Raw genomic sequence first — 126,996 nt, 5'->3', positions numbered from 1 at the left:
GCACAGAGATCTGTCTGCCTCTGCCTCACAAGTGCTGGGATTAAAGGCGTGCACCACTACCGCTCAGCAGCCATGGCAACTCTTATAAAGGAAAGCATTTAACTGGGGGCTGGCTTATAGTTCAGAGGTGTGGTCCATTATTGTCATGGTGGCACAAAGGCAGACTTGGTGCTGGAGAAGGAGCTGAGAGATCTACATCCGAGCACTTGGGTGATGCAGACAGCAGGAAGAGAGAGTGTCACTGGGCCTGACTTGAGCTTCTGAAAGTCCTCCCCAACACACCACACACACACACACACACACACACACACACACACACACACAGACACACTTCCTCTAACAAGGCCATACCTCCTGATAGTGCCACTCCCTATGAGCCTGGGGGCTGTTTTATTCAGACTGCCACACATTGCCAAAACAAAACAGTTAGAGGAAGACAATGTTAATGTCTGGCCTTAACACAATTGTGCACATATGTGACTGTACGTCTCATACATGGTCACACAAATAAATCTGTATGTGCACAAACACCACACAAAAAGAGAGAAAATGGAATCTCTATATTCTATTGGGGTCTGGGATGCCTTTGACCTGAAATGGTATTAAAAGATGTAGCTATTCTTCCATTAGAAGGAGGAAGTAGTATCCAGGCCTCTGAAGTCTGGCCTGGATAGGCACTGGCAGAAGGCAGGTTGGAGCAGACTTTCATAGGAGTAGGAGTCACTACTTTGTGACTGTCATGAAGAACAAGGGTGAACATTGAGCAGGCTCTAAAAACTAAAGGTAGGGAGGACACAAAGGGCCAAATAATATAAGTAAAAAGACATGTATGACTTTAACCTGATTCCATATACTTTTTTTTTTTTTTTTGGCTGGGTAGTGAAAATTGGCAAAGAAGTCCCCATGGGACAAAATGTGAGCATTCAGGAATGTTTGAAGGCAGCAAGTGAAGGGAGACACCATCTGCAATTGTATTGGGAATCTGTCTCCTCTTGGTCAAATAAGAATATTTAGAACTAGGTCCCGGGAACTAGTTGATCCCCAGAGAACCCTTAAGAATTCCCAGCACCCTTGGACAGCCTATGCCCTGTGTTCTCAGGCCGAGCACTGCACGGGTAGCAAGGCTTTCATGGTGATTGAGAATCTGAACTCACTGTGGAAAGTGTTTTCTGGACCATAAAAAAATGACAAAGCTGGAAGACTGGACAGAGGCAGGCAAGGGAATGGGTCATGCTGATTGTGTGTCATGTTGCCAGGGGTGATGTTGAAAATATTTTTTCAAAAGTTAATAACTAGGGCGATACAGACCACTGCTGAGCAGAGTGATTTCTGGCTAAAAAGGAGCAGTGCCTGGCAAGGGTGGAAGCTCTCAGGAACATGGGTCATTTATTTTAACAAAACAGAGATAAAAAGAGGCAGGTTAGTACACATTAAGCCAAGTACCATGACTCTAGAATGGGGGTTGCTAACCAAGGCCGTTGGAGAGTTGACAACTTATAACACCCCCTTGACAGATGGAGATGCAGTGGCTGGAAATGAGCCTGTACTGCAGGAGGTGTCCCTACAGTATTTCTAAGTATTTGGCACAAGTGTGTCTGGAAGGGTTTCTTCACTGGCTAACAGGCCCTCACCTGAGCTATCTGCTCTCAGAAGTTCAGTTTTGTTAGTAGCCTGAATCGTTTGTGCTGATGTTATGAATTGAAAATTTTCAGCAGTGAGTGACAGTCTCTTATTGTGATGGGCCTCATTAGGGTAACAAGACAAGGTCTGGTCACTGGGGAAAAATGATGTTTCTGAGTTTTTGCTGTTATTATTTACTTATTTAATGTGCTTTGGCATTTTGCCTGTATGTATGTGTAGGGAGCTGTTCCTGCATTCTCCATTACAATAATGGTGCCTGAAGACACCAAATGTAAATTACTTCACAGGCGCTGGGTAATCTCCATTCCTTTGATCTCTGCCTATCCCGTGGCTCATTTGGCCTGAGGAGCTGAAGCCATTCATAGGGTAACACGTCCCAGGCGGCTGCTTGCCAGCCTTTATTAAGGAATGGGATTCTTGGTTCAGGGTCTCCGCTCTGGTAAGCTTATGCTCTCTCCCTCTCAAGATGCATTAAAGCTTGTCTGCAGAAGGATCCGAGTGTCCTGCGTGTATTTCTTGCCGGCGAGAACATACAGCGCGCGGGACATATGGTGCCGAAACCCGGGAAACTTTGTTAACATCTCTGGCACTGCGGAGACCCCTCTAACGGGGCGGATTCAGAACTGCAGGGTGGTAAATTCGGAGAGGTATGTCTTTTCTGGACTTTGGCTTGGGAATGTTGCTATTTTGGGAGGTTAATATAGAGGCTTCTATGCTTTTACTAGGAGCTATTTTGACCTTTCTCACTGTTGTAGCAATCTTAAAGAAGTCCAGAATTACATATCAGAAACCGAATGTGGTGAGAGATGGGGCGCGCCCAACAATAAAATATAAGAAAAAAGGACCTCCCGGGATGTCTACTGACAAGGGAGTGTATAAGGAAAAAGGACCTCCCGGGATGTCTAATGACAAGGGAGTGAGTAATTTGTTAAGAGAAACAACAACAAATAAGAAAAAAGGACCTCCTGGGATGTCTAATGACAAGGGAGTGAATAATTTGTTAGATGATTCTGTAAATAAGTTTAAAGCTTTAAATCTTGATAGCTCTGATGACTCTAAAAGCTCAAGAGATAAAGTTTTAGAGGAAACAGCTCAGCTAGGTAAAAAAGAAACAAAAAAGGAGGGAGAGAAAATAGGGAATAACCGGTCACACCCCGGTAAATTTAAGAGAAATAAAGACTCAAAACCTAGCCTCTGCCCTACAACGAGACTGGAGGCCTTGGAGCTGAGCAGCTCAGACTCTGGGATTTTAGACTCTAGCAAGGAAGCAGAGCTAGAGGAGGAGGCAGCACGATACCACCCCGATAGATATCCGCTGCCAAAAGTGAAAGCAAATATGAGGCCATCGCCTGTTAATCCAGCGGGTGTACTTCCATCAGCACCCCCATTATTTGGTACTGACTCTTTTTTACCATCAGAGGAGCGGAGGAAATTACAGGTGGCTTTCCCAGTCTTTGATAGGGGAAAAGGCCATGCCTGCTATTCAACACTTCTTAAAGGCCTGGAATGCCTGGGGCTTTAAAGCCTCATAAACATTAAAGCTCAGGGCCATACTGAGGCCAAGCGCCAAACCTCAAAACCTAAAAGGCCAAAGAAAATGGTAAAATGGAAAGATATCTTAACTGATCTTTGGAGAGGCCCGGATCCTATTCTCATAAGATCCAGGGGAGCTATTGTGTTTTCCCACAGGATGAAGAAAATCCTCTGTGGATCCCAGAAAGACTCACCCGAAGAGCCCCTTCGGACCTTCAAAAGTCGGAACTCCACCCTCTCCCCGGGAGTTGAGAGCCGCTATTGTTATCCAGATTAACTCCTATCCTTGACGGAGAGAAAGGGGTGGGGATGGGATTGTTTGGTGCAGCCGTTTGCGGATTGATGTTACTTCTGGCTGGTCTGTAAGCTCTAGGCTCAAAACTAAAGAGAGATCGCCCAAGCGCTCATATTTGGCTAACTATGCTTAAGCAATAGGCCGCCGGCCAGACAGCTCTTGCACACCCGGAGCCTAGGCTCATTGCACAGGGTAGAATGTCTGGTTTGAGCAGCCCATGAGGGTGTTGAACAAAGGCATCGCACAGAGTTGCCTAGTATACAGGCTTCTCTGAGAGTTATGTTGTCCTACATAAGGGTTGCCTGCCCGAGCCTCCCTTTCCCAGAAAAACGGCAGAGGACAGGTTGAGAGCGCTTCGGGTCAAGCTAACAGCCTGATGGCAACTCTTGTACACAGTCTTAATGTTTGATTTGGGAAGGTACAACCTCTGCCTCTATCCCTCAACATATGGGTGACCTATTTGCTTGTAAAAATATAAAGCCTTATCATTAATTAATAAAAAAGGGGGATATGTAGGGAGCCGTTCCTGCATTCTCCATTACAATAATGGTGCCTAAAGACACCAAATGTAAATTACTTCACAGGCGCTGGGTAATCTCCATTCCTTTGATCTCTGCCTATCCCGTGGCTCATTTGGCCTGAGGAGCTGAAGCCATTCATAGGGTAACACGTCCCAGGCGGCTGCTTGCCAGCCTTTATTAAGGAATGGGATTCTTGGTTCAGGGTCTCCGCACTGGTAAGCTTATGCTCTCTCCCTCTCAAGATGCATTAAAGCTTGTCTGCAGAAGGATCCGAATGTCCTGCGTGTATTTCTTGCCGGCGAGAACATACAGCGTGCGGGACATGTATGTCTGTGTGAGGGTGTCAGATTCCCTGGAACTGGTATTACCAATAGTTGTGAGTTGCCATGTGGGTGCTGGGAATTGAACCCAGGTCCTCTGGAAGAGCAGCCAGTACTCTTAACCACTGAGCCATCTCTCCAACTCCTTTTGTTGTTCTTAAGACAACAAGGTGCTTCAAAACTGCTAGCTGGCCTGGAACTCACTATATAGATCAAGCTGGCTTTGAACTCATAGAGATTCTCCTACATCAGCCTCCTGAGTGCTGGGATCGAATTATCTACATGGGGTTTGATGAATGTGTAATATAGCAGGCCCCTAGTTAACCTTCCAAATGGCCTTCTCTTATCTTGGTGTGCCCCTTCTCTGTTTCTAGGCAGTTAAGATTTTGATAAAGTTCTCTGTTTTCTTTCTTTACAAAGACACCAGTACCTTCTGGGCATGGTCACACACTGGCTAATTCCTCTAGCAAGTTTTTCCTAATTGCCTTGGATACAAAGATCTGAACTTCAAAAGATGGATACGACTGTTTAGCTATCCTGGTATAGTCAAGATAGAGCTCACCTATCAGTCAGGTGATGCTTCCTATCCATAAGTAAGGATGTGAGCAAGAGCTTCTGCTTAGATGATACCAGCTCCAGTGAGATGTCCATCAGGAGATACAGGTGGCAGTCAAGGAGATCCTCTTGGTGGCACTGAGGCACCTCAGAGCAGGGACTTAACTGTGCTATCTATCTATTGGTCCATACTAATGGGACACAGTGCTCAGAAATCTCCCCAACACTATCTATTGTGACAAAGATCGCAGCTCCACAGATGGCTGGATCTTCTCCACTCTGGGTCTCAAGGATGAGCGTTGATTAGGGTTAAGCAGGACAATGTATCGTGGTTCTCTCAGATATCGGCTCATTTGGACAGTTTGCCCATTGTTATGGCTTTCATCTTAGATGTCCTTCAGAGATCCATATTTGAAAGGCTTGGTCATCAGCCTGGGACTCTATTAGAAGGTGGTGGCACCTTTAGAAAGGGAGCTTAGTGGAAGAAAATTAGATCATTGAGATCAGAACCCCAATAAATCTTTCCCCTTTTACATTGCTTTCCTCAAGTGTTTCGTCACAGCAGTGGATGGCTAACATACCCATTTAGGTGATAACATGTCCCGCGCGCTCTGTATTTCTCGCCAGCAAGAAATCATACACGGGACACTCGGATCCTTCTGCAGACAAGCTTTAATGCATCTTGAGAGTGAAAGAGCATAAGCTTCCCAGAGCGGAGACACTAAACCAAGAAAACCATCCCTTATAAAGGCTGGCCAGCCGCCTGGGACGTGTTACCCTATGAATGGCTTCAGCTCCTCAGGCCAAAATGAGCCACGGGATAGGCAGAGATCAAAGGAATGGAAATTACCCAGCGCCTGTGAAGTAATTTACATCTTGGTGTCTTCAGGCACCTATTATTGTAATGGATAATGCAGGAACCGGCTTCCTACAATAACAGTGGTTGGTCTTGATTGTCAACTTGAAGGAATTTATTTATCTATTTATTTATTTATTGTTTGTTTGTTTTTGTTTTGTTTTTCGAGACAGGGTTTTTCTGTGTAGCTTTGAAGCCTATCCTGGCACTCTCTCTGGAGACCAGGCTGGCCTCGAACTCACAGAGATCTTCCTGCCTCTGCTTCCCGAGTGTGCCACCAACGCCCGGCTATTTATAATTTTTTGAGACAGGGATTCTCTGAGTAACAGTCTTGGCTGTTCTGGAACTCGCTTTGTAGATTAAGCTGGTCTGGAACTCCCTGAGATCCGCCTTCCTCTGCCTCGCAAGTGCTGGGATTAAAGATGAGTGACACCACCGCCCAGCTTGAAGGAATTTAGAATCACCGGAACACACATCTCTGGGTAAGTCTGAGGAGGTACCTCTAAGGAGGATTGACCGGGAGATCAGCTTTCAAGATAGGAAGCACCTTCCAGTGGGTGGCTCTGCTATAGAGATCTGAGGAAAAAGCATCGTGCATCTGCCTGTCTTACAGCTTCTGGAGCGCATGCGCTTATCCCTGCGGCTTCTGCTCTGCTCAGCTGGCATCAGATACAGGCTTCTTCAGCCTTTCTATGTGGATTCAATGCCAGCTACTCTTCAGGGAGCGTCAGGCAGGATTCGGGCTGCTGGGGCATCTAGACTCATAGACTGAGGAGCAACTGGGTTCTCTGTCTCTCTAGTGTGCAGTTATTGCTGTCTTCCTAGTCCCTATTGTGTAAGCCGATCTCAAAAATCTTCCTTTAAATTGGGCACTGTGGTGCATGCCTGTAATTCTAGTGCTGAGAAGCAGAAACAGGAGGGTGCTAGGGTCTTGATGATTGCCCAATTTAACACAATCAGCGAGCTCCAGATCTGGCGAGATACCCTGTCTCAAAAAATTAGGATAGAAAGGGATAGAGGAAGATACCCATCATCCACCTCTGGCCTCTGTTCATGTCCACTACAGGCACACACAGACACACATACACACACACACACACACACACACACACACACACACACACACACAGACACAGTCACAATACTCTTTTATAGTTTGCCCTTTTGATGAGGGTGTGTTCCTGGGCAATGCATCCAGCCAAACGAATGAGCATGACAGACAGCATGATGTACGACAGAGGTACAGCAAGATGAAGGCCACAGCATGTAGACAGAAAGTTCACCAGTGCCAAACTATGCCAGACAGTGCTCACTGGCTGAGTCAGGAAAGGAAAGGGAGGTAAAACTCCAGGAGCCTGCTTCTTCCACTCAGTTTATTTCCCCACTAAGAAAAAAATAAAATAAAAACAACCACTAGAGACATCGAGTTGAGTCTTCCAGGTGGTATAAGCACCAGTGCAGGTGTACCTGGTGACCGGTGGCCTCTGCCATCATGTGTGGTGGCTCACCTTCTAGAATGGGGTGGCCCAGGGATCAGGGCCCTGTAGGAATGGGATGCAGATGTCATGCTATGAGGCTCAAGCGGCAGCTGTGGCCTGGAGCCCAGCCATCTCATGATTAAGCTACAGTGGAAGAGAGCCCAGGGACGCTGCCAGCCACTGTGATTTAGCCCTGATGCTTCCAGAAAAGATAGATCAGACCTACCTGGAGGTGCAGGCAGGCTCTCTCTAGTCCAGGCATGGTCTGGGCAGACAGAATACAATGACTCATGCCTGGACTGCAGTGAAGGTGAGGCTGATGGGCATGGCATTAGCCTCTCCTTGCCAGTGGGGCATAAGAAGGAACAGCGATGTCTCCAGCTATTTTAGGCTCGGTGCAGAAGACGTTACTTGTATTGTCACAGTGTCAGAGGGGACAGTACGTTACAGTATGCAAGGTACATAATGTATGCTGGAGGTGGCTCAGAACAAACCCTCGAAAATGAAGCTTGATTTCATTTAGGCTGGGAGTCATGTTTGGTCAGTGTTAGCACAAGTTCTGCAAAGCCCAGAGCCACCAGCCATACCCATCCTACACCTGCTATACTGGGATCATTACACCATCACTGGGATCATTACAATAAGTCCCCAGCAGTTTCTGAAGTCAGCCTAGAGATAGAGTAACCATTCAGTAAACGAGCTACAGATTACAAGAGGTAAAAACTACTTTCGAGAGGTATAAAGTATTAACAATGTAACATCTTCATTAAAGTTATAGTCTGCTTTTACATCTAGTTGGTCATTGGTGTGCACTGGCCCAGGCTTCTTCTAAGATGACTACTCCACAAATCACCCCAGAGTGCAAAGCTAGATATGAATAGATGAGACACTTAAAAAAAAAACCATAAAATCCCAATAAATTCACCAATAAGCATTGTGTGTCCCGGTTAAAATTACCAAGCAAATTAACCCTAATAGCATGGAACGTTTCCAATTATTATTACACTAAAAGAACTCAGTTTTGAACTCAGCATTTCCAATTAAGTTCCATTACTGATTGCTTCAACAAAATTCTTCTCTACAGGAATCTTGATTGAATTAAAGGACAAATTACATCATAGATATTTATAAACCTGTGAGTAATTGCAGAGCTATCTTTTTTTTTTTTTTTTTTTTTTGGTTTTTTGAGACAGGGTTTCTCTGTGGCTTTGGAGGCTGTCCTGGAACTAGCTCTTGTAGACCAGGCTGGTCTTGAAGTCACAGAGATCCGCCTGCCTCTGCCTCATGAGTGCTGGGATTAAAGGCGTGCACCACCAACGCCTGGCTTGCAGAGCTATCTTTTGTTTTACTCTTTGAAATGGGATCTCAACTTGCTCTGTAGCTGAGGTTGACTTTAAATTCCTGATCCTCCTGCCTCCACCTCCCAAATGCTATGGTTACCTTTATTCACTACTGTGCCCAGCTTTTGCCAAACTATTTTATAATAAAAATATCAGTTCTGCATTTTTGTATTATCTGTGTTTTCGGGTTGTAAGACTTCCATTTAGCTTTGCATTTCTGCTTAGCAGAATTAGCCACACTAATTCAAAGAATCATATATAGAACAGTATACAAAACCAAACAATTTTACATTTGATTCATCCTGTCACAAAGGCAACACATATGCTGTGGAATACTCCCTTACACTGTGTGGAGATGTATCACTGTGATTGGTTTAATAAAGAGCCGAATGGCCAATAGCAAGGCAGGAAGAAGGTAGGCAGGACTTCTGGGGACAGAGGGGGAAGAAGAAAGGAAAAGTCACCAGAGGAATGCAGAGGAAACAAAACTTGCAGGAGGAGAGGTAAAAGCCGCAAACCATGTGGCAGTATGTGGACTAGTGGAAATAGATTAATTTAAATTATAAAAGCTAGTTAGAACCAAGCCTACCCTAAGGCTGAGTGTTCATAATTAGTAATAGGTCTCTGTGTCGTGATTTGGGGCTGGCAGTCCAAAAAAGCCTGCAACACACATAATTGAAAATTCTATCCAAAAGTAATTCAGTGATATTTCCCTTCCCAGAAAAAAAGGACTTGTAATAGTGGTTGGTCGGGAGATCATAAGCTTTAGGAGGAAGCTTTTTAGGAAGTCTTTTAGGAAGACTTTTAGGAAGTCTAAGTCCATCAGTCTGTCTGTCTGTCTGTCTGTCTGTCTGTCTGTCTATCTAATTTATATATATATATGTATATTTTTTGAAAAATTTTCTCATATATTTTGATTATGTTCCCCACCCAGTTACTCCCAAATCTTCTTCACTTCTCTACCCATCCAAACTTGTTCTTTTTTATCTATCTCTTTAATATAAAAACAAACTAACAACAGGAAGACAAGAAACACACATACATACCACAAAGAAACACAAAAAGGGAATTAAAGCAAACCAAAGACTAATAAGACAAAAGAAAAAGGACAGATAGTCTACAAAAAACACCACTAAGGTTGAGACAATTCAATTTTTTTTATGTTTGTTTGTTTGAGTCAGGGTCTCTCTGCATAGCCCTGGATGTCCTAGAACTTACTATGTAGAACATGTTGGCCTCAGATTTACAAAGATCCACCTGCCTCTGCCTCCTGAGTGCTGTCCCCCCCACCGCCTGGCAGAGGATTGTGTTTTTACATCTTTAATTTCTAGATTCAAAGATTAGGAATTCAATATATAGATCTTGATAAGCCACCATGTATGTTTGATGCTAAGTGTGCCTTTGCTTGTTTTATTTCTGGTCCTAAAACAAAAGAGAAATGCTGTATTTCACAGAATCCAGACATTTAGATGTAAGATTCTTTATTTGCTTAATGTTAAAGGGGGAAAAACCCTGTGGGTGATGCTTTAACCTGTCTTTGCTTGCTGCTTGCCTTCTGAACTCAGCAATATTAGCATAAGAAATGACATCCCTTTCCAAATTGCTAAGGAAGGGATTGGAGATATAACTCAGGAGTAGAGTGGTTGTGATTCAATCTCAATTAACACACACACACACACACACACACACACACACACACACACACACACGAAAAAAAAAAAAAACCGAAACAAAAAAACACAAAAACAAAACCCTGAGACCCCTGGACTACATTCCAGTTGTCTCATGAACAGTGTGTCATGTGGAAGACCACCGAGTTCCTCAAGATGATGTGTGTGCCTCGGGGCTGGATCCCGCCTTTTCTTCATGTTCACTCCCACTCTAGTCACTCAGGGTCCAGTGCCCCACCCCTCTGAGCTCTGACTCGAGCAGTGGAATCTTGCTCCCACCCCTTTTTCCTCTGCATCATTCTCATTCCTGCTCTGTTCCCACCTCAGGCATCGCTTCTAACAGGCTTCTAACAGGTAGCTCTCTCTGCCTAGTGGCCTCAGGCAGGGTGTGAGCTCAGGTTTAGGATTTATCACAACACAGATCTCAACAACACCGATATCAAGAGCATTTGTCGGGTTTCTCTCTCTTTGATACTGTCCTTGAGGTTAAGGACCTGGGACTCTGACTGGATATCTTGCATCCCCAACACAGTGCCTGAAGCAGAGAAGACAAGAACTACCCTCTGTGAATGGGTTGTCACTGTGATGTCATCTCTTGTGTCTAGCCAGTTATAGAATAGTTTTCTGGTCACAACCAGAAGTATTCTAACTGGTCCATTTACACGTGTGAGTGCTTGAACCAAACAGAGCTGGTCATTATTATGATTCTTCCATGTTGACATCCTGTCCTTCTTGTCTCCAGCTTTTTTTTTTTTTAAAGCTTCATCTGAATAAATAAATGCTGGTCAGTTTGTATTGAATCTGTAGATCTCGGGTGAGAGGTTCAGAAACCTGGACAAAGCTCTCTGTGCTGGTAGAAGGGCTCAGGATGCATTCCAAATAGAGTTCTGGGGGCTTTCTGCACCATCAGCTGGTGCTTTCTAAAAGTTCAGGTTCCCAGGAGTCTTTTTTTGTCAGATCCAGGCCCAGCACTGTGCATCTTCCTGAGAGCCCTGGGAGACTCGGGCGAATACCCAAAGCCAGGATCACTTGGGGAAGGAAGTGAAGACCAAGTTCACGTCCTTCTGACTCACTGTGGCCTCTGGGGCCTGGGCTGAAAGATGTGTCCTGGTTTTTCAACATCCCAGGCATCATGCTACTGGTGTCTTCTGCCTTTTGAGATCCAAGTGGGATATGTAATGTGTCACTTTACAAAGTACCAAATAATTCATGTATGTGATTCGTTAGTACTATTGATTTTGGCACATTTAATGCTTTTTAGTTACATACTGGCCTGGAATTTACTATGAAGACCAAGATGGAATTGAACTAGGGACAATGCTGAGTTTTTAAGTGCTGACATTAAAGGTGTGAGTACATGTGCTCTCTCTCTCTCTCTCTCTCTCTCTCTCTCTCTCTCTCTCTCTCTCTCTCTCTCTCGTGTGTGTGTGTGTCTGTCCGTCCGTCTGTCTGTCTGTCTGTTGTAGAGATTGAACCACCTAGGGCCTTGGACATGCTCAGGAAGCTTTCTACCATAAATCTACATCTCCAACCCCATTTATAGATCTATGTCTCTGTCTTAGTTAGGGTTACTATTGCTGCGATGCAACACCATAACCAAATCAACTTGGGGAGGAAAGGGTTTATTTGGCTTACACTCCCACAGCATGGCTCATCATTGAAAGAAGTCAGGGCAGGAACTCAAGTAGGGCAGGAACCTGGAGGCCAGAGCTGAAGCAAAGGCCATGCAGAGGTGCTGCTTACTGGCTTGCTCCCCATGGCTTGCTCAGCCTACTTTCTTATAGATCCCAGGATTACCAGCTCAGGGATGGCCCCACCCACAATGGGCTTGGTCCTCCCCCATCAATCGCTAATTAAGAAGAGTGCCCCACAGCTGGATCTTACTAAGACGTTTTCTCATTTGAGGTTCTCTCTCTTCAGATAACTCTAGCTTGTGCCAAGTTGACATAAGGCTACCCAGGACAATCATCAACCCCAATTTTGTCTGTTTCTGTCAACTAGTGAACAAATCTGAGAGCCCTGAAGTGCTCCTAGGATAGAGGAGGTGAAAAACAACTGTCAAGTACATTAAATCCTCACTGCACATTCCCAGCACTTAGATCAATTCCACACACATATTAGGTGATTGTTTTGTTGTTGTTGTTAAACAGATACTCATTGGGCAAACACGCCTAGTTATAATTCTCCCGACATTGTGTACCAAAGCTGATACCATGCTTGCTACACTGGACTGAGCTTTCTCTTGCAGTTATATCTACATAAGAAGTGGTGGCTTTAGGGTATTTCTTCGTGTGTGTGTGTGTGTGTGTGTGTGTGTGTGTGTGTGTGTGTGTGTGTGTGTGTGTGTGTACTTTATATTTCCTCGGATCTTGTTATCATAGCATAAGAACACAGACCAAGCTAGATTATGAAAGGCTGACTGTCATCTCTTTGCACCCCTTCATGGGTGGCACACTCCCAGTACTTGAGAGATCGAGGCAGGGGTGTCAGAAATTTAAAATCATCTTCAGCTACAAACAGGCTTGAGGCAGCCTGTGCGACACAATGCCCTGTCTCAAAAAACAAAACAAAACAGAAACAAAACAACAACAACAACAACAACAACAAAACTATCACCACCACCACCAACAACAACAAAAACAAAAAACCATCCCAACAAACAAGCAAGCAAAAGAATGTGCAAATGAGGGCTGTAACCGGGAGAGTGTTCCTGGGTTCTTCTCCATCACTGCATAAACTTGGAAAGTGACGTCAGGAAAATGAGAAGTTCAAGGCCATTCTCAGTTGCATAGGAAGTTCAAGGTCAGTCTGGGATACATGGCACTCTGTCTCAAAAAAGATGGGGAAGGATATGAAAAGAACTTCTCTGACAGTAGCATTAAAGCTGACCCCTTCGGAGGCGGATCCCTGAATAAATTAAATAATAATAAGTAGGACAGAGAGGGCTTGCAGGTATAGTGGCACATGCCTATACAGTTACCCAGCCTAAGCTGGTGGGTGCCAGTTGGGCAGTCCAGGAAATCTGTTGAAGCCTTGATTTGACCTGTTGAACCCCCACTTCTGGGTACTAGTGGGGAGCTCTCTGGAGAGATGGTGCCAACACCTAAGGAATCCCTGGGATCTTGGGGGGGGGCAAGTGGTCATATATGTTCCACCTCTGGTGATGGGGACCTACAGGGGAAGCCTGGCCTGGCCAGGCACCTGTACCTGTGAGACACCCCATTCTACATCCGTTTTGCTGTCTCCGTTGTCTTTCATGAACTTGAGATTGACTTTCCACTGTTATCACCCTCCCTCCTAAGTGCTCTAAGATGCAGACTCCTTGGGGTCGGGGATGTTTCGTCTCTTTTACCGCTGTACTCTTGGTACCCAGCAGACACTAAGTATTCGTTGACTGATTGAATGAAGGAATGACTGAAACACCAGCATCAAGATCAACACAGGGTGCTGGAGTGCAGTCAGGAGATGCAGAGGAGAGAAGGCAATGTAGGCAATGAGTGTTTAGAAGACAGGACCAGCCTGCTGGTGTGGGAGGAGTACCCTCAGCACAGCAAGGCTTAGGGACGTGGATAGAGCTGGGATTGGCAGGGACTAGGACAGAGGTGTACACAGGGACACATTAGTGAAGGACAGGGAAGAGATGGTGGCTTATGGTGCTGGTCTTTTTAAGCTGGAAAGCTATCAGCCTCTGTAGACTATCACACTGGACCATAGAGCCTACCTGGCATTTGGGGACTTGTTCTGTAACAAGAAAGAGGCTTAGGAGCAGGGTCAGCCTAGGGACTGTAAGGACTAGGACCTGGTGAGAAGCTTCCCAGAAGATGGGACATGGTCCAAAGGCTTGGCAGACCAGTGGCTAGATGGGGACTTCAGTCGGATTCACTCCTCATCTGGTTTTCCTCACTCTGGCCCCTGCTCCTGGGAGTTGTTGCTGGGAAAGGGTTCTGAGTGGAAGAAGGGCCACTTGTTCTCTGCTGGGACAGTGCCTGGCAGTTCTGCTTTTAGCATAGCCAGCCCAGGCACCGCACCCTTGGCCTGTTGAGGTGTGAGAGCTCAGTTTACAACCCCCCTGCTCAGCTGCTGTGGGCTCTGAAGGCCATTCCCAGAGAAATGTGTCTGCCCACAAACTAAACTCTGACTTCTAAGTCCTAGTGTTGGATCTCCACCCAAGCCTGGGGGCCTGTCGCCGGGGTTCTTGCAGTGGCAGTGGGTAAGTCCCCTTCAGAGGCCTGTGTTGACTGGTTTTATGTCAGTTTGACACAAGCTAGAGTTACCTGAAGAGAGGGAGCCTCAATTGAGAAAATGCCTCCGTAAGATCAAGTCGTAGGGTGTTTTCTTAATTAATGATTGATAGGGGAGGGTCCAGCCCTGGGCTGATGATCCAGGGTTCTATAAGAAAGCAGGTTGAGCAAGCCATGGGGAGCAAGCCAGTAAGCAGCTCCCCTCCATGGTCTCTGCATCAGCTCCTAACTCCAGGTTCCTGCCCTGCCTGAGTTCCAGTCCTCAATGCTTTTGATGATTACATGGAACTGTGAGGGAAACAAGCTCTTTCCTCTCTAAGACTTTTTCCTGGACAGAAGCAGGATTTTTTTTTGGTTTGTTTCTTTTGTTTGCTTGTTTTCAAGGCAGGGTCTCACTATGTAGCTCTGATTGTCCTTGAACTCACTATGTAGACCAGGCTGCCCCAGATCTCACCGAGAACCACCTGTGCCTTCCTCACAAGTACTGGTACTAAAGGCTTGTGCCACTATGCCTGGCTAATTTTTGTGTTCTTAATTCAACTTTTTAAACACATCCTAAAAATGTCCCCAAGCAAAGGGAGCAGAGGCTCAAGTTTTCATTGATATTTTTCAACCCAGGAGCTGTTGCTTGGTTGAAAAAGTGCATGCCTAGCACGTATAAGACCCTGAGTTTGAGCCCCAGACCTGCATGCACCAAGCACATGCCTGTAACCCTAGCACTCCTAAGGTGGAGGCAGGAAGATCAGGAGTTCAAGATCAACCCTGGCTACATAGCAGGGTTATGGGCCAGCCTGGGCTACATGAGATCTTGTCTCAAAACAAGTACATTTTCCTACTCATTCGTACACACACTCACACACACACACACACACTCACACACACACGTGCAAAATTTTTGCAGGAAAACAAAAGCTTTTCTCTGACCATTTGAGATTTTCTGAATCATGTGCACATCATTGAAGTCAGTCCTTCATCTCATCTCCTTCCTGGAGTTCCAACTCATGGGTCTGTTTCTGGCTTTCTTCTGGAACCCACACAGCTGTCTTAACGTATTATGGAAGAATGTGAAGTATCTTCCCCTGGTCAACTGTTATGGAAAAAAAATATTACCCTGGAGACAATGCCAGGGTCACAGGACACAACCTGAGCAGCCGAGAGCAAGGCTCCTTCCTCACAGTTGTTGTCAGTCAACCGTAGAAAGGTCAACAGGATGCCAACGGTTGGGCTGCGGCATTCCCGGGCTCTGCCATCTGGACATCGGCACAGTGGGGAGGATGAAGGAGATATAAATTATACTTCTTTCTACCTGCCTGGGTCTCTGAGTGCTTATGGGGCACCTGTTATGTGAAATTCCAGGAGAAGGCTGGGACAGTCCCTCTGCTCTGAGTGGGGTAGAGTTCAGTGCCACTACAGCTGGCTCTGTGCACTCAGAACCATACTCTCCCTGACTTCCAGAAGCCCTAATTTGCCTCGTAACATGCACAGGCCCTTTTCGTCCTGCAGCCCATCTCCATCACTCTAAAGGGAACACAGCTGAGAACGTCCCTGTGACTTGTGGTCATCTCCAGGAGTCCCAGAACCCCCGCCTGGAAACTAGGACTCATGCTTGTACTACTTGTATGCTCTGTGAGGTTTCGTGAAGATGTTGAGACTATGTTTGAAATGTGCTTAGCACAGAACCCAGCACTTCAAGAGATCGTGCTTCTGGGATTATTCTGACCTTTAGAAGCCTGGAGCCAACCAGCAGATTCTGCCCATACACTCTGTGGCAGGATGAAAAGAGGAGGGGAGCTCAGACTGTGGTTGAGGAGATAAGAGGAGCCCATAGGAAAAAATAGTGGACAAAGCTGGGGCTGAGCTATGATATTGCTGCTGTGGTGTGGATACAGGCTAGCTATGTTGTCCTGGGTTTGGCAATGATGCTGGAAGTGGTTGGAAGCCCAGGAGGAGGTGTTTAGGTCACTCTTGTGTGGGTAGATGTGAGGCAGAGGAGCAAGTCCTCCTTTCTCCTTGCCACAGAAGCAAGTCTAGCCCCTCAGGCCCTCTTGCTTGCTGCCTTGCCATGGCTCTCTGGACCAGCATGTACTCCCACCCGGATGCCACCTGGAGTGCCTTGATGTAGCCAGAAGACATTCATCAGAGGCAAGCCCTTGGACTCTAATGCTACACAAACTTCTTTTGTTTACACAACACCGGGTCTCTGATCTTTTGCTTTTGTAAAAGAGAAAGGACTAATGCACTAGGCACAAATAAAGTAGGGATGGGTATAAGAAGGGAAGATGGGAGGATTGATTGGCCGGGGAAGTCTTCTCAGAGCAGCTAGGTTAGTTTTATTGTGAGACAGAGTTTCTCCGTGTAGCCCTAGAACTTGCTCTGTAGACCAGGCTGGCCTCAAACTCACAAGAGATTCACCTGCCTCTGCCTTCCTAAGTGATAGGCTTAAAGATGATGTGTGCCACCACCACCCAGCTGTCGAGTTTATATTTGGATTAATAAGCACCTACTATGTGAGAATCTCCCCACATATGGAAAAGCTCTAGTAACACAAGGCACCATTGTGGGAAGCATAAATATGGGCCTGAGAGCCTTGCCGTTTAATATGTATCATTCTAGAAGCTTCCTGGGGAGATGCTAGGCAGAGCTGAAGGCTCACTTGTTTTCTCCTGATGAGAACCCAATTTAGAAATTTTTCAGAGAAGATCTGGGTTTGGGTTGGTCTGGGTTAGCTCTAATCCCTCACCCTCCTTTATTTTTCTAGTCCTGCAAAGCTTCTTTATTTAGAAGACATACTACTTAGAAGTTTTTTTTATTTTTTATTCAAATATCCATGACTGAATCTGTGGCTTTGTGGTAATGTAGGAGTGCACGATTCTTAGGAGAGGCAGCCAAAATATTTGGGGCTGACATGTCCCAGTGTCTATAGCTCACTCTCAAACTCCTCGGATACAGCTGGAGAGAGAAGGCTTCCAACACAGATAGTTCCTGAGCAAAGATGGGGGGCTTGTAAGCATCTGAGGTGCCGTGTTTTCCACCTTTTCCTTCTGTTTGGAAACTGGTAAATAAGAAGGCAGGGACTGAGCTGGAGAGGGGAAATGAAGAAGAGAACCCCATTACCACCACCAGGGTCTCATTTTATCTTTTTTTTTTTTTTTTTTTTTTTTTTTTTTTTTTGAGACAGGGTTTCTCTGTGGCTTTGGAGGCTGTCCTGGAACTAGCTCTTGTAGACCAGGCTGGTCACGAACTCACAGAGATCTGCCTGCCTCTGCCTCCCAAGTGCTGGGATTAAAGGCTTTGGCCACCACCGCCCAGCTTATTTTATCATTTTGATAGGGTCCCATATAATCCAGGCTGGCTCCAACTTGCTATGTATCTGAGAATGACTTTAGGTCTTTGATCTTCCTGCCTCTGCTTCCCAAGTTGCTGTCTCATAGGCCTATGCCACCTCGCTTGACCCTGGTTGGTTCTTTGTAGCTTTAGCTTGGGGTATTCCCTCTTTTGCCTGGACCCAGAGAGTTTCTTTTCACTGTATGCTTTGATGGCTCTTCATGCTTTTATGTTCTTCAAGGTGAAGCAGTGCAGCCACCTCTTAAAGGCTCCATTTTCTAGTCTCTGCCCTGCTGGGGGTAGGGAGGGCATCCCTCCTCTCTGCCTCTGGTTTCATTCTCTCTCTTTTTCTCTCTGTTTTTTTTTGTTTGTTTGTTTTTGTTTGGACAGGGTGTTTCTGTATAGCCCTGGTTGTCTTGAAACTCACTTTGTAGACCAGGCTGGCTTTGTAGAGATCCACCTGCCTCTGCCTCTGCCTCTGCCTCTGCCTCTGCCTCTGCCTCTGCCTCTGCCTCTGCCTCTGCCTCTGCCTCCCGAGTGCTGGTACTAAAGGCATGGGCCACCACCACCCAGCCTGGTTTCATTCTTTAGATTATCCGAGGCTCTGCTTAACCCTGTCCTAGCTGCTATGGAAACAGAGGGGCAGCCCCTGAAGGAGGCTGTCAATACAAAGCCTCTTAAGATCTCCGGGTGTGTATCAGAAAACAAGTGACACTGCATACTGGCAAGGATGTGGAGCACTCATTGCTGGTGAAAGTGTAAACTTGCACAGCCACTGTGGAAATCAGTGTGGCGTTTTCTCAGGAAGATGGGAACCAGTCTACCTCAAGATCCAGCTATACCACTCTTGGGTGTGTACCCAACAGATGCTTCATCCTACCACAAAGACACTTGCTCAGTTATGTTCATTGCTGCTCTACTCATTTTAATCATAAATTGGAAACCATCTAGATGTCCCTCAACAGAAGAATGGATAGAGAAAATGTGGTACACTTATACAATGGAGTATCATTCAGCTGTTAAGAAATGACATTATAAAATTTGCAGGTAAATGGATGGAACTAGAAAAAAATAATCCTAAGAGAGCTATCCCAGATCCAGAAACACAAATCTGGTATGTATTAGAGTTCATGTGGATATTAGCTGTTAAATCGATGATAACCAAACTATAACCTGTAGAAACACAGAGGGTGGGTATAGAATAAGGGACTGGAGGGAACAGATAGATTTTATTAGGGAAGGGAAATAGAATAGATAGTTATGGATGGACAGATGTGTACCACCGACCACACATCCCCTACCCTGTCACAGAGACTCTGCCCTGCCTGGGCAGGCACATCCCCTGCCGAACCCTGCCTAGAAAGCTTTGGAGTGGCCGCCTCAACAGAGTTCTCCGCTTTTGCCCATGGGAAAGGTATCTCCTCTGCAGTCCCACCCCGTCCTGCCAGGACTTTCTGTCAGCCATCGACAACTACGATGGGAGTTGGAATGGGAGGAATATGGGGAGAGATAGCTAAAATTGAGGATCATTTGAAGAATAGTATGGGAACAACCCAGGCTGTTGCCAAGACTATAGACTGCTGTCCACAAACTGACAGCACGGCCCCATTGCTGAAGATAACACACTCCTAACTCGTTGAATATGGAGAAGTCATGCTGGTGCCTACATAGTCTTCACCCTCATCTTCTAGCGTCTTTGGTACAGGTACTTTGCATGCTACTAAAAGAGAAATGTAAACACCAAGGCAGCCACAAACGCTTTTATCTACATGACATCTTGCTTACAAAGTATGCTAGGGCAATTGTGGCACAAAGCTTATAGGAGCAACCAACCAATATCTGAGTTGACTTAAGGTTCACTCCAGGAGAGGGAAATCATATCTGACACTGCTTTGGTGACCAAGAGCCAGAGACTAGATAGCCCAGTAACCTAGAGTAAAACCAAAAACCTATTACTGCTGATCTGAAATAACAAGAACAAGAATAAAAATGACAACAACAAACATAGTGATAAACTGACCCCTAATGATATCCTCCTATACTCATAGATCAGTGTCCTGTTCAGCCATCATCAGAGAAGCTTCCTCCTGCAGCAGATGGGAACAAATACAGACACCCACAGCCAGACAACTTGTAGAGAGTGAGAGACTTTGGAACTTTCAGCCCTAAATGGGATGTCTCCATCAAATCCCTCCTCTCTGAGGTCAGGGAACCCTGTGGAAGAGGAGGCAGAAAGAGCATAAGAGCCAGAGGGACTGGAGGACACCAGGGGAACAAGCCCTCTGCAGGTCAGAGAGAACGGGAAGAGTCAGCAAGAAAAACAATCAGACTTTTCTCCTGAGGGATAAAACGTTCTTCTTGCCTGGTGGTGGTGGCGCATGCCTTTAATCCAGCACTCAGGAGGCAGAGGCAGGTGAATCTCTGTGAGTTCAAGGCCGGCCTGGTGATTTCCAGGACAGCTAGGTCTGTTATACAGAGACTCTGTCTTGAAAAACTAAAAAAAAATTTTTCTTCTTTATTTTATTATTCTTTTTTGTCCTTGTTCTGTTCTATTCTGTTTGTTTTGTTCTTCCACCTAGATATTTCCCTCTGCTTTCTTGATAACTTCCTTCTCACTGCTTCCTGACGTCTTCCTCTACATCTTTCCTGGTGTTTCCCTTCTTCTTCTTTTAGTTTTCCCCTTACAGATTATATATCCCAGAAGAATCTTTCAAACAATATAAAGGTTACAATGTGGTAACATTTTGTTTTTTAAGTGAATGATTACAATGAATACACGTAAAAGCCATGTTTTTCGTATATCCCTTACATGATTAAACATTTTGCATATTACCGGTGAAAAACAACCCTTCTCATGGATCAGGAGACTTTCTGACGTAACTGTTTACATAGGCAGTACTTTTTATAATTGCCATAAAAACAGGTTACCAGTTTCACTTTTCATATTTTAGAGTCTTGTCCAATTATCTTAACTACCATCAAATTCTGTTTTCTAGGTACATGGAGTCAACTGTTTAAAGCTTTGTTTTAGCTATGATGCTCACCAAAACCCAGAACACATTTCCCAGTATCAGTAGGAACTTGAGCTAACTCCTGGGACTGGATTGTTTCCTACTCATTAGCATAAACAGTGGTCTATAGAGATCGTCAAGAGAAACTCCTAAGTCCAAGCTGAGTGACACTTCCTTGTTCTTATTTTCTATCCTCAGTAGCCCCCTGCTTTATCAGGGGTGGCAGCAGCAACACTTTAAACACTATAGTTTAAGAGGAAATAATCTTTGTAATAATCCATTGATAAAAGTGTCCAGTAGAATGGGATATTTCACGGGATAATCACACTACAGTGGGAATCCCCCACACCTATTCACACCATTCCAGAGAAAAATGGCAGCAAACAAGTAAAGGCACAGCAGTAGCAACAGACATTCTGGAGCCCTTGGGGGTCTTGCCTATCTGAGATTCCCTGTCAGTGCCTTGCAGTCTGGTGGGCCCAACTCCTGAATTCAGGTGCCACCCCGCTGCTCCTCCAGCATGGCTGCTGACAGACCTCTAAAAGCAAAGCTTTTATGGACTCACAGAGACTGAAGCAGCAGGACATGTATGCACCAGGTCCTCTGCGTATGTGTCATGGCTTCCAGTTTAGTGTTTTTATGGGCTACCTGAGTGTGGGAACAGTGGGTCTTTGACTCTTCTCTTTGCCTCTTTTTCTTCTGTTGGCTTGTCCTGCTCAACTTGGATGTGATATTTTTTGTCTTATCTTTATATTTTAATATTATCTCTTGGAAATCTGTTCTTTTCTAATGAGAGACATAAAAGGAGTAGATCGGGATTTGGGGCTGGGGGGGAGGTGGGGAGGAACTGGGAGAAGTAGAGGGAGGAGAGATCATAGTCAGGATCTATTATGTAAGAAAACAATCTACTTTCAGTAAAAGGAAAATAAATACAAGGAAAATCCAACTAGAAAAAGAGTTCTAGGTGTGGGTCCCTTAGGGGACACAAGGCATGAACGTCAAGGCTACTTGAGCAAACACTTGCAGAGCTGCATCTGAGGCAGAGGGGGTGAGAAGGTGGGTGGGGGCACTCTGCAGGCTGGGGGGTCTCAGGCAGGTCTCACCAAGAGACTGTCAGTCCAGTGAGCTGCCTTCCTCATGGATTCTAGGGTGAGTTAAAGCCTGGGATCTTTTCACCTTACAGTGTTTGCTAACTTTAGCCTGGGATCTTTTCACCTTACAGTGTTTGCTAACTTTAGCCTCACCCTCCAGTAGTAGTTCATGGCACTGAGTATTAAAGTGCTCATTCATTCTTCCATCCAGGCTTATTTTGGTCCTAGCACTGTGCCAGGACTAGGGACACAGCGCTTCACTGTGACTTCTAAACCCAGGGTCTTTGTGAGGTGGCAGCTAGGGAGAGAGGAAGGAGAAAGGGAGACTGGAATTAGACAGCGAGGGGCTCTTAGAGGGGACTGAGGTGAAGGACACCATGAACGAACGTACCCACTGATTCACACACAGGCATTTTTTTTCTGGGATAGAGGAGCTTAATGGGCTTTGTTTGGACTGGGAAAAATTTATAATTAGCCCAACCAGCTGGCCCAGGCTGGGTGGGACTCCCCCCTCCCTCCTTTTTCCTTCTCTGGTTTCAGAAATAGCAAGTTCATGCAGGCATGGTGTGCTTTGCCTAGGCAGAGCAGACTACCCGGGACTGGCTGGCAGGGCCTATCGCTTCCAGCAGGGACGTGGGCTCCCATCTGGGGGATGGGGAGATCCCCAGTCTGGCCAGAAGGGAGAAGAGCCTCTACCCCTTCCCTCTCCTCCCTGGCGCTAGTCTTCCACGCCCTCTTCCCCCTTTCGGATCTGCAGTATCTGATGATCAGATGCCATGGTGGGCAAGCTCAGCTGCCCAGGTCTATGGGCAGCTTCCAGGACAGTGGGAAGGGATGACCACAAAGCCTGCCTTCACCCACTTTACCCTGGGCCAGACCCTTCCCAACTCTGCTTGAAACCCCCTCTTCTTGACCCCAGTACCAAAATTGCTAGGAGGTTGCCGTCACCAAGCCTGACAGGTTACTTAGAAGCTCTCAGATACCATAGAGGATGCAGAGCCTGGTCTGAGTGGGTGAGGGACAGCCGTGTGTGTCCATGGGAGTGGGTGAGAAAGGGATGTCCCTGCCTGGTGGTGCTGGCAGTCATGAGGATGAGTAGTGGGGTACAGAACATCTGTCCCCATGCCAGACAACCATGGCCTGGCTCTGTCTCCCAGATTGTTGCTGTGGGTTGGATATGGTTCGACACCAGCGAAAACTTAGGTTCAGGCTTGGTCCCAAAACTGGGACCTTTGAGAGACGATTGGGTCACCAAGAGGGATTAGGGCCTTGGAAGGAGTTCTCTCAAGTTGTTTAGTCACCATGAGAGTGACTTGGCACAAGGCAACAGTGTCCTTGCTGTGTGGCCTCCTCCATGTGCCCACTTGCCCTTTTACATTCTAGCATGAGCTGAAGAAGCACCAAGCCTTTGCCAGAAGCCAAGACGGTGCTGCCAGGGCCGCTCTCTTGAGATGTCCAGCCTGGCGATCATGCGTACAAGTTAGCCCAGGCTCAAGTGTTCTGTGACAGCGGCAGAAGCAGATCAAGATAAATATTCATCTGAGTGTCCCTTGTCTTTTCATCTTCCTCCAGTCTCACTGATCACAAACACCAACACAATTTACAAATACCATGTCATGGTTCACCTTCATTGTCAACTTGACTGGAACCAGAGAGGAGGCATGCCTGTGAGGGCATTCCTAGAGAGGTTTAATGGAGAATGAAGACCTAGACTTGGATGTAAAGGCTGCAGTCCTTGCACTGAAAAACAAGTGGGAAAGGTGAAAGCCGTTTGAGTGTCCGCGTCCATTACCCTCTGATTCCTGACCACAAATGTAACAAGTCTGGGGGCCTCCTGCTTCCTCCACACTTTCCCTACTCTTCTTAAATGGTAGTCTGAAAGAAACCCTTTCTTCACAGCTTTATTTATATTTACATGATGTGTATGAGTATTTGCCTGCAAGTATATATGCGCAACCACACGCACACATGTACATACCAGCAGAGGCCAAAGGAGGGCATTAGCCACCATGTGGGTCCTGGGAGTCAAACCCGGGTCCTCTGTGAAAGTACAAATGTTCTGAATTGCTAAGACATCTCGCCAGCCCCCACCTTTCCTACTTTTAAGCTGCTTTTGTCACAGCAAATAGTAACTAATACTAACAAATGCCACCACCAGTCACTAGACTCCTTGTGTGCAGCAGTGCCGACGATCTGGAAAATGAAGCACAGCTGAGCGTGGGCAGCGGGACTCAGAAAGGCCTCCTAAGAAGGTGTGAGGGAAGCAGGGCCTTGTGAGAAGCCAGTCGGCCTCTCCTTGCACTCTTGCCCCTGCCCTGCCCCGGTGCCCAGCCTCTGCATTCTTAACAGCAGTTCATAGAAACGCCTGGGGTTTCCTTAGCCAACTGTCTTTACCCCATTTCCACCACAACCCTATATGTTGTCCAACCTGGCTTTGGAAATTGGGTCAAGCCAAAAATGAGCTCTTTTGGGAGAATCTTCATGGGTAGCAAGTTGGTCACTTATATTAGACACATTTCAGTGGGTGGATGGGTGGGGACATTGGAAAGCTTTTTTTTTTTTTTTTCTTTTTTTAACTTGTTGAATCAGTTTCACAGAAAGTCAGAATATCTGACTTCTCTTGAGACATCAGAAAGCAAGAAAGTCCTGTAGAGCCACAGTGACATTTGGGTGTTGTCCCTATAGCCAGTCTTCCTCTTTATTTCTAGATCTCATCGGTTCTATGAAGGTAGAGTTCTTTCCTCACCAAATTCTTAAGTTAAAGGACTAATTTCTGGGCCTGAGCATATGACCCGTGGAAATAGGATTATTAAGATGAGGTCAGAGCCAGGTATGGTGGCACATGCCTTTAATCCCAGCACCAGGGAAGAAGAAGCAGGAAGACTCTGTGAGTTCAAAGTCAGCCTGGTTTACAAAGTGAGTTGTAGGACAGCCAGGGCTACATAGAGGAAACCCTGTCTCAAAACAAAACAAAACAAATAAACAAACAATAAAAGAGATGAGGTCAGTCTGGGATAGTATGAACCCCTGTGGAGAACACAGACACACACACAGAAGGAGAAAGCCATGTGTGGTGAAGGCAGAGACCAGAACAATGTTTCTGCAGGTCAAGGAGTACCACAAATTGCTAGAAAAAAAGAAAAAATCCCGGAAGCCAGGAGAGTCACCCGGGACTTCCCAGCATTCTCAGAGGAAGTGTGGCTCAACACACACCTTCATCTCACATTTCCTCCAGTGCTGCAGTGGGTCTCTGTTGTCTTGAATCACCCAGCCCAGGGTACTGGTAGAGCAGTCCTAGGAATCCAGACCAGCCCCCACCATGGCTATATGGCTACCTGTCCTGCCTGGGCTCAGATATATTTGCATTGTCACCTGCTATTGTGCAATTCTGTCCTCTGGGCATTAGATGGGCTGTGGTCTTGATGATTCCCAGAAAGAAACACTCTCAAGACCCGATATATCAGCATCCCCTTAAGGAAGTGTGTGTGTGTGTGTGTGTGTGTGTGTGTGTGTGTGTGTGTGTGTGTTCAGACCTTCACACGGATTCTAACCTCTTACTCTTCCAGCCTACTTCTCAGTTGCATGTAATCCTTCCTCACTGCAGGTGACCTATGGAGGAGCTGGAGTGTATAGGGTGGAAGGTCAGCTGGCGTTGGGACCCATGATACAGCTGTCATGAGTTGTCACATATGTTGGGGTAGGGCTTTTTGTTCATGCAGCTGCCCTAGTAACCTGAGTTTCTGCAAATAACCACATTGTGGTGATTACATTTGTTCACAAAACTGCATTTGAATGGCATGATTTCTTTGGTCACGCAACATGTGCAGTCAGTTTCTTCAGGTCCGATGATGAAGGGCTCACTCCGTGTAGTCTTGGAAGGTTAGGAGGGAAGTGACCTGGAGGGCAGGGCCCCTACCTAGAGGAAGCAGTGTCCCCAAGCTGCAAGGGCTCATTTTCTCACAGTGCTAAGAGAGTGACCAGAAACCCCAGTAGAGGACTGAGTGGGAAGGTAGCCCAGATTCGCCAGCAATCCCTACACTATCAAGGATGTGGAGAACCATACACAGTATCTAGGACGGTAAAGGAGCCAGGGAAACCTTGACTGCAACATCCAGGCCCTGCCAGGAATTCCAGGTATACATGCATCCTGGACTCTGATGTAAGGTGAGGAGAGACCGCTATTATGGGGAGAAAGGAAATCAAGCCGACCTGGAATGCAAGAATGTAAGAACAGTCCGGGTAAACAAATGACATTTATTCCCTTAGCCTGAAGAGACCGAGGAAGTTGACTGGGACACAGGAATGGCTTTAAAACAACAACAATAACAACACACATGGTCTCACAGCCAAGGATGACCTTGAATTTTAATTCTTCTGCCACTACCTCCCGAGTGCTGGGATCATAGACGTGTACTACCAGCCTGCTTTAAGTGTGGTCATGGTGTTGGGGGCTGAACACAGGGACGTACTCATGTTAGGGAAGCAGGTGACCAACTGAGCTGCATTCTCTGTCCCAGGAATGGCTGCTGGCTGTCTCCAAGACCACCAATCTCCTGCAAATGAAGCTTCTTAGTGCGTGCTGCCTCCTGGCACCGTTACCTCATTCTTAGCCTCTGTGTCAGCTGGGAGTTTCTGCTCTCGTTATCTCCCTCCTTTTCAGGGTAGTTTTAGAAGGCAAGGTTGAAGGATGAGCCACGTCACCTTTGCAGAGGGTCCCACTGCCCATCCTGCAGCCCACTGGGTTCTCCTGGCTACTTTGTTTCTTCATTCAATCGCTCAGGTAGCACATGCAGACGGAATGAACGTCGAGTGCGTAGCAGAGAACAAAACAGCCCTGGTCCTTCTCACACATCCTGTATACTTCTGGAGTCTGATGGCGACACATGCTATGGAGAAAGCACAGTGGGCAAGAGAACGGTCAGAGGAGAGGCAGGACGGGGACCCATTTTTATTACCACAGGGAGGCCAAGAAGGCCTCTGATCACTGCCAGGCAAGGTCAGGAGGGTTAAGAGTCATTCCAGTACTATTTCTTGGGCAGAAGGTGTGGTAAGTGCAAAGTCCTGCAAGGGCGAAATATTCAATATGCTCCCAAATGGCTAGAGATGTTCCATGGTTGGATGCTCACGATGCGTGACTCACTGGGCCATCATAAAGATCAGGAAATAGCAGAGGATACTCAACTAAGGAGGTGGTGCTGGCTCCTCTGCTGCTCCTCTGAGGCAAGTAGGCTGAGTGCACAGGAGGGAGACCACTTAGAGGGCCCTTGGGGATGATTTAGGCTAACGCTAACATACACCTAGACCAGGGGGTGATTGTGGAGGCAGCAGAGGTTGGACAAGCAAACACGGAAGCAGAAGGAGGTCTCCTTGGGAAAGAGTGGTTCAAAGGGGTTGATAAGAGAGATGGGAGGGTGAAGATGGTCAAAATACATTATAGATGTATATGAAATTGTCAACAAATAAATAAAAGACTTTTTTTTTTAAAATCCCAGTCAAGGTCTAGAGAGATAACTTAATCAATTAAGAGCACTTGCAAAACAAAACAAAACAAAACAAAACAAAAAAAAAAACTCCCCCAAAACAAAAAAAAGAAACTTAAAGGCATGTTTAGCCGGGCGGTGGTGGCACACGCCTTTAATCCCAGGACTCGGGAGGCAGAGGCAGGAGGATCTCTGTGAGTTCGAGGCCAGCCTGGTCTCCAGAGCAAATGCCAGGATAGGCTCCAAAGCTACACAGAGAAATCCTGTCTCGAAAACCAAAAAAAAAAAAAAAAAAGAGCACTTGCTAACTGGGAGGATGGAGGATGTAGGTCTGGTTCCCGACACCCACATCAGGCAGTTTACAACTAACTGTAACTCTGGTTGTAGGGGATCCGATGCCCTCTCCTTCTTGGGCACATATATGAATGTGGTGCCTATAAACACACACAGACACAATCACACATACACACCACACACACACACACACACATTCACAAATGAAAATAAATAAATCTTAAAACAAAAGCCCTCGTGTGTTGACTGCCCTTCTGCCAGTGTCTACAGCATGGCTGTACATGGCCTATCTGAGCCCCCTCAGGCAGACTTAATTTGTGAGTCTGCTGTCTGCATAAGAAGAGGCGTTTAGGGTACAGATGCACACAGAGGGAAGACCACATGAAGATGCAAGGAGAAGGCAGCCCTCTGCAAGCCTACCAGAGGCCTGGGGAGAAACACCCGGCCACATTTGAGTGCTTGGTCTCAGATGTGCAGCCTCCACCAGCAGGGGAGAAGGCATTTTTGTAGATACGGCTGACCTGTAGTCCTATGTTACTGCTGCTACCAGAGTAGTATGTCTAGTTCCCTAGAAAGGGCTTTGGCTAGTTTGTTGCATCTGGTCTTAACCACAACCCTCAGAGATATGCGCTCATTTCTCAGATGCAGAAGTAGACCTCTGGAAAGTGGTGATGAGGGGCCCAGGGAAGGTAAGCTCTCAGAGAGCAAGGCCTCATGGGGCTGGGAAGGGCGCTGCCAAACTGTCTCTTCTTTATCTGCAGACTGGGGAAGGTCAGACCTGTCCCATACCTGTCTCTTCCCACCCTGGCCCTCAGTAGGCCAAGGCTAGACCCCTCTGCACCCCCAAGGGCAACAGTGTGCCTGTGTCTGTGTAGGGCCTGTGGTCTGATGTCAGGGCTGGTGTTAACCCAGAGCACTAGTTTCTAATTTCAGACACTGAGGCCAATGTGGGGGAGGGGGAGGCAGAGAAAGGCAGCTTTGGGTGGGAAGGATATGTGAGTGCCTCTAAGCTGTAGTTCTCAGGCTCGGACTTGCAGACCTGCTGGGGAGGCAGAGTAGCTAGAGGAGTGTGTGAGGATTCCTGTGTTCTTCAGCTACCATGCCCAGTCAAGTTGAGCCCTGGGGTATTTTCTGAGGCCCTGGTCCGTGCCTTAGTGTGTCCTGTAATTCTTCAAATGATCCTTCAACACCTGTGGGGGTTAGTCAGTCACGGCATCACCACTTACAAATGAGGAGACTGAAGCTTAGAGTGAGGCTGAGATGGTGGCTTTGTCTGTACCGCCTGTTTTAACCATGACCCAACACTGCTTACTCCCTGCCTGGTGCAGTCACAGGTTACAGTTGGCTGCACAGTCCCCACAGGCCTGTGCCAGGCAGGGAACTAAGAAGGAAGCTTGGGTGTAAGAGGACGGAAACTGCCAGCCAGTGTGACAAAGATCTAAACCTCCCACGTGGTCTGTAATCCTGCCTGCTCCGCCTCCCCCACCCATGACCTCAGCCTGAGAACTCAAGTTTGGATTTGTGCTCTTCAAGGTCTGTCACTATCAGCCTGTTTCACAGAGATGTGAGAGGAGATGGCCAGGGGCTCCAGCCCTCGGCTTCAGTCAGCAGCGGACTGTGAAATGCCCTGGCCAGTGTATACCAGAACAAGCAAAGAGAATTTCTTTGGGGCTGGAATTGCAGGGACAGTGATAGTCAAGTGACTGTCCATCTCTCTCTCTTAATTCTTGTGCCCTCCTCACCCCCGACCCCCACCCCTGAGAGCTGCAGGGGCCATATTTCTGTAATCTATCTGGAGGCCTGTTCCTCCTTTACTGAAGGTGTGTGTGTGTGTGTGTGTGTGTGTGTGTGTGTGTGTGTGCAGGCCCTTTTCTTTCTTCCCAGGCCAGAGGGGCATGGGGTGTCTAGAACTGAACATGTTGGCTGAGGTAGGGCTAGAATGGAAACAGGGAGGGGGGATGAGGTCCAGAAGCATGGCCTGTGTCTGTTAGGGGACCACCTTCTGCCTCTGGTCACTGGGCAACAGACTGGCAGATAGTGAGACTGACATGGCATTGGGACAGTTATCTCTGGGATCCAACTTTGATCCCAGGGAGACCTGGAGACACAGTGAGGTGGCACCAGGCTGTGCCTGCTTGGCCAGGATGGAAAAGGCTGCCGATACCCACAAATAGCTCCACAAAGAATTCGACTGCACATTTGCTGTGGCCAGAGGGGTGCCTGGCTGAAGAAGGACAGCCAGTGTAGGGGCTCTCTCTCCGTCCTGCTGGGCTTCCTACCTCCTGACCACAAGTTCTACTTTGGAACTAGTTTCTTAGATCTTTTAAAAGAGGCATTAGTAAAACTGCCTTCACTGTTGGATCCCCTTTTTGCTCAGCCTCCTGTAGCCAAAACACTGCCCGAGGATCACTTAGCAGACCACTCAATGTCCCCCTTCTCATTTTCTGGGTGATTCTGAAGTCCCAGGAAGTAGAAGCTGCTGCGAGCATTCCAGAAGGTGTTTCTGTCTTATCCTTGAGAAGGAGGCAACATGGCCCTTGAGACTCAGGAGCGCCTCAGATGGCTCAGAGCTGGAGTGGCAGGATGCTGGGGTCTTACCTATCCTCCCCAGGCCTGGAACAGAAGAGGGCACTGCAGAGACCATGACAGCAGGAAATGGTTGGGGGCAGCAGGGTCTGGGCAGGAGCCCTCTCTACTCCTGACTGGCATGTGGAGCAGTGGCAGAGATGGGAAGACACAGAGCAACTGGGCAGCAACAGGAGGACAGGGCCCTTCCTTTTGGTTGAGTCTGAGGAGGACATTGCCCAGCAGCCTGTGATGGGCATGGGACACCCAGAAGGAAGCTGGTGGTTGGGGGAGGGAGTTGGTCCAGGAAAGGATCTTTTGTGGGTCACGTGGCCATATGATAACCTCAGAACAGAAAGACCCATATACTCCAGAGAAGCTCAGAATGGTGGCATCTGGGTAAGGGACCACGGGTTGGTCCTGAAACTAGGCCTCGAGTGCTCAGTGGCCCACAGCCTGAGGCTGGAGAGGTCATAGGCATCCATGGAACAATTGGTAGAACCATAGTACAAAAAGGCGACAGCTAATAGTAATTAGGGGGTGTTACAATAAATCTTTCTGCCAAAGGCTGCTGAACCCCACAGCCACGCGTAAGCTTTTCGCCAGCCATCGGCCCGAGATAGGCCCAAATGAATACACAGAAACTTGTATTAGTTACAATGCTGCTTGGCCAATGACTAGGATTCTCATCTGTTAGCTCAGTCTCAATTATCATACATCTATATATTTTATAAGACTTATCTTATCGGACGCCTTATTGGTGTCCCTCCTTGCCGGTGGCTCACATCCTGCCTCTGGAGGAGGCGAATGGGAAAAAGGGACCCTTCCTGTTTCTCCTTCGCTTAAATATGAGTCTCCTTGCTATGTCACTTCCTGCCTGGAAGGGGGATGCCCTTGACCTCTTTTGTGAGCATAAAATGAGATGCTCAAAAATGCTGGCAGCAGGCCTGGCCAGGGCAAGCCACAGTCAACAGCAGCTGTGTTATTACTTCTGAGGCCCAGCTTTATCTGGAGCCACATGAGATGCCTTTTCTGCTCCTCCCTTGACTATATACAGGGCTGGACCCTGGTGGGCTCCATTTCCTTGCCTGACTCCAGCTCCAGGACCCCCTGACGTAGGGGGGGCAGCGCCTATTCCTTGTGTATCTGTCTTCAGTTTCTTCCCCTCTCTAGGGGACTAAGTTATATGCCTGATCTTTCATCTGGACATTTCTATAGGAAGAACTATAGACTCCAGTGCCAACCTGAAGGTCTAGAAGAGTGGCAGGCTACTTGGGACCCAGGGAGGGACTCTGCCTGTCCTGGATTTAGGTACTGGTGTCCTTTCAGCTGCTTTGGGACTCCCCGAGGCACTGCAGAGAATGCTCCAAACACGAATGTGGAAACTGTGTCCCAGCAACAACCCAGGGAAGGCAAGGGTGAAGTTCAAATGGCCACCTGCGAGTCAGAGCCTGCTACTCATCTCCAGGGATGGTGATCACCTGTCCAATTACTAATCATCATCTCACCACCTCGTGACTTCCTGCCTACACAGAATCCACTTGATAGCTGGTCCGTTTGAACTCTTCAGGTCTTCCTTTCCTGGCCCGCATCTTCTTTAGCCCCTCCCACTGATTACTGCCTTGCCTGTTCCACAACTGGCTTCCTTCCAAGCCTTTCTCTACAGTGACACCACAGTCTTAGAAAAGCAGATCCCGCAGCTTCCACGATGGCTTTCAGTTACCTTCCAGATGAGGCTAGCTCTGCGGGGAGGCAAACAGACTCCCCTCCCCAGCGGACAAGACATCTGCTACATACCCAGCTGTCTTTCTCTTAGAACCTGAGGTCAGGCCCATGGAAGTATCCCTGGAAGCTCTGACCTCTTCATGTAGCCCAGCTGGCCTCAGACTCGCTCTACAGCCAACGATGACTCTGAATCTCTGTTCTTCCTGTCTCCATTTCTCAAGAGTCAGAATGACATGTGTCTGTGTGACCACATGCAGTTCAGGTGGTGCTGAGGGTTGAAGCCAGGGCTTACCAACCAAACCACATTCCCAGTTCCTGAATTTTATTTGCGATGCTCACCCACTATCTTCCTCCTGGTTTCCACACTTTAAGTGACTATGTCCTTTGTAACCAGAGGTAGTGGCGTACACCTTTACTCTCAGCACTTGGGAGACAAAAGCAGGCAGATCTCTGTGAATTTGAGGCCAACCTGGCCTAGATAATAAGTTCTAGGTCAGTCAGGGTTTCATAGTGAGGTTCTGTCTTTATTATTATTATTATTATTACTATCATTATCATTAATTATTAATGTGTATGTAATTGTGTGTGTCCGTGTGTGTCCATATAACTTCTGAGCCTGGTGGCTTCATTCCCATTCCCATCAAAGAGTCCTTACCATTCCAAACCCCTACACCTGACTTTGAGAAAACATAGACCTAGGGGAGGAGGTGGTAGAGAGACACAAAGGCCACCAAACTCCTACTTCCTTCCTCAAGGTGGGATGAACCTGGACAGTCACTGATAAGTCTTTTAATATTCGAACGAAGAAGGGGATAAGGTTCAAGGATCCTCCCGTATTGAAATGGGGAGGGGAGGGCAGAACTGCCATGTGGGAGGCTAGCCTAGGGCATGGACATTTATTTTGCCATTGTGGTGGAAAGGGGCCTGTCTTGGCAAACGCTTTTCACCCTTGCAAATTATGATTACTAATGGGAACAGTGCAGGAACTGTTGGTATATTTCAACACTCACATTCAACGTGCGTTTTCACATGTAAGTAATCAACACATTCATTACCTCAGCCCTCGAATGTTGGTGTTGAGAACATTCAAAACTCTTGCTCTTTTGAAATACCCACTGAAGGTCAGCTGCACATTGGAGGCCAAAGTTCCTTCTTTCCTAATTTGTACTTCTTCCTAGTTGTTTGTCCTTAGGGGTCCTACGGGGACCCCAATTTCCCAGGGGATTTATCTGTGAGGTCACCAAAGGCAAGAATGGAGGGACTGACCCTCTGCCCTCTGTGACACACTGGTTTCTTTCAGTAAGTACTGTGGATAACTGATATACATCAATAATCTCTACAAGAAAAATTGTGCCCAAACTGCTCTGAGACAAAACATTTTGTGTCTAATACAATTATTAAACTCTTTCAGGGGTGGGGATGGAGATCAACATTCCTGGCAAAAATCATAAGTAATTTTTCTGATGGAATTTAATGAGATTAAAGGTTATTCTTAGAAACCAGTGCCGGGCCCACCCAACTGGCTGGAAGGAGGAAGTTGGTGGGTAAGCTTGTGTTATGAGTGCACGGACAGAAAAACATCTTGTCTCCTTCCACAAAGAGAGGTCCTTTCACAAAAGCAAGCCCTGAAACACATAGAAGGCCTGGCTGAGACTGTACTAAGAAATAGATGATGTGGGTTACTTACATACTGCAGCGCGTGTGTGTGTGTGTGTGTGTGTGTGTGTGTGTGTAAGAGAGACAGAGACAGAGACAGAGACAGACAGAGGCAGAGATGGAGAGACAGAGAGATCTTGTCTGGGTCGAAGCTATCTGGATACAATGAGAGCGGTCCTGGCTTTCCTGTCCATACATGCAGCAATCCCTGCTGCCCTGCAGGCTGTGAATCAGACAAGTTGAAGATGAGATAGGAATGTACTTGGACAAGCAGACAACAGCTTGCAAGCTTGGGATCACTGTGACACACTACAGGCTTCAGAGGCCATCTGGCCTGTTCCAGGAAAGCTCAGTGTGACTTCAGGGCATATGCACTCAAAATTGCCTGCAGAGGTTCAGAGAGATGTTTATATTCTCATGCTTCCAGCAATATTCTTCACAATAGATAAAACTTGGGTGTAATCTGTGTCCATCAGCAAGCAAATGACTAAGTAAAACATGGAATACTATTCAGTCATTAAAAAGGAGATTGTACCATGTACAGGGGGGCTTTTAAGCTTTTCTACTCTTTGTACATCTGATAGTTTGGGACTCTGGAATAAGTCGACAGTAGACAAACTGAACAAGAGAAAAAAAGATTTCAATTTCATGCATGTGCATACTAGTGACATATAATACAAGACTAAAGGGACCGAGGGCTGACATTGGTGTAGTATTCTGCTTTCCAGAAGGAAATGGGGATTTAAGGCTTTGGAGGAGGAGGCAATAGGTTATGATAGACTCAAAGAGGGAACTGCATAGTGAACAAAGGTTGTCTTGCTAAGCAGATAAAGTTTCAGGTAGTAGCCAGGAAGGATAGGTGATGGATGGGCTGTGCCAAAGTCTGCCTAGGTGACACATTGACCTGCAGTCTGTTTTATGAGTCATTGTCCTCCAGCCAATGAGCTATCTGAGGAAGGGAGTTATACGGAAGCAGGGAAGGAAAGTTCACACATGCATTTCATTTGATGCAATCAGAGCGTCAGAGAGCCACATTTAGAGGCACTCACCCATTGAGCCTTTTACAGCAAGCCAGCCATGAAAGGACACACCCCCTAAAAAGTCCTAGGACTTCCACCTATAGGGTGTAACCTGCCATAGTTTCACTTCTGTTGCTGTGACAAAATATCCCAACCTAAAACAACTTAACAAACACCAGCAACAACAAAAAGTCAAAAAAAAAAACTAGAATGGGCAGGGTGCCACAGGCTTTAATCCTGACCCTCAGGAAGCAGAGGCAGAAGGAGCTCTGTGAGTTTGAGGCCAGCCTGGCCTACATAGAGAGTTCTAGACCAGCGAGGACTATGTAGTAAGACCCTGTCTCAAATAAACAAGCTAACAAACATAAAAAAGCAAGTTAGGGAAGAAAGAATTTATTTGACTTACAATTCTAGGTTCCTATCTATTATTGTGGAGGCATCAGGGCAGGAACTTAAAACGTGATATCCACAGTCAAGAGCAAAAGGAAAATGGACGCATGCCTCCTTGCTTGCCTTCTAGCTGTTTATCTATAGTTGTCTTCTATTGTATACAGTTTAGGACCTCCTGCTTAGCGAATAGTACCACCCACAATGAGCTGGGGCTTTCTACAACTGTTAATCAAGACATGCCCATAGGCCAGTGTGATCCTGGTAATTCCTTAATTAGGTTCTCTTCTTGGATGACTCTACATTTGGGTGAGTTGACATTTAAAACCACCACAGGGCTTCAGTGATGGCTCAGAAGTTAAAAGTACATAGAGCAGTGGGACATGGTGGGGCCCACCTTTAATCCCAGCACTCAGGAGACAGAGGCAGGTGAATCTCTGTGAGTTCGAGGCCAGCTTGGTCTACGTAGTGAGTTCCAGGACAGCCAGAGCTACATAATGAACCCTGTTTCCAACAAAACAACCAACCAAACAGACAAAACCCACACTGCTCTTACAGAGGATCTGAGTTTGATTTCCAGCACTAACATCGGGTCTAGCAGTTAAGAGAACATACTGTTCTTGCAAAGGACTTTCATTCTCTTCCTTTTATTTTTGAGGCAGGATCTTGCTATGTAGACCAGGCTAGCTCCAAATTCTTTCTTCTACTCCCTGAGTGCTGGGACACCCAGCAGTTACTACCACACCTGTCTGGAAGGTGGGTTCTATGCTAATCTCCAAGGCAGAGTTCCTGATCACTCTCCAAGACTCATTTGTCCCTTTGGATTCCTCCAACTACTTTGTCCCAGAATTGAGGTCTTCTGACTTACACAGGCTTCCTTCTAGCAATTTCTTCCCAGTTGCCCTCCATCTCAGCCACCACTGCCATGACCTGACAAAGCCAAGGCCACAGGCACAGGCATAACCTAGAAAGGAAGAGGGTCTTGTCCTGACCCCCTATTGGCTCTCCTTGACGCCTCTACCCCCAGCACAGGCAGGAAGGCAAGCCTTTGCTGATTATGAGACAGCTCATGGCTGTCAGTTCTGCATGAATAAAGTCCTTTGTCCTGGAGAATTTTCCCATGTCAAACATTCAGTCTGCTGAGCTCTGGGTCAGTGAACAAGGCAATGAGTCTGAATTTTTAAGCAACCTTATAAATGCAAGACATCTGTCTGCAAGGCAGTCACATAACATCTGTTGCACTGTCCCCAGCTTTCAAAACCCTCCCTTAAAAAGACCATTATTCTGTGTCTTAGATGCTAAAAACTATGATAAAAATTTATATTACAGAAATAAATTCTTGGGAGATGGAAGTGCAGTATAACCACTCCCCCATTTAACTATTACTAGTAGTTTGGTACACAGTTCTCAGTTTTTACCTCTGAACACAGATATTACTATTTTCATCATCACTCTCTCCGCTACTGTGTTTGACCTGGCAGAAATGAAGATTTCTAAAGTCAGGCTAGTGTTTCTCAATCTGTCAGATTATTGGAAAAATTGACCTCAAGAAATAGGGATTTTTTTTTCCCTTTCCATGAATCTCATGCTGAGGGAGGCAAAAAGCATCAGAGCAGGGAACTTTGTCTCCCAGAGAGACTCACAGCTTGTCTGAACTCCTTATAGGATGAGAGTGAATTCCAGACAATGAGGACTCGTGGACACAACAACACCTTGATGGGGACTGCTCCGCTGTGCGTATCCCTAGCTCTATAAACTCTAATCTAACTTCAGGACCCCATAGATGGACTTAAAGGGATGTCATGGGATCTCTCTGTCCCTCCTCCCAATGTGGCCACCTGGAATAACTCTCCCTCTTCTGCTTTTTAATATTAACTTGGCTGTTTTAACTGGACCCTCAAGGATGGATGATTGAACTTGACTTTTTGGGGTGCTGTGGCCTCAAGTTTGGTAACATTATGTTAGGATGGATACTATTTGGCAATTGCCTTTTGCCATATATTAAATTTCTTTTAGTATCAGAGCCTCATTGTTTTCTCAGTTGTAAGATGTTCCATTGTGTCTATGAAAAATCACTTATTTAATGAGCTCACTGATGATATTTGGAATCTGATCCCCTCTTTCCCAGTCTTTCCATTATATAGGCATTACTTCAGTGGATACCTTTGGACATATATTTGTTTACTCATGTGTTCTATGAACACAGGAGGCATTTCTAGAAGTAGTTAGACAGCCCCTGGATACTAATCTTAAATACTAAAGTAAAAACAATGGGGTTACAAGGAAGAAAATATTTATTTAAGCAGGGCGTTGGTGGCACATGCCTTTAATCCCAGCATTCGGGAGGCAGAGGCCAGAGGCAGGAAGATCTCTGTGAGTTTGAGGCCAGTCTGGTCTCCAGATCGAATGCCAGGATAGGCTCCAAAGCTACACAGAGAAACCCTGTCTCGAAAAAGCAAAAAAAAAAAAAAAAATATTTAAAAGTTATCACTATTATTAACTATTATTGTGTCTGTGCACTATGTGAAGGGGGAACACCCATGCCATGCATGTCGTGTGTGTGTGTGTGTGTGTGTGTGTGTGTGTGTGTGTTCATGCCATGGTGTGTGTGAGTGTGTGTGTGTGTATGTGTGTGTTCATGCCATGGTGTGTGTGTGTGTGTGTGTGTGTGTGCATGCCATGGTGTGTGTGTGTGTGTGTGTGTGTGTGTGTGTGTGTGTGTGTGGCGGTCAGAGGACAACTTTGTGGAGTTGGTTCTCTCATCCACCTTTACCTGAGTTTCAGGGGTCTAACTCAGGTGAGGTTTGTGTAGCAAGTGTTTTACCCACTGGAACATCTTGCCTTCCCCAAAAGATTTCTTTTCTTCACCCATGGTGATGCTCCCACAACTAAGGCCCAGTTGTTAAAGGAAAAGCTATTTGTTAACTAAAATGGGAGCTTTCAGAAATGAAGACGCACAGGCCCATGGAAAACTGGACCTTTGTGCTTAGACGCAACAGATGGACAGCTGTTGTGAGTATGAACGGACAGAGATGCAGTCTAACCAGAGTTAATAAACTGGGCGTGGTAGGTTTAGCAAGGCCTGTTTGTGTAGATTCCTTTTGGCTTCTAGGTATGAGACAGGTCACCTGTCACATGAGGGTATCATGACCTACATTTTCAGAGACACACAGAGGCTTTATTTATGGCCATGTTTCAGGAGAGGAAGGTTGGAGAAGATCAGAGAGAGAGAGAGAGAGACCGTGTTTCTAGGGTTTTCTCAATTTCCTTCAGCTGAAAGTTCTCAGCATGGCAATGGGTCATGTTTTGAGTGTCTTTACCTGTGCTTAATAAGAATCAAATCTAACTGGGCAGTGGCAGTGAACACCTTTAACCCCAGCACTTGGGAGACAGAGGCAGATGGATCTCTGAGTTTGAGACCATCCTGGTCTATAGAGTGAGTTCCAGGACAGCAGGGCTACACAGAGAAACCCTGTCTCAATAAACCTCTTTCTTTCTTTCTTTCTTTCTTTCTTTCTTTCTTTCTTTCTTTCTTTCTTTCTTTCTTTCTCCCTACCTGTCTTGATTGTAGTGGTAGCTGTATGACTGTATGCTTTATGCTTTTTAAATTAAAAACTAATCAATTATACTACACAATAAAAAGATTAAAACCTCCCAAAAGGTGACTTGTCTTTAAGATGGCCACACCATGCTTTTGGGTACGTGTTTTTCTTTGGAGGATTTCTCTTTCCTGCTTAAGGCTATGTTACAAGGTCTCATTAAACCTCACTTTCACGTCATTAAAAAAAGTAGTATCCCAACTATAAAGGTAAATGACTGAAATCAAACCTTGGGCTGCACTTCATTTTAAAAATATTTATTATTTATTACTATGTATATGTGTTTTTGATGTGGGGACACTTGTGTGGCTTTTGGAGGACAACCTCGTGGGGATGGTTCTCTCCTTCCACTTTTATGTGAGTCTTGGGAATCGAACTCAGTTCTCCATGCTTGTGTAACAAGCACCTTTACCCACTGAGCCTTCTCACCAGCCCAGTGAGCTATACCTTAATTAAAACAAATAAAGTGGCTTGGCTGTTGGAAATTAGGTCAGCCACCAGCCCCAACTTTATGACCATTGCATTGTGTGAGTTCTCCCCCCATGTACAACTTGCCGGTTCCTGAGGTGTCATGGGAGGAAATGGAGCATTTCAGAGGCAGGAAGTCACAAGAGATATGTGATGAAAATCTATCTTCTGTTTCAAGATGTGGTGAAACCCCCGCTGCCTCCCATCCCCAGGTGTCAGTCAGGAAACTCACTTATGAGTAAAACCAGAACCCTGTGATTGGCTAGTGACTGGGCAAGCAGCAACATCCCCCTGAATTAGCTCAACACCGACTCTGACTCAAACCTTTGCAGTCTCCTGTCTTTTCCTGGTGTCTTGGGATTTCTTAAAAGATTTGTTCATTTTTCTTTGAATTGCATTAGTGCTTGCCTGTATGCATGTGTCTCATGCCCTTGGGTACACATTTGTGTGCCTCTTGCTCTTGGAGGCTGAAAGGAGGGTTGGAGTCTCTGGAATTGGAGTTACTGAGCCACCATGTGGGTGTTGGGAATTGAACCCAGGTCCTTTGTGAGAGCCACAAGTGTTCTTTCCTGCTAAGCCACCTCTCCCACTTCCTGGTGTCTTGGTTTTGATCACCTCAAGAAACAGACACCAATATATGAATTTGATTGCAAAATTTTGGGTAGCTGCCAGGGACATGGCACAGTAGATAGAAGCATTTGCCTGGTGACCAGAGTTTGATTTCCAGAACTCACATACAAAGCTGATGACAGTGGCCTGCATCTGCAATCCCAGCATTCCTATGAGAGACAGGGGAATCAGCCAGAAGTTTGAGGGCTGACTAGCTTGCAGAAGCTCAGGGCCAGCTAGCCTCATGCACTTGGTGGGGCAGAAACGAGAGAGCCTCCTTTAGCAACGTGGAAGGTGAGAACTGACCACTGAAAGTTGTCCTATGATCTCCACACAGCATGGTGTCATGGCTCATGCACACCTGTACCCATATAACACATACACAAAAATAACTTCAATAAGATTTATTTACTTTATTTTATGTGTATGAGTGTTTTGCCTGCATATATCTATATACACCATAAGTGTGCAGTGCCCACAGAAGCCAGAAGAGGGCATCAGATCTCCCCCAGGACTGGAGTTACAGTTATAGAATGCTTGTGAGCCAGCATGTGGGTGCTGGGAACCAAACCTGAGTCTCCCACAAGAGCAACATGTGCTCTTAGCCACTGAGCAATCCTACCAAGCCCTATAAATAAATTGTGAGGAAGTAATAGAGGAAAGGGAATGAGACAATAAAAGGCAGTTTTCAGGCCAGAGATCAGAGTTATTTATACAGAGGAGCCAAGGAACTAAGGTGCTCACTGAAGATCTTCCTGGTCCTCATGGGTTGAGGCTTACTTCTGGTTACTTGAAAACTCCAGCACACAGTTTGGGTTGCTTCAGGGTTTAGCATCCTGTCTGGCCAGATAAAACCCCACAGGTGGAGTTGTAGGTATTAACAAAGCACAGTACTTCCATGCAGGGATACCACCCGCAGATCTGATCACCACAACATCTGCCAGACCTGGTTAAAATCCCTGACAACACCCTAGTTTCCCCAGATTTACTTAGTGATGAAGGGACCTCTTTTAATAACCTCTTGGGCCATAAGGGATGCCGACTGACTGTATTTCCTTCTTGCTCAGCGTCTTCTCTTTGTGTCCCTTGTTTTTTGGTTTTTGGTCTCTGCAGCACTGAAGGGGTCAAGAGAGGAAAGGTTAGGCTTACAAAAGGTTTTTTTTTTTTTTTTGCTGCATTACAACTTTATCTTAGTATTCTCTGGATAGGCAGGTGACCAATTGTGTGATCATTTACTTGAGGAATATTTGGAGGCAGCTTCATGAAGTCTGACATTTCTGAGTGTGGTGATTTGAAAAAAAAATCCCCCCTCATCTCATGGGCTCAGACGTTTGAGTGTGGGCTCTCCAGTTTGGAGGTGCCATTTGGGGAGGATTAGACGTGGCCTACCTTGATGAAGTACATCCTGAAAGTAGGTTTTGAAGTTTCAAAGCCACACATCATTTTCAGTCGCCTCTTTCTGCTTCCTGCTTGCAGTTCCTGTATCCTGACTGACTCTAATTGCTATGATTCTCTGCCATGATATAACCGTATAAAAACCCAAATAAACTCTTCTATAAGTTGCCTTGCTCATGTTATTTTATCACAGCATTAAAAAAAGTAACTATTACACCTCTCTTCTCCAAGGTATCTCATATGTAAAGCAAATATCACCAAAGCTCCGAAAGTCAGAGGCTAAAAAATGCTTACGGTCCAAAAGGGGACTGTGCAGTAACAAAGGACTGCCACCAGAGGGCAGGATAGACTTTGCAGAAACCGTGAGAGGGAAAAGGGGCACCCTAGAAGCTGTGGGCTACATGCAAATTTCACTAACGTTTTCCCTCGCTTACTTCCTAAAACCCACCCAGCCCGAGGTCTTCGCTTTCGCCCTGCGTTCTGCCCTCTGTACTTGCCATTGATCAGAATTGACTCCCGCCCAGAGGAAGGCTGCGGCATTTCCCGAGGATCCCCAGACCTAAGGTGGCTGACTGGGGAAGAGCTGGGAGGATGCTGGGGCGGCAAGGATGGGGGAAGCACGGAAGAGCGTACCTATTGGAGGAGAGGGAAGGGGTTGTAGGAACAGCATGCGAGGTGCGCTGGGGGAAAGTGAACACAGAGACAGAGTTCCTCGAGGGTGAGCTGACTTCGAGCTTCCTCTCTGGGATGAGTCTATCATTCTTCGCTGAAGAAGTTTCCTGGGAAACACTGCTGTAAGGGAATTCTCTCGTTGCTCATCTTAAAAGGGTTCCGAAATGGCACACTTCGGGCCTTCAAGTCCTGTACCCTTCAAGGGAGTCAGGGCAGGAACCATTTACCAACCGGGTCTTTTGCAATGAGCAAAAAGCTCCATCAGGGAGGGACCGGAGGGGAGGCGTCTACTCCCAGAGGGCCGCTGGTTTCCAGTTAGTGCCCTGCCTTGCTCCTCCTCCCGAGGCAACGGTGGTGACGGTGACGGCAGCGGGGTGGGGGTGGGGGTGGGGTGGGGACACTGAAGGTGCCACTAGCACCAGCGGCTATAGTTTTGGGGTTCAGGAAAGGTCTCCAGCAATTTCTTTCTTCTAGGGAAAGAGCTAAGGGCACTTCCTCTTTGCCCAAGTTTAATTCCTTGCTTCATGTTCTATTAAACTTTTTAGTTTCAAGTGTATTCAGCCCCTGGCTTCTCACCACACCCCCACACAGGGTTGTGGCCTAATCGAGGGAGGAGGGCAGCATTATTTTGGAAGCACTGCTTCTTAGTAGACCCTGTAACCCCGCAGGATAGAACCCTTCTCCGGATTTGCTCTCTTTGTCCACATTACCCAAAATGATTACAGATTGAACACAACCCTTATAGAAGTTCCAACAGTCTTTCCCGCCCTGTCCTTCATCTTGTAATCAGTTTTTGTTTGTTTCCGCACAAAAATGGAAACGCTGACCCTCTGAGTCAAATGGCACAGGAGAGGTCCCGGAAGAGCCGGAAGATCTTGGATAGGACCAAAGATGGATGACTCATACTCCCCATCTTTGAAACTTACTTCAAACCTACAGTTATCTAGGCAGTGGGGTTCTGGCATAGGGACTAACAGATGGATTGAAGAGATGGACGAGAAAGCCCAGAGATACATTTGCAGACATAGGTACATTTACTGCAGGGATGTTAAGACTAAACGTAAGTTTTTTTTGTTGTTGCTTTTTTGGTTTTTAGAGACAGGGTTTCTCTGTGTAGCATTGGAGGCTGTTTTGGCACTCGCTCTGGAGACCAGGCTGGCCTCGAACTCACAGAGATCCGCCTGCCTCTGCCTCACGAGTGCTGGGATTAAAGGTGTGCTCCTCCAACACCCGGCTAAACGTAAATTTTTAATGTTATTGAATTCCATACATAACTACTGTATTTATATCATTTCTATTGTCCCCTCTCTCCTGTTCGTCTTACCCCCTTGCAAAGTATTGACCTCTTCTTTCATTATTATTGTTACACATATATCTCTGTATATATCTATCATCCATCCATTCATCCATCTATTATCTGTCATCTATCTATCTATCTATCTATCTATCTATCTATCTATCTATCTTGACACAGGACACACCAAATTCTCAACACAAAGGAGATTTATTTGCCCCAGAGGGACAAAGGGCAAAGAAATAGAGACAAAAGAGAGGGGGAAGAAAGGGGCAAGGGAGATGGGGAAGGGATGTTTGTCCCAAAGGGACAAAGGACGGCCTCTGGATAGAGAGATGGTCAAGATTCACAGGCAAATGGCAGTTTATAAACCCTGTGTTAGGATGAGTTTAGTAAGAAGGAGGTAAGGGAAGGGCAAGGCCTGCAAGAGCCATGTTTGCCCTCCTCGGCCTACTAAAGACCTTCATATGCATGTATGTGTATGTATGTATGCACACACAGCCTGCTGAGTTCACTTAGTGTTGCCCCTATGTCTGTGTGTTTTAGACTGACCACTTGGGTCAGGTGACTCTCAGGGGGCTAATCCCTGGAGATGGTTGATTCAACCTCTCTCAGCAGCTGTTAATTGCAATTCTTGATCCAGGCATGGGGCTTTTGTGTGACAGAATCTTTCCTGGGGAGATACAACGCACACATTTACTCACCTTAGATTCAGAGACTCACCAGTCTGACTCAAGTTTTGGTTTTAGTAAATTAGAGTGCTTTGTTGTTGTTGTTTGTTTGCTTTAATTAAGAAACTGGCCAGGACCAAACCAGAGCAAGGCCCTGGTTATTATTAGTCTGAGGATCATAAAGGCAAAAAACATGAAGTTATAATTTTGGGAGCCCAATAAACTCATATCCTGTCTGGGTGCAGGCAAGGCTTGATTTTCTAACAGATATGCAGCAGGGGCCTCAGTCAGCAGTCAGCCAAACAAGTGTTTATACAGAAGTGGGACTCAGCAGTTAGCCTGTTTAATCTTGTGACCCATTACCTTGTAGGAAGAGCTGAGGCAGTGAAATATTTTGCAGCAAGCCAGGTGGTGGTGGTGAATGCTTTTAATCCCAGCACTCAGGAAGCAGAGGCAGAGGCAGAGGCAGAGAGGCAGAGAGGCAGAGAGGCAGAGGCAGAGGCAGAGAGGCAGATTAGCCTGCTCTACAGAGCTAGTTCCAGGACAGCCAGGGATACACAGAGAAGCCCTGTCTTAAAACACAACAGAAGCTGTTTTCTTTTTAGATTTTTTAAATTTATGGTGGTGGTGGGCACACATATGCTGATTTGTGAATGTGGGGGTCAGATGATAATTTACAGGAATCAGTTCTCTTCTTCCACTGTGTGGGTTCCAGGGATCAAACTCAGGTTGTCATGTCCTTACCCACTGAGCCATCTCACTAGCCCACTGTCTTAGGGTTTCTGTTTCTGTGAAGAGACACCATGGCCATGGCAGCTCTTATAAAGGAAAACATTTAACTGGGGCGACTCCCAGTTCAGAGGTTTAGTCCATTATCATCATGGCAGGACATGGCAGCATGCAGGCAGACATGGTGCTGGAGAAGAATCTGAGAGTTCTGCATCTTTAATCCTCAGGCAGCCGGGAAGCAACTGTGTCACACTGAGTGTAGCTTGAACAAAGGAAACCTCAAGCCCACTCCTAGAGTGACACACTTCCTCCAACAAGCTACACTTTCTAATAGTACCACTCCTATGAGCTTACGGGTGCCAGTTTCATTCAAACTACCACATCCAGTACCGACTTTTGGCTGAGTCTACAGTACTTAGATGTAAATTCCCTCCTGTGGAACAGGCATCAAGTCCAATACGAAAGTGGTGAGTTACCCTTTCTGCTAGTTAGCTTCCACTGCCAATTTAATTCAGTTCAGAGTTACCTGAGGGAGCCTCAACTGGGGGATTGCCTCAATCTGACTGGTGTGTGGTCATGTCTTTGGGGTCATTTTCTTGGTTGCTAAATGATATAGAAGAGCCCAGCCCACTGTGGGCAGTGCTACCCCTAAGCAGGTGAGCCTGGGTTGTACTAGAATGCTGGCTGAGCAGTAGGCAGAGGGAGCAAGCCAATAGCAGCATTCCTCCATAGTTTTTGTTTTCAAGTTTCCGCCTTGCTAGAGTTCCCATCCTGGTGGAATTCTTGCTCTGATTTTCCTCGGTGATGTATTGTGACCTGACAGGAAACTAAATTAACCTTTTCCTGATCTAACTTGCTTTTGGTTATGACATTTATCACAGCAATAGAAAAAGGAACCAGGGTACTCTCATAACAGACTTTCTACTATCAAACCAGTGCTCTCATCTGGCCTGGCTGGTCATTATTGTTGCACACAGGGTTCAACACTATTGACAATTCTCCCTCAATAACCTGCATAGCTCCTTCCTGAACTGTGAAGGTTAGCCAACAGGGAGGAAGCTTCTTCCCAGGTCCAGTTTGGATTCTCCATGACCTGTAACCCAAGCTCTTGGTGTCTTCAGTAGGAGGATCTTACCAAATTACAGGACTGGCAATTGCCTGCATTGTTAATCAGAGGCCAACCTGGTTAACAAGTCATAGGAAGGTACCCCATAGGCATTGAGATTTTTGCTTAACAACCTATGGCTTCTGGCAGTACCTTATTCACCCACATAGGGTGCTTTGCTCAAACTTTCATTTCAATTTAATTTTTTATTAGTCTTACAAGCATTGGATTCCCTTATTGTTCTCCCACACATAGTTTTAGTTGACTCACTCTCTACCCTTCTCCTCTCTCCATTTCCCTACCCCACCTCTCCGCTTACACTTTTCCCCCCTTTCATTTTTTTTTTTTTTTCCGAGACAGGGTTTCTCTGTGGCTTTGGAGGCTGTCCTGGAACTAGCTCTTGTAGACCAGGCTGGTCTCGAACTCACAGAGATCCGCCTGCCTCTGCCTCCCTAGTGCTGGGATTAAAGGCGTGTGCCACCAATGCCCGGCGCCCCCCTTCCATTTTTAATTCACAATGTTCTACTACACGCAAAGACACCCAACACACCGTAATCTTTTTTCCTCTCTTCTGGTTTCCACACTTTCATAGACACACAGTCACTCCCACATGAAGAAGGGAGTCAAAGAGTTACTTTACCATTTATTATCAAACAAAATCCATGAACAGTTATCACAAAGCAGAGCAAAGAATCCAAACTGGGTCCCCAGCTGCTATCTTCCATAGCCGCTCCTGCCTCCTCGTTCCAAAAGGCCACACATCCCACCCACCACTCTGCCTTAACTTTGGGTCATGTGCAATCCCAACAAAAACTCTACCCCAAGACCCAAATGCTCCTTTTGATAGGCTAGCAGACCAGTGACAAAATTTCTGTAACATTTCCCCCTTTTTTTCTAATTAAGAAGGAAAGCTTCTAATCCTTACATAATAAAATATATACAATAATAATTACTATTAAGTATTGCCCAGAAGGAAGAAAAGGTGATAACCTAAACTAAAATAAAACTACATGCAAGAACAATTATTAAGTAAGAAACACATTCTAAATGTCCAGAGCATAAGAATTGGCAAATTTATAGATACTACTCCAATAGCTGCCCTTTTCTGAAGAATTCAAAGTTTTATACCTAGCATGTCCTTAGCTAAGATTCGGAAGAAATGTTAACTATAACCCATGCACCACATTGGAGTGCCATATGTAAACAGAGGTAGTTGTCCTGATCAACTAGTCCCAAACAATCACATAAAACTTATATTAATTATGGAATGTTTGGCCTATAGCTCAGGCTTATTGCTAACTAGCTCTTACAACTTAAATTAACCAGTTTCTGTTAATCTACAATTTGTCATGTGGCTTTGTAGCTTTACCTGTTCTCTGGCACATACTGTTCCTCTGGCGGCTGGTTCGAATCTCTCTCTCTGACTCAGCCTCTCTTTCTCCCTGTATTTTCAGTTTGGTTTTGCCTTTCCTGCCTAGCCTTATTCTGCCTTGTTAAGGCCAAATCAGCTTTATTATCAACCGATGAGAGCAGCACATATTCACAGTGCAGAAAAGGATTATCCCACAGCACCCACATAAATGCACACGTATAAACATTAGAAACCAGGATCCAATCTGAACGAGTAGATGCAGCGTTAATCTTTCCAAGCCTGAGTTAGTTGTCTCGCTTAATATATTTTCCATTTCCACCCATTTCCCTGCAAATCTCATAGTTCCATCTTTCTTCCCAGCTCAGTAAAATTCAATTGTGTACGTCTACTATATGGTCACTATCCATTCATAAATTTTAAATAGTCTTAAAAACAAAACGAAGCAAAACAAAAGAGGGTATTGTCATGTAGCCCATGCAGGCAGGAGCTCTTGGTTCCTCTGCCTCAGTCTCCCAGGGAAAGGATTACCTGTGTGTACCACCCTGCCTGGCTTATGATTTTCATTTAGTGCTATCACTTACTTTTTGATAGATTTTTCTTTATTGGTGACAACTTTTTTATATTGCTGGAAATGGCTTTTCTATTTTTGTTTCAACTTGTTATTTGCTAGTATTTAGAGATGCAATGGATATTAGCATATTGACATTGAATCCAGATACTTTGCTGAAGTTACTAATTAAGTCTAATAGTTTGCTTACAAATTATTTTAGCTTTTCTATGTACATAATCACCAGCAAACAATAGTAGATACAGTGTTCTTTCTTTCTCCCTTCCTTCCTTCCCTTTTCTCTCTCTTTCTTTCTTTTTCTTCTTCTCTTCATCTCCCTCTTTCTCCTTCTTTTTCTTTTGAGAGAGGGGTTTCTCTATGAAGCCCTGGGTGTCCTGGAATAGACTTCAGACTCACAGAGATCCACCTGCCTCTGCCTCCTAAATGCTTTGATTATAGGTGTGCATCAACACCACCCAGCAAGTTATTTCTTTTTAAGGTTTATTTTTTAAAATTTCTTTTTCTCACCTATTGTATTGGCTTGGCTTTCCGATACATGTCAAATGGAAATGGTGACAGTGGATACCTTTATCTTGTACTCAGCTTGAGTGGGAAAATATTTAATAGCTCGTCTTCAAGAGTAATGCTTGTCACAGGGTTTTGTTTGTAGACATGCCTACATGCTTCATTAAATTAATCAATTTACTTTCTAATCTTAGTTTTCTGAGAGTTAAAATTGTGAACAAATTTTATTAACGGTCTTTTTTGGACCTTTTGAAGTTAACATGTTTTCACCATCATTTCTGTTAGTGTGATGATATAGTCCTTGACATATACTCTCTCTCTTTCTTCCTTCCTCCCTTCCTTTATAAATGATTTTCTTTTTTGGTTTTTGAGACAGGGTTTCTCTGTATTGGTTTGGGGGTTGCCCTGGAACTCACTATGTAGACCAGGCTGGCTTTGAACCCACAGAGATCTGCCTGCCTTTACTTCTCGAGTTCTGGTTAAAGGTGTGAGCCACCAATGCTTGGCCTATAAATGATTTTTTAATTTTTATTTTATGTGCATTGGTGTTTTGCCTGTATGTATGTCTGTGTGAGGGTGTTGAATCCCCTGGAGTTGGAGTGGAGACAGTTGTGAGCTGCCATGTGGGTGCTGGGAATTGAAACTGGGACCTCTGGAAAGTATATAGTGCTTTTAACTACTGAGCCAGCCCCACAGTCCTTGACTGTTAAATGTTAAATAATTCTTGCATTCTTAGGAAAGGTCCTTCTGGTGAACCTTCTGGGTTGGCTTCACTGTTTTGTTGGAGTTTCTTAGTTTCTTAGTTCACTGTTTCCTCAAAGGCTAATGACTTGTAACTTTTCATTTTTGTACATCATTTAAAATTTGTGTCAAGATTTTTCTGTCCTTTTGTTGCCAATTTGGCAAGTGTTTCTTTTTGTTTGTTCCCTGGCAACATTTATGTGAGTTTGGTAGTTTACTTTTGAAACTGTACATCAGAATTCATTTGGGCCTGGATTTCTTTTGTGAGGGAGGCTGGGAAATGTGCTGTGAAGCCTTTGTGTTTATTTTCTCTCTGTGTTCTCTCCTCCCAGCCTTAGCATGCTTGCAGTGATCCCGAAAAAGAAAAGTTTTAATGAGATATTTTTCGATTACTTCAAGGAACATAAAATAGAGATAGCCCATGCAATCCCCAAGTTGTTTCCTTTCCTAGAAAGCCTCAAGGACCGCTCCTTCATCACTGACAAAATCTATGCAGTAAGTGATATGTACTCATCAATCCCTGGAAACCCAGCCCCGCTTTAACCCGTGTTTGGCATCCTGAGTGCTAGGCTTCTCTAGCTGCCTAATGAACCTAATATGCTCTCATGTGGGAAGACCCTTTTATCTTTGTTAATCGTCCTATCATGTAGAAGGTAACAAGACACTCCTGCTCCTAACTGAAAACCTTCTCTTCCCAGGCAATTGTGGGAGTGTGAGGATGGGTGATAAGGCAACGAGGCTGAATTGCAACAGGGCTGGGGATTTAGGTTGACTGCCTGGCATTTGCTGTGCTCTGATAGCTACCCTCCGCATCTGGTACCCCTCCGTATCACCCCCTCCATATACACACAAAAGAAAAAACAGAAAGAAATTGTTAAGACCCACTGATAGATAGTATTAGAGACTTACGATAAAGCAAGATTAAGATAATGAAAGAACTAGAACAATCCTGTTGCCGAAATCTAAGGTTTGTCAATTAATGATTTTTAGGAAAAATGAGAGACAGGAATTAGTGGAAGAAAATGAATTGATTTATAATATTGGCCAGAACTCCCCAGTTTTCTGAGAAAGAAAACTCCCCAGTTTTCTGAGAAAGATATTTTAATCTGTCTTCATTCTGCCAAGAGAAAAGTTGGTGTGTGTGTATGTGTGTATGATGAAACAGAAACCAGGAAATATTCATATGCAGATTCAATGGGGAGCTCAAGTTATGAGAACTGAAACTTAAGTCTTCTCTGGACTGGCTGCAAGCTGCCAGCATGGGATTTCCTGGAGAACTGGAATCCACCGGTCCTCAGGACAGTATTTCATTATGACATCTACTTGTGTCAGATGAAGCTATGTTCTGACACTCTGTCTGTTGAACTTTCTCACAGGATTCTTATGAAGCTTGTAGGAACTTGGTTCCTGTAGAGAAAGTGGTGTACAACGTTCTTGATCACTTGGAGAAGTTATTTGGTTGGTCATTTCTATGCATACTCTTCAACAGAACGAACCTGAATGCGTATCCTGGTTTAAGAGAGATTCATGAAAGCTTGCAAACTGGTAATTCCTTCTCTTACCTCCATTTTGCAGTGAAATTCTGTCTTTAATTTTTTTCTTGCTAATTCTTTGACAATCTCATACATGTATACAATGTACCTAGGTCGTACTGACCTCAGTCCCATTGAATATTCCACAAACCCCTCAGCATGTCCCCCTATGCTTTCACACTCTGTCATCATCTTTGTCTTCATCTTCTTTCTATTCCTTCTCCTCTTCATAAGCTACTGAGCCCAATTAGTGCTGCCCATAAATGCACAGCCATACCCCCAAGTAAAAATGACTCTCCCAGCAACCATGAGCTGCCAATAGTAACTCAGCTATGGGTGGAGCCTTGTGAGTCCCTCCCCATTGGTGCTGAAGTGTGGATTGGCTTATTTTTGTGCAGATCTTGTGCAGGTAATCACAGCGGCTCTGTGCTCATGATTCTAGCTTCATATCATGTCCAGAAGACAGCAGTCCACTCCTCACCCATCCTCCAGTTCTTACATTCTTTCTGACACCTCTTCAATGTTCCCAAGCCACGGTGAGGGATTGAGATAAATGTCCCATTTAGATACAACAACTCTGTTTTCATTTATCCAGTCAGGATAGCTAAATTGCTTTCTGTGTCCTATCGCCTGAACTGGGCAGTGTGCTCTGTCTCATCGTGTGGGCAGCCTCCCAGGGTCTTCTCATGAACTCTTGGAGTTTCTTTCAGGGCAGCTGTCTTCACTCTTGATTTAGCTCTCAGAGCCCTTTCTTAGTGCTTGGGCCTGGGCGACCCCTGGGAATTCCTTTGCTGTCTGCTCATCTTTCTTCTCCCAAGGAAGCTCAGACTCTCCTCTTTGCTAATCCCATCTCTGAAGCTCTTGGGTCTTTCTATGACCTTATTCACCCTACTCCAGAGGGAACCCCCGTTCTTCCCTGTATAGCCCTCAGGAGCACTCCTTCCATTGAACTGAAGTAAGCTTTCACTATATTTAATTAAGCAATTAATTATTTTTTATGATTTTTCCTTTGTGCTATCACCCTTAGAACCTGAAGGAGGAGCTGGAGAGATGACTCAGCAATTAAGAGCATCTGCTGGGTTTTTGTTTGTTTGGTTTTTTTGTTTTGTTTTTTCAAGACAAGTTTTCTCTGTTCAACAGCCCTGGCTGTCCTGGAACTCGATCTGTAGATCAGGCTGGCCTTGAATTCACTGAGGTCTGCCTGTGTCTGCTTCCCAAGTGCTGGGACTAAAGGCGTGTGCCACCACTGCCTAGATAAGAACGTCTGCTATTCTTGCAGAGGAGCCTGAGTTTGGTTCTCAGCACCCACTCTGGGTCTCTCACAAACACCTGTAACTCCAGCTTCAGGAGATCCAACACTGTCTTCGGGCCTCCACAGGCATCTATACTCATGAACACACACTGATAAGAAGATACACAGACATACACATAACTAAAACAAAATAAATCTTAAAAAACAGAACAAAACAAAACCTTAAGAGCAGTGGTTCTCAACCTTCCTAATGCTGTGATCCTTTAATACAGTTCCTCAAGTTGTGGTGACCCCCAACCAAAAAATTATTTCATTTCTACTTCATAACTGTAATTTTGCTATTGTCATGAATGGTAATATGAATATCTGTGTTTTCCAATGTCTTAAGCAACCCCTGTGAAAGGATCATTCGACCCTCGAGGGGGTCCTGACCCACTGGCCTATAGGATTTCTGTGGTTTTGTTTTACTTTCTACTCTTGGTTGCCTGGTAGGAAGGGGCAAACGATATCCAATCATAACTCACTGAGACCCAGAGTGACCCAAGAGCTGGAAGTTCCCACTGACACACGATAACTCGGAGATGTTTCACCTGTGTGATTGTTAGCACTCAACTCCACTGTCCAGATGGTTGAGGGGATTTGTCACTTGCCTACAGGGACTAATGGTTTTCTCCCTCTGCTCAGAGCTAGAGGACAATTATTTATCCCAGAGAAGTAAACAAGACCAGAAACTTGTCACCGTGCAGCCACACTATGAGCAAGGTACTTAGAACTGGGCAAAATTTTGGTTAACATGGAACTGAGTTCCTGGTGTGGGGTGGGGGATGGGCAGGGCTCTGCAGAGAGCTCTAAAGGAATAGAAAAAGTAGATGAGTGCTGCTTTGAAAAAAAAAAGAAGAAGCTGGGCAGTGGTGGCACGGCTTTAATTCCAGCACTCAGGAGACAGAGGCAGGCAGATCTCTGCGAGTTCAAGGCCAGCCTGGTCTACAGAGGGCAGCCAGGACTATACAAAGGAACCCTATCTTGAAACTGCAACACCCCAAGACTTACTTATTTTATTTAATGTGTATGAGTGGTTTTGCTTGCATGTCTGTGCATGGTGTGCACGCCTGGTGCCCACAGAGGTCAGAAGAAGGGGTCAGATCCCCTGCAACTGGAGTTAGACAGTTGTGAGCCATCATGTGGGTGCCGGGAACTGAACCTGGGCCATTTTAACCTTTGAGCCATTGCTCCAGCTCCAGTGCAACTTTGTGTCAAGTTACAAATGACATGACTCTGACGTCATTAGGATGGACTGAAACATGTTCTACTCAGAACAGCAGTGTATCTGATGATGTTACTAGGTATCTGACTAGGTGTCTGAGTGTGGATTCTAAGAGTGCTTTGGTGGAGAGTGGTGAGGGGCTCAGAACTGTTGGTCTACGATGAACAGCAATCAAGAAGAGATATTTGGTGACAGCAAAAGTGATCAATAAATATGAATCCGAGACTGTTGTTCAAGAATAGGAAAATATAGACATTGAGAAGACATAGTAGAAATACAAGAACTTGGAGAGTCAGAAACAGGAAGAAGTACGTGGGAGAGACAGAACACAAAGGACAAAAGACGTAAAAATAAAAGGTACCAGTTGCTGACAGCTCACTTGGGTTGAGTGTCTGGTTTTGACTGCTGTGGCTTCACCATCCGAGTTGCTACCCAAGATGGTGTGCACAGTTTGTAGGTAAGGACACTGAACTCTAGAGAGACCACATATGTAGTTTTCATGGACAAGGTATTTAGAACGCAGAGCCTGTGTGGCTACCCAAACGATTAGTGGAAAAGACAGAAACAGGCAACAAAAGCAGGGAACACATGCAGAGAGAAAGATACTGGAAACAAAGAATAGCAAGAGCTGAAGTGGTTGGGAATGGTACTGAACACTCATGAAGGCCAGCGGGAGTGTGCCTTCAAGCATCCTATAGCTATCAATATGAAGTCAAGTCACGAGTGGCCCAGGGAAGACTCTTCTCAGCCGGCTGTAAGCCTTGCACCCTATTCTCATGACCGGAATCTGACCTCAAGAATCAGGGGGAACTTGTCATGGCCAGATGGGCTCTGGATTGATGCTTCAAGGGGCCCTTCAGCCCTTGTGTCATGAAGACAGGAAAGAACCCCTACTTCAATTCCTGAAATAAACGTCTAATTTTTGCTCCATAGGACCTGGTGACAGCTGTTCTCTAGGAAGTCTGACCAGGACACCTTCAGATAATGCCTCATCTGATGGTCTGTTCTTATTGACTCTGTGCCTGTTGCAGTCGCATCCCGTTCTGTCACGTGATTTGGGCCATCTGCTTGTGTTACTGACTGTCCAGAGTGCTCAGTGTTTTGTTTGTTTTTTTGCTTTTTGTTTTTCTTTTGCGGGGGTGGTGGGGGAGGGTTCGAGACAGGATTTGTCCTGGAACTAGCTGTTGTAGACCAGGTTGGTCTCGAACTCACAGAGATCCACCTGCCTCTGCCTCCCGAGTGCTGGGATTAAAGGCATGTGCCACCACTGCCCAGCCATCAGAGTGCTTAGTGTTTGCATCTGTCATTTCTCCAAGTTCAGGGTTTAAATGCCAGGATCTTTGTCCTCTGGATTGTCTAGGAGGGTTTCAGTACCTGTCTATTTAATTGATTAATGCACTTAACTAAAAACTACAGGTTATTTTATTTATTCATGTTTATATGCATAGGTGTTTTGCTTGCCAGAAGGTAGCTTCAAACCACTGTAACTGGAGTTACAGGTGGTTGTGAGCCGCTATGTGGGTGCTCAGAACTAAACCCAGGTCCTCTGGAAGAGCAGTCAGTGCTTTTAATCCCAGGCTGTCTTTCTAGCCCCAAATTTCAGGTTCTTATTCATGATGTCACAATGTCGTGTTTATAAAAGTACATTCTTGTGCAGGGTCCATCCAATCCAGAAAGGGAAGATCTCCAGAGTCTACATGGGATTTGAAGTCTAAGCACACAAACACAGACCATTTGGTTTTTCATCCACGTGAGTCTCATCGAAACAACTATGGATGTACCCAAGCAGGTGAGGCTGGGACAGTCTGGTATCTGTGAGGGTGATGGGTGGTGGGTATCTGCCACATGTCCAAGAGCAGTGGAGGTGTCTTTGCTATTCCACACGATCAGTGTTTAAAGACAAAGCTCCAACCACAGCAGAACGGAACAATGTCTACAGCAAGGAGACGATGACATAAGTAAATATTATATCTGATAGTTTCTCGAATGAGGACAATCATAGAGGTAGAGGATAGCAGTGAAAAGAGAAACAGAGACAGTGATGAATGACCTGGGAAGTCCCACTGGAGGGGAAGGAAAGACAGAAATGGGGGTGACCCTAGAAGTCGATGGAGTGAAAATATACCAACACCTCCTTGTGGGAGAAGCTGCAGTGCCGGTAGATGGGATCCTGATGGAACTTTGAAGAGAGAAAGAGTGGCAAGAGAGGAGATGAGCAGGGCTAACAGGGAGTGAGCTGGCATCCTCAGAGGGCAGTATCTTCTCCTGAGCTGCAGCTCACTGGAGCTTCAAACACCCAGGCTCAGGATGGTCACACTTCCCCAGCCATGGCGCCTGGGACCCCTCTCTTTTTCTGTTTCTTCAGTTCCCAGTAAACCTAATGCTCCCCAACTCTAAAAGGAGGGAAGGTCAGACAAGATCCATCCTTCCTACATCAACACGAGTGCAAAGGCAAAGGATTGGGTTGACTCACACTTTTAAAAGTTACTTTGATATTTTTATTATTGTCTGTGTGGACGGTGTGTGTGTGTGTGTGTGTGTGTGTGTGTGTGTGTGTGTGTGTGTACATGTGTAATATAGCATGCATGTGGAGGTCAGATGACCACTTGCAGATGACCATCTTCTCCATAGGGTTTCAGGGCTTTGACTCAAATCATCAGAATGGGCCATCATACCAGTCCAAATCTCACATTTTAGATGACTTGCGTATTAGATCATTATGTGGAGGGAGGGGACACTTGTTTCCCCCTCACTCGCCCCTTGCCTCCACCACACACCTGAGCTAGCCTCTAGCTGACTCCCAAGATACGAGGGAGGCAAGTTCTTTGAGGCCCAGGAGATGCTAGGAGCCCATTATCTAACACCGTAGAGCTTCTTGATGGAACACTTCAGAGACAGTGTCTCCTTAAATCTGGCCCCTTGTAGCCTCTTGCTTGCTGTTGTCTGCTTGCCACTGTCATCCTGCCTGGAGGGAAGGGACAAAGGAGACCCAAGTAGAGGATAAGAGCAATGATCACCTCTGTTTCTTGAATGCAGGATGTTTTTATGTGTGGTGCTGAAACTACTTGGGTTGGGGAAGTTGGAGACATAACACCCAGACCTCTGGCTGACGGCAGCTAGCACCACCCTTCAGTGAGCCTAGACAGCCATGATAACCCAGCCTGTGAGTAGGATTCAGGGCCAGGCATCATCTCAGCCACCCTGCTGCACCTGGCAGGGTTGTGATCCTGGCAGCTGCATCTCCTCCAGCCTCTGTGGCTGCTGGGGTGACCCTTATTGCCATAGCAACCATTAACTTCTGCTGCTACTCTGGATGCCCCACTTCAGCCCAGCTTGAGTGGCCAGTTGCTGTAGCCACTTGAACAGCTGCCATCACAACCTTCCAGCTTGTTCAGTTGCCAAGGCAACCTCTGCAACCAGCTGCTGGATGCCCCTGTGGTGTGAGGACGGGTAGCCAGCCTCCCTTCTGACCTGAGGTGGATTTTCCTATAGCCTTCTGGGGTGAACACAGACCTGCCTTCTCAGCGTAGGGATCTCAAGTGTAGTGCATCAAACTGAGCATCACTTCTTCTTCACAAACCTTCCTGCCTCCAACTCCCCCTCCTTCTTCGCCAAAGATCTGTCTTTCCTAAGGTGGATAGATGTCCAGGTCTTCAAGCAGGAAGCCCAGGAGTCCTCGTGAGTCCTTTTCCCCTCAGCATCCAGGCCCCATCAGTTATACCACTGTGTGGACATGACCTGACCTGAATGTACCATAAGATCTGTCCCATAATAGCACTATTTCTGTACCCTGAACTTGAACATGTATTTTGGTGCTGTGATATTGCTGGACAACTTCGGGTCAATCAAGATGGTTCAGCAGGAAAAGGCACTTGCCATCAAGCCTGATGACCAGCGTTCAATCCCAGGAACTCACATGGTGAAAATTGAGAACTGACTCCTGAAGGTTGTCTCTGACCTCCTCATGTGCTCATGCGTACAAGTGCGTACATGCATGCACGCATGCATGTGCATGCACACACACACACACCCGCACACACACCCACCCACACACACACACACACACCCACCCACACACACACACACACTATAAGATTAACACTAGTTGAAAACAGCAAAAACAGTTGTAAGAATTACATTTATGCAGATGGATGTTTCTCAGTATCTCTTCATGGGTACTCATACCCACAGATGTTCAAATCTTTAAGGTAACCTACACATATCCTCTTATTTACTTTCATTCATTTCTAGCTTGCTCCCAATATGTAATACAAATATAATATGAATACTTCGCCTTGTTCCATTGTTTAGGGGATAGTGACAAGAAGGAAATATGTTTTCTTTCTTTCTTTCTTTCTTTCTTTCTTTCTTTCTTTCTTTCTTCCTTCCTTCCTTCCTTCTTTCCTTCCTTCCTTCCTTCCTTCCTTCCTTCCTTCCTTCCTTCCTTCCTTCCTCTCTCTCTCTCTCTCTCTCTCCTCCTTCTTCTTCCTTTGGATTTTTGAGACAGGGTTTCTCTGTAACAGCCCTGGCTGTCTTAGAACTTGCTCTGTAGACTAGGTTAGCCTTGAACTCACAGAGATCCATCTGCTTCTGCTTTCTGAAATCTGGGATTAAAGGCGTGTGCCACCACCACCACCTGGCTTTGTGTTTTTTTTTTTTTTGTTTTTTTTTTTTTTTTTTTTTGATAGGGTTTCTCTGTGTAGCCCTGGCTGTCCTGGAACTCACTCTGTAGACCAGGCTGGCTTTGAACTCAGAGGTCTACCTGTTTCTGCCTCCTGAGTGCTGGGATTAAAGGCATGCACCACCACACCAGGCATGAGAACTTCAGGTCTTAACAGAGTAAAAATAGTTAACTTTAGATGAGGTAGTTATCAGTTGGTAAATGATAGTAACAGGGAGAGGGAGAAAGAAAACAGACGATGATGGTGTCAGGGCAGTGAGAAAGAACTTGAGGACTGAAGGAAGAAAGGTGTACTGTAGGGCGAGGTAGAAAACAAAGTGAGAAGGTTCCTTCCTTCCTTCTCTCCCTCCCTCCTTCTCTCTCTTTGAGCCCAGGTCTTATTATACACAGCCATGTTGGCCTTGAAGGCATGATTGTCTCTCCAATCTCAACCTCCCAAGTGCTGTGTGATTACAGGTGTGAGTTACTATGCCTGTCTAAGGCGGTAAAAGTTTAGCACTATTCTTGTGCTTCTTAGTCAAGTGTCAGGGGAGCGAGAACAGGGCTGCATGAAGCTTTTTCAAAGGAGTGCATGAGAATTCTTCAAGTAGCATTCTCTTCCTTTTCAGGGCCAAACCTATGTACACATGAAAACTGGACAGGACCTTGTTTTGTGAAACAAGAAAACCTACAGAAGCCAGGGACAAAGCAGAACCAAGAGGATGAAGTCATTGGTAAGGATAACTTAAGATGCCTGTGGGGCTGGGTGATGCTTCTAAGTCATAGTGGTGACTTGTTGAGTGTGTGATCAGAGTCCAGCTCAGCGGCTCTGGGAGCCCCAGATAGATGCAGGGAGTCGTGGGCTCTGGTACTCTTATACTAGGAAAGCAGGTAGGCAATGGGATGGTTTTAAGAGATCTGGGAAGGAATAGCCAACAGGAAATGTGTTAGACAGGAAGCCAGGTATGTGTGGGTGGTGGAGGATGTGGGGGAGACCAAATAGGCAGAAGCAGAAAGCACAGGAGATTCACGGAGTGAGAGAAGTCTGAGGTAGAAGCCAGCAGAAAGGGGGAAAGGAGCATACGCAGATTGAGAGGTAACAAACAAGGCTTTGAGACAACCAAAGCCAGAGGAGTGTCCCTCAAAGTCAGCATTGAGTAGAACACTCTGGAGGGACCAACTATGGCAGAGGCATTGCTACCTAAACATTACCCAAGCTTCTGGATCGCTCCTGTGTCTACGCTCTGGAGTTCCAGCTTTGGAGTCATTCACTGAGAGCCCTAAGGGACTTTGTATTGCTGTGCAGTGATGTCATTCACTGTAGCCCTAAGGGGCTTTGTATTACTGTGCAGTGATGTCATTCACTGGAGCCCTAAGGGGTTTTCTATTGCTGTGCAGTGATCAGCAGTGAGGGCTCAGAATGCAGTGATGAGGATGATGAGCATGAACTCCTGGAACTCTTCACTTTGACACCGAGACACAGGAGGCAGATGGATGAGGAGGATGAGGACCATGTACCCTGGGCTCCGGAACTCAGAGCTTCCGTCAGGCGCTCAAACCTCCTGTTTCCTGACTCACCATTATTGGGGGAGGTCGAAGAGCCCAACCGTCCATTCTCTGCACCTTACTTTTTCTGATACCTGTGGAGATTTGGAGCGTGTAACAGGGTTCCAGATCTTAGTAAGCCACAAGGACTTAGCACAACTGACTCCATGGAAGTACCATTCAAGCTGTAAAACTCAGCATGTGGGCACTACCAACTGCCAAAATGAAAACAAAGAACTAACCCATCAAAGTCCACAATTCTGGGAAAGTATCTAAATGTTCTAACCTTGCTTTTTGGCTTCTGTGGTTCTGCTTCTGGCTAACTGCTCTTGTTAACTGAAGTGTGTCAACCGAGAACTTGGTTTTTGTGCTTAAAAGTCACCTTGGGGTGACTGAGATCTGGAACACCTAGTGTAGTCACTGGTTGGCTAATAAAGATTTCTATTTGTTTAAATATGTGTCCAAGCAGTCTTCTCTGGTGGGCACTCCACAGCAGAGGGGTTAGGCATTAGTCTCTGACTTTGTTGATATATTGATGGTAGAGTAAAAAGAAAATGGTATACTTACAAGCTTTATTTTGATTTCCCTCTTTCACATAACCATGTCTATCTGAAGCATAATAAAATATGTACTTGGCCTTTATCCCAGTTTCTTTGCATTGAGCTCTTAGAATGTCTGAAGTGTTCATTAGATGGCTCTCTATATTTGTGTCTGAGAGGATGAGGCAGAAAGCCGTGTAAGCCACAAAGTGATATTGCTTGGAGTCTCTGTCTGGATCAGGTGTTTCCAGGAATGTTGTTCAAAGAGTTGAAGAAGCATAAACAAATAGTAAAGCAGAAAGGGATTGTATTCAGAAACAAAAAGTTGAAGTTCCCAAGACCTCTCTGGGTAACTGTCATCCTGGTTGGCAAGTTGAGGCATGAACGGTGGGCAAGCTGCCCTGCCACACTTGAGTGAACCAGCCAATGAGAGCAAGAGGAGCACCAAAGAGCAATGTTCCCAGGAAAGTCCCTAATCTTTGAATCCTGATTGGTGGGAAAATATAACTGTACCCTTGCACAGATGTTTGTGGCTTCTGCACTTAAACACTGTTGACATGGACATTTGGGGATGCAGTCAGCTACCAAGTCTGTACTGTTGTCCCTGACTGGTCCCTCTGCTGTGCTGCCCAGTAATAAAATCTTGTGTTGAGTGACCCCTGTGTCTGCCCCAAACCCATATATATATTATATATATATATATATATATATATATATATATTGTTCCTCTAAAGGATTTTGACTAATATACTAAGAGAACTTAATAAGATAGTTTTGCTTTCCCTGGATTTGAATGAGTGAGTTTATTAAGTATATAGCAAGCCAAAGTAAAAGGATAAATAGCAAGTGATAGACAGACAGATTGGCTAGATAGACAGCAAAGCATCATCTAACTAGATGTTCAAACAACCAGCAGACATAGACTGCAGAAGCCCCATTGAGACAGTCATTTGGAGTTCCTCTTAGAGAGAGTCTAGGGCAGGGCAGGATTCCTTCAGGTGAGGCTTCCCAGCAAAAGAACAGAGAGCAATGGTGTAGGATATGATGTTTCAGGAATAATTTGATGGATTATGGAAGAAACAAACCTGCTTAACCATCAATAGAGTCAGGAAATGCTCAAGAAAAACTTTGCCTGATGGACCCAAGTTTAGTTTAGTTTTTTAAAAATATTTTTTAGATATGAATATTTATTTATTTATTTATTTATTTATTTATTTCCCCTTTTATTAGAAAGAAAATTATTTTACATGTCACTCCCAGGTCCCTTCCCAACTAACTCCCCACCCATCCCATACCCTTTCTGCTCCCCAGGGAGGGTGAGTCCTTCCATGGGGGGGGGTCTTCAAAGTCTGTCATATTCTTTGGGATAGGGCTTAGGCCAAGCCCCTTGTGTCTAGGCTCAGGGAGTATTCCTCCATGTGGGATGGGCTCCTAAAGTGCATTCCTATGGTAGTGATAAGTACTGATCCACTACAAGAGGCCCCATAGATTTCCAAGGTTTCCTCACTGACACCCACATTCAGGGGGTCTGGATCAGTCCCATGCTGGTTTCCCAGCTATCAGTCTGGGGACCAAGAGTTTTCCCTTGTTCAGGTCAGCTGTTTCTGTGGGTTTCACCAGCCTGGTATGGACCCCTTTGCTCATCAGTCCTCCTTCTCTGCATCTGGATTTCAGTTCAGTTCAAGGTTTAGCTGTGGGTGTCTGCTTCTACTTCCAACAGCTGCTGGATGAAGGCTATACGATGGCATATGAATTAGTCAGCAATATCATTATCAGGAGAGGGCATTTAAGGTAGCCTCTCCTCTGTTGCATAGATTGTTAGTTGGTGTCATCTCTGTAGCTCTCCAGTCATTTCCCTAGTGCCTGATTTCTCTTTGAACTTATAATGTCTCCTATTATATTATCTCTTATCTTGCTTTCTTCTGTTCTTCCCTCAACTCAACCTCCCTGTCCCATCATGTCCTCCTCACCCCTCCTCTTCTCCCCTTCTCATTCTCCTAATTCCCTCTCCTCTTCCTCTATGCTCCCAATTTGCTCAGGAGATCTTGTCCCCTTCCCCTTCTCCAGGGGACCATGTATATCTCTCTTAGGGTCCTCCTTGTTCACCAGACTCTCTGGCAGCCTGGGCTGCAGGCTGGCAATCCTTTATTCTATGTCTAAAATCCACATATGAGTGAGTACATACAAAGCCTGTCTTTTTGTGACTGGGTTACCTCCCTCAGAATGGTTTCTTCAAGTGCCATCCATTTGCCTGCAAATTTCAAGATTCCATTGCCTTTTTTTTTTTTTTTCCCCGCTGAGTAAAAGTACCACATTTTTTCTATCCATTCTGTATGGCGATTCCTCAGGAAAATGGGAATCAGTCTACCACAAGATCCAGCAATTCCACTCTTAGGCATATACCCAAAAGAAGCACTTCATACAACAAGGACATCTGTTCAACCATGTTCATAGCAGCATTATTTATAATAGCCAGAACCTAGTTTTGTTTTGAGACTAATTCTTTCTAAATAGCCCTGGCTGTCCTGGAACTCACTCTATAGACCAGCCTGGCCTTGAGCTCACAGAGATCTGCCTGCTTCTGCCCCCACACCCCCCTCTGAGTTCTGGGATTAAAGGTGTGTGCCACCACATCTGGCTTTTTACTTGAAATTGACCTTTGGGGTCCCTTTTGAAGACAATGTATATGTCCCCAGTTGGTTTATTTTTCTAGTCTCGCTTGTTGCATTTTGTTTTGTTTTAAACTTTAGATGCTTCCTGAAAAATAAAGTTTGGTCTTAAACAAGTGAACCCAGTTAGTAACTTTATGGGATTTAACAACCTCCTTTTAAAACAGGTTAAGCTTGGCTATCTGAATGGCAGTTCTTTTGATTTTGCTTTCCTTTTGGGTGTCTGAGACCATGTAGGTGGCCAAAGATAAATCTTTTGTTTGTCAAGTCTGTTGAAACTCTGTATGTGTTCCTCTTGGGGATTTAGGAATGACCCATTGGCTCCCTTAGCTTTCCTCTGTCAGCCATGTCTCTGCAGGAAGGGGTCAGGGCCCTGCTGACCATGTACCTTCTTCTGGAAGCATAGGAAACATGTCTCTCTCCATTGTTTGTCCTCCCTGTGGAATGTACATGGATCAGAATCCACTTGCCAGAGTACAGACAGCCTTACTAGTTTTATCATTCTAAAGGATGTATAACATTTAGAGAAAGTTGCCGGGCGTTGGTGGCACACACCTTTAATCCTAGCACTCGGGAAGCAGAGTCAGGCAGTGGATCTCTGTGAGTTCGAGGCCACCTGGTCTCCAGAGTGAGTGCCAGGATAGCTCCAAAGCCACAGAGAAACCTTGTCTCGAAAAACCAAAAAAACAAAAAAACAAAAAAACCCCAAAACAAACAAACAAACAAACAAACAGAAAAACCCAAAAACCAAAACCCAAACAACAATAACAAAAAACATTTAGAGAAAGTTTAGACAAACAAACAAACAAAAGCTTACAGAAACGAAACATGCATTGGTTAGGGTTTCTACTGCTGTGATAAACACCTTGAGCAAAATCAAGTTGGGAGGAAAGGGTTTATTTCTGTTTATAGCTTGGAGTCTGTCATTCAAGGAAGTCAGGGCAGGAACTTGAGGCAGGAACCTGGAAGCTGGAATTGATGTAGATCCAGAGAGGGATGCTGCTTACCAACTTGCTTCCATGACTTGCTCAGCCTGCTTTCTTACAGTACCCAGGGCCATCAGCCCAGGGGTGGTACCACCCATAATAAGCTAGGACTTCCCACATTGTTCATCAGTCAAAAATATGCCCTGCAGGTCATGCTGGTACTGGTGCTCTCTCTGCTGATAACATACAACTAGCCACCACAAAGCAGTTTTTAAGCTAAGTCTTAATTTTGCTAAGGCTCACTCTTCAAAGTGATTAAAAAATCTAACAAAGTTGGAAAAACACAAGCAACCATCTTTATTGGACACACATTTTTGCTGTTTAAACCAGTTATTTATAAATGTTGCTATAAGATGATCAATATCTTTAGGGATTTTAATAACCATCAAAACAAAAGTTGAATCCAAATAACATATGTGGCACAATGTAGCAAACTGAGGTTTCATGTCTGTACTTGTTTGACTACCAAGCCTTTTGCTGTTGTTAACAAAACTCAGACAAAGTTTCTTACCACTTAGGTGAGATACATTCATATCCTTGTATATACTTTTATTCATCAAGGCTCTGTGTAAGCCAACATTATTATTATTAATTGGATGGTACAGTTTAGGGAGGAGATTATCCTCATAATAATTCGCAGGTAAAAATGCCCGGCAGAACGAGGTGTTTCCATGAAATGAACACATTACCTTATAGCCAGTGGGGAATTTCCCCACACCCAATTCAGCCATGCCAGATATCTGAAAGAGATAGCAACAGCAAACATGCAAAGGCATAGCAGAAGCAAAAGACTTTCCAGGGTCTGTGGTCTCCAGGGCCTTGCCTTCCCAAGAATTATCCACCAGGGTGTTGCCTCCTAGTGGGCAGACACCCAGAACCTCAATGTCACCTGCTACCCCCTTGACACGGCCACCAGCAGTAGACTTAAAGGTATGTTTCATCAGGCTAAAATCAGGCCCTAGGAAAAATGTTTTAACCCAAAGACATAGTCTTTGCTGTGACACCAAGGTATACATCTGCCCCAGCTGTTTTACAGGCCCTGCAGCTTCCTGTTGAAAGAGTTCTGCTACTGTATCAAGAACTCTGGCCTGGTGGAAGCTAACATCAGTCTCTAGAGCCCCTCTTTGACCCCATCCATCTTCAAGCCTGTATTTTACAGGTCCACTCTTCCTGGCAGACCTCTGCCAAGGCCAACCCACAGGGCGTGCTCCTGATGCACCAGTTCCTGCACCATCTCCGAGGACACCAACCAGGCGAGTACCGGCAGGTTGTCTTCACCCACGTGCCCACTCATAAAAAGCTCTGTTATCTCTTAACTCTTAGCAACACCTTTGCAGGATGGCTGGAGAGACTCCCCACCTCCAGGATACAGCAGATGTGACGACTCAGGTACTCTGGATGACATCATCCCCTGATTTGACACGCCATCCCCCAAGCTCCTGGGGCATCAGTGCTGGTATCACCTCTCCAGGCTCAGGCGGGCACCTGTCCTCCGGTTTTACAAGTTGCCCCAATGAAGAGCCTGTCTGCTCTTCTGCCCGCTCCTTCGTCTTTGTGAGTACAGCCAGGGCCAGGGCACGTCTCCACTCTCCCATGGCTAGTCCCGTTCATAGGGCCGGGGAAAACAACCTATTTTTTTCTCCTAGCAATTTGCCTTCTCCACTTCCTCAAGGAACAGATGCCTGAGGCCTCCAGCATGGCAGCCAGCTGAATGCTTCTTCACCCACCCCTCCCACCGAGCATTGGCCCACTGACTCCTGAGTCCCCACCCCATGACTCCCACATCATCGGATGCCAACAGGAAGTAGCCATGCTTTAAGCAGCACCCAACAACACAAGAAGGATGGAATGTTCCCTTGGAAGCTCTGTCTCAGCCCCCTCCTCCCTCTCCAAACCCTGCCCCTCAGAAAGCCTGCCAAGCAATGGATCCTCCCCAGAGCTGCTCAAGCCTTCAAATAGAGTGTATTTAAGCTCCAGTCCATAGACCTGCCATGTCTCCTCCCTCTTCCCTCCCTCACCTCACTTCTGGGGGCTAGAGAGTCACCTGAGAGTGCTTTGCTCATCAAACCGGGACTTTTAATCCGGCTTCATCTGGCTACTTCTGGGGACACAGAAATGCTTATCTAGCTGCAATGCCACATCTTGGCTGCTAGATCCCTGAGAACAGGCCACTGTAGATGCCAGAATGCTAACACTGAAAGTGCTCAACTCCTGACATGCTCACCTTGTAAACTGCAGTTTTAGACATAGAAGACATTTTGCTCCTTTATTCTAGCAGTCTGAGCAGAGGCCAAGTGTCTGCAGGGTGAATTGTCACTCTATCAGTTGTGTGGTCCTTCTCCCTCTTCTGAGTTTTACAGGAGTCACTACTTGAAAAGAGAAATAGCATCTTGTAGAGATTGTTGGCCCACCCGATTGTGTTCTACACAGGCCTGGGAATCAGCAAAGATGGCCATACTTTCAGTTTTGAATGAGTGTGTTTATTAAGTATGTAACAAGCCAAAGTAAAAGAGTAAATATAAAAACAACAAAACATTGTTAATTATGTGCTTAAAATATCCACGGGGCATTGACTGGGGAAGTCCTGTAGAGGTGGAGGGAGGGGGTGCCAGAGCTCTCGGAAATCCAGGGCAGAGCAGAGTTAGCATCTGGTGAGGCTTCCAGGTTGAAGAATAAACAGGATAAACGAGTGTAATATCTGTTAGAAATAGTTCACCTTCTAGCTGTTCCTACGGAGAGTGTTTCCACTCTTGGCCTGTTTTGCTGGTTTCTCTGTCCAGCCACTGGATTAGAGGGGCCAGGGCATTCTTAGAAAAGATGCTTTGGTGGACATTTGGAGACAAACATACTTGGGTTTAAAATGTGGAAGGGGTACAATCCTGCTTCCAAAGTCATGTTCTCAGTGGGCTCCCTCAGCACCTGACAATTCACTACTGTGATGTACATTGCAAATGTTAAATTTTATCTAGGAAGATAATTGAATAGGAAGGGCAATACAGAGTCAGAAGCAGTCGTGTGGCACAGTGTTTACACAGAAGGGCAGAGTGAACGTTGTACTGTTGACTGCTGGAAGCATGGGTAGTGGAGAGAATAGAAAGGCCTATGTTAACAAAACACTGTGGGTACAAGGTTGGAGTTAGTTGCTTGTTTCTTCGATTGAAAAAATTCTTTTGAAAGTCTTCTCAAATAGACTTCTTACTGTAACTCCAAGATTGCTGAACTTGCAGTTCTGAAAAGGAAGTAGGAAATCAGTTCTTAATGGGATCAAACCTCTCTCCTCAAGGAAGAGGTGGCACAAAGACCCTACGACTCCGAGGTGATGGATGACGCCAAGGAATAGCATCTTCTAGCATAAGAGAGCTCATACACATAGGAATTCACAGAGACTGTGACAGGGTGTTGAAGACCTGCAGAGGTTCAAACCAGACAAAATCCCAGCCCTGAGAAGAAGTAAGCGCAGCATTACACCCTAATCAAAAAGCTATTCACAATTGGTACTGGGAAAATGAAAATTGGTCTTCTCCATCAGAGTGTCAGTGGCTATATCAACCTTTCAAGACAGGCCCCAAGCCCAGGAGTAGCTGGTCAACATAAACAGACTCCGTGGGGCTTTTTAAAATTGGTGTGTGTGTGTGTACTTTTTGTGTTGTTTTGCTCTCTTTTGTCTTGGTTTGTTTGTTTTTTTAGTTTGTTTTGATAATCATTTTGTGGAGGGTTTTTTTTTTTTTTGAGAGGGAGAGAATCTGAAGTTGAGTGGACAGGGAGGTGAGGAGGACCCGGGGAAGAATATGAAGAAAATATATGACAAACAAAATTCTAAAATAGGAAATTAATTAAAATATATTTACTATTATTTTTGTTAATGTTTGTTTGAGACAGGGTCTCATTGTGTAGCCCTGACTGGCCTAGAATTTGCTTTGTAGACTAGGCTGGCCTTAAATTCACAGAGATCTGCCTGCTTCTGTTTTTGGCGTTTTAATATTTTTAAGTATGTGTACTTATGTGTGGGCGTGTACATGTGAGTGCAGGGGCCTGAGGAATTAAGAAGAGGGGGCTGAATTCCCTGCAGTTGGAACTGCAGGTGACCTCCCTGATGTGGGTGCTGGGAGCCACACTCCACTCCTTCCAAGAGCAGTAAGTGCTCTTAACTGCCCTGCCATTGCTCCAGCCTTGTTGCAAGAACTTTTTGCCCCAGCACTAGGACATTTGAATATTAAGGAACTTGGGGTTTTGCAATGGGAGAAATCTGATTTTCTCTCTTTATAGATGAGAAATGCTGGCTGCCTTTAAAATACACTTCTGTTCCCTGCAACTGTGAGCAGCTCTGTAGCATGTTGCTCTCCATGGGTGAAAATTGGCTGCCCAGAAGTGAGCTTCCGGAGGACCTAAGTGAGTCACTGATGCTTTCCCCACCTGCATCATGAATCCTCCCTCAGATTTGACTTGTATGGGCTTGCCCCACGATCAGGACAATTATAGCATCTACCTGACATGAGGAAAAGTGACTTATTCAAAGGAGAAGGAAAGAGAGGCTCTTACGTTATAAATTATCCTGTGGTTCCAAAAGATGAGACGCATGTCCTTCACGAAATGTTGTACCGAAAGGTATGTCTTCCTATTCAGCCTGTACTTGATTTTGTTCAACCACATGTGCTCCTGAATGTCTGGAAAGTTCTCTTTCCTCTGTTGTGGAAAGCACCAAAGTTGGGGGAGGGAGCTGTCAGAATAGTCCCGAGTCGGCCTCCATACACTCCCATGGTTGTATCTCCACCCCCTCTAAATCATCCTAACCTCTGGTACACTGCAACTCAGAAGTAAAGGTTTTGCAATTAGGTTATGAAGGTACCGACCCCCTCTGGGTGGTGGTGGTGGAATTAGCGCCCTTATTAAGACTCCAGGAAACTCTCTCCATCTCTTTTCACCATGAGAGGGCAGTCAGCAGTGAGCTACCTACCTCCCAGAAGACTTTTAGTCAGTGATCATGCCACACATCTTTAACCCTGGCAGTAGGGAGGCAGAGGCAAGTGAATCTCTGTGAGTTTGAGGCCAGCTTGGTCTGCAGAGTGAGTTCCGGGCCAGACAGAGAAACACAGTGAGACCCTGTCTCAAGTAATGAAGTAGAAGGCCCTCACCAGAACCCAGGCTTTATCTGCTCCTTGGCCCCGGACCTCCAGTCTCCAGAACCATAAGAAACAAATTTATATTGTGTACACTGGCCCAGTCTATGGTCATTTGCTATGTATGGTTACCTGCACAAAGATACCTATCAACAAGGCAAAGAGAAAGACGACTTGTGTGGGAATAAGATCACAAGATTTCAGTTCTGTTGTTGTTACTCACTTTCTTTGGTTTGGAGATAAAAAATCTACTTTTTGGATGGCAGTAGATAGTCAAGAGAAGCAGCTCACATTTCTACAAAAGATGAAAGGCGATTCTGAATGGAAGGTAACTGAGGGAGAAAAGACCTGCTTCAATCCCAAGACTCAATGAATGACTCCCAGACCTTTGACCTCTTTGAGACAAATATGAAATGTTGCTATCCTCTGGAGTATGAATTTTCCTCATTGGGTCACGTGATCAAAACATATCATGATTTACCTGTGGCTCTGTTCTTCACTGTCTGTGAGACCATGTTCCTCTGCCAACCAAAAAGAGGGGACTCCAGCTTCACATTGACTCACCTGCTGCTCCTCAGGCAACATCTTCCTCCTCAGGACCTCAGATTCCTTATGACGTGCTTGATTTTCTTGGTAACTTAACTGATCCTTTGTCTTGCAGAAGATGCAACTCCACAGGCCACTGAGAGGTCAGGCATAAAGTGAGCAGGGGCAGAGTCTGTGAACAGCCTCCATCCTTGTGGCTGCCAAAGACCTCTGCTCAAGAATGGCAAGTGGTTTCCACCTGGGATTCAACCTCAGTCTTGGAGGACACTACTGGGGCTCCATGTGGGTTCGCTATGCAAAGACAACCCCTGCTATCAACAGTGAGTATGTTGAATGAGGTGGTACCCAAGGAAGTGATGGATTTCTATTGACCTCAAAACTTGAAGTTTCCATCTGAGTATTGGGAGATTGACAACAAGCCATGTTTGATTGTAACAGTGAATTTAGTGCCTTAAGCACAGGTGTCTTGAACCTCAATGAGCCAATCAGACTAGAGTTACAATCAGGAAACCAGAAAGAACTCTTGCTTCTCAGCCCTGCTGAGTAAACATAGCAAAAGCTACAGGCATCCTTTCATCTGACATTGCCAGGTCTACAGCTAGAATTTGTGTTATGGAAACTTACTGGAAAGGAAATGCACTGATGGCATCAAATATTTGCCATTTTACTTCACATGCTGGCTACTTTTATGTCAACTCTAGTCCATGGAAGAAGAATCCTCAGTTGGGAAATGCCCCAACCAGATTGGCCTGGGAGAAAGCCTATGGTGCATTTTGTTGGTTGATGATTGGTGTGCGAGATCCAGCTCACTGTGGGCTGTGCCACCCCTGGGCAGGTGGTCCTGGGTGCTATAAGAAAACAGGCTAAACAAGATGTGGGAAACAAGCCAGCAAGCAGCACTCCTCCATGGCCTCTGCATCAGTTCCTGCCCCCGGGTTCCTGCCCTGACTTCCCTAGATGATGGCTTACAAACTGTTAGATAAAATAAAGTCTTTACTTCCCAAGTTGCTTTTGGTTGTGGTGTTTTATCACAGCAACAAAAACCTTGTCTTAGACACCCCAAGTTTCATAAATTTCAACTAACCATCTTAACTATACCGGCCTCTCCTTGTCCATTCAGTGTTTTTTTGAGATGCTCTTAGAGGATCTTGGCAGATTCCATGGCAGACAAGGGACTGAGGCAGAGGGACAAACATGCTAGGCAGACAGGGCTTAAGTGAGAAGTTCCATTAGAAGGGGAAGGGGTGGGGAGAAAAGAGACGGAGACAGAGAGAGAACAGAGAGAAGAGGGAGGCAGGAAAATGTCCTGTCTGCCCCAGGGGAACAGCAGGAAAGAGCGGAGTGGGAAAGAGGGGAGCAGGGTGTTGGGAGCTGTATGTGGGCAGAGTGAAAGAGCTGATTGTTTTGTGCCTTGGTATGTTATCTAACTAGTCAGAAGACAAGGTTTCCAATAATCCTCTGAGATGGTGCCCCGGGAGCAGTGACTCCTGTCACCAGAGGGCAATATGCTCTTAGAGGATTTCCAGAAGAGAGCAGTCCCCAGGTCACAGTACTTCTGTCCACACCATTCCCAGAAACCATCCAAACCCTTGTCAACCTCTTGGAGTCTCACATACTATCTTTGCCCAGAGACACAGATAAAGCCAAGGAGTGCTTTGGTGGGGGTTAGGGTGGGGTGCTGACACAGAGAATTTCTAGTTCTCATGATGTGCTCTGCAACCCAGAATCACTAGTTTGATAGAAAGCGCGCGCGCACGCATGTGTGTGTGTGTGTGTGTGTGTGTGTAGGAAGTGTGCCTGGGGGAGGAGGGCTGGGTGGGGGCAGGGCTGTCTTACTAACCTCTTGACTTCCTCAGGTGGGATGTGACATCTCTTATGATAGAATTTTTTACACATAGCACATTCGTGCAACCTCCGTCCTTGGCCACACACTTTACACTGTTTTGAAATATCCGGCTACAAGAAGAAATGTTCCAGAAATTACCAAGAGCAGTGTGACCCCAGAATGCTAGAACACATGGCCTTTGCCTAAGCAAAGGTAGTCCCAGAAATCTCCTTACTCCAAAGTATCTTCAAATGTTGACTTATTTGGGCTGGAGAGATGGCTCAGAGGTTAAGAGCACCGACTGCTCTTCCAGAGGTCCTGAGTTCAATTCCCAGCAACCACATGGTGGCTCACAACCTTTCCGTTATGAGATCTGGTGCCCTCTTCTGGTGTGCATTGGAAGCAGAATGTTGTATACGTAATAAATAAATAAAATCTTTAAAAGATATTGATTGATGTTTGTGTTCCTGAGTGTATATACATGCACTCCCTTTGTGCAGGTGGCCTGCAGAGCTCAGAAGTGGGAATCATATCCCCTTGCCTTGGATTTGCAGATAAGCTGCCATGTGGGTGCTGGGAACCAAACGTGGGTCCTCTGGGAGAACAGCCAGTGCTCTTAACTATTTATATATCTCTCCAGCTCCTCTCCTAAAATTATTGAAGACTATTATTGAACAGAGATTTTAGAAAAAGGCATTCTGATATGAAATAAAGTTCATGGAATTGCTGGGAAACGTCATACTAGAAAAATTTACAATGTGAAAATAGAATTCTGACACAGAAATAACACAAACACCATCGTAATAGCAACAGTAACAAAAAAGATGAATTAAAGATAACCTGACAAGCTTATTATTTGGGAAAGCCTAACTCTAAAATATAATGTCTTAACAGCTGACCTGAACAAGGGAGAGCTCTTGGTCCCCAGACTGATACCTGGGAAATCAGCACGGGACTGATCTAGACCCCTGAATATCGGTGTCAGTGAAGAGACCTTGGAAATCTATGGGACCTCTTGTAGTGGATCAGTACTCATCCCTGGCATAGGAATGGACTTTGGGAGCCCATCCCACATGGAGGGATACTGCCTGAGCCTAGACACAAGGGGGTTGGCCTAAACCCTTATCCCAAAGAATAAGACAGACCTTGAAGACCCTGTATGGAAGGCCTCACCCTCCCTTGGGAGCAGAAAGGGTGTGGGATAGGTAGGGTGTTAGTTGGGGGGGCAGGGGAGGAGGGGAGGGAAAGGGACCTGGAATTGACATGTAGAATAATTTTCTTTCTAATTAAAATAAAAATGGAAAAATATAATGTCTTAATCTGGCTTAATTAACTACCTATTTAATTTCATCATTATCATTTTTTTTGTTGTTGTTTTTTGAGATGGGGCTCATGTAGCCAGGGCTATCTTGAGTTCTGATTCTCCTGACTCTGTTTCCAAGGTGACATTTCAAATGTTCAAGGAATGTGGTTGAGAACCACCTAGGGTTGAAGAGCTTGTTCTACTAACAGAATGTGGGGGTTCCTTGGGTTCTGTCCTGTGCCCTCAACTCATTTCATTTGCCTCAATATTCACGGTTCCTCCCACGACCACTCCTCCTGTAGTCTTTCCGGTCTGTGCTCTGGTTTTGGTTTGAGCCTCCAGCATTCACTCTCTGCTTCTCTAGGGAGACCTTGACTGTTCTGTAACCCTGTACCTGCTCCTCTTTTACAATCATCCTCTAACCTCCAATCATGTGAAGCCCAGATGTGAACCCTGACTCATCCCTGCTCCTCCTCATCTCAGATACCCAAGCCCTACACCAGTCATGCTCACCCTAAGTTCGAAGTCTCACCTCTTGCTTGTGCTTATGTAGGGCCTGATGCTATAGGGTGCAGAATTCTTTACTCATGACATCACCAGCAAAAGAAACCATCTAACAAGTCAGAGATGAAGTGAATAAAATTATAATTTGTGGTTTCTCTCTTCACCCAGACATTTGCTATGACAAAAGGACCACACACAATGTTCAAATTCTAGGCTGCAAACATGAGTCTGCTTCATCGGATCCCTCTATAGGAACCTTGAATGGCCCATGAGGGATGTGTTTGGAGTCGTCTGTCTCCAACAGGGTCCCGAGGCAAGGAATCTTGCAGCAGTCTTTGCTTTTTATAATAGCAGATGGGAATATGTTTGCTGAACACTATTTTCAGGCTGCTGGGTCAAGATTTCTGAATCATTTATTAAAAATACTCCAAGTGAGTCCTTAGAAAGAACTGTACCTCCGCTGGCAAATCTACCTAGTGTTCCACTGTCTAGCAGTCTGGAAGCCTGAGGTTTCTCTTTTTTATGTGTGCATAGAACCCAGGCCTAGGCAATCACTGTTCCATTGAGGTACATCCCCATCCACTTCCAACCTCTTTTCAGGGGCCCTCTCTCCATGGTGCTGGAGTTTGAATCCAGGGGACCTAGAGTGTGATAGACACTCTACCATCTTACCACTGAGTCATGCTTTTGCCCCTTTGGGTTTTTTGTTTTTATTTTAATTATGTGTATGGATGTTTTGCTTGCATGTATGCAAGGGGCCCACAGAGAACAGAAGAAGGAGGATTCAGATTCCCTGGAATTAGAATTACAGACGGTTGCAAGCCACCATGTGAATGCTAGGTTGAATTAGGTCCTTGGAAGGGCAGCAAGTACTCTTAACTACTGAGCCTTTCTCCAATCACCCCCTGTTTTAAACAGGAAATTTGTTCTCTTACTTAGTAATCATCAACATGCTATAGACTAAAATCACTCACAAAATTAAAAAAAAATTCCAGGCTTGAGAATGTAGTTCCATGGTTCAATGGTCAACCTAGCATGAGCAAGGCCCTAGGTTTGATCCTTAACACTGAGGGAGAAAAACAAAACAAATATCTTAGATCTTATCACATCTATTTCAATTCACTGAGTCTGGGCTGGAGTCAAGCACCGGATGCTTAAACATTCTGGGGAGTTCTAATGCATAGTCATCAGGTGAGATCTCTGCATCTGAAGCAGTGGTCCAAGGACCAGGAGCCTCAGCATCTTTCACAGTCATCCAATGAGGTATCCAGACTCCAGAGATGAGAGATGAATGTCTTGTCTCCAGCAGAGGAACAAAAGAATTGTGGTTATAAAGCAATAAAGAGAAACGCTGTCTCGAAAAACAAAACAAACAAAAAAGAAAGAAAGAAAGAAAGAAAGAAAGAAAGAAAGAAAGAAAGAGAAGCAGCAGAAGAAAAAGTTGTGGTTATATTATCTAAACCTGGTGCTTTCACAGGTCAGAAGAAGGCACTGGATGTCCTGGTACTGGAGTTAAGATGGATGTGAGCTACCATATGGATGCTGGGAATTAACCTGGTTCTTTTGAAAGAGAGGCCAGTTCTCTTAACCATTGAGCCATCTTTCCAGCCCTAGGTTGTTTTGTTTTGTTTTGTTTTTCAGGACAGGGTTTCTCTGTATTGTTTTGGAGCCTGTCCTGGAACTTTATCTGTAGACCAGGCTGGCCTCAAACTCACAGAGATCCGCCTGCCACTGCCTCCCAAGTGCTGGGATTAAAGGCATTTGTCATCAACGCCCAGCTCAGCCCCTAGGTTTTTAAAAATTACACTTTATTTATATATGTGTATAGACACTCATGTGACACCCAGAGAGCAAAGGACAAATTTCAGGAACCTGTTTTCTTGTGACATATGGTTGCTGGGGATTGAACTCAGGTCAGAGGTTTGGCAGCAAGTACCTTTAATTCCTGAGCCTTATCTCCAGTTCATTGTTTTACTGTTTTTAAGGATTGATCCTGCCTCAATCTCAAACGTTTTAATGTTAAATGGAACACAGACTTTTCATATTGTGTAATATTTTAAAATATCATTTACAATACATTATAAATGTACTTTAATGATATTTTTATCATTGTCAGTGAATTCTACAACTATAACATGACAGAGATGGACATATCCAATAGTTACCTTTTTCTTTGTTCGCCGCCGTGGATTTGGTGGGTTTTGCTTCTGAAAGACAGAAGCGATCACTCATGTGATAGCTCCCAAGATTTGTTCCCATCACTATCTCAAATATTTTGATGCTCAAAGCAGCCCTAGCCTATATGAGCACCATAAAGCAAATTCAAATTTGATTAAATCCAAATTAGTCAATTTAAAAACTTATAAGGCTATAGAGATGGAAAAACAAACAATTTGTAGACAATAGGCCCAGTCATCATGGCAGGAGTCTTGAGATAATTACCTTTCCCCTTTTCCTTGGTGGATTTGGTAGTTTTCCTTCCTGAAAGACAGTGATGTTAATGATAGGGTAGGTCTTTGCTTTTATTTTATGAGCAAGGTATTTCTAACTGCCTTCCAGATATTTCTGTCTGGATGTACCACTGTTACATACAAGGTGTCTTCACGGACCCCCCAGTGAGTCAAGGAAACATCTAGACCCTGGTGATTTTCACAGTGAGCACAGGCAAGGGATGCCACTGGATGGTTTATAGCTTCCTGACACACTGAGAGCTGGTTTCTCATGCTCTCTTTCCTCCTGCGGAAAGCCCCTTTCCACACTTTTCAGAACTGTCCTCTATGACCCAGCTCAGTGAAGACTGTTCCATGACATGGATTTGAATCTGAAACCCAGAAATAGCCACCCCACTCCTTAGCTACAGCATCATCCCTGCAGACACCTCTCCTCACAGTAGTGATTATAGGTACCGTATGAAGGGGCAGCCTTGCCCTAGCCAGGGGCTCACACCTGTACTCCCCATGGCTTTAGATGCAGCCCAGTTGATAACTGGATGAGCAAACTTTTTTTGCTTTTTTGTGAGAAAGACACAAGGAGAGGCCATCTAATATATGTGACAGAAAGATCAGTGTACCCTAAGTCAAAAGAAATGGTTCAGTTCCTTATGAAACATCCTGAAAATTTTCCCAAGTCAGGGGTTTAATATATATAAAGAGCAAAGAACTTATTTCAAAATTATATTTCTTTTACTTACTCTTATTTTTTGGGTAGATGGAGTTGAGGAAGATCTCAGACTATAACCTAAGCTGTCCTGGAACTCACTACAGAGTCTGGACCAGCCTCGAGCTCTGAGCAATCTCCCTGCCTCACTCTCACAAGTGCTGGGATTAGAGGTTTGGCCCATCACACTCAGTTATTCAAGAACAAGTGTGTGGTGACTACAGAAAGAAGAAAGAAGTACTGCTGGACCATTCTGTAACTCAGGCATCCACATGGGTGCGTTATTTTCAGATATGGAATCAGGTATCATTTTCATCACTGTCACTCCAAGTTTAAATTATAGTTAAATTAAATTTAAATTATATCCATGCTGCCAAATTTTATGCAACTAGTCAATGGTAAAGGTCACAGTCTTTTCTCCTACCATCTGAAGGTTGCAAGTTAGCACATTTTAGAGGACTGAGCTGTAATACAAGCCAGCCAAGGTAACACCTGAGTGACATGCGGGCAACCACCTGCGCCATGGAGCCTGGCTAAGAAGAACTGTGAAGGTATTGTGGACAAAGACATTCTGCTAACAGCTGGTACCAGTGAGTTATGACAGTTGAAGCTTACAGGTCACACTGAAAGAGCTTCTAATGTGTTGTCTTACCCCAGAATAATTGAAGCTGCCTGTCATATAGAAGCTTTTAATCCGCCATCTTACCCAGGAACCATGGAAGCTATCTGCCACCAGAATACCTCTATCAGCTTTTTCAGGGGCTCTCCACAGCAACGTATGCTCTGCCTCCAGTTCTTGGAACCTCCACGGTCTCCTTTGATTTCAAACTTCATGGGAGTAAGCCAACCTCCAGTCTCACTCCGTATACTCTTAATATGGATGCCTGTAAATGTAGAAGGAGACTTTCTCCATCTATCTTGATCCTGCTGGACCAGTTTTCCTCTGCCCACTGGGTCCCACAGCTGCTTAAGAAATAACCACTCAGAGACTTAATATATATTTATAATTGTTTGGCCATTGGCTTAGGCTTCTTACTGACTAGCTCTCTCTTAATTATTAACCCATTTCTATTAATCTATGTATTTCCATGTGGCTGTGGCTTACCTGGTGATGTCCTGGCATCCTGCCTCCCTGGTGGCTACATGGCCATTGTCCTTTGTCTTTCTTTCCTTGCCTCTTTGTTCGGAATTCCCACCTAGCTAAATTCTGCCTGTCCATTGACTGAAATGAATTTATTGATCAACCAATAAAAGCAACAGGCATATGCAGGATACAGAAGGACTTCCCACACCATGTAAGGCCAAGACCAAGAATCAGCTACAAAAACACCTGCTCTTTGTCCATCATCATCTGGATCTATGGCTCAGGTTTAGTCTCAGGAGGGTGATGTGCCTTTCCCTCTCAGTCATCAGGGGACGCACTGATGGGCATCTGATGGGCAAGGTCAGAGAAGGACGACCTCTGACATTACCCTTTACACTTTCTAAAAAGAACCCATTTATTTTATGTGCACTGGTGTTTCGTCTGCACGTGTGCCTGTGCACGGCATCTGTGCTTACTGCCCACAGAAGCCGGAAAAGGGCATTGGATCTCCTGAAACTGTAGTTCTAGATGGCTGTGAGCCACTGTGTGGGTGCTGGGAATTGAACCTGGATCCTCTAGAAAAGCAGCCAGTGCACTTTGTAACAAACTGGTCTCTCCAGTCTTTGACATCACCTTTAAAAGCATTCTACTGTAATGTTAAAAGATTAAAAAAAGGGGTGGGGAGGGTGTCTCTAGAACATAACCAGGATTGTTTCTCTTCCTTTTACTGTGACCCAGTGTGGGGCCAGCTTGCATTTCAGAAAGGTGTATGAGGGCAGAAATCTCCCTGCTGGGCTCGTGTGAATCCAGCCATGAGGAAGCTGTCACCACAGCTACTGCTACGACAGTCTTCTTCCTGCTCATGACAGGTGGTTATTTCTCATACTCTAGCCTCATGCTAACTGATGTTAGAACTGACTTTGGAAATGTTATCTACAGGGAATAGCTACATTATATGTAGGCAGTCAAATCATAGGGGAAACACTTATTTGTTGGTAACTAAAGAACCATATTGGGGCTAGGGTGATGGCTGCTGCTTTTGCAGAAGACCCAGGTTCAGTTCTCAGAGAACACAGTGGCTCACAGTCATCTGTAACTCCAGCTCTGATGTCCTCTTCTGGTCTCCATGGCCACCTGGCACACTCAGCGCATAGACACAAATGCAGTCAAACACTCGTCGTCAGAAAATAAAAATCAATCTTAAACAAAGAACTGTGCTGTGGAAAGGAAGGACAGTCGTGAGAGACGACCAGTGGTCCTGTACTGTTTCAACTGTCATTTTCACAACACCCAATGTCTATTGTCTTTTTTCTAATAGCAATATTATAAGAGAGGCTTTATTCTCATCTCATAAGAGGAAGTTCGGCATTAGAGAGTCTGATGCGCAGGACAGAGAAACTGACTGTGGCTGAGCTATGGTTTGAGTGCCTTGCCTCCAGGGTTCATATATTGAGAACCTGGTCCATGACTTGGTGGTATGCGAGGCAGCGCTACAACATTGAGGGTGCTGCCTTAGGGTTTAAGATAGTTCTCATGGGACCCCAATCACTGTCTGCTGCCTTCTTATGATGTGATCTCTTCTCCGACGTGTGGTGCTCCTGCCACGATGCCACCTGCCATCAGTCTCTCACCAAAGGCCAATGTATGAGGTTGCCTGTTCTTGGGCTTTTTAGCCTCTAAATCTGCAAGTTTGTAGAGTAGCCTGACTTGAATAGTCAATAGAGCAAGGATCACTGGACTAATACAACAAGAAAGCTGAAGTTTGAATGTATTCAAATTCCAATTCAAAACCCCGTCTTTTTCTTACTCAGCCTAAAGTTTGCCAGAAGTTACAGCTAATGGACCCACAAGGTTAACGCTGACTTTCTCAGGCATATCATTTCCCTTCCAGGTGTGTTGGTGCTTTCTCTGGTATGAGATGCTAAGTGGGCATCTTATCGGCCTTTTTCACAGCTGGAAGGGGAGGCTCTGTACAGATGCATGATATTTAAATAGGCACAACTGCAGCTTTGGATGCAGCTCAGTGACAGAGAGTTTGCCTCACATGCACAAGGCCCTGGGTTTAATCCCAGTGCTACAAGAAAGAGAAAAAGAAAAATATGAAAAATGCCCTCATTCCTGCTGTCTCTCTGGGGTTTGGTGAAGAAAAGAATAAACACAGCAGGCCTGAGACTCTCCTGAGAAATACCATCTGGCATAATTGGCCTTTGGCTGGGGTCTACGAATGTGCCTTTGGGGAGAGCTTCTGTCACTCCCAGAAACACCAGAGTAAGTTCTCCATGCTGAAATTATTTACACACAGTTCATTTCACACACAAGAACCACTTTCCCTGTGGGTATCTGGATTTGGTGTGCGCTGTGCAGAGAGGTACCTGCATAACTCATTGCTGACAGAAGCTCAGGTCCTGGTCTGGGGCAGCCCCTTCAAAGAAACCTTCCACACTTTTGTTTCTGAGGTAATTAATTGCACTCTGTGTGTCCCACTAGGAGAGGAAGGCCAAAGGTTTCTGGGTCCTCTGGACCTGTTCTCATGCCCCCTCCTCATGGTTTCAATAACTGGTGTAACATTGCCTGTATCCTGTGTTTGCAAACTAGATCTGGGATGAGACACCCCCAACACAGGTGCTTGCTCCCTACACCCTGCCATTGTTCAGGTGAAGAGCACAGAAGATCTGGAAACTCACCTTGCTCAAATTTCTTCTTATGCAGAATCCCCTTAGCAGTACCACAGGTCACCGGAAGCTCAGGACTGCTAAAGTCCACATTGTGTTGTCTGGGATTTCTCGGACCTGCAGGGACACATTTCACTTTATTCTAGAACTGTGCACAGCCTTTCCGCCACCCCTTTAGTATCTTGTTTCTGCAACTAAAATGCATTGGGCTTTGCCATGGATGAGTTACACTTAAAGATCTTTCTTTTATGAATGATTGGATGCTTATAGATAACAACACACTCTGCTCCCAACCTCTGAACTCCTGCATAGCGACTGGAGCCTTGTGGGGCAGAATCCCAGCTCTCAAACTTGTTGGCCACAGCGGCCACTGTTCAGTGACTTTCCTACTAACATTTTGAAGAGATAGTTCTCATTATATAATGGCTTTGGAATTTTGTAGATGGGAAAAACAACTCAAATTTTGTTGTGCTCTTTGAGGCATCTATGGTAGACAGGGATGGAAGGGGGCACCCAATGAGGTGGTGTCATCGTTCACCTTTCATCTGATTTGCTGTCTCTCTCCTTTCCTGAGCTTGCCTGAGGGCTCAGGTAGTAGCTCTTGAAGATCCTGAAGATACTACAGAAGCCCTGCATACCACTCGAGGGGTGTTTGAGTCGGAAACAGAAAGTCAGGAGGGTGTTTATATTTTAACATCATGATGCTGATATGGATATCTGATATAAGTCAGCTAAAACATGGATGACACTGGACATGGCGGGAAAGGTGACATCAGCTATCTGGAGACCCCAAGGAAAATAGTGATGTCATCTGTTAGATAATGAGTTCTGGCAGAGTGCCACTTTTGTGTGGTTCTGTATCAATATGGCCTTGAGGTCAACTTTACCAGCTTGCCTGCCTGTGTATGTCTGTCTTCAGGCCCGTATGCCTTCCTCCACTCAGCCTGCCTGACTGTGTGCTAGCACATGTCTGAGTGCCTACTGGTGACTGCTTGCCTAGCAGCGTGGGTGCTGGCACATAAAGTATGTATCATTTGCCTGCAGCTTATCAAAACCCCTCCAGCCTCCCAGCTTTTCAAGACCATCCTCATTTCCTGGTATCAGCACGGCTCTCAGAGTGCGTGGATCCAATTCCATCGAACCAGATGCTGAAGGCCTTAAAATGAACTTCCATAGTAGTGGCTCTGCCTTCCAGCCAGTTAAGGGATCTATCAAAGACACAGGGGCTGGGATGAGGTGGGTGGAGCATCCTACAGTTGCTTCAGAGCAGTCTATCAAAGCAACAGTGACCTTGGCAGGTTACTCAGCTTAATTCACCTGAAACCCTATGTCACATCTTTTTGCTTTTAATGTCCATTGGCATTTTGTCTACATGTGTGTCTGTGTGAAGGTATCCTGATCTTGGAGTTATGGGCAGTTATGAGCTGCTATGTGGGTACTGGGAATTGTACCTGGGTCCTCTGGAAGAGCAGTCAGTGCTCTTAACCACTGAGACATCTCTCCAACCCTTCCTATATCACATCTTTACAGATAAACAAATTGAGTTAGAAAAGGATAAATGACAGGGTAAAGGCACACAGGATATTAGGAATTAGAACACGGGTCTTGCATTGCCATCAAGATCTGTGTGTTTCTGTGGCTTTCTATGTGGGCAAGAAAAAGGTATGCTAAGTATCATGTGAGTCACATACCTATTTCCTCCCTCAAGAATGGCCATCACATGAGGACACATGTAGCTCTGGGCCCCTTCCAAATCAACTAACTAATCTGTGGAATGGGAGTTATCAGCAACCTGTCATGCTGTTGAAACTGACCAATACTGATGATGAGCTTAAGATTTGTTAGTGATTTCAACAGGCAATCAAGAAAACTAGTTGTCACTCACCCACCGCACAGAGTGCAGAGTAAGAACTTCATCAACATTTGTTGCAGCAGTTCTGACAAGCTGTGGATCACTTTAGGTGCCCACCAGCAGAGGAATAGGTAAAGAAACTGATTTATGTACACAGTGGAATTTCTTTCAGCCAAAAAAATAAAATCAAAATTATGCCATTTGCAGGAAAAATAGATATAACTGGAGATCATTATATTAAGGAAACTAAGCAAGCTTCAGGAAGACAAAGGCATGTTTGCTTTCATCTGTGGTTGTTATGAATTCATTCAGAGACAGAATTATATGTACAGATGATAAGAAAGTAGGAGCAAATTTGTCTAAGAGACACAGTGGACCAAAGGGAATGTGGAGTGGAGGGCCATTGGTCCTGGTGGAATATGATCAAAGAACACTACTTACTTTCATTGAAATGGCTCTCGTGGCCCAGTATAATACATTAAAATGAAAAAAAAAAAAAAAGCTAGGGCCAGGCACGGTGGCCATGCCTTTAATCCTAACACTGGAAAGCAGTGGCAGGTGGATCGCTACGAGTTCAAGGTAAGGATGGTTTACATAGTGAGTTCTAGGCCAGCCAGGATTGCACAGTGAAACCCCATATCAAAAACATTTTTAAGATTCTTATTCATTAAGAGTTGATAAATCACATTTTTGTTTACCTCTTTTTCTGCCTCTTTGTGAAAAAGAGTTGATATGTCTCATTATGTAACTTGAGTAAACATCACAGAAGTCTCTTATTTCTAACATCACATTGCAAGCAGCATTTGACAAAAACACCATTTAAAACTAACTTTCCTCGGGTTGGAGAGATGGCTCAGAGGTTAAGAGCACTGACTGCTCTTCCAGAGGTCCTGAGTTCAATTCCCAGCAACCAGATGGTGGCTCACAACTATCTGTTATGAGCCCTCTTCTGGTGTGCAGATATACATGGAAGCAGAATGTTGTATACATAATAAATACATAAAATATTAAAAAACCAAAAAATTAACTTTCCTCAAGTTTGCTTAGTACTTTCTGAAAAATAAACACTGAAATCCAGATCAGAAGTCAGGACCATTTCCTATAATGGCCTAGATGGCAACATCCAAGGTCTTGTGGTTCAAGATTTCCTTTGTGATCCCTCAGCTTTTCAGTCATAATAGGAAGTTGAGGAATACAGAAGGCTGTTTGCTCCTTATATGTAAATAAAATGATGTGTTCTAATAAAACTTTATAAATAACCACCAGGCTAGGTTTTCCCTCTGGGCTGTAGTTTACTGACTTCTGATCTAGATTTAATTATAAAGGTGATAATTAGTAGAGATTATGTATTGACTAGCTATGACACACACCAAAAGAAGAAGTCATTTCATGATTAAGACTATAATGGCCAAGTCTATTTGAATGTTAAAGTTGGGGAATACAGAAGGCTGTTTGTTCCTTCTCAGTCTGTGCCCACAACTGACATTACAAGGCAATGCTTTAGGTAGTGCAGACCCTGGAATAAATGTGGTTTCTGCTTACTTACTGATCTATCTCAGTGGTTTTAATAAGGCACATCCTCCCGCCTCAGTCTCTCAAGAGGGAGTGTGCGTGGTAGTTTGAATGTAATTGGCCCCCATAAGCTCACAGGGAGTGTCACTATTAAGTGTGGCCTTGTTGGAGGAAGCGTGTCACTGTGAGGACGGGCTTTGAGGTTTCCTGTGTTTAAGCTATATCTAGTTCAGACCACTTCCTGTTGCCTATGGGTCAAGATGTGGGAATCTCAGCTCCTTCTCCAGCACCATGTCTGCCTGCGTGCTGCCATGTCGCTCCATGACGTTAATGGACTAAACCTCTGATGAAATCTACCACCAGAAATGTGATCTACACTCAGAAGTGTAGGTAAAGATACAAGTGAAAGGGGGATCACAGGTTTGAGGTCAACCTGGGCTACACAGGCAGGCTTGTCTGAAGGGGACAAACACACAATATAAGAATTCTCACGGAACTTTCAATGGAGATAATTGTTCATATTTTGTAATTAGCTTAAGATATGAAAAAAAGTGAGATATCTTGGCCTTAAACAGCATGGATGAGAGATGTCATAGAAAAATAAATCTATCATCTATTTATCTATGTCTATCTATCCATCATCCATCCGTCCATCATCCATCCATCATCCATCCATCCGTCCATCATCCATCCAATATCCATCCATCCATCCATCCATCCATCCATCCATCCATCCATCCATCCATCCATCCATCCATCCTTTTCCCTCTCTGATCTTGATTTAGGGGCTGTATTTATATCAATCTTGGTCTTTATCTCTTTTTCCATCATGTATGTTATTTCACCTCACAGATCACTATCATAACAACCAAATGCCAGCTCCTCTGACACTGAACACACAATCATCTCTGCCACCCTTGCCAGTTCCCGGTGCTAATTCTGTGCTGCACACCTGCCCATCTCAGACTACCTCCCTGTTTCCAGTATAACGGAGAGGTACGCCTTTCCTAGTCTTTCCCCTCACATCACCTGCTGAGAAGTCCCTGACTCTATCAAGAAGCCCAGCTGGGTCTTTTTTAGCTCCCTCAAATTTGTTAAAGGCATTTTGTATATACATGCTTAGGGAGAGAAGTAAGAAAACGAAAGGAAGAGTCCCCCCCACTGCCCTATCACAGGAAACCAAAGATCAAGGCACGATAGTTAACTTCTCCATCATACCTAATAGGCTGCTTCCCTTCTCACTCTCTCCCTGTATGCATTTAAGAAGTTTGGATTCATCAGATATGATGAATTGATAGACTAAGGAGTGGAGGTGACACCAAGGAATGCACCAACCATGATCCTTCAGAATGTTTGGCACTCAAATGAGCTAAGGAAAAAATACAGGTTCTCAGTGACTATACCTCTATCCAACAGAGGTCCAGTCTTTTCTTTCAGGCCATACCTCATTGTGCTGCACTTCCTGCCTGTTGTTCTGCCTCTTCATATGTACCAACTCTACTTTCTCATGTCTCCCCTCTCCTGTGTCTTTTTTTTTTTTTTTTTGTCAGTGATGCTCAGATTCACTCTTCTTTATTTCTCTGTCAATCATTCCTGGACATTTAGTATTCAAAATAGTTGCCTCTGTTCATTCTTTTTGATGGTATTCTTTCTTCTGTCTCCATCCATCCATCCATCCATCCATCCATCCATCCATCCACAGAATGATCACTATGGCTGAATATCACACTGAACAATACAAATGGCCATCACAGTGACCACTCTAGGTGATCATTACAGTGAAAACTATGACTGACCACATCAATGACTTTGACAGTAACCATGACTTTGACAGTAACCAGTGTGTCTAGCCATCACAGTGAATACTGCAAACTGACCAACACAGAGACCACTATTACTGACTATCACAGTGAACACTACACTGACCACATCAATGACCACCGAAATTATCTCTATGACTGACAATCAGTGAGCACTACACTGACCACATCAATGACCACCAAAGTGACCACTGTGACTGACAATCAGTGAGCATTACACTGACCACATCAATGACCACAAAGTGACCACTTGACAGTCAATCAGTGGGCACTACACTGACCACATCAATGACCACCAAATGACCACTGTGACAGACCACCACAGTGAATACTACAACTGACCATCCTAATGACAACCACAGTGACTACTGTGGTTATTGAGGTGGTCAGTTGTAGTGTTCACTGTGATGGTCTTTCTTTCTTTCTTTCTTTCTTTCTTTCTTTCTTTCTTTCTTTCTTTCTTTCTTTCTGTCTGTCTCTCTCTCTCCACACATGTAAGTGCATGTAAGTATGTGTATGGAGAGAGGGAGCTGGGCCTGGCTTGAGGATTTAAAACACTGAAGCCTACCCCCCAGTGACAGACTTCCTCCAACAAGTTCACTACCATTCCAACACATAAAAAATATTATATAATGTATATTATATAATATATACCAAGGATCTGTGTGAGTGCATGTATGCTGGGAGATATACATTCAATTGCATGTTGAGGCCAGGGGACAATCTTGGGTGACATTCTGCAGTCATACTCCTCCTTTTGGAACAGGATCTTTCACTTGCCTTGGACTTTCCATGTAGGAAAACCTGACTGGTCAGTGAGCCTCAGGGATCCTACCATCTCCATCCCCTCTGAGCTGGGATTATAAGCATATAGCACAGTTGTTTTTTGTTTTTTGTTTTTTGCTTTTTTTTTTAAACAAACAAGGTTTTAGGGACCTTGCAAAGTCAGGACCTTGCAAGCATTTTATCAATTGAACCTTGTCCCCAGATATATGTGTGTGTGTGTGTGTGTGTGTGTGTGTGTGTGTGTGTGTGTGATATGTAATGTATATGTACATGCACAAGGAGGCTAGCAGTAGACAGTGGTGTATCTCATCACTCTCCACATTATTTATTGAGGTGGGGTCTCTCAATGAACCCAGGAGCTTGCCTGATTTAGTTAGTCTAGCTAGCCATCTTGTCCAACGGAGCCCATCTCTGCCTCCCATACAGTGGATTACAGGTGGGCTGCAACACCTACCTGGCTTTTATATTGTTGATAAAAATCTGAACACTAGTTCTCACAGCACTTTAATCAATTGGGCCATCTCCCTATCCCCTTATATTTTTTAAAAATGTTATTAAATATGCTTTCTTGGTTATGTAATGTACTGAGCTCCAGGCTTCTGAAAGAATCACCTTCTTTCTTTCTTTTTTGTTTTGTTTTGTTTATTTCCAAGACAGGGTTTCTCTGTAAAGCACTGGCTGTCCTGGAACTCACTCTGTAGACCAGGCTGGCTTCAAACTCGCAGAGATCTGCCTGCCTCTGCCTCCAGTGCTGGGATTAAAGGTGTGCGCCATCACAGAGCTGAGGAGATGACTCAGATGACACAGTGACTTTCATTCAGAATTCATGTTTAAAAAACAAAACAAAACAAAACAGCTTAAATCAAGACAGACAGACAGACAGACAGACAGATAGACAGACAGAGAGAAAGACAGAGACAGAGAGAGTGTGTTATGCTTAGATACTCACTACTGAAATGTGGGTAGGGGACAATGTTGATTGGGGAACCAAGAAAGAAGAAAAATCTGGAAAGAGGAAACTAAGAAAAATTTGCAGAGCTCTGAAATGCCAGGGCAAGCAGGTCCCTACCCTTGGAACCATGTGACCTCCAGGTTACCATTTTATCTCATCACCTAAGCCTGAAGCTGAGGAAATTCTCATACCACACTTTTCTCTTCCTTTTGGGGTCTACTGTGGCTTTTATATCTTGGTCAATATGTTTTGACAGCATTGCTTTTCTCTTGTGGTAATTATAGGAGTGTGAAATAAAGATGGTGGATTTTCTACTTCTATTTCCCTGATGACCACTGAGAATAGGGCCAGGCAACTCTTCCACCTAAAAATCTGTAGAACGTTTATTGAGGGTTAAAAAAAATGAACTTCTATTAAACATTAAAAGACCTTTACAAGCCGGGCGTTGGTGGTGCATGCCTTTAATCCCAGCACTCAGGAGGCAAAGGCAGGTGGATCTCTGTGAGTTTGAGACCAGCCTGGTCTAGAAGAGCTAGTTCCAGGGCAGCCTCCAAAGCCACAGAGAAACCCGGTCTCAAAAAAAAAAAAAAAAAAAAAAAAAAAAAAAAGGACCTTTGCTATGTGAGATCATTAGCTTCTTTGGGTTTATCCATTATAGCAGTTAGCCTGCCTGACCAATATAGAAAGAAGTAAAGGAGGAATTTCCTAAAATTAAAAGCAAATTTGTATTGTATTTTGAAGACTAGGGCCTAGAAGAATGAATTTCTTGTTGAACACACAGTTCAGCTGTCTTGAAGAGTCCACATTTTCTCTTACCTCTTCTCCTGCATGTTTTTCTGAGTGTGGGAGATTTTCTGGAATCCCCAAAGTCAAGTTCTATGGCTCTACATCATATGACCCTGTGGTCCTAGGACAGTCTGAAAGAATGCTCCTCTTCTATTGAAACTGGTTCCAGAGGCTATGTGTCTTAAGACTGGGACCCATCCTGGATTTTTTTTTCAATTTTTACGGGCTCTTGAGCACTGGTAGCTCTAGTGCTCTAGTTTTTTCATGTATAAATGAGCAATAACCTAGCTACCATGCCTCTCTGCTAAGGTTCTGTGATGACCACACACTACTTTCTTCATTAAAACCCTATAAAAACATATGCCAACATCTTAACCATAATTTAGAAAGGGATATCTGTAGTTGCTTTAAAAAAGAGTTATAATAACTTTTTTATTTTAGACATGATTGTTTGCATGTATGTACATCACGTGCATGCTTGGTGCCCTTGGAGATCAAAAGGGGATGTAAGCCTTGGAGAGTTACAGTTGTGAGTCATCTGATGTGAGTTCAGGAAACCAAAACCGAATTCTCTACAAAAGCAGCAAGTACTTCTAACTGCTGAGCCATCTCTCCAGGTCTTAGGTGAATTTTATCTGCTTAATATGTAAAGAGCACAAATTATTTTCTGTGGACTTTCTAAGCTAATGACGAATAACACTATTATCAATAGACAGAGGAATACTACCCTTAGTATTCTCTGTAAAGTATAAAGCTAAGGCAGAAACTAAATGCACTATTTTAACTCTTTAGTATTAATAGATACAATGTCATGCAGTAAACAGAGTGTCCTTTTACTAGTATATTTTTTGCTATGTTTAATTTTATCTCTTTTTTGTTTTGTTTTGTTTTTTGTTTTTCGAGACAGGGTTTCATTGTGTAGCTTTGGAACCTATCCTGGCACTTGCTCTGTAGACCAGGCTAGCCTCGAACTCACAGAGACTCTGTGAAGAACTTTGTTAGAAACAGTACTTTGGGTTTCAGAATGTTCTATCTCAAACCTCTATTTCTGCCTATATAAGGTAGCTGGATGAGTTGTCCTTGGACTCTAGGCTAAGTTTCTGCTCAGAGGACATAAAGACCTTTCAATACAGGAGTGGAAAGCTTTCTGTTCTCCATAGAAATCATTGAATGAGTCTAACTATCAATAAACACGATAATTAGTTTAAAACACAAACTCATTGAGGCTAGAGGGATGGCTCAGTAGTTAAAGTTCTTCTTGTAAAAGCATATGGGCCTTATTCTAGATCCCCAGACCCAAGATGTAAGGTCAGACACTGCAGAATGGGTCTGTAATGCTAGGGTTCATACTGCAGGACAGGAGGCTGAGACAGAATCCCTGGAATCCTATGATCCAGCTAGCCTGGCATAGGCATCAATGAACAAGAGGAAAGGTCTCAAACAAAGTGGAAGGTAAGGACCAACACCTGGGATTGTCCTCTGACCTCCATGAATGTGCACACCAGTACTTGTACACATGAAAACACACACACACACACACACACACACACACACACACACACACACACACACACAGAGGCACACATACACTCCTACCTGTTTCTATCATGTTAACAATGGATGACTATATCTACTAATAGAATCCATTGATTGACAAGCTTAATCCCCAAACTCTGCAACAATTTCCCTGCATTTCCCAAATGATCAAGTAAAAGTGAATGCACACAACAGGTTCCAGGGATCCATCACACAGAACAGACAGAGAACAAAACCCATCGTAAAACAGTGGCTTGAGATTCAGATGCCCACAGCCTGTCTTGCTCTCTGGGATTCCTTACTTGACTGGCAGATGACTGGGGTGGATTCTCCCGAGTGGTTGTTTCCATCATGAGAATCCTCGCTGCTGAGGACTGCACAAAGGAAAGAATATCCTTAAGTGTCTTAGTGTAGTCAGATTTTCTTTGAACCACCAGCTCCCAAATAATGACATAGAGACTTATTAATTATGAAAGCTTGGTCTTAACTTAGGCTTGTCCTCAACTAGCTTGGAAAACTTAAGTTAACCTGTTTATGTTTATCTACAATTTGCCCAGTGGCTTGTTTCCTCTCCTTAGTCCAGTAAATCCAACTTCCTTTGCATCTGGCTGGTAAACCCCAACCTCTCAGATTTTTCCCAGAGTTCCTAGCTGTGCCTGGAAGTCCCGCCTATTTTCTCCCGCCTAGCTATTGGCCATTCAGCTCTTTATTAAACCAATCAGAAGGTGCCTTAGGTAGGTGAAGTAAAACAGTGACACATTTTCACACAGTGTAATCAATATCCCACAGCATCTTATGGGAGATAGCAGGCACACACGGCAGGGAACTCCTGAGTGTGAACACTAGGAAGAGTTAACTCAAGGCTGAACTTCCTTCCTTGCAAGGCTGTGAACCAACGACCTAAGCAACTGCCATGGAGGTGTTCCCTCAGCCACTGACATGCATCCTGTCTGCATCCTCATTCTGGTTCTCCCTTCCTCACACCCTCACCTGTCTCTTTCTTTCCCTCCTGTTTTCCTCCTTAGCTTTCTTCTTGTCTCTGCCTATCACTCCTCTTCTTCATCTGTACCTGGTGATGGACCACTTGGTCCTTGGAATGTTTCCCTGTCCATCTCTTTTCATATTTAACTTTGGTTCCCTGATTTTCCTCTCTCTTCCTAACTTCTACTGCCACCCCCATCCTGCCACCTATGCCTGCCCTCTCTTTCTTTAGAAAAATAAACCTGGCACCAACATTTATCAACCTCCATTTCTCATTTCTGCCTTCAATTTTCCCAGTTCCTTCTGCTAGGCTGGAGGTTGGCTTTGGTTGGGCCTCTTTCCCATCCTGACTCCCCCTGGCTACCCTCTGTCCTGAAGGACCCCAATGACATGACTAAACCCTTTGCCTGGGAACTGGAACAATGCTTTCAGTCATCCTTACCTATGACCTCAGATGCCTGATTGTGGCTGGTGCTTGCTTCAGTCTCTTCACGACCCGAGACAAATGATGAATTTTCCTGCTTTATATCTATCAGATGCACAGAACAGGGATAAACTTGGGTTCCTTGGCTACGTTGCTCTGCTCCTGGGTCAAATTACAATGAATGAATTCTTTTCAGGGACTGAGGAGACAGTTCAGACTGTAAAGTGTTTGCTGTGGAAGCATGAGGAGCTGAGTTCGATTTCCAGGATCCACATCAAAAAGACACATAAGGTGGAATCTCCCAATACTCAGGAGATAGAGATGGGTGGATCCCCGGGTATCACTGGCCAGACAGACTGTCTACCCTAGTCATTGAGGTACAGGCCAAAAAACAAAACAAGTCAAAACAAAAAACCAAAAAAAAAAAAAAAAAAAGAAAGAAAAGAAAAAAACCTGGAAGATAATTGCAAAGCACAGGACAACCAGAGGCTGACTTCTGGCCTCTGCACACATGTCCATGCAGACCAGTGTACATGTGTACACACACACACACACACACACACACACACACACACACACACACACACACACAGAGAGAGAGAGAGAGAGGAGAGAGAGAGAGAGAGAGAGAGAGAGAGAAAGAGAGAGAGAGAGAGAGAGAGAGGGAGAGAGAGAGAGAGGATTCTCTTTTAACTCTACTAGAAGATCATTTTGAATGCCATGAGTGACGCCCTTCCTGAAATTTCACTTCCACCCTGCTCTTCCCTCCCTTCTACCCACTGAGTCCTTGGAGAGAATGTTGGTTTTGATATTTTAAAGATCAAAAGTAACCAGGCAAGGCAGTACACACCTGCAAACCTCAGACTCTTGTTTCTTAGGGTCTCTTTCCCCCAGTAAGGCTTTTCCAACTCTTCCCCCTTTGGGGTTTCTTTACCAGATACCACCTACAGGTCTCAACAGTGCATCAATTTCATCTTTGTCTCTTTGTGCCTAAGCAGGTTTTTTTTCTCTTGTATCAGACCCCAACCCATTGCTGTGCCCCCACTCAGAACGTCTTAGAGCCTTTCTTGCTCATATCCAGTCCGTCTTACCCTCTGGCTCAGCATCTGGGGTTGCTTGGTCCCTTTCCAGTTCATCAGTGTTGTCACCAGTGGTGTCTCTTCTCAATGGGTTAATCTGTACTGTTTCAAGGAGGTCTTCTGAGAGTCCATTTTCACATAAACTCCTAACTAAAACAGATTTTGTTTCAGAAAAATTTTATTTGTCCATTGCATCAGGATCCAACAGGAAAAGAGAAATCCCTCTAAGGCCCGAACACAGAGACAGAGAGACAGGGACACAGAGAGACAGAGAAGACTGAGAACTGGGGGAGGGACTGAAGGAGCCTAGAAGCTAATAACAGGGAGATTAGGAACTCAGAATCTGGAGCAGGGTTGGAGCCACTGAGGGGAATGGTGCATCTACTGCACACTGGGCCCCAACACAGGGCTGGAGGAATCCTGGGCTTTGCTTTCTCCATTCTCTATGAGCTTTTGAAAATGCCTCTCTTGTCAGGAATACTGTAGGAAGCTGGCTAGAAAGGGAAGTTGTCAAGGAAGACAGCAGGGGTCAGAGGTCAGAGGTAAGGGTCAGAGGCAAACATGGGCTGTGTAGGGAAGGAGTCCAGGAGCAAAAAAAATTCATGATTGATGCCCTGTCTTCTGCTAGAGGGAACCTCCCTGACCCATGGGGGATTCTGTCTACCCAGCTCATTCTACTCCACTAACTTCAACGGTATGTGAACAAATAATAGAATCTGCAGTACAGTTTCATGTTTTTCATTTAACATTTCCTACACAAAGTTAAGTTACAGAGAAAAATAATTAAAAAGTTAGTTATAGAACCCTTAACATGGAACTTAACATGTGGGCTTGTGTTAGACCCTATGTCTTTTAAGGTCATGGATGTGATTTCAGTCCTAGCCACAATTGTGTGCATCACAGCCAGCGTGTCTGCTGGTCATGTGCACTGGTGTCCCATTGTTGAGTTGTGGCCCATCTGGGTGGTGGGTGGATAAGTCTGTATATCCACCCATCCCTGTCATTAGCTTCATTAGGATGCCATTTCCTGTTAGGTTTGCTCCAGAACACACAGGCTCACCAAGAATTCACTCATTTCAGCTGCATCCCTCCTTCCCACTGCATCCTGCTCCCTCTGCTCATCACTAACCACAATCCCACCCATTCATTTCTTCTTATTCATCCATACTCTGCATCTTAAGAGGAACAATTAACAATATAGACTCTTATATATTGCTATATTTTCAAATGTTAACAATTTTGAATGAAATATTTTAAGATGTATAACAATTATTATAAAAGTCACTCTGAAAAGATTTTTTTTTGAGTGTGTTTGGGGGTTGTTGGTGGCTGGAGAGATGTCACAGTGATTAAGAGCACTTGCTGCTCTTGTAGAGGACCTGGCTATAGTTTCCCGAACCCACAAGGTGTCTTATAGCTGTTTATAATTCCAGTTTCAGGGGATCTGATACCTTCTTCTGGCCTCTGACAGCACCAGGAACACACATGTACAAATACATAAATGGAGAAAACACACACACACACACACACACACACACACACACACACACACACACACCAAAAACAAGTAAATCTTTGAAAGCATTTTAAAGTAAAGTGTTAACTTTAAGTAATCTTTTCTTAAATGACATATCCCACCTGAAAGCGACACAGTAGTCCTTCTAAAGTGCCAGAGATATGTTTCTAAACATGAGTCATGAAAAAAAGAAATAAACACATATATACCATTGTGAATCTGGAGGCTGGAGGATTGATGATCCTCAGTTTGGTTTTCCTGGATGTGGTTGGTATTTCTTCTATCATTAATTCTCCAACCTGAGGAATAATTGATTTCATAGTGAGTATCCATGGTGGATATCCAGAGAGAAGAAAATCCCCATTTAGTGCAATGTGAGAAGCTGAGATTCTGACACAAATGACACTGATACGTGGATCAGTAACAACAGCAAGAAATGCCTACAGCAGAGATGAAGTACCAAACACGAGTACAGATGCTTTTCATGATATCACTTGATGTCCATCTGGAGCATGTGCCACTGTCACATCCCTTTATAGGAGATGATAGCAGGTCCCAGAGAGGCTAGATAACCTGTCTAGGATCACAGAGGCAGAGCTTCACCCAGACATGCCTAGTCTGCCAGGGTCTTAAAGCACAACTAAATCCAAACACTTAGTTTTGTGAAAGATTAGATCCCATGAAATGTACTTTGGATCTTGTGAAAAATGGGATGATACATCATTTTAAAGTTATTGAGAAAATAAACACAAGAATACCTGTATCAATGTAGCAGCAAAGAAAATTATTATAACCGATGCCTGGAATTTAGAATATTCTAAATAAGAGATAGTTTTAACATTTATTAAATTAAGGAAGGTCAAGGGTTTAATTAAAATATCAAAGGTAACCAGGCCATGGTAGTGCATGCCTTTAATCCCAGCACTTGGGAGGCAGAGACAGGTGGTTCTCTGAGTTCAAGACCAGTCTGGTCTACAGAGCCAATTCCAGGACAGGGGAGGGTTACTCAGAGGAACCCTGTCTCAATAAAACAAAACAAACAAATAAATAAATACAGAAATAAAACATCAAAGTTTTTTTCCCCCCAGTGGTGTATCTTGTCTATCGAGGACTCTCAACCTGTTATCTCAGTGATGGCAGATAGAGGTACCATATGAGAGGTCCAGTTGTGCCATGACCTTAGGAGCTGAACCCAAGGCAAACATACATTACCTCACAGAAGGAACATGGTCATCACACCTCTCTACCCACCTATGGACATATGATCAGAGCATGTAGACTATATCCAGTCAGTCAAGTAAGGCACAGGCAGAGAATTGTGAATTCAGGAATATGGGCAAGACATCCAGAAGAGGAAACCTTTCTAGGCAACCCTGAGGACCAAGACCCTGATATTTGAACCATGAACTTGGAGAAACTACAGATTCAGATAATGTTGTGGCAAAAATGAGCACCTTCACATGTGCACTGGTGGGGTTAGTTTTGTTTTGTCAACAAAACAAGATAGGATCATCTAGGAAGAGGGAGTCAATTGAGAAAAATTCCTCCCTCTAATTGGCCTGTGGTCAAATATATGGGGGTGTTTTCTTGATTAGTGATTGACATGGGAGGGCCCAGCCCACTGTGGGCGGTGTCATCCCTTTCAGGTTGTCCTCAGATATATAAGAAAGCAGGCTAAGCAAGCCATGAGGAGCCATCCAGTAAGCAGAGTTCCATCATGGTGTCTGCTCCAGTTCCTGCCTCAAGTTCCTAACCTGACATCCCTTCATGGTGGACTATAAGCTATAAAATAAGTTAAACCTTTTCCTCCAAATGGCTTTCAGTTATGGTGTTTCATTACAGCAACAGAAAGCTAACTAGGACTCATAGGATGAGACAGCAATGCTTATAGCCAACAAGAACAGACCATCAGATGAGGATGGACCCGAGGGTGACCAGGGCAGGCTTCCTTGAGAACAGCTGTTACCAGGTCCTAAGGAACAGAAATTAGATGTTTATTTCATTATTTGAAACAGGCTATTCTCTTTTGACTTTATGAGGCAAGAGCTGAAGTGTCCCTCCAAGCATCAATCCGGAGCCCATGTGGCCATGACAAGTTCCCCTTGATTCTTGAGGTCAAACTTGGGTCGTGGGGGTAGAGAGCAAGCGTCAGCTCTGGCTGAGAGAAGTACTGCCTGGGCCACTCTAGCACCAGGTGGTGACCTGTCTTCATATCCTTGACTAAAGGATACCTGCGTATGTTCCCAGAGCTCCCCTGCCATGTGGCCTTACCTGAGTTTCTAGCAGTCATTGGACCATATGTCCTTTCACGAAACAGCCTCCCCATATATATGTGAAGGCTCATCCTTGCTGGCCTTGAATGTGAGTCAGTGATAGCTTGCCTTAATTTTTTTCCCATTCTTACTATTCTTCTGTATTTTCTCTCTTTGTTTCCCCCACTTTTGTTTCATGTTTTCCATCAGATTAGCAGTACATGGTGAAGAACACCGTCTTTGACTCTGGAGTGTCTGCATTCATTTGATCCTGTGACCACTCCACACATCATCTCTGTTAATTTAGCTTCCTCACCTATAAACTGGGTACTCAAATGATACCAATCCTTGACACCAGCTTGGGTAGACAGTAACCAAGAGTAGATGCTAGCCAAAGCAAAAAAGTAGCAGCACGGTTCTTTCTGCTATTATCATTTATTCTTTCTGCTCCCTTTCATTTCCTTCCCTCTTCCTTTCTCTGTCTCTCAAAGTTCTGCAGCCTATGGGGACATGGTAAATTCAGATTTATGGCTAGTTGCTCAGAAGCAAGAGTCACAGCCTGGAACTTGTACACCAGCATCTGAAGTGTCTCAAGGCACTGAACTCTTTATCTGAATGTAATTACATCATAAGACACTTTGCTGGTGTCTGGAGAGTTTGGTGTGGGAAAACCCCATTCACCATATATCAGTTGTCAGAGACCAGTACATGTAAGGGCACAAAACAGGAACATCTCTCTTCTAGAGTGTTTCCTCTTTGATGCCACCATGGACCATACTGCTTTGTCTTCCGTAGTTCCATATTGGTCATCTCCTTCAGGGGCTTTTCTAAATCACAATAATTTCTGAGAAGTCAGTCTCTTTCAATGTGGCTTACTGACACTGTGCTCAGGTTCCTTCGTTGTGGGTATCAGGCTGACTGTCTGTTGTCATGGTTACTCTGCCAGGGTCCTATATCCCATTAGAGGTTAGTCAGTTTGGATCTCAAGTGCCCCCTCCTTCCAAGACTCATGTGTTAGAAAGAGTTCTGCCCCTCAGCATGGCTCTAATTCATGGTGGTTCCTTTAACAGGCAGAGCCTAGTGGAAGCAGATTTGATCGATGAAGGTGTTCCCTTGAAGGACCACAGGCACACCCTCTCTTTCCTTGCCTCCAAGTCACCATGCAGTGAATAGACTTGCTTCCCCCAATCCATTTATTTGATTTCATGCCCAAACATAGGCCTTACTTAAGTTAATCCATCTAGCCTGAAGTCAGATACTGAAATCAGGTATCTGTGTTTTTTTGTTTTTTTTTTTTTGTTGTTGTTGTTGTTGTTTTTGAGACAGGGTTTCTCTGTGGCTTTGGAGGCTGTCCTGGAACTCGCTCTGGAGACCAGGCTGGTCTCGAACTCACAGAGATCCGCCTATCTCTGCCTCCCGAGTGCTGGGATTAAAGGCATGCGCCACCAATGCCTGGAAGGTATCTGTTTTTTGTTTTTGTTTTTGTTTTGTTTTGTTTTTTTTGAGAGAGAATTTTACTATGTAAACCTGGCTGGCCTTAAACACACAATCCTCCTGCCTCAGAGTTTTGAGTGTCCAGCTTCTCCTGGGTAATTTGTCCCAGTGCACAAAAGCTAACACCAGGCTCACACCAACTCCCTTCCCTGCCTTCTCCATTTCTTCCTCCAGTCACACTCTGCTAATGATCACCTTTATTTCCTATTCTCTGTGATGATAAGAAACTTTCTCCAGGTGTAATTACCTTGTTCAAGACTTAGCTGGGAGTTCAGGTCTCCTCTGTCACTTCTTTGGGAACAGAATGTGTTCTGTGAGACTGAAGAGGGAGGGAGAGGGAAGAAAGGGAGGCCACTGTTAGAGATCTCTAGCAGGGACCAGGGGCAGCATTTACAAATTACACATAAAGGAGTTTCTGAGCCCCCTGCCCTGCATGATTCCAAGTTCAATGGGTCCCACATGACAATTTCACCCATCATGTCCTGGACAGAGAAGATTCTCATAAGGGAGACTTTATGCTTCCCATACAGAGAGGAGACACTCAAGGTCAAGAACAAAAATGTAGAATTCACACTATGAGCTGTGTTCCTCTTCCAGTGTTCAGAAGGCAGAGAAAGTATATGTCAAAACAGAAAAACAAAGAAGCAAAACATGGCTTCCAGGCTGTCACAGTGTAAGAAGAAAGAGGGGACGTTCCTGGATAGAATGTCTGGGATCTGGCACATACTTCAGGATGGGCAAGCTTTAAAGATGGGCAGGATGGGCTTGAAGAACTGGCTCACACATTGTTGATTTCTATGAGCTTGTGGTGCTAAACTAAGATGGATCCTGCAACCCACAGCTGAGCTGTCACTCAAGGTGGGTGGTAGTCAACCTGGTGGACTGTTACGTGTATCATTATAAGGGCTCTACTGAAGAGACACAGCAGTGCCACCCTGCTGGGCTCAGAGCTCCCCACTGGGGCTCAGTGCTCCCTACTGGGGCTTAGTGCTCCCTGTCCTTTTCTACATAGCCTGGTGCTGGTGAGGCTGTCATTGTCTTGTCAGTCTAACTCCCCAGCCTGCAGACCTCTGGAGGGTGTCGACTTTAGTCATGAGACGCAAGCTTTGTGATGATGCATAACGTGGTAGTTTTTCTTTAACTACTATGTCCCCAATTGCACTGTGCAATGTGTAACACATGGTGGATGCTTAATATATGGTTGTTGAGGAGTGGGGGAAGGACTTTGATCTCAGGGGTGATGTTAAACCCAATTACCATTTCCAAAGCTTTTGAGAATGAGTTCCAAATCAGGGTATGCCTTCATGTTTTCATCACTGAACAGTAAACCCAGAACCACCATGTCAAGTCTCTTCTCCAGTTCTTCCAGGGCTCTGTAGACCACTTTTTGTAAAGGGACCAGGTTTGTACAGGAATCTTGAAGATCCTTAAAAAATATTGGAGAAAATTTAGGTGTATGCTTCCAAGTCACAGCAGAGCCCTAGGTAACAATTATGGTTAGTGTACCTCATCCCCTACATAATATCTTCTAATGAAGAGTTTTATATTTGCATGGCTACTTCCTGACATATGTAAATGTTTTCTCTTTGAAAATACTCACTAGTGACTTTGAGCTCCCTCCTTCATATATATGATATGTAAGAAGGGCCACTTTTTGTAAGAAAGGAAAACTAGGGTTAAGGATTAACAATGGAGCTGGTGAGATGGCTCCGTGGGTTATAGGCACTTGCCACCAATCCTGATGGCCTGAGTTCAGTCTCTAGGGTTCAGATGGTGAAAGGGGAGAACCAACTTGTCACAAATTGTCCCCTGACTTCCACATGTGCACAGCAGCAGGCTCATGCCCATTTGCCCACACAATAGAAACACACACATATACTCATAAGTAGATGAATAATAAATGGGCTGGCGAATTGGCTCATAGTTGAGAGTATTTGATCTTTCAGAGAACCTTGTTTCAGTTCCCAGCACCCACATTACAACTCACAAATGCCTGTAACTCTAGTTCCAAGGAATTTGGTGCTCTTTTCTGGCCAATATGGGCACCAGGCACACAAGTGGTGTGCACACATACCTCTAGGCAAAATACTTGTACACAAAAAAATAAAAATAGATGCATTCTTCAAAAACAAACAAACAAACAAAAAGTTAACTAACTTGGCAGGCGGTCAGTATTGTTCTGTTAAACAGACAACTCCTATCCTCCCTCTAGTACTGACTTAGCCTATAGGTGCCCGTTCCCTCTGACTGTGAACTCTACTAGAGGGCAGCATATTCATAAGGCAAAACAAAACAAAACAAAACAAAACAAAACAAAAAAAACTGGAGGGACTGCAGTAATGGCTCAGTGGTTGAGTGTACTTGCTGCTCTTGCAAAGGTCCTGAGTAGAATTCCCAGCACCCTCATGGTATTTCACAACCATCTGTAACTCCAGTCCCAGGGATCTGGTGGTCTCTCTTCTGACTCCAAAGGCACCAAGGACACAGGTAGTGCATTTATATACATGCAGACAAAAGACTTGTATATATAAAATAAAAACAAAGAGTTTTTAAAAAATTGTCCTAATAAGACACTCTGTAGGTCTTAATGTTCTCAGATCTAGGTTTTTAAAATAGATTTTTGTTAAAATAAAATGTACCCACTGAAGTTTTAGGAATTCAGTTCAATAAAATACTTCAACAGTACATTAAAATCACTTTTGATTTCTATTTTGTTCATTTCTTTTTTTAGTTTGAATTGCATGAATTACATTGTGTAAAATGAAGAAGACATTGCTCATCTATAGGTAACCTTTGTTCTCATCTGGCTCATCTTCAGTAATACTCGCCCTGATTCCAGATGGAACCAGGGAACTCCTTTCCCTCAGAAAGAAGCAGGACCATCTCCTGAGGCCTCTGCTTCTCCTCTCCATTAACTCCTGGAGAGAACACTTCCAGAAACATTTACACGATAAGTATCTCTCACAGGAAACCCAGATTTTAAACCTGAGTCCAGAATCTGATTTATAACTGATGAATTTATTATTGTAACTAGTATCTCTGCAAAGTGATGTGAAAACTTTGTCAATAATTCTTTGTCAAAAACTAAAAAGTGACTCAGAGCATGTGTCGCTCTTGTAGAGGACCCAGGTTCCATTCCCAACCCACATCAGATGGCTCACAACTACCTGGAACTCCTGTTCCAGGGAATTTGGAGCTCTTTTCTGGACTCTGTGGGTACCAGCAACTGTGTGAACGCACACATGTACATACACATACATACACACACATGAACACACATACACACACAGGCACACACACAGGCACACACACAGGCACACACACAATAACACACATACATACATACATACATACATACACACACACACACACACACACACACACACACACACACACACACACACACACAAATGCAAAGTAAGAAAGGAAATCTTTCTTTAAAAATTAAGTCCAACCTTAAAAACCTGACAGTCATCCCGTTTGGTTTCAAGATATTAAAGTGTAACTCAGTTTGGAACTTGTTTACCAGGTTAGGATGTAACAAACTTCACTTACATCATACATTTTATTGGTGATGAGTTCATTGTCACGGAGGAACTCAAGAAAAGGAAATGGCTTTTTTATTGCAGTTGAAATCGACACTTTAAGTCTTTTGAAGTGCAGGAATATAGGTTTAAAGGGATTGTTCTCTGTGTCCTCCTGTTCCGTGGACATCCTGGATGGGAAAGGAATACCATGGGAAAATGGTAATCAGGACTCTGGGACTACATGCTGTCAAAAATATGCAGTTTTATACATGAAAGAAATAGTACAAAACAATGTTTATAAAAGAAACAATTTAAAACAATGTTGGTTGGTTTACTGGGGTATTAAAGCTGCAGCTCCCTACACTCAGGCACAGGGATGTATCTTACTGACAGATTTTGTAACCTAAGAGCAAACCCCTTGATACTGATTCTAAAATGACACTAAATTGTTTACAATGTTAAAACTTGGTTTTGCCTTCAGTACTGCAGCTGGAAAAAAATATATATATATATATTCCTCCCAATCTTCTTGCTTTTACTAACATTGGTCAGCTGTAACTGACTGGGTAAATTGTATGTCCAGATTAATTTATATATGCTCTCAAAATGAAGCTTACACAACATTTGTCTAATTCAGATATACCTAACAGGTCATGATCATATGATCCTTACACGCTTTCTGAGATCTGAGAATATGTCATTTAAAAAAAAGCTTCTCATGATAGGGAGACACACCAGCTCCTGGCAGCACTCCTGTCTTTTTCAAAGAAGGATGGTCGAAGAAGAACTTCCACCTGGAAGCTTGCTTTAAATGTGCCAAAGCAAGCCACGCAGCAAGATACACTTTAAATAGTTGCCGAGACCCTGTCCAGACTGAAAGGACACGGAAACTGCCCACCTTTGCCAAATCAAAGTAGGTCATTCTCCCCAAATTCCTACCCCACAGGAAAGTCTGTCAGTTCTTCTGGGCTGAAGACAAGTACTACTTTTGGGACATCTGTCCCCAACAACCATGGAAGAACTGGGACAGCGATCTAGGTATCTGGAGTCTTCTCTCTTCCCATGGTTAGCCCCATTCATAGGGCTGGTGATAATAATCTATGTTTTTCTCCTAACAACCTGCCTTCAGAGCTCCCTCAAGGAACTGAATGCCAGCTAACTGAATGCTTCTTCACCCATACCTCCCATTGAGTGTGGGCCCACCAACTCCAACTCCCTTATCCCCACTTTGTCCCTTGCCAGCAGGAAGTAGACCTGAACCTGTGCCCATATACCCAAGGAGTCTGGGATATTTAGGTGGAAGCTCCATCCGGCCTCACTGCTCCCATTCCAGACCCCGACCCTGAGAAAGCCCACCAAAGGTCAACTCCTCCCCTTGAGATGCTCAGGACCATGCCTACAGGCTATTTAAGACTTGGTCGCACTATTTGCAGGGTTTTCCCTCCTGTTCCCCCAACCCGACCCAGACCACTGGGGTCATTAAACCTGGACTTTTAATTTGGCCTGATCTGATTTATTGCATTGGTGAAGAGACTTACTATCAGGGTACAGAAACCTTCCAGAGAGAGATAGAATAAGTAAAACTGTTTAAAAATAATGTTATTTTATATATAGAAAATCTCAAAGATTATATACATATTGGTACTAATTAGTAAATTCAGTAAAGTTCCAGGATACAAAAATCAACATACAAGATGAAACATCTGGAAAAGAAATTAAAAGAATTCTTTTTATTTTTAAATGAAAGTGTGAGAGAGGAGAGAAAGAGAGAGACAGGGAGACAGAGACAGACAGAGACAGAGAGGCCGACTCACTATGTAGCCTATGCTGGCCTAGTATTTACTCTGTAGACCAGGATGGCCTTGGACTGACAGAAATCCTCCTGTTGGTCTCTCAAGTGCGGGGCTTCCAGGCTGGAACCACCACCTTTAAATTCAGACAGTTTACATCATGTTGTCTGTTCCTAGAGTGTTGTAAGAGGTTCATTCACCTAGATGACTTTTAAAAGATGGCACAAGTTGTTTTTTGTTCTGTTTTTACAATTTTAACTGAAAAATTTACACCTCCAAAGTAAATAAACAGCTGTCTCAGGAAGTAAAGGCACCTTGGGGATCAGAGGCTCCTCTGACCTCCATGTGTGAATTGTAGCATGCACACATAATAGACACATACATACATACATATGAACACCATGCCCACTCATGCATCATGCATGCGCGCGCGCGCGCACACACACACACACACACACACACACACACACACACACACACTATAATAAAAAACTATAGCAATAATATGTTTTTAAAAGAATAAAAAGCCTGTCAAGAGAAGAGAGTAAGCTGCCTTTAATCTCAGCTAGTTCCAGGACAGACAGGGAAACACAGAGAAACCCTGTTTTGAAAAACCAAAAATCAAAACCAAAGAGAGAGAGAGAGAGAGAGAGAGAGAGAGAGAGAGAGAGGAGGTAAATATTTGAAACGCCTAGTTAAATCAAGTATTAAAAACAACAACAAAGAAGTGATAATGATTCCAGGAAGTAATAGCAACTTTTGCACAAAGGAATAAAAGCCCAATGGAATTGAGAGTTTATAAAAACTCTATGTGGCCGGGCATGGTGGCATGTGCCTTGCCTTCACCTCTGGAGTGTTGGGATTAAAGTAGCATGCCACCATGCCAGAACTCCAGAGGCAGAGGCAGGTGGATCTCTGAGATCAAGACCAGCCTGGTTTGCAGAGTGAGTTCCTGGACAGTCAGGGTTACACACAAGAAAGAATTCGTCTCAAGGATGTTTGCTCAACTATGTTCATAGCAGCCTTATTTGTAATAGCCAGAACCTGGAATCAACCTAGATGCCTCTCAACCAAAGAACAGTTAAGGAAAATGTGGTACGTTTACACAATGGAGTACTACTCAGCGGTAAAAAAACAATGACATCTTGAAATTTGCAGGCAAATGGATGGAACTAGAAAAAGCCATCCTGAGTGAGGTAACACAGATCCAGAAATATAATATTTACTTACTCATAAGTGGATATTAGACATAAAGCAAAGGACAATCAGACTACAGGCCACAATCCCAGAGAACCTAGGTAACAAAGAGGACCCTAGGAGAGACATACATGGACCCACCTAGGATGGGGAAAAAGACAAAATCTCCTAAGTAAATTGGGAGCATGGGGGGCAGGGAGGAGGGTGGGAAGGGAGAACGGAGGAGGAAACGGGAGTGGGGGAAAATGTGTAGCTCAATAAAAATATAAAGAGAAACAATTGGGAAATAAAGAACTTGTCTCCAACAAACCAACAACAAAAACTCAATGTGGAAAGACAATGAAATTTTATTTTTTTAAAGATGAGTAGTCATTTTGAAATAATTCTATTCACTCATTTGAGTATGAAAGTGAAATACAGATTTTTTTATTTTATTTTTTTAGATTACAAGGATTTCAAGTTTCTGAAGACTGGCTAAGAAGGTGTCAGCCAGTAAGCAAGGCTGGCACCTGGAGGGCAAAGGTAAAGATAAGAACGTGGAGGGTGATAATAGAGTTGCCTTGGCTTTGCACAAATCAATCAAGGGTCAGGGTTCAAGACAGATAAAAGATCATTTCTGAAATAGTGTGAAAACAAAATCATTTTTAAAAGTTAATACCACTCTTTACAGGACTACAAGGCTAGAGAAGCTCAGACTAGGGAGACTACAAAAAGCAAGGGAATTTCTCAGAGGAGGCCATGGAGCAGGTGTTGCTCTTTACCTGGGGCCTTTGCTGATTCTGGGGGAGGAGCTGAGCAGGTGGCATGCCAAGGCTGAGGAGAGCCAGTGCAGTCAAGGAATGCAAGAACTTGGAAGTTGGAGACCAGGGCTGGAGACACATGGTAGAGCTGTTCAAGGCAAGAGGAGAGAGAACACTGGGCTGGAGAGATGGCGCAGTGGTTAAGAGGACTCCACAGAAGAGGGGGAGGAAGGATTGTAGGAGCCACAGGGGTCAAAGACACTAGGAGAACACAGCCCACAGAATCAACAAAGCAGAGATCACAGGGGCAACAGTCACAGAGCCTGTCTGGGTCCTCTACATACACGCTGTACTTGTTCAGCTTGGGGCTCCTATGGGTCTCCTAACAGTGGGAGTGGGGGTGTCTGTGACTCTTTTTACTCCTACTGGGTTGCCTCGTCCAGCTCTGATATGAGGCTTTGTGCCTAGTATTATTGCATTTTGCTATGCTGTGTTTGGTTGCTATCCCTGGGAGGCCTGCTCTTTTCTGAAGGGAAATGGAGCAGCAGTGGATCTGGAGGAGAGGGAGGGGAGGGACTGGGAGATGCAGAGGGAGGGTATGCTGTGGTCTGGATGCATTGTATGAGAGAAGACTAAAAGAAGAAAAGAAAAAAAAAAGCACTCAACTCTTTCGGAAGGGGACCTGTCCAAGGTTCTCAACCCCCACATTGGACAATACACAAGTGCCTATAACTTCAGCTCCAGGGGATCTAAAGTTTTCCTTTGGTCTCTCAAGCACCCACACTCACAAGCATGAACTCACACAGACACAGAAGCTCCCCTTCTTCTCTCAAAAATAGAAAAGTAAAAATTTTAATAAGAGGCTAGACACCTATATAGGAAGCCTCTAAAAAGAAATGAAAAGGTGAATGACCTATGGGCCTCTATGCTTAAAAATGAGAGTTCATAATCAACCCCAGGAAACATGGCTTAATATTGGACAGCTGTGAAGGAGGTGTCAGGCTGACTCCACCATCTGCAGTCGTTTGTCAATTGCAGACAGAGCTAAAGGCCGAGCATCCAGACTTGGCGCAGACAGAGGCCTGCAGCTGGTAAACAGACAAGCTAACAACATGTTCTAGGGTTGTAGGGCATGGGGTGCAAAATGAAGAGTTAAGAAATAAACAGGCTATGATGGTTTTTCTTCTCAAGAACTTTAATTTTCAATCTGCCTAAAAAGCAATAGGGTGAAAACAGGACACAAAACGTTTGAGGTACAGAGAAGAGTTAACTGCCATGTCATTAAAGTTCCTGAATGTCCCCACCCAAGATCAGAGCAGATCAGAACTATAGCAGATCATATTGAAAGCATGCAAGTTAATCTTGACCCATTTCAGCTTCTGGTTGGCTAAGGTGATGGACACTATTACTATCCTTGCCTAGCAAAAAGAGGACTCTCTAAGTATAATAACACCTGGAGGACCCATGTACTTCACACATAATATCTAACATTCAATAAAAAAAAAAACAAACGAAAGCCAATAGGCAAAGGTGCCTGTTGCTGAGCCCCAAGTTGCTAAATTATTATTTTTATTTTATATGTATTTATCTTATGCATATGGGTGTTTTGTCTCCTTGGATGTCTGTGCACATGCCTTCCTGGTGCCCTTAGAGGCCAGAAAAGGATGCCAAATTCTGGGAACTGGAATTGCAGACAATTGTGAACCACTATATTGGTGCTGGGAATTAAACCCATGTCCTCTGGAAGAGCAGCCAGTGCTCTTAACTCCTGAGCCATCTCTCCAGCTCTCTGATTTCTTGAACTTGATAGAAGGTTTTAAGAGAAGACTGGAAAAACAAAACAACACACTATTGGTGAAGGGGAATCCAGAAGACAGAACAATAGAAAACATCCAGCTGACGTATAATTAAAAAAATGTAAATGAAAATCATTCAGGAAAGACATAAGAGACAGTCTGAACCTGGAGCCTGCCTTGTAACTTCACTCCTAGAGAGGTAAACACTCTCTAGGAAATGTCAGAATGAAACCCGTTGCTCTCTGTGATAGAGAGATAGCTCAGTGGTTAGGAGTACTTACTGCTCTTTCAAAGGATCTGAGTTCAATTTCAAGCACCCACTCAAGTGTCAAGGGATCTAACACCCTCTTGTGCCATTACATACATGCAGGCAAAACACTCATGTACATAAAATATAATGATTTTTTCAAAAGAAAAGAAACCTAATACTCTGTAAGACGATGGAATGCAGGAAGGAGGGGGGAAGGAGAAAGGAGGAAAGATACAGAAATAGAGGAATAACAGAGTAATATGTAAAGGGCCGGAGAGATGGCTCAGCCATTAAAGGCCAGGCTCACAACCAAAAAGGGAAGAAAGTAATATATGGAGAAATAATGGCTGGGGATTTTCCAAGTGGATAAATGACATCAACTTACAAACTCAGGAAAGTCTATATGGGAATTAATAAAATAAACAACAATAAAAATAAAGACAGATTACAATAAAGATGTAAGAGAAAAATCTCAGGGAGAAAACCTCACAAGTTGTTTCCAGAACTCAAGCCATAAACTATGAAAAGGGGCTTCAGTCAATTCACAGCCATGAGAGTGGCAGACTCAGGCAACCACTGTTTCCTCTCATTATTGAGAAAAACCTGACATATGTGTCATGGGCATTGGAAGAACGTGTTTAAATCACTGTAGAAGTGAAATACCAGGGCAGGGTGGGCAGTAGTGGCGCACGCCTTTAGTCCTGGCGTTGGGAAGCAGAGGAAGGCAGATCTCTGAGTTTGAGGCCAGCATGGTCTACAGAGCAAGTTCCAGGACAGCCAGAGCTACACAGGGAAATCCTGTCTACAAAAACCAAAGAAAAAAACAAAACAAAACAAAAAAAGGACAAGGGAGGAGACAGAGAAGCATGAGACTTAAAAGTCAGAAGACTTGCTTCCAGGTTCTGGCTATGAGAAGAGGAGAAGAGGAGGGGAGAGGAGGAAAAGGAGGACCAGAAATGTTGAGTTGGGGGAAGAATAGAGGAGAGCAGGATGAGAGATACCATATCAGAGGGAGCCATTATAGGTCTGAGGAGAGATCTGGCACTAGGGAGATTTCCAGAGATCTACAGGGATGACACGAACTGACAATCTAGGCAATGGTGGAGAGGATAACCTAAATTCCCTTCCCCTCTCATGAGACTGATGACTACTTTTTATGCCATTGTAGAGCCCTCATCCAGTGGCTGATGGAAGCAGAGGCCAACATCTACAGCTATAAACTGAACTGAACTCTGGAACCTAGTTGCAGAGAGGGAGGAATGAAGATCAAAGGGGTCGGTACCAGGCTGGTGAAACCCACAGAATCAGCTGGCCTGAACAAGGGGGAGCACATGGACCCCAGACTGCTGTCTGGGAGGCCAGCACAGGACTGAATCAGACCCCTGAACATGGATATCAATGAGGAGGCCTCTACACTCTAGGGGGCCCCTGGTAGTGGATTAGTATTTTTCCCTGGTGTAAGAAGGGACTTTGAGAGCCCATCCCACATGAAGGGATGCTCTCTCAGCCTGGACACATGGGAGAGGGCCTAGGCCCGACCCAGGATGATGTGATGGACTTTGAGGAGTCCTGTCGAGGGCCCTACCCTGCCTGGGGAGTGGAGGGTGGATGGGGTGGGAGGCAGGTGGGGGGTTGGGGGGAATGTTGCGAGGGAGAGGAGGGAGAAGCGATTGACATGTGAAGCAAGCTTGTTCCTAATTTGAACTAATAAACATTAATTACAAAAAAAAGTCAGAAGACTTGAGTCGGGCTGGAGAGAAAGCTAAGTGGTTAGTCACTTTTTGCTCTTGCATAGAACCTGGGTTGACTTTCTCACGCAAACATGGTGGTTTATAACCACCCATAACTTCAGTTCCAGGGGATCTGTTGCAAGAAGGAAGTCATTCCTTTCTTCCTCCCCTTGCTTATATACTTAGTCGGCCTGCTATATGTCTCTTCCTGCCTGGATCTTTTACTACATTTCCCAGAATCCTCCTTGACTCCTAGTCCCACCTATCTTGCTTCCTCATTGGCCAAGCAGTACTTTATTTATCAACCAATAAGACAATTATATACACAGAAGGCCCTCCCCATCAGCCCCACCTGGAAGAAAGACCAGAAGACATCACAAAACTATCCAAAAGCACTTCCTAGAGCTCAAGACCTGGTATAAATGGGGTGAAAATGGGCAGGAAGTTAACAAATGTAGCCTACAGAAGAGCTTGCAAAAGCATGTTGACAACATAAGACCCCTCATAAGATCTGTTTTGTCCCTCACCACAATCTATTTCTTTAAAAATTAGAAATTAGGTGATAGAGAGATGGCTCAGTGGTTAACAGCACTGGCTGCTTTTCCAGTAGGTCCAGATTCAGTTCCCAGTACCCAAATGATGACTCACAAGCATCTGGAGGTCCTGGGAACCTAACACTCTCTTATGGCTTTCTGGGGTACCAGGCATGGTGTGTTGCATGGGCATACATGCAGGAAAGTGATCACTTTGACTCAGTAACTCAACCTTTGTTTCTTTTAGATGCAAGACTAATAGCATGAAGCAAAATGAATTATATGGCAACTGGTTTTACGATTTGTTGGTGACAGTGAACTGTGGTACTAACCTAAATGTCCATCAAAGAAGACTGGATTAAAACTCATGGTAAGGACTGGCAAGATGGCTCAGTTAATAAATGAGTCAGTAACCAAGGTAGATGACTTCAGTTTGATATCTAGAAACCACAAGGTAGAATGAAAGAACCAATTCCTCAATTCCTTTTTTTTTTTTTTTTTTTTTTTGGTTTTTCGAGACAGCGTTTCTCTGTGCCTTTGGAGGCTGTCCTGGAACTAGCTCTTGTAGACCAGGCTGGTCTTGAACTCACAGAGATCTGCCTGCCTCTGCCACTGGAGTGCTGGGATTAAAGGAGTGCGCCACCACCACCTGGCCCTATTCCTCTTTATTGTCCCCTGATTCCATGACACATACACAAATAAGTAAACATAAATTATGAATTTTTCAGTTCATAGACCAGTTCTCTGAATAACTGTGAAAGAGAACAAAATAAATGTACATACAGTATGGTGAAGACATCGATAAGGTTCCTATTTTTTAAATAATCTAAGGCTCAAAACACAGAACAATATTATAAAATGAAAACATACATTACATACTTATGGAAACAACTTATATACAGAAAAGCATAGGAAAAGATAAAGAGGCTGGAGAGATAGGCCAGCAATTAAGAGCACTAGCTGCTCATCCAAAGGACTGGAGTTCAGTTCTCAGCACCCATGTCTGGCAGCTTTCATACAAATGTTGTAATCATCTGTAACACCAATTACAGAAGATCTGACATCCTCTTCTGGCCTCCAAAGGCACCTGACTTAATGGCTCTTTCTCTGTCTCTGTCACTGTCCTTGTCTCTGTCTCTCTGTGTCTTTGTCTCTGTCAGTCTCTGTCTCTCTCTCCCATACACATGCACGCATGCACGCATCAAGGTATACTAGCACTCGTGTGTGTGTGTGTGTGTGTGTGTGTGTGTGTGTGTGTGTGTGTGTGTGTGTGTATCCACACATATGAGAGACAGACAGAGAGAGAGAGAGAGAGAGAGAGAGAGAGAGAGAGAGAGAGAGAGAATGGAAGATAAGGAAAATCCAGGCATCATGGTGCACACCTTTAATCTACTACTGGGGAGGCAGAAGCAGGTGGATCTCTGTTGTGAGCCCCAGGCCAGCCTGCTCTACATAACAAGTTTCAGGAAAGACTAGACTACATAATATAAAGACCAAGAGAACCTGTCTAGTATATGTATATGAAGGCTGAACCCAAGACTAGGAACTGTGTGAGTGTGTATGGGGAGAGTTAAAGTGGTTTTACCCTTTCTGTATTTCCACTAGGTTGGACAGTTTATAAACCACATTCTAGTATAAAACCAGCCTGATGGTGCAGGCCTGAAACCCCAGTCACTCAGAAGACCAAAGCAACAGGATCACAAGTTCAAAGTCAGCCTGAGACATTTAGCAAAGCCTTGATTTTAAAATACATAGAGATATACAGTCACACATATTCAAGGCCCTGGGTTCAGCTGCAGTGCTGGAAAATAATGTGACTTCCTTTGCAGTGACAAACACACGGACTGTATGACTTCTGAGCAGCACATCTGAATTAACCACTGCTGGAGTAGACAGAGGTCTACCATCTCCTTGTCAGAGCTGTTGTCAGCCTAGGACAGGACACTAGAGTGAAAATAAAATCCTGCAGCTTGTCCTGACCTTTGCTACCAAGGGCCATTCCTCCCTTGGATCAAGATCTGTGAGTGGGAGCTCAGACCAGGAGCAAGCCTGGGAAGAGCTTCCCAAGTGACAAGTCCTGCCAGACAGGTAGGAGACCAGGATGGGGCAGGGGCAGCTGTTTACCCTGAGCCTCTGCTATTTGACCTTCTTCCCTGAGGTGACTTAGTGAAAGCAGAGAGAGGCAGAGGGACTGACAACACTCAGGGTTCACGAGGAAACAACAGAACCATGTCACAGAGGTCCCCAGGAGTCCCTGACAGCTATGGCCAGAGTCTCCTTCTGACAGCTGACAGTGGTTACAAACAAGAAAGTTGTGACTGTGTGCATAATGGCAAGCTGGCCTTGCCAGCTGGTATCTTACTCAGTTTTAAAAAGTCCAGGTGTTCTCTGCCTCTCTCTGTCTCTCTATCTCTCTCTGTGTCTCTGTGTCTGTTACTCTTTGACTCTCTCTCTCCTCCCTCTCTCTCTTGTCTCTCTTCTCTAACTACAGATCAGAGTTTCTTCGTGTCCAGGGGTTTGCCTGACTGAAGCAGCACCCAAGACATGAAATCACCCATGTTGTCAGAGGGCAAAGTTGCAGAGGAAGAAAGACCCACCTGTTGCTGAAGCTGCTACCTTTCCTTTTCCAACTCCTGCCAGGACTTAGGAGGGAGAGCTCTCCTGGGTCTCCTCCTCATAGGCTTCCAGACTGTTCTGGCCCACAGCTGAGAACAGGAAGTCAGCCTGAGCACTAACTTACGAGGGAGGGCTCCACCCTGATGGGGAAAAGAAAAACGAAAGTATTTCTCTCATCTCAATCTGCTGCTATGAGACACCGTTCTTTCCTTCTTTCGTGAAATGTGCTGTCAAGGAGGAGGAGAAAGGGGGAATCTAGTGAATTGCAAAGGGGCACACCAGTGACAAGCAGGACCAATTCCTGGGAGTGATCTTATTTATGCAAAGATGGAAAAAACAAAAACAAAGCAACAGGAACAAAAACCCCTCCCCTCAAACCCAAATTGTTCTCAGTTACTCCTGTGTTTAGAAGAGCAGAGTTTACCCAGGTTTGCCTGCAATCCCTTTTTTGTCTTGTCCCTGGCTGAAGCAGCTTGGGTGGGAGAAAGATGGGGGGAAGGGCAAAATCAAGTTATCTCTCAGGCTAGCAGGAGAACCCAGAGCAAGAGAAGCTTTCCCTCAGACCTGAAGCGGGAGATGCCTCACCTTGAAAGACACCCTCGGTCAGAGCATTGTCTCTGAGGAGTGTGTGCACATGAGTGCATGTGGCTGATGAGACAAGAAGACAGTGTGGGATCCCTGGAGCTGGAGTTAGAGGCAGCCGTGAGTCAGCAGCTGTGGGTGCTGGGAACCAGACCCAGGTCCTCTGTAGGAGCAGAATGCACTTAACCTCTGAGCCATCTCTAGCCCTCCACGGTATTTTGATCCCCATCCCGGCTCTTCATTTTGCCTATCTGTCAAATGGTTTAGAACCAAGGCTTGGGAAATGATAGAGTCGGGGCTATGAGTCCCTAACCCTGTTTAAGCCTAAGCCTGTTTCTTTTTTCAAGTCTCTTCTACCTGTGAACCAGGTGAGTACAGAGGCCAGGAGCCCTGGCAATTCCATGATCATGATGGAATTATCTCCAGGCCTGGCAGACTTTGGGTAGCAACATTTGCGCTCTTAGAGCCTGTGCTGAGACTGAGCCAATATACCCAGACAGACCTCTGCCTAGAATCTCACAGAGTAAGGTAAGGGGTGCGAAGCTTTGAATGTCACAATCTTTGAACTCTGTGAGATGCTGGGGAGACAGAGGAGGAAACATGAATATTTCTACTGGGAGTGTGAACTGAACGAGATCCCAAGGCAGATAAGGAAGAGGCCAAGGACAAGGGCACATTGGAGGTCCATCTGGCCCATCTCCTGAAGATCTGAGGACTATCCACAAGAAACACCTTTGAAGAAGCCCAGGGTCCTGATGATGCTCAGGAGGAGGCAGGATGCTGGTCCAGGGCCTCATGTCTGGGGTGTCCCTACCTCTAATCTGCATCATCACCATAGCCCTTCAGTTTAGCTTCTGTGTCATCAAGTGGACAAGGACAGAGAGTCACTGTGTCCTGGGTACAGGTGGGAGACCCAGTGACTCTGTAGTCCATTGATGTCACTCATGCCTTTCCCCCACAGTCCCCTGCCACTGAGATGGCCATGTGCACACCACCCAGCAAGGAAAGATCTTATGGCTCCCCTCCTCCTCTCCTTATTATTACTATTTATCCTTTCTTTTATGTGCATTGATGTTTTGCCAGCATTTATCTCTCTATGAGAGTGTCAAATTCATTGAACCTGGTGTTACAGTCAGTTGTGAGCTGCCATGTGAGTCCTGGGTATTGAACCCTGGTCCTCTGGAAGAGCAGTTATTGGTTCTAACTACTGAGTCATCATCACTATCAGAGGGCAGTAGCCACTTTCTGAAGAGAGTAGGCACCAGCTAGATCTACACCACCTCCTAGTGGTTGTTACAAGTAGTAGTCTTCTTGGACTTGGATTCTATTGCCATTGATGGGAAGCAAAAATTCTTTTCTAGAGCTGTGAAACACTTGGGACTGCCAGTAGAAGTTTTGAGTTATGATATAATCTTAATTATTGACAATCCAGTAGCATAAATGAGCTCTTGGTCTATACAGAGACTCATGGTTCAAATTGTCAGGGAGGTACTGTGAATCTGGCTCAGCCACACCTCCTGGAAAAGCCCATTTTCTTCCTGGAGACCTACATTCTGCTTGTGAGCACCAGGGAGACCCTATTTCACTGGAAATCAAATCACTGTGTCCCTCACCTTGAAGTCTTGTGGGGTGACCTGGAGTCTTCTCAAGCATATACTTCTTACTCCATGGTGATTTAAAACACTCCAGGAGATTAAACAGAATCAATAATGATGGAATGAAATTCTAAGAGAAAGAATAGGGCTTGAAGAAGTGTTTCATGTGAGACCATCAGAAAGAACCCTGCATCCCTATTTCATACAGTACAGCCTCCCTTGGGGTGATCTTTACCACCCTCTACGTTCAGTCCTCTAGTCCACATAGCTCTCTCCAAAGAGAAAGGAGACCCCCAGGATTGCCCATGGCTCCCTCCTCCATGAACCCTTCTGGTAGATGTTCACCTCATTAAGTGTGGAGCCATGCTGAATGAAGGGCATCAGTACCCATGGGAGCTTCTAGGCCAAGCTACAGTGACAGCAGTAGTATCTTTTAATCTTGCCTGCAAGAATTAAATATTGGAAGTTTGGTCCTTACCAGTTTAGTTAATTTTTCATATATAGCCTGAATTTACCATGTGTCACTCAAATAATATGTAGGGTAAGAGAGAGCATAGGGACAATTTTTAATTTCCCCACTATACAAAGCAAAATCAACCAACCCACTTTTACACAGGGTTCTAGGCAATGCAAAACTTACAAAAGCTTCTCTGGGCAAATGTGTTCATGGGAATCCAATGCACATATATGTCTCTGGTTCATCCCATTCTTGTAGAACCAGAGGAGTGGCACCAGGGAGAGCCAGAAGCCATCACTGTATCACCTGTGGCTATGAGGAGGAGCTTGTGAATTCCCACCTCCTAGTCTGTCAGGTGTAACTCCTGGGAGGTGAGGTGCACAGGGAAGAGCATATGGCCCACCTACTTACCCCAAGGCAGCTCTTGAAGGATGCCATGAAAGGTCTCCCCCTTCCCTGAACACCTCATACTCAAGTTTCTATCTACAATATTGGCAGGATTGTTGACACAAGAATCTAGACTACTCTGGCCTTGTGTTAATCCATCCTGGTGAAAGCAAGACCACTGCCATAATTTTGAGCCCAGTTTGAAGCAATCTTTAATATGGGCCAGGATGATGGGCTCTGGCTGGGTCCATTTCTGTGTTCCCAGAAAATGGCAATGAGTCACATTTTGCAGAGCCTTAAAAAGGCAACTCCATAAGGTCACCCTATTTCCCATCATGTCCAATAAGGGGCAAGCTTACATCCTGCCATATTTCATGCCTACAAACCTCCAGCCCACACATGATCAAGCACATCCACTGCAGCTAGGTCAAACAAACTTGTTTAGGGGATTGAAAACTTGTGGCTTGTAATGTCCCATAAACAATAGCCTCTAGTGTTTCAGGAAGTATCTGTCCTTGGGCAAAGGTTAGAAGCATTTGAGTTTATTGGATCTCTGGCACAGTAATTAAAACAAAACATAATTTTGGCTGTCACTCTTGCTCATACCAGCAAACACTTCTTCAGCACACAATGGGGCTTAGAGAGAAGCTAGAATGGAGATTTCAGGAGAGGAAATCCCAGTTTAAGGCAGTCTGGGAAGAGGGTGCAGATCAGAAAGTGTGAACAGACACTCCATGGAAAGATCTGGCAGGCACTGGGTGGTTAAAAGGGTTGTGGAGTCTGGGGGCCCATTCTGGGTCAAGACTGATTGGGTTGGCTGTTACCTACCAACTCCTGCTCAAGCCAGAGTTACCGCAGAAGGAACACGTGGTTATAATGGCTCAGATGGCAAGCAATCTTTGTACAAAGGACAAGGCTTAGTTCTCAGTTCAGATGGAATTCTGTTCACCTGGACATCACCAGGCCCTTGGCTTTCTCTTTTCTGAAATTTCCCCTTTACTCCCAAGAAATCCTGGTAGTTCTGGGTTTTGTTTGTTCGTTTATTTGTTTGTTTGCTTTGCTTTTTTGGGTGACTCTACCCACCAGAAAGCCTCCTAGTAAAGTTCAGTCTGCCCTGAGCTCTAAAGGTCAGGCAGTAGGAAGCCGCAGGTTGATTCTGGGCCAGCTGCTCACAGGTTCTGTCTTCTCTCCAAAATCCCTCTGCAGAAGCCTCAGGCTGTTTGGGTTTTTGCACAGCATCCAGAATCGCTACTGATAACAGCCTAGTTGTCAAGTGCCTCTTCAGGAACACTAAGTCAAGCTCCCTTATTCTTCATTGAACAGCAGCATGGGAGTCCTGGCCATTCCCGTACCCAGCCTGGATCTTGGAGCATGAGAGGATCCAGACAAAGCCCTCTGAGCTTTTTTACCCACTCAGGGGACAGATGTGCCCCCACCCAGCAGCATCAGACATGAAGCATGCCTTTGAGAGGAGAGACACAGCTCAGACTCACAGGCCCTTGTGCTTACATGCTCCCAGGAATGAGCCTGTTTCAGAAACATAAATAACACACCTGTGGAAAAGTCGTGGGTCATTGTAGACTTTCAGTGGGAGTTAGTACAGGCTGTCCTGACAGGACTGATGTAGATGCTCTGTGAAGCCTGAGAGTTCCTCTTCTTTGCTGAAGGATGTGGAGTGACAGCATCAGATCTGGTCCATGTTCTAGACACTAAGTAGTCCTCACTCTCCAAGGGATCCAGGCCACGGCTGAAAGACCCAGAGTAAGTCTGAACATTAGCCCACCTACCCAGATTCTTCTATTGCTTGACCCTTCTCCCATATTCTCTTCAGAACTTTTGGCTCAGTTGGTTAAAAAGGAAGACAAGATCCCAGCTGTGTCAAGAGCTATGTTAGATAACCACAGATTGGGTAAGCAATCCCCTCCCCCTGTTAAGCTTGTACAAACACCTCGTTATGACAAATTGTATCACTAATTGTAAGATGTTATCACAGTTGTAACATCCTGGAATGTACATCACCCAAGACTTAACCTCTAATTGTGAAAGTCCCTTCTTGTTTCACACTTGACCTCTGTACTTGGAACTCTTTTGCTTTAAAAGGACCCTACTCCCTATGTTCTGGGTCACAGTGTTTGAACTGGACTTACCCATGAACCCATCTCTCCATGGCCCTAAGTAGTTAGAAGTTCTGGTACCCTGTGGCAGTGGAATAAAGATGGCTTTCCTCATCTGTCATTGGCCTCATCCTCAGTATTTGCACCATTCCCAGACCCAACACAGCCTTCCCTGAGCACATAAAGATAAGAAATCACAGTCTACTAAGAGACTAGAGAGCTTGCCATAATAGTTTTTGGGTGCCAGGATATTGAGAAGCCTCATAGAACCATCCTCACATCTGTGTTCCATGGGAACAACTAGAACAGTGGTTCTCAACCTTCCTAATGCTGTGACCCTTTAATACAGTTCTTCATGTTGTGCTGATACCCAACCACAAAACTATTTCATTACTACTTCATAGATGTAATTTTGCTACTGTTATAAAATTTTAATGTGAAATATCTGATGTGCAGGATGTCTGTTATTTGACCCCTGTGAAAGGATCACTTGACACCCCTCCCCCACACACACAGAAAGGAGTCACAATCCACAATCCACACAATCCATTGAATTACAGCATCCCATCTCCTCTGCTCCTGATGTAAAGTGCGTGTCCCCAGTACAGCTGATACTGAGGAGTGGGAAATTCAGGCTAAGGGTCATTCCCAAGAGTCTTTGACCTCCCAGCTCAGGACAAGCAGGCCCTCTGGCAGGTCCATGGAGCTCCCAATCAGCAGAGTAAGAATACAGCTAGGCTCTGCACCCTTGCAGCACACACCTGCATCGCTAAATTCAGGAAGGATGACTGTCAGCTTTGGTCTCCTTCATTGCTGTTGACTGTCCAGTAGGCTTCCCTTCTAGAACAATGACCAACTCCACAGCACAGGGCAAAGGCACAGTGATTCTTTTCCAGCAGAGTTTAGCTGCTGGCTCTTCATCCTTCAGATGGGCTTGAAGCTGTCCCATCCCTCTACTGGGCAGCAGTCGTCCACCCTGGATGTTCCTCAGATTGGAACCATCCCTCAGGCATGTTATCCTCAGCTATGCAGCCTCTCACGCTCACATATTCTAGTGGTACCTTTGGGTGAACCACCTGTCCTCCTTTGGTGTAAGTGTAGAGGGATCATTGACTGATACTTTTGTGCAATCCCAGCTAATTCTACTGTTTTGTGTTTGTGTTTGGGAAGGGGGTAGTTCCTAGACACTGGAGTGAAGAGTTATAAAGAGGGTTTGTTGTTTTTGTTGTTGTTGTTTCTTTGTTTTGTTGTCCTTTTTTTAAAAAAAAACAAAAAAACAAAAACAGCATGTAGCTGACCATCAGGCCTTTAAACAAGAAATCCCCGGTGTTTCTTGTGTCAATGCCCAGAGTTGTCCTGGTTCCCGGGCTGTTTGTCAGCTCAGCATCCCAGGCTTCCTGCCCCTTTTCTGCATGACTATGAATTTCAACAGTGGTTTTTCCCCTTTGTCTAAACTATAAAAATGAAGTCTCTCTGGGTGGTAATGAATCTTGACTCATCTAAGGATGCTTGTGAAGATTTTGCAAATTTGTGTTTGTTAGTTTTGTAGATTACACACAGGGCCAAGCATTTTATAAATGCATGATTAGCATGAACACAACAATCCCATGATTTGCATAAATCTAGCATCTTCCTGTGACAGATGAGAAAAGGGCAAGGACAAGCAACTTACCCAAGGACACACAGCCAGCCCTGGAGAACCTGGGTTTCCATCCACATGGGCTGACTTCAGAGTCTTTGCTTGTCTCACCATAGGTAATAGGTTCCAAAAAGCCAGCTTCTGCACCAAGGACAGATACTTGTTCCCCCTGCTGTGGGCCCTACAAACAGACCAAGTTACACAACTGTCACCTATATGCAAAGGGCCTAGGTCAGTTCCATACAGGCTTCTTAGCTCTCTGTCTAGAGTTCATGAACTCCCATGAGATCGGGTCAGCTCTCCCTGTGGGTTTCCCAGTCAAGATCTTGCTGATATAATCCTTCCTCTGTCTCTTCAACTGGACTCCCGGAGCCCAGTCCAGTGCTTGGCTATGGATCTCTCTATCTGTTTCCATCAGTTACTGGTTGAAGGTTCTATGACAATTAGGGAAGCCACTAATCTGATTATAGAAGAAAGCCAGTTCAGGCACTCTCTCTACTATTGCCAGGAGTCTCAGCTGGGGTCATCATTGTGGATTCCTGGGAGTTTCCCTGCACCATATGTCTCCCTAACTCTATAATGTCCCTCTCTATCAAAATATGTCTTTTGTTGTTCTCCCTTTCCATCCCTCTCCCAACCCAACCATCTCTATCCATTATGTTTCCATTCACTATCTTCTCCCTTTTTACCCCCCCCCCCAGTTTACCCAGGAGATCTCATCTATTTCCTCTTCCCAGGACCATTTATGCATCCCTCTTAGGGTCCTCCTCATCACCTAGTTCCTTAGGGATTGTAGCTTGGTTATCCTTTGCTTTACATCATTATTCACTTATAAGGGAGTACATACCATGTTTGTCTTTCTTGATCTGGGTTACCTCACTCAGGATGATTTTTTTTTCTAGTTCCATCATTTGCCTGCCAATTTCATGATGTCATTTTTTTTTTTTTACTCTTGAGTAATACTCCATTGTATAAATGTACCACATTTCCTTTATTGACTCTCTAGTTGAGGGGGAATCTAGGTTGTTTCCAGGCTGGCTATTACAAATAATGCTGCTATGAAAATAGTTGAGAAAGTCTCCTTGTGATATGATTGAACATCCATTGGGTATGTGTTCAAGAGCCGTATCACTGGGTGTTGAGGTAGATTTATTCTCAATTTTCTGAGGAACTGCCATACTGATTTCCACAGTGGCTGTACAAGTTTACACTCCCACCAGCAGTGGAGGAGTGTTCCCCTTTCTCCACATCCTCTCCAGCATAAGCTGTCATCGGTGTTTTTGATTTTAGTCATCCTGTCAGGTATTAGATGGTATCTCAGAGTCCTTTTGATCTCCATTTCCCTGATGACTAAGAATATTGAGCAATTCCTTAAATGTCTTTCAGCCATTTGAGATTCTTCTGTTGAAAATTCTGTTTAGATCTGTACCTCATTTTTGATGTGTAGTTTCTTGAGTTCTTTAAATATTTTGGAGATTAGCCCTCTGTCAGATGTGGGGTTGATAAAGATCTTTTCCCATTCTGTAGGTTGTTGTTTTGTCTTACTGACTGAGACTTTTGCCTTTCAAAAAATTTTCAGTTTCGGAAGGTTCCATTTTTTAATTGTCAATTTCAGTGTCTGTGCCACTAGTGTCATATCAGGAAGTGGTCTCCTTTGCCAATGAGTTCAAGGTGACTTTCCACTTTGTCTTCTGTCGAGTTCAGTGTAACTAGATTCATGTTGCAGTTTTTTATCCACTTGGAATTGAGTTTTGTGCATGTTGAAGGGACCAGCTCCCCATTTCGGCAGCCATAACAGCCGAACACGTGCTTGCCCTGACCTTGCCTTGGTCACTAGGAAGTCAGATGCCTGCCTCGTGTCAAGGGACCAATCAGAAGTTAGCTGGTGGTGCTATGCTTTACGGTTCTGGGTATGCTTTACGGACAAGTGCACAGCAATGACGCGCAGAACATAGCAACCACCCTGGGAGGGCCTATGGGCCATAACAACCAGTTGACCAATCAACACAGGGCAAACCCTCCAAGCCTGGAGGCACACCAATCCTGAGCCTGTGTGTACCCCTAGGCACTCCCCTTACACTGCCCTATATGATCTCTATGCAGCCGCTTTGAGCTGTCTTTCCTAGCCATCTGCCATGGTGGATGGAGGAAAGACCAGAGCTAACATGGGGTTAGCTTGTTAAACAACTACAATAAAGCCTCGTGCAGTTTGCATCAAGCTTTCGTCTCCGCCTGGTGATTGGGGTGACTGCAGTCCTGGGCTGAGATCCTGGAGGCCTGAGCTTTCGGGGGTCTTATAATGTCAATAAATATGGATCTGTTTGCACTCTTCTTCATGTCGACATCCATTTATGCCAGAACCATTTGTTGAAGATGCTTTCTTTTTTCCACTGTACAATTTTGGCTTCTTTGCCAAAACTCAGGTATAGGTGTGTGGATTAATGTCAGGGTCTTTGGTTAGGTTCTACTGATCTATGTGTATGTTTTTATGCTAATACCAAGCTGTTTTTATTACTAAAGATCTATAGTAGAGCTTGAAATCAGGGATGGTGACGTCTCTGGAAGTTCCTTTATTGTACATGATTGTTTTTTAACTGTCCTGTGTTTTTTCTTTTTCTATATAAAGTTGAGAATTGTTCTTTCAAGGTCTGTGAAGAATTGTGCCGGGATTTTGATGGAGATTGCATTGAATCTGTAGATTACTTTTGGTAGGATTGTCATTTTTACTATGCCAATCCTACCTATCTAAGAGCATGGAGATCTTTTCATTTTCTAATATCTTCTATTTCTTTCTTCAAAAACTTAAAGTTCTTGTCATACTGGTCTTTCATTTATTTGGTTAGAATTACACCAAGGTATTTTATGTTATTTGTGACTATTATAAAGGATGTTGTTTCTCTGATTTCTTTCTTAGCCTATTTATCATCTATATATAGGAGAGCTATTTTTTTAGTTAATCTGATATCATTCCCCATTACCGAAGGTGTTTATCAACTGTATAAGTTCCTTGGTAGAATTTTTTGGGGTCACTTATATATACTACCATATCATCTGCAAATAATGAAAGTTTAACTTCTTCCTTTCCAATTTGTATCCTCTTGATCTCCTTGTGTTGTCTTATTGTTCTAGCTGGAACTTCAAGTACTATATTGAATAGATACGGAGAGAGTGGACAGCCTTGTCTTGTTCCTGATTTTAGTGGAATCACTTTGAGTTTCTTTCCATTTAATTTGATGTTGGCTGTTGGCTTGCTGTATATTACTTTTATTATGTTTGGGTATGTTCCTTGTATCCCTGATCTCTCCAAGACCATTATGATGAAGGGGTGTTGGACTTTGTCAAAGGCGATTTCAGTATCTAATGATATGACCATGTGGTTTTCTTCTTTCAGCTTGTTTATATGGTGCATTACATTGATGGATTTTGGTATTTTTAACCACCCTGGATCCCTGGGATGAAGCCTACTTGATCATGGTGGATGATGTTTTTGATGTGTTCTTGGATTAAGTTTGCCAATATTTTATTGAGTATTTTTGTATCAATGTTCATGAGAGAGATTGGTCTGCAATTCTCTTCCTTTGTTGCATCTTTGTGTGACTTGGGTATCAGGGTCACTGTAGCCTCATAAAGAGTTTGACAATGTTCTTTCTGTTTCTATTGTGTGGAACAACATGAGGAGTATTAGTCTTAGCTCTTCTTTGAAATTCTGGTAGAATTCTGTGCTGAAACACAGAATTCTGGCCTCGGCTTTTTAGGTTGGGAGACTTTTAATGACTACCTCTATTTCCTTAAGGGTTATAGGTGTATTTAAATTGTTAATCCGGCCTTGGTTTAATTTTGGTATATGGTACCCATCCAGAAAATTTTCCATTTCTTTTAGATTTTCCAATTTTGCGGAGTACAGGTTTTTGAAGTATGACCTAATGAATCTCTGAATTTCTTCAGTGTCTGTTGTTATGTTCATCTTTTCATTTCTGATTTAGTTAATTTGGATATTCTCTCTGCCTTTTGGTTAGTTTGGATAAGGGTTTGTCTATCTTGTTGATTTTCTCAAAGAACCTACTTTTTGTTTTATTGATTCTTTGTGTTGTCCTTTTCATTTCTACTTTAATGACTTCAGCCCCCAAGTATGATTTGTTTCCTGTCATCTACTCCTCCTGGGTGAGTTTGCTTCTTTTTGTTCTAGTGCTTTCAGGTGTTTTGTCAATTTGCTAGTGTGAGATTTCTCCACATTCTTTAAGTAGACACTTAGTGCTATGAACTTTCCTCTTAGCACTGCCTTCATAGTGTCCTGTAAGTTTTGGTATGTTGTACATTCATTGTCATTGATTTCTAGGAAGTCTTTAATTTCTTTCTTTATTTCTTCATTTGGTGATTCATTTGAGCATTGTTCAGTTTCCATGAGTTTTTAGGCTTTCTGTAATTTGTGTCATTTTTTAAATTTTCCATGGTGAGCTGAAAAGGTACAAAGGATAATTCCAATTTCTGGGTATCTGTTGAGATTTGCTTTGTGATTGGGTGTTTGGTCAATTTTAGAGAAGGTTCCATGAGGTGCTGAGAAGAAGGTATATTCTTTTGGTTTTGGGTGGTATGGTCTATAGATGTCTGCTAAGTCCATTTGAGTCATGAAATCTGTTAGTTCCCTTATTTCTCTGTTAAGTTTCTATCTGGCAGACCCGCCCATTAATAACAGTGGGGCGTTGAAGTCTACTATTAGTGTATGGGGTTTGATGTATGATTTAAGCTTTAGTCATGTTTCTTTTACTAATGTGGTTGCCCTTGTATTTGGGGCATAAATGTTCAGAATTGAGACTTCATTTTGGTGGATTTTTCCTGTGATTAATATGAAATGTCCTTCTTCATCTCTTTTGATTAATTTTAGTTTGAAATCTGATTTGTTGGATATTAGGATAACTACACCAGCTGCTTCTTAGGTCCATTCTATTGGAAATTTTTTTTAGCAACCCTTTACTCTGTCTTCGAAGTTGAGCTGTGTTTCTTATATGCAGCAGAAGGATGGATCCTGTTTTTGTATCCATTCTGTTAGCTTGTATCTATTTATAGTAGAATTGAATCCATTGATATTAAGGGATATTAATGACCAGTTACTGTTTTTGCTTTGTTGGTGGTGGTTGTAGCATGCATACATTTCCCTTCTTTGGGATTTGCTGGTATGAGATTATCTATTGCCTGTGTTTTCTTGGGTGCAGATAACTTCATTGGGTTGGAGTTTTCCATCTAGTACTTTCTGTAGGGATGGATCTGTGGATACATATTGTTTAAATTTGGTTTTACCATGGGATATTTTGTTTTCTTCATCTATGGTAATTGAAAGTTTCGTTGGGTATCATAGCTTAGGTTTGCATCCGTTGTCTTTTTGTCTGCCAAATGTTTGTCCAGGACCTTCTGGCTTTGTTTCCATTGAGAAGTCAAGTATACTTCTCATAGGTCTGCCTTTGCAGTTCTTAATATTCTTTCTTTATTCTGTATGTTTAGTGTTTTGATTATTATGTGGCAAGGGAATTTTCTTTTTTTTTTTTTTTTTGGTCCAATCTATTTGCTATTCTGCAAGCTTCTTGTATCTTCATCATCATGCACCACTTTAGGAAAAGTTTTCTGAATTCCCATAATCTCTGTCTTTGTGTTTCTTGTAGAGAAACCTTGAAAGTCTTATGTTGAGGAGCCCGAGGAGATAGTTCAGTTGGTAAAATTCTTGGTACACAAGCAGGAGGACCTGGATTGGATCTCTACAACCCATGGTGGCTCACACCTGTAATCACAGAGCTAGAAGGGGAGGGGAGCGTGGGAAGCATCTCTGAGACTCACTAGCCAGACAGTGAAGCCTAATCAATGAGTTCTAGCCCCCCCAATGAGAGACCCTCTCTCAAAAAAACAGGGTGAATGTCTCTTTAAGAGAAACACCTGATATTGTTGTTCGGCCTCTACAAGTACACATGGACATGATGTTTGTGCAAGCACCTGCACATGTGAGCATGCACACACACACACACACACACACACACACACACACACACACACACGGTGGGAGGGAGAGACCTTGAACATTCCCCATCAATCTGATACCTCCCACATTTCTATAAAAATAGTATTTTGCTTCTGAACCATGAACACATTTGAGAACTTAGAGGAGAGTGAGGAAAACTTACAGAGTGTGATCAAGGCCTAAAATCTGAAACACATTTCTACTCCTTTAAAATATGCATGAGCAACTAGAATGAAGGCATTGCTTCAAAGTTGGTTGCTTTGTAATCTTAAGACCAAGAAGAATTTTCATTTGACCTCACTTCTTGTCCTAGTGTGCCACAGGTGAGATTCCACAGAGCCTTGCTCTTTCCCAGTTTTCCATCTTTATTCTTCACCATGCTGCTCATCTCTTATTCCTACTTCCAGCCCCATCTGCACATGTGGCAACCCTACCCTGGAAGATATTTGTACATCATGACTCCCTAGTCAACACTCAGATTCTTGTTCCTTAGGTTCTCTTTCCCCCAGTAAGGCTTATGCAACTCTTCCCCCTTTGGGTTTCTTTACCAGATACCCCCTACAGGTCTCAACAGTGCATCAATTTCATCTTTGTCTCTTTGTGCCTAAGCAGGTTTTTTCTCTTGTATCAGCCCCCAACCCATTCCTCTGCTCCCACTCAGAGCATCTTAGGGCCCTTCATGATCATATCCAGTCCCTCTTACCCTCTGGCTCAGCATCTGGGGTTGCTTGGTCCCTTTCCAGTTCATCAGTGTTGTCACCAGTGGTGTCTCTTCTCAATGGGTTAATCTGTACTGTTTCAAGGGGGTCTTCTGAGAGTCCATTTTCACATAAACTCATAACAGATTTTGTTTCATAAGGATTTTATTTGTTCATTGCATCAGGATCTAATAGGAAAAGAGAAATCCCTCTAAAGCCTGAACACAGAGAGAGACAGATAGAGAGACAGGGACACAGAGAGACAGAGAAGATTGAGAACTGGGGGAGGGACTGAAGGAGCCTAGAAGCTAATAACAGGGAGATTAGGAACTCAGAATCTGGAGCAGGGTTGGAGCCACTGAGGGGAATGGTGCATCTACTGCACACTGAGCCCCAACACAGGGCTGGAGGAATCCTGGGCTTTGCTTTCTCCATTCTCTATGAGCTTTTGCAAATGCCTCTCTTGTCAGGAATACTGTAGGAAGCTGGCTAGAAAGGGAAGTTGCCAAGGAAGACAGCAGGGGTCAAAGGTCAGAGGCAAGCATGGGCTGTGTAGGGAAGGAGTCCCAGAACAAAAAAATTTATGATTGATGCCCTGTCTTCTGCTAGAGGGAACCTCCCTGACCCATGGGGGATTCTGTCTACCCAGCTCATTCTACTCTACTAATCTCAATGGTATGTGAACAAATAATACAATTTGCAGTACAGTTTCATGTTTTTCATTTAATATTTCCTACACAAAGTTAAGTTACAGAGAAAAATAATTGAAAAGTTAATTATAGAACCCTTAACATGGAATGTGGACATGGATTAGATTCAATGTCTCTTGGGGTCATGGGCATGATTACAGTCCTAGCCACACTGGTATTCATCACAACCAGTGTCTCTGCTGGGTGAGATTATTGCATGTGTACATTGGTGTGTAATTGTTCACACTAGGGCCAATATAGGTGGTGGATTGATATTTCTGTATATTCATCCATCCCTGTCATTTAGCCTCATTAGGATGCCATTTCCAGGTAGGTTTGCTCCAGACTACACAGGCTCACCAAGAATTCACCCACTTCTCCTGCATCCCTCCTACCTGATTGGGGAGGTACTTCTATGTATATTTACCTTATTGGTTGTTGAATTAAGCACTGTTGGCCAATAGAGAAATAAGATAGGCAGGACTAGGAGAAAAGGAGGATTCTGTGAAATGTAGTAAAGAGAAGTCTTGTGATCCAGGCAGGAAGTGACATCGCAGGCAGACTCAGAATATAAGCAGGGACAAGCAGGAAATAGCTCTCTTCCTCCTCCTCTCTTCTCTGTGGAGCGGTCATGTGATCCCGGGAAGACGGGACACATTCTGCCAGCATCCTCCATATGTCCTATAAAATATATGCATTAATAGTTATAGTTGATAATTAAGACTGAGCAAGTAAGTAAGAAATCCTAGTCATTGGCCAGCAGCATTGTATCTAATATAAGTCTCTGTGTATTATTTTGGGCACCCATGTGGTGGCGGGGGTGGGAAGCTTGGCGGAAAGAGTTATCATTATACCTACCCACGGCATCCTGGTCCCTCTGCTTATCACTAACCACAATCCCACCCATTCATTTCTTCTTATTTCCACATTCTGCACCTGCAGAGGAACAATTAACAATACAAACTCTTATATATTGATATATTTTCAAATGTTAACAATTTTGAATGAAATATTTTAAGATGTTTAACAACTATTTCAAAAGTCACTCTTAAAAGATTTTTTCTGAGTGTGTTTGGGGGTTGTTGGTGGCTGGAGAGATGTCACAGTGGTTAAGAGCACTTGCTGCTCTTGTAGAGGACCTGGGTATAGTTTCTAAAACCCATATGGTGGCTTACAACTGTTTATAACTTCAGTTTCAGGGGATCTGATATCTTCTTCTGGCCTCTGAGGGCACTAGGGATATACATGGTACAAATATATAAATGCAGAACACACACACACACACACACACACACACACACACACACACACACACACACACCAAAAACAAAAACAAGTAAAACTTTGAAAGCATTTTAACATAATGTGTTAATTTTAAGATATCTCTTCTTAAATGACATATCTTATCTGAAAGCCACACAGTAACCCTTCCAAAGGACCAGAGATGTGTTTCCAAATCAGAGTCATGGAAAAAAGAAATAAACACTATTGCATATATTCCATTGTGAATTTGGAGGCTGGAGGGTTGATGATCCTCAGTTTGATTTCCCTGGATGAGAGTCTTCTATCAATAATTCTCCAACCTGAGGAATAATTGATTTCATAGTGAGTATCCATGGTGGATATCCAGAGAGAAGAAAATCCCCATTTAGTGCAATGTGAGAGGTTGAGATTCTGACACAAATGACACTGATACGTGGATCAGTAACAACAGCAAGAAATGCCTACAGCAGAGATGAAGTACCAAACACGAGTACAGATGCTTTTCGTGATATCACTTGATGTCCATCTGGAGCATGTGCCACTGTCACATCCCTTTATAGGAGATGATAGAAGGTCCAAGAGAGGCTAGATAACCTGTCTAGGATCACAGAGGCAGAGCTTCACCCAGACATTCCTAGTCTGCCAGGGTCCTTAAAGCACAAATGTTGTAGTTTAAGAAAAGCAGTATGTGGGAGAAAGATGCCATGAGACAGGGTTCAAACAGAGGAGTTTTTATTGGAGAAAGGGATCATAAAAAGGGCAAAGGGGAGCAGGGAGACTGACCTCCAGTGACAGGAGCAACAGAAGAGAGGAGAGAGAAAAGGGGGGAGAGTGTGTGTGTGTGGAACAGAGAGAGGGAGAGAGGGAGGGAGGGAGAGAGAGAGAGAGAGAAGAGAGAGAGAGAGAGAGAGAGAGAGAGAGAGAGAGAGAGATGGATGGGAGGTGGGAAGGGCCCTTTTAAAAGGGAACATAGTGAGTATGCACAGGTGGTGCTCTTAGTGGCTGCAGCTGAGGGC

General features: G+C 44.5%; 2 protein-coding genes across 5 annotated transcripts; one reads left to right on the top strand and one right to left on the bottom strand.

The window, feature by feature from the left end:
* Positions 1-41,733: 41,733 nt before the first annotated feature.
* LOC100750349 (nuclear autoantigen Sp-100) lies at positions 41,734-59,624 on the top strand. Its single transcript, XM_027397437.2, is given in 9 exon segments — positions 41,734-41,867; positions 49,062-49,224; positions 50,106-50,274; positions 52,198-52,275; positions 53,711-53,776; positions 54,435-54,566; positions 58,067-58,171; positions 58,836-58,953; positions 58,955-59,624. Coding segments are annotated over 9 exon segments (1,182 nt in total). The 5' UTR covers positions 41,734-41,820; the 3' UTR covers positions 59,259-59,624.
* Positions 59,625-65,634: 6,010 nt separating this feature from the next.
* On the bottom strand, positions 65,635-110,680 carry LOC100750637 (nuclear autoantigen Sp-100). 4 transcript variants are annotated; one of them, XM_027397434.2, is made up of 18 exons: positions 110,534-110,680; positions 99,929-100,088; positions 97,631-97,799; positions 96,621-96,692; positions 94,534-94,599; positions 92,837-92,926; positions 91,124-91,261; positions 90,051-90,194; positions 88,930-89,001; positions 79,396-79,500; positions 76,369-76,511; positions 74,914-74,952; positions 74,637-74,678; positions 70,680-70,795; positions 68,858-68,975; positions 68,517-68,588; positions 67,716-67,859; positions 65,635-66,405 (listed from the first exon to the last, which is right to left on the bottom strand). In XM_027397434.2, exons 2-18 carry the CDS (start codon positions 100,085-100,087, stop codon positions 66,313-66,315), a joined length of 1,782 nt encoding a protein of 593 aa, XP_027253235.1. In that variant the 5' UTR covers position 100,088; positions 110,534-110,680; the 3' UTR covers positions 65,635-66,312. The 4 variants fall into 4 exon arrangements, with proteins under 4 accessions (XP_027253235.1, XP_027253236.1, XP_035296981.1 ...); XM_027397435.2 differs by having other exon boundaries at positions 90,051-90,137; XM_035441090.1 differs by lacking the exon at positions 99,929-100,088 and having other exon boundaries at positions 110,534-110,672.
* Between the last annotated feature and the right edge of the window lie 16,316 nt (positions 110,681-126,996).

The sequence above is a fragment of the Cricetulus griseus genome, chromosome 2, assembly GCF_003668045.3.
Source record: "Cricetulus griseus strain 17A/GY chromosome 2, alternate assembly CriGri-PICRH-1.0, whole genome shotgun sequence".
NCBI lineage: Eukaryota > Metazoa > Chordata > Mammalia > Rodentia > Cricetidae > Cricetulus > Cricetulus griseus.
Note: the sequence above shows the minus strand (reverse complement) of the source record. Positions and strands in the feature narration are given on the sequence as shown.

Bases quoted from the DNA above. Each gene is read 5' to 3' on its own strand.
- LOC100750637 (XM_027397434.2), bottom strand. From the start codon at position 100,087: ATGTCCACGGAACAGGAGGACACAGAGAACAATCCCTTTAAACCTATA. The intron at 91,262-92,836 runs GTATATATGTGT...AATCTGTTTTAG, and splicing joins CAGCCTCCAGATTCACAATG to TTAGGAGTTTATGTGAAAAT. The intron at 74,679-74,913 runs GTAATTATCTCA...TCTGTCTTTCAG, and splicing joins CACCAAGGAAAAGGGGAAAG to AAGCAAAACCCACCAAATCC.